Genomic DNA, 144,179 nt, shown 5'->3' with positions numbered 1-144,179 from the left:
GGAAACACATACTAGTGGTGCTGGTGCTGCCAGCAGTCATGATGATATAAATCTGTCAGCATCACCTACTAAGGCAGATGCCTAGGTCATAGAGGGCTTAAGTCAGGGCATGCAAAATCATTTAATTTTACAGTGGTAATGAAAAAACATCAAAAGGAAAGTTAGCTGCAGGGGCAGTAAGACAAACTGCATTCAGAATCAGAACCATCAGACATTCTTGAGGAACGTTTAGGGTTCTCCATGTCAACTATATGGGAGTCTGACATTTCTCACAATGTCCTCATAGAGAAGACTCTTTCACACCCTTCCACCTTTTATGAACCATCTGCACATGTAGGGAGCAGAACAAGTAAAGATGGTAATGATGAGGAGGATATAATAGAAATTGGATTCATGGAAGTGGAACAGGATGAGGGAGGTATGTGTGTACTACTACTGTCTGACACTGAAGATGTTGATGATTTTGTTTGTGTAAGTCAGCCACTGGTGGCTGCAGTTGTTGACCATGATAAAAAGAAAGCTATTTCAATGCCTGGGCATAAGACCAAACAAGCCACCTCTTGGGTGTGGGATTATTTTTACCCCAATCCTGACAATGTTTATGAAAGCATCTGCTCCATTTGTGAGGCCAAAGTTAGTAGTGGTAAGAACGTTAGCCATCTTGGCACCTAATCCATGTTACGTCCTTTGCGGTGAAGACATGAAATTTATTGTACAAGATTATAATGTAATTAACACCTCATCACCATCCTCATAGTCATTACTTATTGGAGGTACAGATGGAGCCGCACTCATGTGATGAGGCTCCATTGCAAACGTGCACTTCCAGCGTGACTAGGCAATCCATCCGCCTAGTCACGCCAGGATGCACAGAGACGCTCCCATTCAGAACGTCTCTGTCCAGGCACATGGACGGAGACACTCTCCATTCAAGTGAATGGACTAGCGTGGCTCCATCTGTACCTGTAGTCCTTCTGAAAAATTGTTTTGTGGGGGGCCCAAACAAACCAATCATTTCAGCCACAAGTGACAGTCCTTGTCGCTGAAATGATTGGTTTGTTAAACTGTGCATGTCCTGTTTAATACATACAACAGGACATGCACAGGATAATTCCCTCTTGCACCTCTTTTCTTTTTATTATGTGCTGCTTGGCGCATTGCTGACTATGACAACAAACATTTGTATAGTTTATTAAACTGCCACCCTGTCTGCCACTGCAGTGCCATCCTGTTTCCTAGATGTGCTATGCTGGAAGTTTAAGTGCCACATGTTTGTGCCACCCACTGTTTTCACTTAGCTTAGTCATCCAGCTACCACAGTGCAACCGAGTGTGGTATGCAAAGTCGACCACATTTAGATCGACAATGTGTAGGTTGACCACTATTGGTCGATAGTAAGTAGGTCGACATGGTTTCTAGGTTGACAAGGACTCTAGGTTGACATGTACTAGGTCGACATGAGAGAAGGTCAATATGAGTTTTTGCACTTTTTTTGGTGTAGTTTACTCCAGATAGGGAAATTTACTAAGCTCCCGATTTTGACCGAGATGGTGTTTTTTCTTCAAAGTGTCATCTCAGGAATTTACTAAACTCAAATCACGGCAGTGATGAGGGCATTCGTATTTTTATTACGGCTGTGTAGTAAAAATACGAATGAATACACCATTGGTCAAACGCGGCTGTTTAGATCTAGAACTCGGTCATTTACTAAGCATTCGTATTTGAAATCTCTACCGTGAAAATGGATTTGCGGCCGGGAAAAATTACTAATCGTACAAAAAGCCTAAAAAAAAGTAGACCTGCTTTTGAGAAGCGTGTTTACATGTGTTGTCAATTCTACATTAGTCACACCTGACTTTTTGGACCTTTAAAAGGGGCCCAAGCACATTTTTCACCACTCTCAATCTGAAATGGCTGCTACTGTGTGTAGTACTGCTGTCTTGTTTGCTGGGGGATACCTGACACTGCTCCATGAGGCTACAATAAACCCTGGCCAGGAAACTCAACAAGGTAAGCAGGTTGTACATGTTCCGCGTAGGCTGGCCATGGCTTGTTTTTTTTTAGGGACTTTAAACGATATCAAATTTGCTGATGACCATGTTATACAGATGCTCAGACTAAATTTAATTAATTTTTTCACTCTGTATGACCTTGTCAAACTGACCCTAGACCCTGAGACAGTACGCTCTCACTCTGTCTCAGGCCTGCACAAACTCCTGCCTGTGTTGCACTTTATGGCTACCGGCAGCTTCCAGCCTGTGACTGGCAATGTAATTAGTATCTCACAGGCGACCTTTTAAAAATAGTTAATTCAGGTGAGTTAAAACATACATACACGTCTATGTCTAAGTGGTGCTTCTGTAATGTAAGAGAAAACAGTATTGTATTGATTACAGGTGATGACACTCACCTTTAATTTCTATGATGTCCTAGTGGATGCTGGGGACTCCGTAAGGACCATGGGGAATAGACGGCTCCGCAGGAGACTGGGCACATCTAAGAAAGATTTAGGTCTATCTGGTGTGCACTGGTTCCTCCCCCTATGACCCTCCTCCAAGCCCCAGTTAGATTTCTGTGCCCGGCTGAGCTGGATGCACACTAGGGGCTCTCCTGAGCTCCTAGAAGAAAGTATAGTTTAGGTTTTTTATTTTCAGTGAGTCCTGCTGGCAACAGGCTCACTGCAACGAGGGACTAAGGGGAGAAGAAGCGAACCTACCTAAGTGGTGGTAGCTTGGGCTTCTTAGGCTACTGGACACCATTAGCTCCAGAGGGATCGAACACAGGACCCGACCTCGTCGTCCGTTCCCGGAGCCGCGCCGCCGTCCCCCTTACAGAGCCAGAAACAAGAAGGTGGTCCGGAAAATCGGCGGCTGAAGACTTCTGTCTTCTCCAAGGTAGCGCACAGCACTGCAGCTGTGCGCCATTGCTCCTCATGCACACCACACACTGCGGTCACTGATGGGTGCAGGGCGCTGGGGGGGGGGAGCCCTGAGCAGCAATAATAACGCCTTGGCTGGCAAAACTAACACCATATATAGCCCCAGAGGCTATATAGGTGTATATTAACCCCTGCCAGAAACGATAAAATAGCGGGAGAAAGCCTGCCAAAAAAGGGGCGGAGCCAACTCCCTCAGCACACTGGCGCCATTATTCCCTCACAGCTTCGCTGGAAGGAAGCTCCCTGGCTCTCCCCTGCAGTCCTGCACTACAGAAAGGGTAAAAAAGAGAGGGGGGGCACAATTTATGCGCAGTATATGTATATTATAGGCAGCTATAGGGGAAAACACTCTGTATAGTGATATCCCTGTGTTATATAGCGCCCTGGTGTGTGCTGGCATACTCTCCCTCTGGCTCCCCAAAGGGCTTTGTGGGGTCCTGTCCTCTGTAAGAGCATTCCCTGTGTGTCTGCTGTGTGTCGGTACTGCTGTGTCAACATGTATGATGAGGATAATGATGTGGAGGCGGAGCAAATGCCTATGAATGTGATGTCACCCCCTGCGGGGTCGACACCAGTGTGGATGGACTTATGGAAGGAATTACGTGACAGTGTCAGCTCCTTACATAAAAGGTTTGACGACATAGGACAGCCGGCTACTCAGTTTGTGCCTGTCCAAGCGTCTCAAATGTCATCAGGGGCTATAAAACGCCCACTACCTCAGATGACAGATACAGATGTCGACACGGATACCGACTCCAGTGTCGACGATGATGAGACGAGTGTACCCTCCAATAGATCCACCCATTATATGATTGAGGCTATGAAAAATGTTTTACACATTTCTGATGATACCCCAGGTACCACAAAAAAGGGTATTATGTTTGGTGAGAAAAAACTACCAGTAGTTTTTCCTGCATCTGACAAATTAAATGAGGTGTGTGAGGAAGCGTGGACTTCCCCAGATAAGAAATTGATCATTTCTAAACGGTTAATGGCTGCGTACCCTTTCCCGCCAGAGGATAGGTCACGCTGGGAAACACCCCCTAGGGTAGATAAAGCATTGACACGCTTATCAAAGAAGGTGGCACTACCGTCTCCGGATATGGCCGCCCTAAAAGAACCTGCTGATAGAAAGCTGGAAAGTACCCTAAAAGCTATATACACACACACTGGCATTATATTGAGACCCGCTATTGCATCAGCTTGGATGTGCAGTGCTGCTGCTGCGTGGTCAGACTCCCTGTCGGAAAACATTGATACCATGGATAGGGACAATATTTTGCTAACGATTGACCATATAAAAGACGCGGTCTTATACATGCGTGATGCACAGAGGGATATTTGCCGGCTGGCATCAAAAATAAGTGCTATGTCCATTTCCGCCAGACGGGGGCTATGGACTAGGCAATGGTCAGGTGATGCCGACTCCAAGCGGCACATGGAAGTTTTACCCTATAAAGGGGCGGAACTTTTTGGGGAAGGTCTTTCAGACCTCGTTTCCACAGCTACTGCTGGGAAATCGACCTTTTTGCCACAGGCTACCCCACAGCAAAAGAAAGCACCGTATTATCAGGTACAGTCCTTTCGGCCCCAGAAACACAAGCGGGCTAGAGGCTCATCCTTTCTGCCGAGGGGCAGAGGAAGGGGGAAAAAGCTGCAACACACAGCTAGTTCCCAGGAGCAGAAGTCCTCCCCTGCGTCCGGTAAGTCCACAGCATGACGCTGGGGCTGCTCAAGCGGAATCGGGAACGGTGGGGGCACGTCTCAGGTTTTTCAGCACACAGTGGGCTCTCTCACAAGTGGATCCCTGGGTCCTTCAAGTAGTATCTCAGGGGTACAGGCTGGAATTCGAGACGTCTCCCCCCCGCCGTTTCCTAAAATCTGCCTTGCCGGCAACTCCATCTGCCAGGGAGGCAGTGTTGGTGGCTATTCAAAAACTGTATTCACAGAAAGTGATCGTCAAGGTACTCCTCCTTCAGCAAGGAAAGGGTTGCTACTCCACAATGTTTGTGGTACCGAAACCGGACGGTTCGGTGAGACCCATCTTAAATTTAAAAACCTTGAACACTTATATCAAAAGGTTCAAGTTCAAGATGGAATCGCTCAGGGCGGTTATTGCGAGCCTGGAGGAGGGGGATTACATGGTATCCCTGGACATCAAGGATGCGTACCTGCATGTCCCCATTTACCCTCCGCACCAGGAGTACCTCAGATTTGTGGTACAGGACTGTCACTATCAGTTCCAGACGCTGCCGTTCGGGTTATCCACGGCACCGAGGGTCTTTACCAAGGTAATGGCCGAAATGATGATACTCCTTCGCAAGAAGGGAGTTTTAATTATCCCGTACTTGGACGATCTCCTGATAAAGGCGAGGTCCAAAGAACAGTTGATAGTGGGGGTGGCACTTTCTCAGGAAGTGCTACAACAGCACGGCTGGATTCTAAACATTCCAAAGTCACAGCTGGTCCCGACGACACGTCTTCTGTTCCTGGGAATGATTCTGGACACAGACCAGAAAAGAGTGTTTCTTCCACTGGAAAAAGCCGAGGAATTGTCATCCCTGGTCAGAGACATTCTAAAACCAGGAAAAGTGTCGGTACATCAATGCACACGAGTCCTGGGAAAAATGGTAGCTTCGTACGAAGCGATTCCATTCGGAAGGTTCCACGCAAGGACGTTCCAGTGGGACCTGTTGGACAAATGGTCCGGGTCCCATCTCCAGATGCAACAGCGGATAACCCTATCAGCCAGAACCAGGGTGTCGCTGCTGTGGTGGCTGCAGAGGGCTCATCTACCAAAGGGCCGCAGATTCGGAATACAGGACTGGGTCCTGGTGACCACGGGTGCCAGCCTTCGGGGCTGGGGGGCAGTCACAAAGGGAAGAAATTTCCAAGGACTGTGGTCAAATCAAGAGATTTCTCTTCACATAAATATCCTGGAGCTAAGGGCCATTTACAATGCCCTAAGCCAGGCAAGACCCCTGCTTCAAAACCAGCCGGTACTGATCCAGTCAGACAACATCACGGCGGTCGCCCATGTAAACAGACAGGGCGGCACGAGAAGCAGGATGGCGATGGCAGAAGCCACAAGGATTCTCAGATGGGCAGAGAATCATGTGTTAGCACTGACGGCAGTGTTTATTCCGGGAGTGGACAACTGGGAAGCAGACTTCCTCAGCAGACACGACCTCCACCCGGGAGAATGGGGACTTCATCCAGAAGTCTTCCAAATGCTGGTCAACCGGTGGGAAAAACCACAGGTAGACATGATGGCGTCCCGCCTCAACAAGAAGTTGAAAAGATATTGTGCCCGGTCAAGAGACCCTCAGGCGATAGCGGTGGACGCTCTAGTGACACCATGGGTGTACCAGTCGGTTTATGTGTTTCCTCCTCTACCTCTCATACCCAAGGTACTGAGAATAATAAGAAGGCGAGGAGTGAAAACCATACTCGTGGTTCCGGATTGGCCAAGAAGAGCTTGGTACCCGGAACTTCAAGAGATGCTTACAGAGGACCCTTGGCCTCTGCCGCTCAGACAAGACCTGCTGCAGCAGGGACCCTGTCTGTTCCAAGACTTACCGCGGCTGCGTTTGACGGCATGGCGGTTGAACACCGGATCCTGAAGGAAAAGGGTATTCCGGAGGAAGTCATCCCTACCCTGATCAAAGCCAGGAAGGATGTCACCGCATGACATTATCACCGCATTTGGCGAAAATATGTTGCTTGGTGTGAGGCCATGAAGGCCCCGACGGAGGAATTTCAACTGGGTCGATTCCTGCACTTCCTGCAAGCAGGGGTGACGTTGGGCCTCAAATTGGGGTCCATAAAGGTCCAGATTTCGGCTCTGTCGATTTTCTTCCAAAAAGAACTGGCTTCACTGCCCGAAGTTCAGACTTTTGTCAAAGGAGTACTGCATATTCAGCCTCCTTTTGTGCCCCCAGTGGCACCTTGGGATCTCAATGTGGTTTTGGCAATCCTGAAATCACATTGGTTTGAACCACTTAAGACTGTGGATTTAAAATATCTCACGTGGAAAGTGGTCATGCTGTTGGCCTTGGCGTCGGCCAGGCGGGTTTCAGAATTGGCAGCTTTGTCTTGTAAAAGCCCTTATCTGATTTTCCATATGGATAGGGCGGAATTGAGGACTCGTCCTCAGTTTCTCCCAAAGGTGGTCTCAGCTTTTCACTTGAACCAACCTATTGTGGTGCCTGCGGCTACTAGGGACTTGGAGGATTCCAAGTTGCTGGACGTAGTCAGGGCCCTAAAAATTTATATTTCCAGGACGGCTGGAGTCAGAAAGACTGACTCGCTGTTTATCCTGTATGCACCCACCAAGCTGGGTGCTCCTGCTTCTAAGCAGTCTATTGCGCACTGGATTTGTAGCACTATTCAGCTGGCGCATTCTGCGGTAGGCTTACCGCAGCCTAAATCTGTAAAAGCCCATTCCACACGGAAGGTGGGCTCATCTTGGGCGGCTGCCCGAGGGGTCTCGGCTTTACAACTTTGCCGAGTAGCTACTTGGTCGGGGGCAAACACGTTTGCAAAATTCTACAAATTTGATACCCTGGCTGAGGAGGACCTGGAATTCTCTCATTCGGTGCTGCAGAGTCATCCGCACTCTCCCGCCCGTTTGGGAGCTTTGGTATAATCCCCATGGTCCTTACGGAGTCCCCAGCATCCACTAGGACGTCAGAGAAAATAAGATTTTACTCACCGGTAAATCTATTTCTCGTAGTCCGTAGTGGATGCTGGGCGCCCATCCCAAGTGCGGATTGTCTGCAATACCTGTACATAGTTATTGTTACAAAAATCGGGTTTTGTTGTGAGCCATCTCTTCAGAGGCTCCATTTTGTTATCATACTGTTAACCGGGGTTCCTATCACGTGTTATATGGTGTGATTGGTGTGGCTGGTATGAGTCTTACCCGGGATTCAAAAATCCTTCCTTATTGTGTCAGCTCTTCCGGGCACAGTTCCTAACTGAGGCTTGGAGGAGGGTCATAGAGGGAGGAGCCAGTGCACACCAGATAGTCCTAAATCTTTCTTAGATGTGCCCAGTCTCCTGCGGAGCCGTCTATTCCCCATGGTCCTTACGGAGTCCCCAGCATCCACTACGGACTACGAGAAATAGATTTACCGGTGAGTAAAATCTTATTTTTTGAAGGGCCACTCAGGTTTTGGATGTCTTGGATGGCTACATAGATGCCTCTCTCTGCTTCCCTACCCAGGAGTCGCAGTGGTATGCAGTCAGGATAGCTTTATCTGATCTTGCGGCCATGGACAATGTGCTGGGTGACATAGCTTAGACACATGTTGAGTTGAGGACACCTAGAGGCAAGCAATATATTTCTATCAATCGACATCTGGCCCAAGACACTAATGTGCATGTGGAGCTAATTAAACAATACACATAGGCCCTCATTCCGAGTTGTTCGCTCGCAAGGCGATTATAGCAGAGTTACACACGCTAAGCCGCCGCCTACTGGGAGTGAATCTAAACATCTTAAATGTGCGACCGATGTATTCGCAATATTGCGATCAAAACCGAGTTAGCAGTTTCTGAGTAACTCCAGACTTACTCTGCCTGTGCGATCAATTCAGTGCTTTTCGGTCCCGGCTGACGTCATAAACACACCCTGCGTTCGCCCAAGCACTCCCACCGTTTCTCCAGACACGCCTGCGTTTTTTCCGGAAACGGTAGCGTTTCCAGCCACACGCCCCTAAAACGCCGTACATCCGCCCAGTAACACCCATTTCCTGTCAATCACAATGCGTTCTCCGGAGCGACGAAAAAGCCGTGAGTAAAATTACTTTCTTCTTAGTAAAGTTACTTGACGCATGCGCAGTGCGAACATTACGCATGCGCACTAAGAGAATTCTCACTGCGATGCGATGAAAAATACCGAGCGAACAACTCGGAATGAGGGCCATATTGCGTGTTCACAATTTATTAATTTAAACACACAACTTTTTGAGACCAATCTAAAAGAAAAAACACTGTAATGGTCAATATATTCTGACCGAACATTATTAATGTTTTTTTTTTGTGTGCTGGGTGCCGAGGATTGTGCTGGCTCGCTGGTACGGGTTCGACTTGAGCGTCGGACTGGGGAATGAACTGGGTTGTGGCTTGGTGTCGTTGTCCCAGAACTAGATGTGGCATGGTGTGATGCCAACACACTAAGGCTTTGGCTTAGATTGTTCAAGCTTGCTGTGAGCTGAGTGTTAGCAGCAGTGTTGTTAGCTATCATGCGTGAGAGGTTGTCGTTGATCATTTGGTTGTGTTGTATTATCTGTATAAGTGATTGTTGCTGCCGCTGCTGATCATCCAAGATGCGTTGGAGGTTTGACTGCATTCGGGTGTTGTCTGCCCTCATCTGTTCCATGGAGTTAGCGATTCGGCCCACCTGCACTATAAGTCTGCCTGAGTTGCGACTCAGTCTAGGCAAATGATGGGGCAGACTTGACAGGTATTGGCTGTGGGTGTTGAGGCTTGCGCAGTATTGCGCCTGTTGTGATGACCAACGGCTCCAAAACTCAGGGCCCATTTGTGTGTCAACTTGTGTTCTGCTTAATTGGGGGCTGTGGGATGTTTGGGGTGGTTGGGGTATGTCCTGCGGCGTGGTTGTCTGAGTCGGATCGATGGGCTGCAGGTGAAGTGTGAAGGTCTCCTGGTCACGTTCCTGTTGGGCATCCTCGGTGATGATGCCTGGGTCTGTATGGGGTTGAAGATAGCCACTATTTAGTAAATATGTAGCATTGGTCTTACTATAGCTTTACCTCAACATGCATTACTTCTTAATATTAATGTTGAAATTGCTAAATAGATTGTGGCATAAACTTAACTATGTTGCTCACCTTTTTTTAAAAATATGTGGCTTCTAACGTTCACTACTCATTTGTTTTTTTTTTGTTAAAGGGGGAATAGTAGGATTCTGAGCCATAATTACTGTTTAAACACGAAGAACTCTAACAAATACAAAGTACTACATTTACATATTGGGTATGAAGCTTCCTTTGGAACAACACACACAATACAATAAATGTGTTGGCCAATACACTAATACATTGTTCAAGGCAGTCAGTGGTCTGCCAAAATAGAAAAAAAATATAGTGGCCTAAAATGTACACATTAACAATGGATGAAAAAGTATTAAGGTACCCTATGTTTAGAAGTGGTGTTGTTGGCCATGCAAAACAATTGGATGAGACTTAACATTTCTGTTGTTTTTTTACTTCAACAATTATGTTTCAAAAATGTGTTGATATGGCCTACATCCCATCTGACAAATATCCATCTAAAAATACCTTAACACCATCTGCTTGTTGTTGTTGATTATTGCAAGGATGACTGGTCATTAGTGCATTATAATTTTCGATGTACTAACAGTGGGGCAGATGTATAAACCTGGAGAAGGCATAAGGAAGTGAAAAACCAGTGATATGTGCAAGGTGAGAAAGGCACAAGGCAAACAGATCCAATATGTACATTAACAGTTGTGTTTATTTTGTACTGCTGCCTTTATCACCTTGGACATATCAGTGTTTTTTCACTTCCTTATGCCTTCTCCACGTTAATAAATCAACAACACTGTTTGTTTACTTATTTACACGTAATTGTTATGTTTACTCACCAGACAACTGAGGGGATTGTGGATCCTCACTTTGGGGGCCAATAGAGCTAGTGGTGGCACGGCCGACACTGCGGAGATGCGCCGTTGGGGTGGTGATGCTGGTGCTGGAGCAGGAGCCTCAAGATGGCGTCTCTTGGGTGGCCTCGTTGCCACAGTAACCGAGCCCTGTGATGGGCGCCTTAGTGTCGGTGGATTTGCCGAAGAAGAACCTGTGTGATAAGATAATCATTAAAATTTTGTATTTCTATGTGTTTGCAGAATATGTGTATACAGTTAAATCTTACCGGCATTGCCACCATCTGCATCTCTTGGCAGTGTTGGCTGTGGCCTGGCTGTGCTGCTTCTCTGGCGTATTGTAGAAATATGAAGAATGTCCTTATGAACATACTATTTTGGTGATATGTTTTTACAAATTCATTATTGTGATGTAAACATATGTGGTACCTGATGATAATTAAACTAAACGATGCTTATGCATTTCTGCCTGACGTCATTGGGTGCGTAATCTTTAAATTAGCATAAATTATGGAAAAAATACAATACACAAAGGCGCATAATGCAAACAATTATACTACTTAAAAACAAAACGTCGTAGCTTGACACAACCACAATATTGCACGCTAAGGACCCAATTTTGGATAATAAAAATAAAACACTAGTCAAAAATATCTTGAAAAAATTGGAAACATCACAACCAAATATGCAATCTAAAACACATCAAGCACACAAAGGGCAACCCATAACAACACACAATATTCATAAATGATATGAAATGTATTTACAAAAAACCTTTGTTTGAAATTAAAAAAATTAAAAGCATGAAAACACACCTACAAACAATTACTTTTGACTTCCAACACCAGAAAAACTTAAAGTAAACCAGTAATAATTAAAAAACAAACAAAAAAAAACAGTACATCAGGCCTGGCCAACCTGTGGCTCTCCAGATGTAGTGAAACTACACATCCCAGCATGCCCTGCCACAGTTTTAGCATTCCCGAATAGCAAAACTGTGGCAAGGCATGATGGGACTTGTAGTTTCACAACAGCTGGAGAGCCACAGGTTGGCCAGGCCAGCACTACATCACCAACACATTAGAAGAATGAACAAACTGACAACCACAATTAGCTAGAAGACATTTCAGACAACTAAGGACAAAGCACACATGCTTAAATTGTTTTTAAAAAAACACAAATAACTCACCATCCTGCCTTGGTCGATCCGAATCCCGGACATAAGTGGCACCAACCACTTCTTGAGGAATGAGTGCACGCACAGGCTCCTCCCAATCGCGGTAAGATGCACGGAAGGGGGGTCCACCCCCGGTTTGGCGGGCCGATTTAGCCTCCTTGGCCATCTTCGCCTTGACACGGCGCTTTATGTTGTAAAAACGCTTACGGCATGTGTCCTCGGTCCGCCTCACCACACCCTCACTATTCACAGCGGCAATGACCTTCCCCCACAGAACGCTTTCCTGCGTGACGACACCTTTGCAGCATCATGGCCAAACAACTGCCGATGATGCCTCATCAGCTCCCGCACCAAAGCCATATTTTCAGCATAGCTAAATTTGACATTGCGGCCAGTCTTTGTAGTGGTGCGTGGCTGCGGAGCCACAACACCATCACTATCACTGGAGGCTGCAGCAGCAGCCACCCCCTCCTCCTCACTAACCTCCTCCACCTCACTAACCTCCTCCCTCTCACTCACCTCCTCCCTCTCACTCACCTCCTCCACCTCACTCACCTCCTCCCTCTCACTCACCTCCTCCCTCTCACTCACCTCCTCCACCTCACTCACCTCTGACTGGGACATAATCAGGACAAACAACAAATAATACTGAGAAAAAAAACAATAAACACACTCCTCCACTACCACTACACAACACACACCAAACACACACACACACACACACACACACACACACACACACACACACACACACACACACTCACTCACAAACAATGACAATAGATGTTAAATAAAAAACTATGACAAAAAAGTAAACAAACTTTTAAATAACTACACAACACGTATGACAAGACTACTTACACACACAGTACAGCACTCAACAATCGCAAAAAAGCTCCTCAAATCCTCCACAAACTCCAAACAACTCTCCAAATCCTAACATACCTTCCTCTCACCTCTCCACTAGCTAAACCCACGAGGTGCTGACGGTTTGGGGCGTTTTTATAGTAATGTGCACAGACACTCCTCCATCACGAATCAAACCAATCATGGACGAGTGACAAAAACGAAACTTAGAAAAAAAATGCGGCCGTGAACAGACAAACACTGCCGTAACCAAAATGTGACGCAGTCGTAAAAAAAAACATATAACACGGCCGCAAAACCAATAAATCGGCCGCATTCTACCTTACAAAACTACGAATGACATCGACATCGGAAAACACGAAAAAGAAAAATACGACAGCTTAGTAAATTAGTCGTAATAAATTCAAAAAGTTGCACAATTACACATTCGATGTCATTCGTGATGAATCTCACTCCAAATCGGTACTAATACGAATTTTAGTAAATATACCCCATAGAGTGACTGGGAACCCAAATGAGGGCACTGAGTGCACAGAGACACTCCCATTCAGAGCATCTCCGTCCAAGCGCACGGACTGAGATGCTCTTCATTCAAGTGAATGGGGCGCGTATCCATCGCGGGCTACCGCTGTGCTTGGCCCAGGTTACCATTTCCAGTTGTAGTCCATATGGATCGTAACGCATGAAAAGTTAAAAAAATGAAAAGAAATGTGGAAAACTCATGTCGACCTTTTGTCATGTCGACCTAGAACATGTCGACTTAGAGTCCCTGTCGACCTAGAAACCATGTGAACCTTCTGACTGTCGACCAATAGTGGTCAACCTATACCATGTCGACCTAGAGACCCAGATACCGTGCAAACTTTTGGCCTAAATTGGATGTAAACAATATTGTGAGCTGTGAGGTAATCGGAATTGAGTGGAAATGAATGTTATTGAGGTTGATAATACTGTAGGAACAGAAACAGGCCCACATTCTGTGATGTTAGATGTTTTTATGATTTAAAAAAAATAAAGTAAAGATCCAAAACCAATACAGATCCAAAACTCGCAAGGTAGGTTTTGGCAAAACAAATACAGATCCAAAACATGAAGGAGATACAGATCCCAAACAAGCACACAAAACTCAAGATTTGGGTCAGCGCACATCCCTAGTTTGTATGTTACCTATATCTACACCTCCTGAAATGTTTTCCCTCATCAATGGCAGCTGTGCATTTGCTTTGCAAAAGAAAAAAATTGTCTCACACTGGTGCCTCCCCTGGTTACTTGTGTCCTTCTTACGAGTTTTTCAGATGGGACTAGATTCAACTCAATGGATATGTTCAGATTAAAGAATTACTATGAACAAAGTATTTATCCCACAAACGTTGCCAACATTTAATAGATGTCAGGTATCAGAACTTTCTGAATATTTCCTGCTGAAATCCAAAAACCAGAAAGCCATCTGAATTCTGGCAAGTGTTGGAATGCATGCTGTAAAGCAGAAAGAACTCCATCTTACTTACTTCTGGTTTTGAAGATGACGCCACTTCTGGCTTTTCTGTAATTTCAGGATACCTGAATGCAGGGTTTCCGTCCTAAGGGGTGGATCCGCCTGATTGCAAAGGGTAATAATGTAGATCAAGGAGGACCTTAAATACTATGCTTCTCAGGAATAATCTTTGCTCTTCGAAATGCATTATGTGAAAGAGATCCCATGCCAGCTGGAGAACCTTTTCAGATATTTTTACAGTACCTCTCTTGGGCAAACAGGTTTCCGGGATGCTGCAGGCTTTTAGTGGTGTACTTATTTTCATCTGGCATCTCGTAGGCATGCACTATACAATGGGGGACTCTGGTGGACCCCTTAAAGGGTTTTATATGTTGTATGCTTGTTTATTAAATAACTATGTAATCCACACTACGTGATATAATAGCTGATTAGTTAATAGTTAATTTTGTATGTAAAACAAGTGCTTAAATGTGGTGTGTGGCCATAGAATCTGTCACGGCTGTGGTTATTTTTGAATCCAGTCTAGGTCTGTTCTCTGGGTCTGGACTTGAGAGTTGTGGACAGAATTGCGCAGGCTTAAGATACGATCTCCTCATGCAGACGTGGCAGTTGGCTGAGGAACATAGGAGAGGAAGTGAGCAGCTATTTGGGTACTAAAACACTGGTGGCATGGACCACCAGGGTAATGGGTAGTTGGATGGTCCCTGAGAACCGAAAGTCTATGAAGACTAGCAGTAGGAATGCTGGGAGTCACCAGCAAACAGATTTGCAAAAGGCTGGGTGGAACCAGCACGGCAGGTTTTCTAGATTCTGGACGGAACCAGCGGATTAGATTTGCAGAAGGCTGAGCGGAACCAGCACAGCAGGTTTTCCAGATGCTGGACGGAACCAGCAATGTAGATTTGCAGAAGGCTGAGCGGAACCAGCACAGCATGTTTTCCATATGTTGAGATTGGCTTTCCGATAAGGCAGGTTTTCCAGATGTCGGGATTTGCTTTCCGACAAGGCAGGTTTTCCATATGTCGGGATTTGCTTTCCAACAAGGCAGGTTTTCCAGATGTCGGGATTGGTTTTCCGACAAGGCAGGTTTTCCACATGTTGGGATTGGCTTTCCGACAACGCAGGAGTTTAGAATGCTGGATGGAACCAGCAAGGCAGGAGTTCAGCATGCTAGATGGAACCAGCAAGGCAGGTTTGCTGTGAATGCTGGATGAAGACAGCAATGCAGGTTTTCTAGAAATGCTAGATGAAGACAGCAATGCAGGTTTTCAGAATGTTGGGCGGAACCAACAAGGTAGGTGTTCAGAATGGAATGCAGAACAGTCTTTAGGTGCACTGGGACGGCAGCCAGAGAGTCTAGTGGTGCTGTGATAGTAATAGCACTCTGTCTAATACAACTGAAGTTGCAGGAGCTCACTACAGAGAGAAAACAAAGCACTAACAGCTTGCCAGTGCTGGGATTTGGAACTTATACCTCTTGCTCACTGCTGACTGGATGAGGGAGTCACATGACAAGGAAGTGATTCCGATTGGGCCCAGGAAGGTCAGCTGACCAGGAACTGTCATGGCGATGTCCATAGCAGGTTTTGAAGGGAACTCCAGCATGGTGTAGTTTGCAGAGATAGACAGTAATGGCCGCATGCCTGAGAGCGCAAGGAGTTGTATCTGGTGACCACTGGACTTGTGGATGCTGGCACAAAAGCATAGGAATGCATGAAGGGACTTGCTGAATTTAGCATACACACAAAAGGTTAATCAACACAAATGCAGCTCGTTAGCAAGGCTCACTTTCCAGATAGAGAACTCAGCACTCAGGGACTCATGGTACTGATGAGCTATTTATTCCAGCCTGCAGAAAACACACAGGATACAGGACAAATGGCAGAAGTAAGTCACCAAATGAAATGATTTTAGTCAGGATTGTGACATAATCCTAGTAGCTGTTTAAAATTAAATAATGTGTCAAAAATGCATCAATAATATCTGTAGAAATGATCAAGTAAACATTTGTTAAAGCCTTGTTCTCCAGTGTATCTTTGCTATCAAAGCACAAGGACAAAACAGCTTATTTTAATTACAGCATAATTAATAAAAGATAAAAAGCAGTAATGAAAACAGAAAAATAAATCCAATGTTTAAGTTCCTTCTGGAATGAAGTGATAACCTGGACAATAGCACGGTGTATTTTTCTCCATTACTGCCCTGTAAGTAAGGGGGTGGGGATTGAAGCAGTACTGATCTAACTTCCCATAGTCTCTCCCTAACTTACCTTTAGTATTCCGGGCAGGCTGTCAGCAACTCTACCAGTATATCTGGCTGAGTTGGTGATGGTAATTGGGACTCTGGCTGTGACTCGCTTTGGGGGTGAGCAGAGGCAGGATGAGGAGGTCTTGGTCACCCAGTCAAAGAGTGAGTAAGAAGAAGGTGGTGAGCAGCAGGAGATATAAGAGGAGGAGGAGGAGGAATAGCCTGCTGGTTCTCTCCATGTGCTTCTCGTATGATGAGAACTGTACACTGGTGCATGTAATGGTGTCACCTATGAGAACAGCCTCATTGTACCACCCTGGCCCGGAAAAAGGCAATGTGACAGTCCATCACCGATGCAATGAATGCTGTTAGGTTGAGCAGGCATGGTGTGGAAAATGTAAAGAAGCGCTTCAATGATGTGAAGCGCATCTTGAAGGTCAAGCTGGCAGATGAGCTGAAGGAGTCCCGAGAGGACAGAAGGTGGCCATGCAGCAGCCATCAATTACACATCATATGAGGAGCTCAAAGAGATTATCCCACCTGAAATCTTCCCGGGAACTCATGTAGAGGATATGGACTGTTCTCCAACCCAACGCCGTTCTGAGGAGTGAGCACTCCTTACTTTTCTCCTTTTCACTGTACCAAACTAATGCTCTGTACTGAGTGTTAGACACTTTTTTTAGTTAGCTAAACTGATACTAATTAAATGCAGTACCTTTATATGTATTTCCAATATCCAGATGTGTGAGGAACTAGCAGAGAAACTCCCATTTGCAAACGTTTAAAGAAAATGTATACTATAGCTCTACTGCATAAGAGGCCTTCTACCCAGGTTATTTAGTTGCCTAACAAATTTCCATATTTGCTGGGTATGCATTTGTGTGTGATCTATTGTCAGTACTTTTCTGTGAGAAATGTGTGTAGGTGATGTTATATTGGTAAGGGGGCACTGTAATGTGCTATACTCTGATCTGCTCAATATAATGCGGTGAAAGCAATAATGTTGCATAATAAGATATGGGGCACTTTATTGTGTTATTTTGAAATTAGCTACAGCATTAATATGGTGCTGCCAGGCAGCAAACTTCCCATGCAGAAATAATATAGTAACCACCATACCTGTAGTGCAGGGTACACAACATATTTTTAACATATCTATAACATAAATGTATTGTTTTTATTTGATGGATAAAGTTGCAATAAAATACACCCTTGCAATTGATATGGTCTCCGATTACCAACAATATTCTTAGATATACAGTACATATGGACAGTTAATAGCGCCAGTGTATTCAAGCTGGAGGATGATGTACATTGGACCTGTGCCTATAGCAACCTGTTCAATAAAGCCAGGGTCATGTGAATGGAGCAATAGGGATGTTTCGCTGACCAAGGAAGTGTCAGTGTTGCTGTTTATAAAGTTACAATGCTGTGGGACATTATTATTATTATTATTATTATTATTATTATTATTACAATTTATTTATAAGGCATCAAACGTGTTTTGCAGTGCCGTACACACAACACACATTAGAACAATACAGGGTATACAAAACTTAACATCACAGAAAACTAGAACAGAGCACAGGTAACAATTAGCACCACAGTTTTCAGTACACAATACAGCTGAGATGTCAGGAAGCAAAGAAGTAATCGTCATACTACTGGGGGCGGGCAGCCGTTGGAAGAGATGAATTGTCACGAGCAGGAGGAAATGGTGCTATAGAAGTCACTGAGTAGGAGAGAGCTGTAATTGAAGTGCAAGAGAAGAGGGCTGTGAGAAGAGGAGGGAAGAAGGTCCTACTCCAAGTAGTTTACAATCTAAGGGCCAGATACACGCTAGCTGAAGTGATCGCAAGCGCTGAGTAGGTTCAGAGCTACTCTGAAACTGCACAAACTGTTTTTGCAGAGCTCAGCTGCACAAGCGTTTGCACTTCTGCACTCAGTATTATGAAGGAATGACTACCTGTTTATTTGGGTTCCTCAGGAAACTAAGGATGATGTAACACAGACCATGTGGTCGAACTTAATACTACTATAGCAATTCTTTCACAGACTTGATGCTTGTTTATAGATAATGTGAGTGGATTTAGACCAATAATCACTGGTAAATGGGTTAAGGAGACCTTGCAATATGAACAGACGGTTGGGACTGTTTTTCTACACTATTTTGATAATTCAGTTCAATGCACCATGTTACAATCTGGTTCTTGAGCAGGAGGGGTGAATAATTAGTTAGGTGTACTGTTGATTGGATGATTTGTGCTGTTTAAAACTGGCCTCACTGACAATTACCTCTCTCCACTCCAATCTATCCTCAATGCTGCTGCCCGTCTCATATTCCTCACCAAACGCACTACGTTTACCTCCCCTCTCCTACAGGCCCTTCACTGGCTCCCCTTTCCTTTCAGAATCCAATTCAAACTTCTCATACTCACTTACAAAGCACTCACCCACACCTCTCCCATTTACATCTCTGACCTTATCTCCCTTTACTCTCCCACCCGTCCTCTTCGCTCTGCTAATGCACGCCGACTCTCCTGTCTTCTGATTACTTCCTCCCACTCCTATCTCCAAGATTTTTCACGTGCTGCTCCCTTTCTCTGGAATTCTTTACCTCTCCCCCTCAGACTCTCCACCGCTCTACAAAACTTCAAACGGGCTCTTAAGACCAATTTCTTTACCAAACCCAGCCAAATCTCATCCTAACCCTCTGTTCCACGCTCTCTATGTACCCCATCTGTGTCACCCCTGTCTGTCTACCCCTCCCCTTAGAATGTAAGCTCTCATGAGTAGGGCCCTCTTCCCTCATGTGCTTATATATACTTTTCTTACTTTAATAATCCTCAACTGCCCAGATCCCGCAGTTTTTTGGCCACCTGGAACTTATCTCTATGTTTACTGGTGTAGATATGCTTAGTTATCCTGTACTTGTCCTATATTGTCTTCAAAGGCAAGTTACTGCTTTCCTGTTTTGATTATGTGCATATGTACTCTGTAATTGGGCGCTGCGGAACCCTTGTGGCGCCATATAAATAAAGGATGATTATAATAATAATAATAATAATAAAAGGAGAAGTAAGATGACTCATTTACTGCCTTTTTAGCTTAAAAAAGACCCAAGGATAGGGTGGAAATGCATTGGCTTAATTTGGGGGTTTCCTGAGTGTTGGTAGTGATCTCAGATCGTGGCAGTGTGCTGTAGAACCAGGGAATGCCTGGAACTCCATGGAAGCTTTACATCATGCTTAACATAACTGGGGTACAACCATTCTGAAAGCATTGCTGGTAATTGTTTTCTACTCTACCACGAAAGGATTCCTGCTTATAAACTTTGTGTCAGTTTGTGCAATTTTCTTTTACTGTGTTTACATGTATGTCTGTTTTTATCTTCACTTTATTAAAAAAAAAGAATTACACTATGTATTTGCATTTATGCTCTTTTTGATATACATTGCAAAGGAGCACTCCATTATGTGAAAGTGGGGATCTGTTACAGAGGACATCAGGATCACAGTCGTTAACATAGATCACAAACTTTGTTCTTTATATATGGATGACTGACATCTTGTGTAGGAAATATTCGCTGACACATTATTTAGATTAGTTAAATATGTTTGATACAGCCTATACTATAGACCATCTATAGTGTTAAATATGAATACTGTATTCCATACAGTATCCCGTGTATAAAATGACCAATGTGTACATTAATGTCCAGGGTTGGTACTAGGTTCTTCTACCACTCACCCAGACTCATGCGCTTGCTCCAATGTTCCGCATGATGGGAGATTGTGGATTGCATTTTGGAAACCCCCCCTCTAGAAATCCTGCGTTTGCCACTGAACTCCAATATATTTTCATAGAGTAGCAAAGCAGAGATTTGAAAGCCATAAACACACATTTTCACAAATTAACATGGGCCACAATTACTTTACCTTGCAAAAGAACCTGTCATACATACTCAATGGAGTGGTTTGAGAAGCATCTCATGGAGTTAACAGAGGCTATACACGATTAAACCATCTACCAGCAGCTCATGATAAACAAGATATGGGTGCAATATCCAGCCTACATCAGGAGAAAATATGCAATGTACAGATAGAGCCATCTTTATCTTGGCCTTTAATAGGATTAATTGAGCCAGGGCTTATTGTTCTCTCTGTATTGTATTGCAGCTTAGAACAATAGATGAAAGGCTTATGCTAATAAACCATGGTGTGCCTTAGCGCAGCATAGAAGCAAAGACGATCATGGCTCCATCTATACAGTACCACATTATAAAGTAAATAAAAACAAAAACACAATTTGTTTTGCTTTTGTAAAATTTGTGATCAACAATGGTAAAGGAATCATGCTTCACACATGCCTTGCACTATGTGAGATATAGTATATTGGTTACACAATGTAAATGGTAACAAGTTGCATAAGAAACATTTCATCCATAACTCAGAGACTAAACTACCATGTGATCATTTACCAACATAAAAGGGGAGACTGAGTAAGGCAGAACCTTGTATAGGGATGGTAGAACCTCTATCATAGTAAAAGTTACTGATAAAACATTCACATTAAACTAACCCAATAAAACAAGGCCGATATTTGTGAAAGTAAAGAAATGACTTTCATGTGAAATACTACTGAATAATCTGCTCTCTAACTTTCCTTCCACCGGGTGTCGTATATTTTGTCGACATTCACCATGTCGATATTCATAATGTTAACATGGTTGTAATGTCAACATTCAAATTTCAATATGATTAGAATGTTGACAAAATGTGGCTGGTGGGCTAGGGGTGACTTCATTGGTACAGCAGGTCCGATAACTCCAGCGATGTCTTCCAGATCCAGCATTCAGTTGATGAAGACAGATCTAGCAGTGCTTCTAGCATTAAGTATCACTGACTGTAACCCTTAACCATCCCCTTAGTGTTTAACCCTAACCTTCACCTTCGCTGCTTAACCCTAACCATCTGCTCCCAGCATAAAGTTGGCATTTCCACATATTGACATTGTGAACATATTGACACTGTGAACATACAGTATCAACATGTTCAGTATTGACATTTTACAATGTCAATATCATAACTGTTGATATTGTGATGTGGACCTTTTGAATGTTGACATATTTATTTATTTTTTTGGGGGGAAACAAGAAAAGACGCTCATTGTTAGTAAATGGGCTCATGACTAGAAGGCTGTTTAATGTGACTGCAGCAATTATGAGGGAGGACACTCTGTAGGAATCATGGCAAGACCCAAGGAAGCCCATTGCCACACTCATAATTTTGTGGTTTGTATCACTGACAATTTGAACATTGAGGGGTTTGAACTGATGCCTATTGACATAAACCCCCCCACTCAAGTGCAGCGCTATCAGCCTAACATCAGTACAATCATTGGCTCCCAGGACATTGTGTAGTCCTGAGACCCTAGGGAAGGCAACTTTAAGGTCATGCCACCCTGAAACTTGTCTGGGGAAGGATGTATTTGTACACAGTAATTTCTTAAAGGCACTTAACACTTACTAACTTGGTGACTTGAAATTTGACCTTGTAATTCTAACACTCTAGAGTTCATAGACTGGAAAGGGCTTGTGACCATAAGGTGCAGGCATACTATAATTTATTGAGCCCAGACACTGACTAGTTACTGCCAGAAAATTAAATTGCAGTCGCAGCCGCTGGGCAGGATGTTCAGCATGCTGGGTGGCCTTACCCTGCGATGGGCGGCTTCCAGCATGCTATAGAAAGTATTGCAGATTCTGCTTTTTAGCAGAATCTTCAGTCCAACCTGAATAACCCGCTTAGTACCAAATTGTTTCCTTTCACACATGCAGAAATACCGGGTTGATGCTTGTTCAGATGCCAAAACTCGGGATATAGTTGCATGTGTGAAAGTGGTATTAGGGAAGTAAAACCATGGGAAAGGAAAACAAACTGCTGGACATAAGGTGAAGTGCAAACCTTATATCAGCTGTCTGCAGGAAAGTTCTTATTTATTTATTTATTTACAGTTTCTTATATAGCACAGCAAATTCCGTTGCGCTTTACAATTGGACACAATGATAAAACAAAACTGGGTAATAAACAAACAGTCACAGAGATAGGAAGTCCCTGCTCGCAAGCTTACAATCTATATGGAAATAGGCATTGATACACAAGGAAAGGCAGTATCTATTAGAGATGAGCATGTTCGGTTCTCAGAGAACCGAACCCTACCGAACTTCATGTCTCGAGCTCGGATCCGAGTCAGGCTCGGATTTTCCCGCCTGACTCAGAAACCCGAACGCGGCAAAACGTCAACATTCCGCTGTCGGATTCTCACAGGATTTGGATTCCATATAAGGAGCGGCACGTCGCGGCCATTTTCACTCCAGTCTCGGAGAGTGTATTGAGAGGACGTGTCCTCAGTGTTTAGTGTCTGTGTGGGGGCGGGAAAGTGGGGTGGCGAGTCTTGTGCTGTGTTGTGCTGCTCAGTCCAGTCCAGTGTAGTCGGTGTATTGTGCTGCATCAGCCCAGCCAGTCACAGTGTTGGTGTCCTCTGCTGCCATATATCCAGTGTAGCTGTAAAAAGTGGTGCTAAGTTGTGCAGACCAGTCCAGTGTACTCAGTGTATTGTGCTGCATCAGTCCAGCCAGTCACAGTGTTGGTGTCCTCTGTTGCCATATATCCAGTGTAGCTGTATAAAGTGGTGTTGTGTTGTGCTGCATCAGACCAGTGGTAGTGTCCTGTCCATCAGTCATTCCAGTGACGAAATACGTTGCTGCTGCTATATGTCCACTGCTGCCGTATAATAATTATAACAACAACCACAAGTCCCTTACAGTGTTGTTGTGTTGTGCTGCATCAGACCAGTGGTAGTATCCTTTCCATCAGTCATTGCAGTGACGATATACGCTGCTGCAATATGTCCACTGCTGCTATATAATAATTATAACAACAACAACCACAAGTTCCTTACAGTGTTGTTGTGTTGTGCTGCATCAGACCAGTGGTAGTGTCTTGTCCATTAGTCATTCCAGTGATGAGGCAGTCACAGTTGTATATGCTGCTGCTATATATGTCCACTGCTGCCGTATAATAATAACAACAACCACAAGTCCCTTACAGTGTTATTGTGTTGTGCTGCATCAGACCAGTGGTAGTGTCCTGTCCATCAGTCATTCCAGTGACGATATACGCTGCTGCTATATGTCCACTGCTGCCGTATAATAATTATAACAACAACCACAAGTCCCTTACAGTGTTGTTGTGTTGTGCTGCATCAGACCAGTGGTAGTGTCCTGTCCATCAGTCATTCCAGTGACGAGGCAGTCACAGTGGTATACGCTGCTGCTGCTATATGTCCACTGCTGCCGTATAATAATTATAACAACAACCACAAGTCCCTTACAGTGTTGTTGTGTTGTGCTGCATCAGACCAGTGGTAGTGTCCTGTCCATCAGTCATTCCAGTGACGAGACAGTCACAGTGGTATATGCTGCTGCTATATGTCCATTGCTGCCGTATAATAATAATAACAACAACAACCACAAGTCCTTACAGTGTTGTTGTGTTGTGCTGCATCAGACCAGTGGTAGTGTCCTGTCCATCAGTCATTCCAGTGACGATATACGCTGCTGCTATATGTCCACTGCTGCCGTATAATAATTATAACAACAACCACAAGTCCCTTACAGTGTTGTTGTGTTGTGCTGCATCAAACCAGTGGTAGTGTCCTGTCCATCAGTCATTGCAGTGACGATATATGCTGCTGCAATTTGTCCACTGCTGCCGTATAATAATTATAACAGCAACAACCACAAGGCCCTTACAGTGTTGTTGTGTTGTGCTGCATCAGACCAGTGGTAGTGTCCTATCCATCAGTCATTCCAGTGATGAGGCAGTCACAGTGGTATACGCTGCTGCTATATGTCCACTGCTGCCATATAATAATAATAATAATAATAATAATAATAATAACAACAACAACCACAAGTCCCTTGCAATGTTGTTGTGTTGTGCTGCATCAGACCAGTGGTAGTGTCTTGTCCATCAGTCATTCCAGTGACGAGGCAGTCACAGTGGTATACGCTGCTGCTATATGTCCACTGCTGCCGTATAATAATAATACGGGTTGAGTATCCCTTATCCAAAATGCTTGGGACCAGAGGTATTTTGGATATAGGATTTTTCCGTATTTTGGAATAATTGCATACCATAATGAGATATCATGGTGATGGGTCCCAAGTCTAAGCACAGAATGCATTTATGTTTCATATACACCTTATACACACAGACTGAAGGTGATTTTAGCCAATATTTTTTATAACTTTGTGCATTAAACAAAGTGTATCTAAAGTCACACAATTCATTTATGTTTCATATACACCTTATACACATAGCCTGAAGGTCATTTAATACAATATTTTTAATAACTTTGTGTATTAAACAAAGTTTGTGCACATTGAACCATCAATAAACAAAGGTTTCATTATCTCACTCTCACTCAAAAAAGTCCGTATTTCGGAATATTCCGTATTTCGGAATATTTGGATATGGGATACTCAACCTGTAATAACAACAACCACAAGTCCCTTGCAATGTTGTTGTGTTGTGCTGCCTCATTCCAGTGGTAGTGTCCTGTCCATCAGTCATTGCAGTGATGATATACGCTGCTGCTATATGTCCACTGCTGCCGTATAATAATTATAACAACAACCACAAGTCCCTTACAGTGTTGTTGTGTTGTGCTGCATCAGACCAGTGGTAGTGTCCTGTACATCAGTCATTCCAGTGACGAGGCAGTCACAGTGGTATACATTGCTGCTATATGTCCACTGCTGCCGTATAATAATAATAACAACAACCACAAGTCCCACACAGTGTTGTTGTGTTGTGCTGCATCAGACCAGTGGTAGTGTCCTGTCCATCAGTCATTCCAGTAACGATATACGCTGCTGCTATATGTCCACTGCTGTCGTATAATAATTATAACAACAACCACAAGTTCCTTACAGTGCTGTTGTGTTGTGCTGCATCAGACCAGTGGTAGTGTCCTGCCCATCAGTCAGTCCAGTGATGGGGTGTTCCTCTGTTTGCCTGCGGCCGGGCTCCCGACGACCAGCATACCAGCACCGGAATCCCGACCGCCAGCATACCGACATCTTTTCTCCCTCTTGTGGTCCACAACCCCCCTGGAGGTAGAATAGATAGCCCGCAAGGGGCTCATTTGCGCTTGCCCAGCTGTCGGTATGCCGGCGGTTGGGATTCCGGTGCTAGTATGCTGGTCGCCGGGAGCCTGGCCGCCGGCATACCCTACTACACCCCAGTGATGATTTATGCTGCTGCTATATGTTCACTGCTACCGTATAATAATTATAACAACAACCACAAGTCCTTTACAGTGTTGTTGTGTTGTGCTGCATCAGACCAGTGGTAGTGTCCTGTTCATCAGTCATTCCTGTGCCGCATATTGTCTAATATAACTCCCAAAAAATAATGGAGAACAAAAATTTTGAAGATAAAATAGGGAAAGATCAAGAAGAACCACTTCCTCCTAGTGCTGAAGCTGCTGTCACTAGCCATGACATAGACGATGAAATGCCATCAACGTCGTCTGCCAAGGCCGATGCCCAATGTGATAGTAGAGGGCATGTAAAATCCAAAAAGCCAAAGTTCAGTAAAAAGAAATTGAAATGGTCTGAGGAGAAACGTAAACTTGCCAATATGCCATTTACGACATGGAGTGGCAAGGAACGGTTGAGGCCCTGGCCTATGTTCATGGCTAGTGGTTCAGCTTCACATGATGATGGAAGCCCTCATCCTCCCGCTACAAAAATTAAAAGAGTTAAGCTGGAAAGAGCACAGAAAAGAACTGTGCGTTCTGAGATCGTATCACAAATCCCCAAGGAGAGTATAAGTGTGTCGGCAGTTGCGATGCCTGACCTTCCCAAAACTGGACGGAAAGAGGTGGCTCCTTCCACCATTTGCACGCCCCCTGCAAGTGCTGGAATGAGCACCTACAGTGCAGTTCCTGATATTCAAATTGAAGATGTCACTGTTGAAGTACACCAGGATGAGGATATGGGTGTTGCTGGTGCTGAGGAGGAAGTTGACGATGAGGATTCTGATGGTGATGTGGTTTGTTTAAGTCAGGCACCGTGGGAGACACCTGTTGTCCGTGAGATGAAGAATCCCATTGTGATGCCTGGGCAAACTACCAAAAAAAGCACCTCTTCGGTGTGGAATTATTTTTCCACAAATCCGGACAACAGGTGTCAAGCCATCTGTTGCCTCTGTCAATCTGTAAAAAGTAGGGGTAAGGATGTTAATCACCTAGGAACATCCTCGCTTATGCGTCACCTGCTGTGCATTCATCAGAAGTCAGTGTCAAGTTGTGAAACTTTGGGTAAGAGCGTAAGCAGTCCATTGACACCTAAATCCCTTCTTCCTCCTGTACCCAAGCTCCTGCAAGCTACACCACCAACTCCCATAACGTCAACTTCCTCCTCATTCATGATCCTCAGTAGTCCTGCAGGCCATGTCACTGGCAAGACTGAGGAGTCCTCTCCTAACCAGGATTCCTCCGTAGGATCCTTGAGTGTTACGCCTAATGTTGCTGCCGCTGCTGCTGTTGTTGCTGCTGGGAGTCGATCATCATCCCAGAGGGGAAGTCGTAAGACCACTTGTACTACTTCCAGTAAGCAATTGACTGTCAAACAGTCCTTTGTGAGGAAGATGAAATATGACAACAGTCATCCTTTTGCAAAGCGGATAACTGAGGCCGTGACAGCTATGTTGGTGTTAGACGTGCGTCCGGTATCCACCATTAGTTCAGTGGGACTTGTTTGAGTTACTGTGTCCCCGGTATCAAATCCCATTTAGGTTCCACTTCTCTAGGCAGGCGATACCAAGAATGTACACAGACGTCAGAAAGAGTCACCAGTGTCCTACAAAATGCAGTTGTATCCAGCAGCGGCACCAGTAGCAGCTTTTGTGATATCGGACAACTCCACCAATATTGTGCATGCATTACATCTGGACAAATTCCAGCATATCCCATGTTTTGCATATACAATTAATTTGGTGGTGCAGAAGTTTTTGAAAAATGACAGGGGTGTACAGGAGATGCTGTCGGTGGCCCAAAAAATTGCAGGCCACTTTCGGCATTCTGGCTCTGCGTGCCAAAGACTGGAGCACCAGCAAACACTCCTGGACCTGCCCCGCCATCAACTGAAGCAGAGGTAGTAACGAGGTGGAATTCAACACTCTATATGCTTTAGAAGATGGAGGAGCAGCAAAAGGCCATTCAAGCCTATATATCCACCTACGATATAGGCAAAGGAGGGGTAATGCACCTGACTCAAGTGCAGTGGAGAATGATTTCCGTCTTGTGCAAGGTTCTCCAACACTTCGAACTTGCCACACGTGAAGTCAGTTCAGACACTGCCAGCTTGAGTCAGGTCATTCCCCTCATCAGGCTTTTGTAGAAGCAGCTGGATAAATTGAAGACGGAGCGATTCCGCAAAGTATGTGGGACTTGTGGATGGAGCCCTTCATTCGCTTTGACAGGTTTCAAGGGTGGCCTATCTGTTGAAATTAGAGCACTACATTTTGGCCACCGTGCTCGATCTTAGGTTTAAAGCCTACATTGTATCTCTCTTTCCAGCAGACACAAGTGTGCAGAGGTTCAAAGACCTGCTGGTTAGTAAATTGTCAACTCAAGCGGAACGTGACCCATCAACAGCTCGTCCTTCAATTTTTCCTGCCACTGGGCTGCAAGGAAAAGGATAAGATTTCCTAGCCCACCTGCTGGCGGTGATGCAGGGCACTCAGGAGCAAAAGCTAACATCTGGTCCAGACTTAAGGACCTGCCATCGATTACTGATATGTCTACTGTCACTACATATGATTCTGTCACCATTGAAAGAATGGTGGAGGATTATATGAGTGACAGCATCCAAGTAGGCATGTCAGACAGTCCGTATGTATACTGGCAGGAAAATTAGGCAATTTGGAGGCCCTTGCACAAACTGGCTTTATTTTACCTAAGTTGCACCCTCCCCCCTCCAGTGTGTGCTCCAAAAGAGTGTTTAGTACAGCCGGTAACCTTGTCAGCAATCGGCGTAGGAGGTTACTTCCACTAAATGTGGAGAAGATGATGTTCATCAAAATGAATTATAAATTCATCCGGGAAGACCTTTACCAGCAATTGCCTCCAGAAAGTACACAGGGACCTCTTGATGGTGGATTTCAATGGGCACGAATTAATACTCTGTGAGGAGGATGTACACAGTGAAAGGGGTGAGGAATCGGAGGATGAGGATGAGGTGCACATCTTGCCTCTGTAGAGCCAGTTTGTGCAAGGAGAGATTGATTGCTTCTTTTTTGGTGGGGGCACAAGCAAACCAGTCATTTCAGCCACAGTCGTGTGGCAGACCCTGTCTCTAAAATGATTGGTTTGTTAAAGTGTGCATTTCCTGTTTATACAACATAAGGGTGGGTGGGTGGGAGGGTCCAAGGACAATTCCATCTTGCACCTCTTTTTCTTCTTTGCATCATGTGCTGTTTGGGGACTAGGTTTTTTTGTGCCATCCTGTCTGTAACTGTAGTGCCACTCCTAGATGGTCCAGGTGTTTGTGCCGCACACTTGTGTCGCTTAGCTTGGCCATCCAGCTACCTCATTGCACCTCTTTTTCTTCTTTGCATCATGTGCTGTTTGGGGCCTATTTTTTAAATCTGCCTTCCTGTCTGCCACTGCAGTGCCACTCCTAGATGGGCCAGATGTTTATACTACACACTTGTGTCGCTTAGCTTAGTCATACAGCCACCTCGGTGCAACTTTTAGGCCTAAAAACAATATTATGAGGTGTGAGGTGTTCAGAATAGATTGGAAATTAGTGGAAATTAATGTTATTGAGGATAATAATACCATAGGAGCAAAATTACCCCCATACTCTGTGATTTTAGCTGGTTTTATGTTTTTTTTCTTCAAAAATCATCCAGATCCAAAACCAAAACACGAAAGGGTGGTTTTGGCAAAACCAAGCCAAAACCAAAACACGAAAGTGGAATTAGAACCAAAACCAAACACAGAACATGAAAAGTGCCAGCCGCACATCTCTACTATCTATTGCATATTTGTCCACCGGATTGCAAAGGTTCTAGGTGGGTTGCATGATATCCCATCACATCAATGATGAACCATGGTCATAAAGAAGGGAAAGTGAAGAAAACAGAAATATGTGGAGGATATGTGCGGACTGTACAGTGGGGATATAATCGGATAGGAAAGCTTATGAAGGTTAAGTGAGTGCTTCTTGAATGTGATAAGCTAACCTGAAGAGGTGAGTTTTCAGGGAATGTTTGAAGGTTTGGAGACTAGGGGAGAGTCTTATTGTGCATGATAGGGCATTCCACAGAGTTCTTACCTCTCATCGTGGTATCGCTAGCTCCATATGGTATACAAACCATTCTTAACTGGTTTTCTAATCTCATCATATTCCGTGCATTTAGACCCAATTAACTACATAAATGTAAACTTTCAGTTTTTTAATGTTGATCAACAATGAAAAAACTATCTAATTTTCTTGAATGCGTCTCAGCCAACAAAAATATTTTTTTTTGTTAAATATATACATTTTTCTTGGTGAAAGACTCTCCGATCTCATCAGAGGTAATTGCTTATAAAGTTCACAAATAAAGAAGTTATATATGTTTAAACCCTATATTTACTAAAGTGCGGGATTATAGAAGTTGTGATATCTTAGCAACCAATCAGAGTCTACTTATCATTTAACTAGCACCTTCTAGAAGATAATAGCTAGAATCTGATTGGTTGCTATGGGTAATATCTCCTATAAGACCGCACTTTAGTTAATATACCCCTTTGGGTGTAAAAAGTCATGTATGTATTATCAATTATTCCATACCTCCCAACATGACCCTCTCCAGGAGGGACAGAATGCTCTGCTCCTGAAGTCACCTCTTAATTTATGATTGCCATCACCTGTGGTGAAACGCCTTTCTTATCAATAAACCTGTTCAAAAAAGTCCAGAAGCAGAGCATATTTTCCCTCCTTGAGGGGGTCATGTTGGGACGTATGTTATTCTACAAAGATATTTACAATGCTGCCATGTGAATAGCCTTTATTACTTATCTGGATGATAAAGCATATTCAAAAAGACAACAGAAAAAAAGAAGAAATGGGGAACTAAGCAACTGTTTATTTATTGCAGAAGAAAATGCAGATTTTTGCCTGTGCTTATAAATATGCTAATTTATCATCTGAAAAGTAAACATAACTTAATATAAACATTCTATTTACTAGAACTACATAGAGCATTATTTTTTCTTCAAAATATATTTTCCAATTTCACTTTTTAGGGAAAGATATAAAGATAATTTTACTATGTCTGTAATTCCTGTTTCTACTAATGTGAGAGTCATAAGACTTCCCTCACCAGTCATTAAACCAGTGACCATCAGAAGGTATTTTATAGATGTATTTTATTCAGGCTGAAGCTATTATATTAATGGGTTTAATTTAAGCTGAACTAGCCTTACTAGCCAAATTACTGCCATTTAAATCAATTGGCTTCAGGGGAGCAACTGCCTGACTATAGCTATTACACTTCAATTTATTACTGCATCGGCTTTTCAACTTGGGTGAAACAAGTAGATAATGTCTGTCCCCTGCCCTTTTAGTACCAGCCAGTATTTGTTGATAAAAATCTGTATAGTTTAAAGAGGAAAAAAATGTGTTTTAATTTATGGCAGTGTTTCTCAAGCAAAGAACTGGGTTCATAAAAAAATCTCTATAGGATACATCTATTGCTTTTGATGTCACCTCATTAAATAGGGATTCAAAAAGGATCTAACAAATGTATTAGTTTAAAAAGGATTTTTGGTTCTTTTTATTCCCTTCAATCTTGTACATTTTTTACACACACACACACACACACACACACACACACACACACACACACACACACACACACACACTTTTCAAACTATATTTAAAATGACAAAGTTACAGAAAGAAGAGAAAGATGCCTCAGATCTGTTCTTTTGATTTTTATTTTTTTTACAATTCGTGCTTGTATGAAATGGAATGAGAGATCAAGAACACTCAATTAATTCCAACACGGGCTATTACAACAAGAGGAAGGGGGAAAAAAGAACAGGAATTCAGATTATGAATGCACTGAATGTAACCAATGCATTCTTTAAAAAAAAAATGCAAGAAAAAGGGGGGCTGTGATTGGGGAATAAAAATGCATGTCTATACTTTATTGCACTCAGTAAGCTTTTCACTTGTATTTATGGCTGCAATTATATCTCAATGAGGTTTGTCTACAGTGTTGGCTTCACACTAATTTTCCCCCTCACTGAATTCTTGGAATAGGTTTGGACTGTTTATGAACCAGACATATTGACCTCATTTACAGCTAGCAGTTTAAATCCATAATTTTTCCACCCACAATCCCTCTTTGACATTCCAGCAGTGCGGTCGGCTCAGTGAGACCGAACTAAAAGTCTCACACTTCATTGAACACTATTATGCGGCTTTATGCTTATAAGCCTGCTCCCTCGGCTACCTTTCAGCATTGCTGGATCCATTTGGCCAGAGGCCGGTAGTGATTAACTTGAAGAATCCAATAAATCAGCATGTCAGCTAGTCGGCTATCCTTACTATATCTACAAACCAACGTTTAGATTTATACTTTTTCTTTACCTTGTTTATCTCACATTTCCTAAGGGTTTTTTTTTTTCAGAAATGATCAGGAATACAAATAAACATGTCTTAAGCAGATTAACAAATAATTTCACAACCACAACATCATATGATTTATTTAAGGTGGCTAGAAAAGAGGATTCTCATGCAATGTAGCATGTATTTTATGCATTATACAGTAGATGAGTAGTGACTCAGATTTGTAAAATGAACAGGTATTACAGGATGAACTACAGGACAATAGGATCTGCCCGTGTTTCCCCATCGAATCATTATAATGAGAAACCTGGCTGCCTCCTAGAAGTTTCAGCCCTGCATTGATGTCCCCAGCTGCGTTTGACCTCCATTTTGTCATAACAAGCTGCTGCTCCACCTCAGGACCATGACTAAAAGGATTGCTTTTACCAGGGGCATCAGCTTCCATGATGGTCCTTTGTGATCACAGCTTTGCTACTGTGGGCTTATCTGCTGCCGGGGACCCACACTGGCAGGAACTTCAAGAGATCTACTGTGCTGGGAGAAGGAGGGCTGCTGTGTGATTTGGAAAGTCAATCACACTGAGATCAAATGTCCCTTTCCTGGGCAGTTTTGGCTGGCTAGTCAGAAAGCTCAAAGTGTTGCTATTGTTGACCACTAACAGTACACCATAATCCCAACTAATTTTTGCTATCATTCATATAGCTTCAGTTAAACTGCACTGTCCCATTTGACCTTCTCTTTTGTATTTCATTATCTACTTTAGTTGTGAAGCAAGCTTCATTTGTGCATTGTTCTGCAATGTCCCCTATCTAATAATATACTATCAGTTGTTATAAATGCAACTATAGAACAATCTGTGGGTCTCTAGCTCTTTTGGAACTACAGGTTTCTGGATGCACATTTTGTACTTGTATTATGACACATTGGGAGCCACAGGTCACCTACCTAACCTGTATTCTTTTCCTTGTAACATGGTTTAAGGTAAAAGCACTACCTATATTATGTATGTAGAAAATGCCCAGTTCTCATCGGACTAGGCATAATAAAATAATGATATTATTCAAATTGAGGGATATATCAATGTATATTGTACAAGGGAAATGTCAATGACACACTCTAGTTAAGGGGGAATGGTATTGCATACCCCAGGTTATGAACATGTAATATTCATATCCATAACTAGTCACATATATTGAATAGAGGAAAATGTCTTTGGATGACAAATGGTTGGAAAGTTAATTACTTTGCTGGTATGTACTCATAAACACGAGACCTCATCAACAAAATGCTAATGACCCTGTATTCTATGTGGATCAGTGATCAGAGGCAGGTGGGTTATAACACTGCAGAGGTCAGACCTACAACCCAGAGAAAGACACAATGTATATGCAGGTGTGAAACTTTCTTCTTGGCCTGCTGCAGAACATAGCTAAAGTTTGTTGACACAAGCCTGGACTCTGAGCTTCAAACAGTAATAGAGATTAGAGCATCTACCCTTGCTCAGGTAACCGGAGAACCCTGTAGCACAATCAATTAATTCTGGTTTTGGAAGGGTTCAAATAATCCCAAAGGCGGTGGGAGGGGAGGGTGGCTGAGAGTAACTGCAAGTTAGTTTAAGTATGGGAAGCACTGAATCAAAAAGCTTCACTTTCATGAGGAAGATCAAGAAAGAGGGTTCCCCAGCTTCAGGAAGAATCCTCACTTCCATACCATTGTCAAACACTACAAGTGATCTGAACTTTGGTTTTCCTCCCATTTATTTGTTTTTGGAAACAGGTAATACTTGTGTGATCTTTTAAAACTATTATAATCTAGTAACCTATACAGATTGTAACTGTAACATTTGAAGATATTCTTTAATTAAATACTTTAATTCAACAGCCATGGGCAAAAGTTTTAGGAATGACACAAGTTTATGTTTTCACAAAGTTTGATCTGATGGTATCGCTAACCATTCTGGTTCTATGGTTTCCAACCTAAGACCTTAAGTGGCCCATGTTACTTATTTTTCTAGTATAAATAATTGAGTGTGAGGGTGAGAGCTGAAGCTTGCCCTGGGCATTGTCTCAAAAAGCTGGTGGCAGTAACTGTGCTTATTAACCACTTGCACTGAGGTAACCAGTAAATGTCACGGGCAGTGATTATTAGATCAGCATATCTGGAGGGTCATCCTCCAGGATCATGACAATGTACACTTAAGCCTAATAACCAACTGCTGTGTGAACATGGAAACTAGTGATGTAAATATCAATTGGCCATAATGACACTTGCCAGAGACACCAGACAAGAAGGGGAAGGGGGGAGGGTGACCAGTTTAGTCTAAAATGATAACCTCTGAGAGGTCAAATGCTGGGGAGACTCGCTATGAATTAAAACAGCCTTATCTTTTGTTGTGAGCTTCTGGCTCTGGGCTCTGGCATGGTGCTTCCATGACATTGTGAAACAGAAATGTAGCATGCAATATCATGAAGATGTGACTCATTTAAATAAAAGTTTTAATTAGTTATGTGCTTCAGTTGGGGCTTACAATTCCTTAGCTACAGTATGACCCTGCCCACCTTGCTCAAATGTTACTATGGATTGTGTGTCAAGTGTGGTTACCACGGGACACAGTCATCATATACCTGAACCTTGAATAGTGTGGAATCTTCAGTAGTGTGGATCATTTACTTTCTCTGTCTGCTTGCAGACATCCATGCATCCACTCTGCTGCTAACTTGTTGGCTTAGACACAATGACTGGTTGATGGCCGTTGGTCTACTGTCCTCATGTAAAAAAAAATCATACAGTTCTAGCTGGAAATATACAGCCCAAGTGGAGGGATCTACTCACCCATTTTGGGCACTGCTGTTTTCTTGAATGTTGCAATGTGCAGGGAACTGTGTTGTTACAGTGAGATGTCCTCTCTGCTGCCTTTCTTTTCCTTAGTTGTCACCCTTCTTTATCTTGTAAGGTCCTTCAGTCACAACCCAAGGACAACTGTGGGTATGTGACTCATTGGCGATCTATATGATGTCTCAGAACTTGTTGTCAGCAACATTGTATAGTCTACCTCACTCTGTGTGCTAAACTACCTACAACTACCTGCAAGAAGCTCTCCTCTATAATGAAGTTCCACAGCATGCTACTTTACATTTGCCTGTCTTGTTCTGAGCTTACTAATACTAAAATCCCAGAAGAAGGACACGGGGAAGATTAAACTAAAAAAGTCTTCCTTGCAAGAGTCTGCCACCAAGGCTAGACAAGCTACCAAAGAGATTTGAGGTATAAGTCCCTTACTACACAAGCATCAGATACTAGGGCAAAAACATTAACCCCATAAAATCTATGCAAAGCAATGGTTTTATTATTAATCCCTGGGACATGTCAGTCCAGGGGCAGATCCAGAACAAAATATCAGGGGGGGCACCATGATAGGGGAAGATAGGGGGTCTTTTGTGTGCAGTGAAGGTGCGCACGCTCTTGGGATAGTTAATATGGCCATGTAACAAGGGGTGTGGTCTCAGAGGGAATGCTGTTCCCACAGCATGTTTATAATATTAAAAAACACACACATTGTCTTTCATTGGAAATAAAAAAAAACATTACCCCTCACAGGAAAAACAAACACATTGGCCCTCATAGGAAACACAAACACACTGCCCTTCCCCCCCCCAGAGGATAAAATAAAACATATTATTTCCACAGGAAAAACAAACAGGCTCCGGCAGGGAAAAAAAAACAAATACATTGTTCCCCACAAGAAAAAAATAAATCACATTTACCATGAGAACAAAAATTGGTCACACACACACACAATGGCCCTGACAGGGAAGAAAAAGTACACCCCCCAGTCACTGACATTACAGCAGCAGAAGCCATTGGCGGCACAGTTCTGATGTTTGGCACAGTGAAAGAATCTTTGGAGAAAGGTCTAGTGGGTGACAGAGTGAGTGTGCAGGGACAGGTCTGTTTGGGTGCAGGGTGAGTGGTTGGGGACAGGTCTGGTGGTGACAGGGTGATTTTGTGGGGATAGGTCTGGTGTAGACAGGGTGAGAGTGCAGGGATAGGTCTTGCTGGGGACAGGGTGAGTATACAGGGACAATTCTGGTGGTGACAGGATCAGTTTGCGAGCACAGGTCTGGTGGAGACATGGTGAGTGTGCGGGGACAGTTCTGGTGGAGACACGGTGGGGTGTGCGGGGTCAGGTCTGGTGGTGACATGGTGAGTGCGTGGGGACAGGTCTGTTAGGGGACAGGGTGAGGGTGCGGGGACAGTTCTGGTGAGTGACAGGATAAGCATACGGGGACAGGTCTGGTAGTGGAGAGGGTGAGGGTGCAGGGACAGGATTGGTAGAGGACAGTAACCCTGCAGGGACAGGTCTGGTGGTAAAATGGTGATTGTGCTGGGAAAGGTCTGGTAGGGGACAGAGTGAGGTAACAAGTCTGCTAGGGGAAAGGGTGAGGGTGCAGGAGCAGGTCTGGTAGGGGACAGGGTGTGGGGAAAGATCTGGTCACTCTCACAGCAACCCCCAATAGTATTCATCTCACATTGCTAACCTGCCTTCAATATTAACCACCACATCACAGTACTTATCCATTGTACACTTCATACAATGTCCTCCCCACAGGCAATACCAGCAAACAATAAAGTTACCTTTTAAGAAACACCAATGCGTCTGCAGTAGCACTCCCAGCAGCCTGGCCTTATGTGACACTGCTAATGAAGAGGATAGATAAGGGAGGTGGAGCTGCTTGGCCACAACACAAAGCGTCCAGGTACGAGTGTCTCCCACTCGCAGCCACAGGGCCAGCCATGCACATGAGGCTGCAGGTATCCATGGATCGCTGACATATTTGGGGGGGCAGGAGGCTCCCCCGACCTCCCCCCCAGTCCATTCAGCCACTGTGATGCCTAGCACTGGCTCAAGTGCTGAAAGCAGGTGGGGTTAAGATGGCTCCATGACATTCCCCTAGTCCATCCAGCCACTGCAATGCCTAGCTGACTCCGGCACTGAAAGCTGGAGGTGGAGCTGGGCTACAATCAACCTTAGCTGCAAGGGGGAGGAGCCTCATGCTGGGGTGGACCATGCATCTGCCTGCAATATTTAAAAAAAAATATCATAACCGATGGGGGTGGGGGGCATGTGTCTGGGTGCCCGCCATTTACTGTAGTAAAAAAAATGGGGTGTCAAGATGGGTTTGGTATGATTTACCAGTGGTGTAATAGCCCTGTTTGATATGGGATATGGTCAGCGCACTCTGTAAGGGAGGCTGGGGAGGAAACAGGGAAGGAGGGATTGACAAAATGGAGGGGTATGTGTGTGAGGATCCTACTTATGCGTGAGTATCTCGCTGTATGATAATAATAAACTGTTGTCAATGTTAATTAATATAGTATTTATTGTAGTGTAAAACAAGTATTTTCAGGTGTGTCCTGCAGACCACCCTTTTGGAGTGTACCTTCCTGATGGTACACTAATGTTCACAAAGTCCCTAAATGGAGTAAAAAGTCCAATACCACTGTCAGGTGTGTCCTGCAGACCACCCTTTACATGGTATACCCTCATGATAGTATATCTGATTCAGAATAACCCCAGCTCAGGTACATGTCAGGTGTGCTCTGATGGGGTCACCTTTACCATAGGTGTGGTAAGTACCTATGTGACTTCTGAGGCTGTTTCTAATTGGTATGTTTGGACTGCTCGTTACAACTTATACGCATAATAATAGAACAACACGAGAAAGATCTAGAAAAAATAAAGACATGGGGGTATATTTACAAAGATTCGTGTTTTTGCCATTTTGAAGGGTGTTTGAACTCGAATGGTATCAGGTGCATTTTACTGCAACTTTTTGAATCCTGATACGATCATTCACTAAGCTGCCGACTTTTCCCAATTCGTATTTTCCGATGTCGATGTGATTCGTAATGTTAGGCAGTGTTTTACGGGAGTGATGAGTAAAACACTGCCTGACAAAACACAAGGAATCCCGGCCGGATCTGTAAGATCCGTGCAGGGCTTCATTGTGTACTTTAAAAAGGTGTTTTAAGTAGTAAAAAATCCGAAAAAAATTGCGTTGGGTCCCCCCTCCTAAGCACAAACAGCCTCGGGTTCTTTGAGCCGGTCCTGGTTGACAAAATATGGAGAAAAAAATGACAGGGGTTCCCCCATATTTCATTAACCAGCACCGGGCTCTGCGCCTGGTCCTGGTGCCAAAAATACGGGGGACAAAAAGCGTAGGGGTCCCCCGTATTTTTGAAACCAGCACCGGGCTCCACTAGCCAGGTACATAATACCATAACCGGGGGACACTTTTATACTGGTCCCTGCGGCCCTGGCATTACATACCCAACTAGTCACCCCTGGCCGGGGTACCCTGGAGGAGTGGGAACCCCTTAAATCAAGGGGTCCCCCTCTCCAGCCACCCAAGGGCCAGGAGTGAAGCCCGAGGCTGTCCCCCCCATCCAAGGGCAGCGGATGGGGTTCTTATAGCCATGTGTTAAAAATGTGAATATTGTTTTTAGTAGCAGTACTACAAGTCCCAGCAAGTCTCCCCCGCAAGCTGGTATTTGGAGAACCACAAGTACCAGCATACAGTTGAAAACCTGGCCCGCTGGTACCTGTAGTACTACTACTAAAAAAATACCCCCCAAAAAACAGGACACACACACACCATGAAAGTATAAGTTTATTACATACATGCACACCTCCATACATACATACTTACCTATGTTCCCACGAGGCTCAGTCCTCTTCTCCATGTAGAATCCTTGGGGGACCTGTGAAAAAAATTATACTCACATAATCCAGTGTAGATTGTGTCCAAAGTATAATCCACGTACTTGGCAAAACAAAAAAACGGAAACCCGACCACGCACTGAAAGAGGTCCCATGTTTACACATGGGACCCCTTTCCCCGACTACCAGGACCCCCCCTGACTCCTGTCAAAGAGGGTCCCTTCAGCCAATCAGGGAGCGCCACGTCGTGGCACTCTCCTGATTGGCTGTGTGCTCCTGTAGTGTCTGTGAGGCGGCACACGGCAGAGATACAATGTAGCGCCTATGCGCTCCATTGTAGCCAATGGTGGGAACTTTGCGGTCAGCGGTGAGGTTACTTTCGGTCAACCGCTGACCGCAAAGTTCCCACCATTGGCTACAATGGAGCGCATAGACGCTACATTGTATCTCTGCCGTGTGCCGCCTCACAGACACTACAGGAGCACACAGCCAATCAGGAGAGTGCCACGACGTGGCGCTCCCTGATTGGCTGAAGGGACCCTCTTTGACAGGAGTCGGGGGGGGTCCTGGCAGTCGGGGAAAGGGGTCCCATGTGTAAACATGGGACTCCTTTCAGTGCGTGGTCGGGTTTCCGTTTTTTTGTTTTGCCAAGTACGTGGATTATACTTTGGACACAATCTACACTGGATTATGTGAGTATAATTTTTTCACAGGTCCCCCAAGGATTCTACATGGAGAAGAGGACCGAGCCTCGTGTGAACATAGGTAAGTATGTATGTATGTATGGAGGTGTGCATGTATGTAATAAACGTATACTTTCACGGTGTGTGTGTCCTGTTTTTTTGGAGGTATTTTTTTAGTAGTAGTACTACAGGTACCAGCGGGCCAGGTTTTCAACCGCATGCTGGTACTTGTGGTTCTCCAAGTACCAGCTTGCAGGGGAGGCTTGCTGGGACTTGTAGTACTGCTACTAAAAACAATATTCACATTTTTTACACATGGCTATCTGCCCCCCATCCGCCACCCTTGGATGGGGGGGGACAGCCTCGGGCTTCACCCCTGGCCCTTGGGTGGCTGGAGGGGGGGACCCCTTGATTTAAGGGGTTCCCACTCCTCCAGGGTACCCCGGCCAGGGGTGACTAGTTGGGCATGTAATGCTGCCAGGGCCGCAGGGACCAGTATAAAAGTGTCCCCCGGCTGTGGCATTATGTATCTGGCTAGTGGAGCCCAGTGCTGGTTTCAAAAATATGGGGGACCCCTACGCTTTTTGTCCCCCGTATTTTTGGAACCAGGACCAGGCACAGAGCCCGGTGCTGGTTGAGGAAATATGGGGAACCCCTGTCATTATTTTCCCCATATTTTGACAACCAGGACCGGCTCAAAGAGCCCGAGGCTGGTTATGCTTAGGAGGGGGGACCCCACGCAATTTTGTTTTATGTTTTAACACTAAACAGACCCTTTCCCATAGATAACCATGCACAGATCTCACTGATCCGTGCATGGTTATCCAAACTCGACTGGAAAAAGCAGGTCTATTTTTTTGCTGCTTTTTTTAACGAATCGATAAAAAACAGACCCGCTCTTGAGCACTCAGAGACTAACACCCAAATACGAATGAATAGTGAATGCCCGTATTGTATGAAATAACAGCCGTGTTTGACCGATGGTCTATTCATTCGTATTTCTGAACTTTGATAATCAGACCATTACGAATAGTCCAAACACTGCCGAGATTGGTTCTTAGTGAATTCCCGGATTGGAACTTAGAAAAAAAAAACACAAATCGGACAAACTCGAATTCTTAGTAAATTTTGGCCATAGTTTCATTACATAAGCACTTAGAACCATATCAACAAGATCAGGAATACCAGAAAATAGAAACACTCACTAAGAGTAGACTCAAAAAGGGGGAGGACACTATCATTGAAAGGAAAAAGAAAAAATTCCTTAGGGATAGGTGGGGAGTCAAAATCACACACAAGGGCAAGAAAGTTACGCCTCTAACACCAAAGGTGAAACCAACACACAGGACTAGACCACAAACAAAAACCCAATACAATACCGCCCCCCAAAAATACAGGCATCCGACCACAAACAGTATCCTGACCTATTAGGAATACATGACATTAATACATTCATAGACACCAACGATAAAAGATATAGAATCAGAAACAGAATCAGACATTACAGACACATCATGTATGATAGAAGTGGACTCATCCTTTTCCGTCCACGAGATAGAGGATCCAAAATACGAAGCCACTATAAGACAATCCATGGAGAAAGGTTGCACGACATTAATAACAGACACAGAAAAACAAAGGGACAATGGAATTCAGATCATCACAGAAATAGAGAAATTATCAAATCAGAATCCCACCATCACCACAGGAAGCGGAGAACACTGGGACATAGATTTTTTAGACCTAGAGGCAGGCATTGCGGCCTGCCGATCACCAACAACACACACGCAAACCAACAAAAGAAGACTTACAGAACCAGACGAGGCTGCAGGGGAGGCCAAAAAAACAAAACCAACTCTGCCATAAGTAGAGCACAACAATCTGAAGGGATATTCAACCTAAGCAGTTTCCACTTGGGGGACCATCATAAAACACTACTTAACAAGGGACTTAAGTTTGCACCAATGAAAAAAATTAACAAATTTGAGACTTACATGGACATACAGGCTTTCACAAGAAAAATAACACTCAAAAAATATTTATATAACCTACAGTACACACCAGAAGACAAAACACCGGACTTCAAACATACCGGTTACAAACCGCAGTCTACCTTCTATCCACAACACATAAAGGGACACATCATAAACACATTTGAACAATTAGTGATCAATGACTTGGACAAAATTGGAGACACTCGCATTAAACAGGCCAATTTGACTAAGGGTGAAGTGCAGGCATTGGAAGAATTGAAGAGTCTCAAGACTCTGATCATGAAACCAGCGGACAAGGGTGGTGGGATAGTGTTACTCGACAAAGGTGATTACATTCAAGAATCAAGACGGCTATTGGGAGACACACAGACATACACTAAACTAACAGGGGACCTAACACAAAAATACAAACAGGAATTACAAGCATTACTTAACAAAGGCTTATCCTTAGGGATCATCAACAAGAAAGAATTTGACTTCCTTACTCCCGCTAATCCAGTAATACGAGTATTTTACTACCTCCCTAAAATCCATAAGGACATGGAACACCCACCAGGAAGACCTATCATTTCAGGCATCAATTCACTTACTTCAAATATATCCAGGTACATAGATTTTTTCCTCCAACAACATGTGGTTACACAGAAATCATACCTTAGAGACACCACACATACACTTGAATTACTGCAAGATATAGCATGGACAGAAGACATGCTATTAGTGACCAGTGACGTGACATCTCTCTACACAGTCATAGAACACACACAAGGCACTGAAAGCACAAAACATTTTCTCTCACAGGACGACACACTTCAACAAATACAGACAGATTTTATCATAAAGGCCATTGTATTCATATTGGAACATAACTACACCTGGTTTGACAACGAATGTTACAAACAGCGGACAGGAACAGCCATGGGGACCAGGTTCGCTCCAAGTTATGCAAACCTGTTCAAGAGCAAGTGGGAGGAGGACAACATCTGGCAGGGGCATGGCTTTGGAGCGAACCTGGTCCTCTGGCGACGTTACATAGATGATATACTATTCATCTGGAAAGGGACGGAACGTGACCTACAGACATTCATATCATACATCAATGACAATGACCGGAATTTACAGTTTACCACCAATTACAGCAAAGAGCAAGTGGTATTCCTTGACTTAGACATTCATATTGTTAATAACATGATAGAAACACGCACATACCATAAACAAGTAGATGTTAACAGCTACATATTATCCACCAGCAGCCATCACCCTAACTGGCTTAAAAGCATTCCCACAGGGCAATTCACACGACTGAGAAGAAATTGCACACATATAGAGTACTACAAAGAACAGGGATAAGAGTTAAAATAGAAATAACTAGATACAAGATATGACAAGGAGATTGCAGATAAGGCCCATAAAAAATTGGAAGACACAGACAGGCAAGAGCTATTGAAATATAAAGATAGGAACCAAGCACAACAGGGGAACGATATATATTTTGTGACGCAATACAACACTACTGCGGGTAAAATTAAACAAAACATACAGAAACATTGGGCCATCCTGATGCAAGATAACACACTGGCTAAGATCTTACCTCCACAACCAAAAGTGGTATACAGGAAGGCCCCAGATCTGAGAGAGAAATTGGTACACAACCACATCCCCCACATCTAAGACACAGCAGATGAAATTAGACGGTACCACAAAAAGGCAGGGATTCCACTATTGTGGCTCATGTTTAGGCTGTAGGACCACGAATTCTGAAACAACCAAAAGCATTACAGAATTTTCCGCAAACATTACAGGACAGAAACACAAAGTTAGAGAAGAATTATCATGCCACACGAAAGGGGTCATATATCTCATCACATGCCCATGCGGACTCCAATATGTTGGACGTACTATCAGGACATTAAAAATTAGAATATCGGAACTCATACAGAACATAAAAAGAGGGTATGAGAAGCACAGTGTATCACAACACTTCAAAGAAAAACATATGCAGGATCCTACACACATGCAATTCATGGCCATATAGCAAGTGATCAGTAATTGGCGAGGAGGGGATTTCTTGAAAAAAAATAAACAGGGAAGAACTCAGATGGATTTTTATTCTGAAAACCCTCACACAGAGAGGTCTAAACATAGACTACAACATCACCTCAGTAATGTAATGAGGCATTCAATACTCATATTATGGCTCATTATGTAAACCAGGGTTTCATTGAAATGTAGAAACTCAAACCAACATAACCAACATACAAGATGCGGTCCATAATTGAGGTAAGGGACACACAATTATACATTTTAGATCAGTGGGATTGATATAATAGACTTTAGAACAACGTTAATAGGTTTGGTAATACACTCAGACAATGGGGAGTAATATATTCATACATAACCTATACTTTATTTGGCTATTGCAGGAATATCAAGCATACATCCATTAATAACATAAATTGTAAGACAATGCACCCCTATTTCTTCCTAATTATTTCTCTTTCTCACTGCTCAAATATAAACCACACCCATGGAGGTACATGCGCTTATGCACAATACTTATGTAAATGTACCCATACACATCTATGCACATGCCGATTTAATGTTCCATGACCATTTAATTCATCTCTTTATATAACTCTCATTTACAAATTCCTTATATTTATATATGACTTCCGACTAATCATACATATACTGTATTATCCATACCTCCTTTAACTTATTCATACATTCTTGATAGGTAACACAAAATCACATCAATGTGATTTAACAACCTAGCATCCATAGTAAAAATAGTATCTTTAAATGGACATGATTGACAACTGATAATTTATTATCATCCAATCAAAGCAGAGGGTGGTAACCAATGACAACCAATCACCGAATTCACAAGAGGTTATAATCATTCCAGAACATCAGGCATGTAATCCTAGACAAAGGCACTCGTGCTGAAACGTGTTGGAGACTTGTCACAGAAAACAACCTAATTCATTCACAGACCCCCCTTCCCGGCCGGAGAAGGGGATACTACACAATCTGGTCACAAAACATCCCGCTCACGTGACATCGCATGTGACGCGAGAACCAGGAAGCCACAGATGGGACCTGCAGACGGAGAAGATCAGCGGCCGCTGGATCCTAACGGGGACCGGAAGAGACGGACGAGGCGGGCACATGCACCGGAGGACGTGGACAGGGAAGCACAGGCACCGGCGGCAAGCGCCCCAGCTTGCCCCGGCGGTAAGTGTGAAACAACACAGCCCCATGACCCACCACCTCCAGCAGTGCATACACTAAGGGACTGACAGGCGGGACGCCGCACTAGTCACACTCCCGAGACATACCAATTAGACACAGCTTCAGAAGTCACATAGGTACTTACCACACCTATGGTAAAGGTGACCCCATCAGGGCACACCTGACATGTACCTGAGCTGGAGTTATTCTGAATCAGGTATACTATCATGAGGGTATACCATGTAAAGGGTGGTCTGCAAGATACACCTGACAGTGGTATTGGTCTTTTTACTCCATTTAGGGACTTTGCGAACATTAGTGTACCATCAGGAGGGTACACTCCAAAAGGGTGGTCTGCAGGACAAACCTGAAAATACTTGTTTTACACTACAATAAATACTATATTAATTAACATTGACAACAGTTTATTATTGTCATACAGCGAGATACTCACGCATAAGTAGGATCCTCGCTCACATACCCTTCCATTTTGTCAATCCCTCCTTCCCTGTTTCCTCCCCAGCCTCCCTTACAGAGTGTGCTGACCATATCCCGTATCAAACCTATTTATAGGAGGTAGGACACCTCCAGGTCTTGCAGTCTCCTCCCACTCTACAAAACTAATAGCCCTGTTTGGCTGGTATTTCGGCTGGCGGAATTGCCAGGTGTCGGGATTCTGCCGTCGGTATCCTTACAGGTAACGCCGGGATCCCAACAGCTGGCAAAGTAAATGTATACCACCAAGACTAAAAAATTTGGTTAGTCTACTCATAATTTAATGATACAATATCATCACATATAATCTGAAAAAGGTATTAAACTTTAATCATCTTGTGGTGAGCATAATTACTCAAAAAAATCTTAAATGAAATGGCTGACAGAGGAGGCAATTTAAAACAATGTTTAGACCAAAAAATTCACAACAAAACAAAAAATCCCTTTATCAATGAAGGAGTTGTATGTCAATTTTTAGAAAAAAGACATTCCCAGCGTACTGTGCCATCAGATTATTAATTTGTCAGTGAAAAATTCCACATTGCAATGACATAGAGCACCCTATTACTGCTAAACAATTAAGCAGGAGGGTGCTGTAATTTTAATTAAGTCAGAGTCAGTATCCATATTGCTCCATAAACTTGGGTAGTCACTGACAATTGTAAGAAAAGGAAAAGAAAGAAAACATTTATCTATTATAGAGTTGTCAATGTAGGATTGCACATGTATCTCAATATGCACAGTTTTACTTCTGTGAAAAGCAGGTAGGTACTGAGAGTTGCCAGATTAGGGATAAATACATATATCTGAAAATAATACACAGTGTAATTTCCTTAAATTCAAGCCACTGTGTCACATAACATCACAATTATGGCAGACAATCAAGTATAATAGTCATGGTTATACATAGTACAACTTCAGTAGAATCAGGCATTAAATCAAACACTTGTTCTAATTCTGCGAATATACAGTAGATATAAGTATTGGTAAGAAATAAATAATAATCCTCCTGTTGCGATATTCATTAATACTGCTTAGTATCACTACTATGCCATCTAACAACAAGGGTCGGATGTTTTAAGTGTAATTTTACTCAATAACACATAATTAAAAGAAACTCCACTGTGGTATAAAAACACAGATTATTAGTGTAACAGTAAATATTTTGTCGGGTGTATCACCTGTGGTGCCCTAGAATGGCTCTCTTTATCACTGTGATAATACACAGTAACACTCCTGTGAGTTCAATACCACTACCATGGTTACAAGTCATCAAAATACTATGGTAGAAGTTTTTATGTCGGTGCCCATACATAATAGATAACCTTTTAGATCTTAATAGTAATTTTTGTTTGTTTGCAAGTACTTTCAGTTAACATATACATAGCAATACCATTGCTTAAAACTGGTTGGATAGAAATAGATAGGTACAACACAGGAATTTCCCTACCCCTACTGCTGTTAGCCTTCATGCATTCAGAGGAAGTCTAATGAATGAGGAGAAGGAGGCAGTGTTGCTAGAAAAAAAGGATTAAGGTGTATGGATGTATGTTCCCATAGTCAGAGTTACATAGCCCCTATGTATAATATATTGCAGGGGTCAAATGTACTGAGGGAGAGACAACCGCACACAGAAAGAAGATATCTGGCAGTGTTAAGGTAGCAAGATCTTCCTCTTCCGTTCAAAGCTTCTTCCTGAAGCTGGGAGCCGATTGAGGTCTCAACATACGTTTCACCAATTTTTGGTGGTATTTTACTGGATTAAAGTGATACTTAAAAATACAGTGGGTAACATACCTGTACTAGGTAAAAGAGAGTGAGGGACAGAGGACAAATATGTTGGATACAAGTACTGCTGCTGGGGTACATTGAGGTAGGTTATGAGGGAAAGGGGAGAAGAAATTAGTAAATTAAAAAGTGAACAGAAAGAAAAGAAAGACCAAGATGCAAACAGTGGAAGAAGAGGGGGGGGGACAGTCAATAACAGTGTTGGTAAAGGGGGTCATTCCGACCTAATTGCATGCTAGCTTTTTTTTTTGCAGCACTGCGATCAGGTCAAAACTTGTTAAAACTGCATGCGTATGCACTGCAATGAACAGGCGCGTCATACGGGTACAAAGCGGATTGGTGCTGGGTGATGGATTTATCGAAGAATCCATTCGCACAGCCATTCGCAAGAAGATTGACAGGAAGAAGGCGTGTAATGGGTTTCAACTGACCGTTTTCAGGGGGTGGCTGGGAAAATGCAGGCGTGTCCAAGCGTTTGCAGGGCGGGTGTCTGACATCAATTCTGGGACCAGACAGGCTGAAGTGATGGCAGTGGCTGAGTAAGTTCAGACCTACTCAGAAACTGCACAAAACTTTTTTGTACCGCTCAGCTGCACATGCGTTCACACACTTGCAAAGTGAAAATACACTCCCCCATAGGCAGTGACTATCTGATCACAGCGCTGCAAAAAATAGCTAGCATGCGATCAGGTCAGAATGACCCCCAAAATCACAAAGTTAAAACAAATATTGAGACAATAAGGCACATCACTTCAAAGAACTACAGTAATTCCTGCAAAATCCAAAAGAACAAAGAAGCCTGAAGCCAGTTCCAATATTGCCCATTGCCTCAAAGTTAATGGGCACCACTGCCTTACTAAGTGCCAGCTTACTGGTGCGCTGAGGATCAAGGGTACACTTCAACACTTGCCTCAGAAGAAGAAAATCAATTTCACTGTCATACCTACACATCTCTACAGCCAAATTAATTTATGGTATGAAATTGTTTATCATATACAGTACCTACCACATATAACCTTGCTACTTATGATATATGGGCTAAATAAGCTGTAGGTATATCATTACATTAAAGGCATCCATGGGGTGGGTCTTTAGGTAGAATGCCAAAAGGAGATACTTGCCACTCAGCAAATCATTATAAGCCCTATAGGTATCATGTTCCATACCCCATTATTGAATGTAGTAGTCAGAATCTTTTCCTTCATGAGCTCTCATAAACCCTACAGAATGGCTGAATTGGGACACTGCACCACCATATGCCCTGCACTCAAGTCACCCTTCACACTCTTATCCCTATGGGACCTTTTGCTCTGCCTGCAGCACATCAACATCAACCCTGTGAATCTGGGGTAGTATTCTGTGGCCAAACTTCAATCCTAAGAATCATCCAGCATGCCAGGCCTAGATGGGCCAGGACCACAAGGCAATGCATTACTCACTGGTCAATCAAAAAGATACATAAAGCAATCTGTAACAGAAAGAAGGTTAGGGCCCAACCCCGGAGAGGGTCACATGACTTGGGAAAATTCAGTCTCCTGGCACACACAAGGAATGCTACCAATGCCCACCACAAATCTTCCCTGTCTCAGCAACCAGACACAGATCCTGCACTCTCTGTGACTGGAGAGTTGGTGAGACCAAATGATCCTGCAGGAGCCATGGCCACCAAGAAAGGGTTAGCTGGGTTGTCTGAGCAGCACTGACAACACAAAATATATTGCTCAGAAAGTTGATATACAGTGCTAACTGGAATGCAAAAATGGGTGCCAGATAGTGATGAGCGCCGGAAATTTTTCGGGTTTTGTGTTTTGGTTTTGGGTTCGGTTCCGCGGCCGTGTTTTGGGTTCGAACACGTTTTGGCAAAACCTCACCGAATTTTTTTTGTCGGATTCGGGTGTGTTTTGGATTCGGGTGTTTTTTTCAAAAAACCCTAAAAAACAGCTTAAATCATAGAATTTGGGGGTCATTTTGATCCCAAAGTATTATTAACCTCAATAACCATAATTTCCACTCATTTTCAGTCTATTCTGAACACCTCACACCTCACAATATTATTTTTAGTCCTAAAATTTGCACCGAGGTCGCTGGATGACTAAGCTCAGCGACCCAAGTGGCCGACACAAACACCTGGCCCATCTAGGAGTGGCACTGCAGTGTCACGCAGGATGGCCCTTCCAAAAAACACCCCCCAAACAGCACATGACGCAAAGAAGAAAAAAAAGAGGCGCAATGAGGTAGCTGTGTGAGTAAGCTAAGCGACCCTAGTGGCCGACACAAACACCTGGCCCATCTAGGAGTGGCACTGCAGTGTCACGCAGGATGGCTCTTCCAAAAAACACCCCCCAAACCACATGACGCAAAGAAAAAAAGAGGCGCAATGAGGTAGCTGTGTGACTAAGATAAGCGACCCAAGTTGCCGACACAAACACCTGGCCCATCTAGGAGTGGCACTGCAGTGTCACGCAGGATGGCCCTTCCAAAAACTACTCCCCAAACAGCACATGACGCAAAGAAAAATGAAAGAAAAAAGAGGTGCAAGATGGAATTGTCCTTGGGCCCTCCCACCCACCCTTATGTTGTATAAACAGGACATGCACACTTTAACAAACCCATCATTTCAGTGACAGGGTCTGCCACACGACTGTGACTGAAATGACAGGTTGGTTTGGACCCCCACCAAAAAAGAAGCAATTAATCTCTCCTTGTACAAACTGGCTCTACAGAGGCAAGATGTCCACCTCATCATCATCCTCCGATATATCACCGTGTACATCCCCCTCCTCACAGATTATCAATTCGTCCCCACTGGAATCCACCATCTCAGCTCCCTGTGTACTTTGTGGAGGCAATTGCTGCTGGTGAATGTCTCCACGGAGGAATTGATTATAATTCATTTTAATGAACATCATCTTCTCCACATTTTCTGGATGTAACCTCGTACGCCGATTGCTGACAAGGTGAGTGGCGGCACTAAACACTCTTTCGGAGTACACACTTGTGGGAGGGCAACTTAGGTAGAATAAAGCCAGTTTGTGCAAGGGCCTCCAAATTGCCTCTTTTTCCTGCCAGTATAAGTACGGACTGTCTGACGTGCCTACTTGGATGCGGTCACTCATATAATCCTCCACCATTCTTTCAATGGGGAGAGAATCATATGCAGTGACAGTAGACGACATGTCCGTAATCGTTGTCAGGTCCTTCAGTCCGGACCAGATGTCAGCATCAGCAGTCGCTCCAGACTGCCCTGCATCACCGCCAGCGGTTGGGCTCGGAATTCTGAGCCTTTTCCTCGCACCCCCAGTTGCGGGAGAATGTGAAGGAGGAGATGTTGACAGGTCGCGTTCCGCTTGACTTGACAATTTTCTCACCAGCAGTTCTTTGAACCCCAGCAGACTTGTGTCTGCCGGAAAGAGAGATCCAAGGTAGGTTTTAAATCTAGGATCGAGCACGGTGGCCAAAATGTAGTGCTCTGATTTCAACAGATTGACCACCCGTGAATCCTTGTTAAGCGAATTAAGGGCTCCATCCACAAGTCCCACATGCCTAGCGGAATCGCTCTGTGTTAGCTCCTCCTTCAATGTCTCCAGCTTCTTCTGCAAAAGCCTGATGAGGGGAATGACCTGACTCAGGCTGGCAGTGTCTGAACTGACTTCACGTGTGGCAAGTTCAAAAGGTTGCAGAACCTTGCACAACGTTGAAATCATTCTCCACTGCGCTTGAGACAGGTGCATTCCACCTCCTATATCGTGCTCAGTTGTATAGGCTTGAATGGCCTTTTGCTGCTCCTCCAACCTCTGAAGCATATAGAGGGTTGAATTCCACCTTGTTACCACTTCTTGCTTCAGATGATGGCAGGGCAGGTTCAGGCGTTTTTGGTGGTGCTCCAGTCTTCTGTACGTGGTGCCTGTACGCCGAAAGTGTGCCGCAATTCTTCTGGCCACCGACAGCAGCTCTTGCACGCCCCTGTCGTTTTTTAAATAATTCTGCACCACCAAATTCAAGGTATGTGCAAAACATGGGACGTGCTGGAATTTGCCCAGATTTAATGCACACACAATATTGCTGGCGTTGTCCGATGCCACAAATCCACAGGAGAGTCCAATTGGGGTAAGCCATTCTGCGATGATCTTCCTCAGTTGCCGTAAGAGGTTTTCAGCTGTGTGCGTATTCTGGAAAGCGGTGATACAAAGTGTAGCCTGCCTAGGAAAGAGTTGGCGTTTGCGAGATGCTGCTACTGGTGCCGCCACTGCTGTTCTTGCGGTGGGAGTCAATACATCTACCCAGTGGGCTGTCACAGTCATATAGTCCTGAGTCTGCCCTGCTCCACTTGTCCACATGTCCGTGGTTAAGTGGACATTGGGTACAACTGCATTTTTTAGGACACTGGTGAGTCTTTTTCTGAGGTCTGTGTACATTTTCGGTATCGCCTGCCTAGAGAAATGGAACCTAGATGGTATTTGGTACCGGGGACACAGTACCTCCAACAAGTCTCTAGTTGGCTCTGCAGTAATGATGGATACCGGAACCACGTTTCTCACCGCCCAGGATGCCAAGGCCTCAGTTATCCGCTTTGCAGCAGGATGACTGCTGTGATATTTCATCTTCCTCGCAAAGGACTGTTGGACAGTCAATTGCTTGGTGGAAGTAGTAAAAGTGGTCTTACGACTTCCCCTCTGGGATGACCATCGACTCCCAGCAGCAACAACAGCAGCGCCAGCAGCAGTAGGCGTTACACGCAAGGATGCATCGGAGGAATCCCAGGCAGGAGAGGACTCGTCAGAATTGCCAGTGACATGGCCTGCAGGACTATTGGCATTCCTGGGAAAGGAGGAAATTGACACTGAGGGAGTTGGTGGGGTGGTTTGCGTGAGCTTGGTTACAAGAGGAAGGGATTTACTGGTCAGTGGACTGCTTCCGCTGTCGCCCAAAGTTTTTGAACTTGTCACTGACTTATGATGAATGCGCTGCAGGTGACGTATAAGGGAGGATGTTCCGAGGTGGTTAACGTCCTTACCCCTACTTATTACAGCTTGACAAAGGCAACACACGGCTTGACAAATGTTGTCCGCATTTCTGTTGAAATACTTCCACACTGAAGAGCTGATTTTTTTGGTATTTTCACCAGGCATGTCAATGGCCATATTCCTCCCACGGACAACAGGTGTCTCCCCGGGTGCCTGACTTAAACAAACCACCTCACCATCAGAATCCTCCTGGTCAATTTCCTCCCCAGCGCCAGCAACACCCATATCCTCCTCATCCTGGTGTACTTCAACACTGACATCTTCAATCTGACTATCAGGAACTGGACTGCGGGTGCTCCTTCCAGCACTTGCAGGGGGCGTGCAAATGGTGGAAGGCGCATGCTCTTCACGTCCAGTGTTGGGAAGGTCAGGCATCGCAACCGACACAATTGGACTCTCCTTGTGGATTTGTGATTTCGAAGAACGCACAGTTCTTTGCTGTGCTTTTGCCAGCTTAAGTCTTTTAATTTTTCTAGCGAGAGGCTGAGTGCTTCCATCCTCATGTGAAGCTGAACCACTAGCCATGAACATAGGCCAGGGCCTCAGCCGTTCCTTGCCACTCCGTGTGGTAAATGGCATATTGGCAAGTTTACGCTTCTCCTCCGACGATTTTATTTTAGATTTTTTAGTCCTTTTTTTACTGATATTTGGTGTTTTGGATTTTACATGCTCTGTACTTTGACATTGGGCATCGGCCTTGGCAGACGACGTTGATGGCATTTCATCGTCTCGGCCATGACTAGTGGCAGCAGCTTCAGCACGAGGTGGAAGTGGATCTTGATCTTTCCCTATTTTTGGAACTTTAACATTTTTGTTCTCCATATTTTAATAGGCACAACTAAAAGGCACCTCAGGTAAACAATGGAGATGGATGGATACTAGTATACTCATGGATGACGAGCGACTGCCGACACAGAGGTAGCTACAGCCGTGGACTACCGTACTGCGTCTGCTAGTATAGACTGGATGATAATGATATAAAATATATATATATATCACTACTGCAGGACAGGTATATATTGTATAATGACGGACCTGCTGGACACTGTCAGCACTGCAGACTCCAAAACTACTAGTATGAAGAAGATAGAAAATAAAAACCCACCACAGGTAGGTATACAATTATGGACGAGCGACTGCCAGTGCCGACACAGAGGTAGCTACAGCCGTGGACTACCGTACTGCGTCTGCTAGTATAGACTGGATAATAATGATATAAAAAATATATATATATCACTACTGCAGGACAGGTATATATTGTATAATGACGGACCTGCTGGACACTGTCAGCACTGCAGACTCCTAAACTACTAGTATGAAGAAGATAGAAAAAAAAAAAACCACCACAGGTAGGTATACAATTATGGACGAGCGACTGCCAGTGCCGACACAGAGGTAGCTACAGCCGTGGACTACCGTACTGCGTCTGCTAGTATAGACTGGATGATAATGATATAAAAAAATATATATATATCACTACTGCAGGACAGGTATATATTGTATAATGACGGACCTGCTGGACACTGTCAGCACTGCAGACTCCTAAACTACTAGTATGAAGAAGATAGAAAAAAAAAAAACACCACAGGTAGGTATACAATTATGGACGAGCGACTGCCAGTGCCGACACAGAGGTAGCTACAGCCGTGGACTACCGTACTGCGTCTGCTAGTATAGACTGGATGATAATGATATAAAAAATATATATATATCACTACTGCAGGACAGGTATATATTATATAATGACGGACCTGCTGGACACTGTCAGCACTGCAGACTCCTAAACTACTAGTATGAAGAAGATAGAAAAAAAAACCCACCACAGGTAGGTATACAATTATGGACGAGCGACTGCCGACACAGAGGTAGCTACAGCCGTGGACTACCGTACTGCGTCTGCTAGTATAGACTGGATGATAATGATATAAAAAATATATATATATCACTACTGCCTGACAGGTATATATTATATAATGACGGACCTGCTGGACACTGTCAGCACTGCAGACTCCTAAACTACTAGTATGAAGAAGATAGAAATATAATGAATGACGGACCTGCTGGACACTGTCAGCAGAATGCGTTTATAGAATAAAAAAAAAAAACACCACACGAGTGTTTAACTTTTTCAGGCAGACAATATACTGGTGGTCACTGCTGGTCAGTCACACTGGCACTCTGGCAGCAAAAGTGTGCACTGTTAAATATGTACTCCTGCTATAACTGCTCCCCAGTCTCCCCCACAATTAAGCTGTGTGAGCAGTGAGCACTACTCAGCACAGTCAGATATACATAGATGATATTATCATGCAGCACACTGAGGCTGAGCACAGATATGGTATGTGACTGTGTATCGTTTTTTTTCAGGCAGAGAACGGATTATATTAAATAATAAATAAAACTGGTGGTCACTAGTATAACTATCAGCAAAACTCTGCACTCTCTGAGTACTCCTAATGCTCCAGTAAATCAAGTGTCTCACTCTCTATCTAAACGGAGAGGACGCCAGCCACGTCCTCTCCCTATCAATCTCAGTGCACGTGTGAAAATGGCGGCGACGCGCGGCTCCTTATATGGAATCCGAGTCTCGCGATAGAATACGAGCCTCGCGAGAATCCGACAGCGGGATGATGACGTTCGGGCGCGCTTGGGTTAGCCGAGCAAGGCGGGAAGATCCGAGTCTGCCTCGGACCCGTGTAAAAAGCGTGAAGTTCGGGGGGGTTCGGTTTCCGAGAAACCGAACCCGCTCATCACTAGTGCCAGAGCCATTGTTTCATATAACTGTAGGGAGACCAAAGCAGATGTTGGTGCAGCTTCGGACCGGGCAGCAGACGTTACTCACAGAAAGCACCTATTTTGGTTGCATTAGACTGGAAACCCACCTGCCTGGATTCTAAAACCCATGGAAACGAAACTAAAAGCACCACCCAGGGGATAATGCATGCACCCCAGACCTGCCTACTTTAACAGGCATGTATGGAAGGGTTCATGGTTTCTGCAGTGGCACGAGTGAGGGACAGAGTCAGGCTGTTTGATGGTATTGTATTTAAGTGGGCCTTGGCTAACAGTAATTGTTAGGTGATAGTCTTCTCACAGACATTTAACTCTTAACTACTGTGCATGTCAGCACAGCTAATGCCTTGTAATCTTGGATACCCATTGCCACACCTTGGAGTGAACATAACCTGGTTCTTTCTTTACCCATTGATATTCAGACACCTGTTACCAAATCTTGGAGTGTACGAGTTCTGGATCTGTCTTTGCCCATTATAATTAGATACTTATTACTGGGCCTTAATTATGTCATGTCTCTGTCTTGTGCTTTATTATTTTACACCTATTACCAGATATTGGATTGTATATATCTGTGTGCAACCTCAGTATACAGCTACTTATTAGGACTATGCTACAATTGCTTTGGGAGGGTGCATTGGGTTTTACCTACTACTGCTGTGGACTGGCTAAAACCAGGAAAACTCAAGAGCACATGAGAGACTTAGGATATGTATGACTTTATTCTAATAACACTATGAGTCCTTCCCTGATGTAGGGGGTAATTCAGACCTGATCACCCCTTTGCAAATTTGCGGAGGTTTGCAATTAGATAGTTGCCACCCAGACAGAATGAAAACCTGCCCTAAGCAAGTCTGTGTACGTCTTGCAAAAATCTATGTAAATGCCATTCAGCTGCAAATCTGTTCACAACTCACTCACCATTAAATGATTTTTCCAGTCTGTGCAGTCTGTTTCTGCTCAGGACCTACTCCTACAGTGCGATAGAATCAGGCTGATCTGTGCTGGAGCTGATGCCACGCAGCCTTCCCAAAAATAGTTGGGAATGCCTGCATTTTTCCTGACAATCCCAGAAAAAGGACAGTTACCACCCCCAAATGCTGGCTTCCTGTCAATCAACTTACGTTTGCCTAGCGGTAAAAAAAAATGTGCTGATTTTTTTCTTGCAGTTTGGCCTTGCGCGTGTGCACTAAGATCCGTAAGCATGCACAGTCGATCAATAATTGTCCGCCTTGTGAATCCGCACAACAGCAATCAGGTCTGAATAGGGGCCAAAATTCCATGCATCTCTGAGCATCTTTTGAATCTCAAATACTCCTTGGTACGTCTTTAGAGACAACCATCAGTTGCACCATCGAAACTTGCATCAACTTCATGCTACGAGCAGATTATCCGTCAGAGTATGGCCTCCAATGTAAGTGATTATTCATCTGAGTTTACAACCACTTTAACAACACACCCGTGACACTTCCATAAGATAACCATAAGATGAACCATCTGCTTCTGCTAAACCACCTTCCTGTCACCAGCCAAGAACACCCAATAGAATTTCAAAACATTCTAAGACTGCGTGTTTGAATTGAAACTGTCACTCTGTGCATCGACTCTGGATGCGTGCAGGGTCGACTTAGAGTCATGTGTAATAGAAAAAAATTGCTAAACTGCATGCAGCATTGTTATTACAGTACATCTAACTAAGAATCAGGCACCTAAATGGAAGTTTCATTACTGTGTACTTGTATCTTACTATTTTCTAGCATTGGAATCCATTATCTCTAATTACAGAGTGTATACTCTGGAATCCACATTAGAGAATCACCTAACCATAAAAATGGAATTCACTCAGGGACAGAGTCAAGATACACAAGCTGCTTTGATACAAGCTGTGCAGGCTTTGCAAATTCATTTAACTACTGTTCAAAACATGTTGGAGGGGATACAGGGAATTCCTGTAAAATTATGTACTCCTTACAGCTTCTGGACATAAACCTGCAGCTAAATAAAAAAAAGCCAAGTAGCCAGGTACAGAAAAAGTCTGTTGGGAGACATGGGGTAATGTTTACTAAAGGACATTTTAAATGATTGTTATAGTTTCAAAATACAGTCAATTTAAGAAAAAAAAATCGATGTAAATTGATATTGGGGGTCATTCTGACCCGATCGCACTCTGCAGTTTATCACAGCGCAGCGATCGGGTCAGATGGCCGGAGGCCGTTGCTGAGCTACGATCGCCTTTGCCTGATTGACAGGCAGAGGCGGTCGCTGGGCGGGGGGGAAGGAACGGTGGCATTTGGGCACAGTCCGGCCAACGCAGGCATGGCTATTACATGGGCGCAGTCCGGCCAACGCAGGCATGGCTAAACCATGCGGGGACCAGGCCGCAGCGGCTGCGTGACATGACACGCAGCCGCTGCGGGCCGGGGAGTAACGAGTAGCTAACGGCCAGCACGCTAAAGCTGCGCTTGCCGGGAGCTACTCCTAAAGTGCAAAAGCATCGCCACTGTGTCATGCTTTTGCACTTCTGCAGGGGGTTCGGCATTGACATGCGGGGCAGGATAGCCCTGTGCTGGGCGTCCCCCCGCATGTCTATTGTCTATTGTCATGATCGTAGCCCTGCAAAATTTTGCTAGGCTACTATCAACTCGGAATGACCCCCATTATGTTTCAGGGGTTATAATAAACATTTACTAAAATATTTTTTTTTATATTCATTTTTAATATTAGTACATGTGTGTTTTAGTCCCTGAAACACAACATTTATTTATATCGGTTGTTATTGATTTTAGTTAAATGAAAATCAATGAAAATTGACATTTAGTAAATATTCCCCATGGTCTTTACCAGGGGTTAAAGTGTGTGTGTGTGTGTGGGGGGGGGGGGGGGGGGGGGGAATGGGGTGGAATTGAGTTCCATCACCAGTAATGGTAGGCGGAACTAGTTCCACCTCCACCAGGGCCCTGCACAGTAATTCCTACAGAAAAGCTTCTCCCTTACCAAATCAATAGATGATGCTGGTAGCGCTAGTGTCACTGAGGGGCTGCAGGCACCTGACCCTTGTTCAAGTCCAGGTAGCTCCATGGTCTTCCTCCACCTGCAGCCTGCCCCTTCTGTTACTCACACATGCTGTGTCTATCGAACGGCATTCATCGCCTCCTCAGGCTCCTTTTCCAGCATGGCATATGTGATGTCATGCCATCATCGCCATTGAAGTGAAGGAGAGCTAAGAGGGGCTGGACATGTGCATGCTGAAGACAAGGTGAGATGGGGCTGGAGGGACACAGAGAGGTGGGGAAGCTGCTAGAGGGACACAGGGCATGGAGCTGCCAGAGGGACATGGGTGATGAGCTGCTGGAGTGACAGAGGCAGACATGTATATAAGGGGCACAACTGTGTGCATTATGTGTATAAGCAGCACTATGGTGGGCATTATGTGTAGGGGGAACTACTGTTGTGAGCATTATGTGTAAAGGCCACTACTACTGTGGGCAATATGTCTATAAGCGGCACTACTGTGATTAATAACATGTATAAAGGGTACTACATTGTAGCGTAAAATGAATAAGGGGCACTACTGAGTGATGTTATGTAAATAAGGGGCACTACATGCAGTGTAATGTAAATAAGATTGTGCTACTGTGTTGCAAAATTTGAATTGAAGGTACTATTGAGTGACCATACTCCTTCCTTGTGAGACCACTGTACCATTATAAAGTATTGGAAGTAGGGCACAAAAAATTTTAGATTGCAAGGGGGTGCTAAAAACCCTAGCACTGACCCTAGCTCCACCTAATGGGGAATGGGTCTGGCAGGGGGAATGAATTCCATCACCACTCCAGTGCCACTTTAAGCCCTGGTCTTTACAGACAATGTGTTGCTCAGTGTACTTTAGTCTTCCAAATGCACACAAAAATTTATCATAACAATGCTTTAAAGGTAGTGATGAGCGGGTTCGGTTTCTCGGAAACCGAACCCCCCCGAACTTAACCCTTTTTACACGGGTCTGAGCCATACTCGGATTCTCCCGTATGGCTCGGTTAACCCGAGCGCGCCCGAACGTCATCATCCCGCTGTCGGATTCTCGCGAGATTCAGATTCTATAAAAGCAGCCGCGCGTCGCCGCCATTTTCACTCATGCATTTGAAATGTTAGGGAGAGGATGTGGCTGTCGTCCTCTCCGTTATTGTTGAACTTGATTGTGCTTTATTGCTTAATTGTGGGGAGGACTGGGGAGCAGCTGTATAATATAGGAGGAGTAAAGTGCAGAGTTTTGCTGATCAGTGACCACCAGTTTTATCCGTTCTCTGCCTGAAAAAAACGCTCCTTATCTGTGCTCAGTGTGCTGCATATATCTGTGCTCACACTGCTTAATTGTGGGGACTGGGGAGCAGCTGTATTATATAGCAGGAGTACAGTGCAGAGTTTTGCTGACAGTGACCACCAGTATACGTTGTCTGCCTGAAAAACACTCCATATCTGTGCTCAGTGTGCTGCTTTATTGTGGGGACTGGGGACCACCAGTATAATATTATATAGGAGGAGTACAGTGCAGAGTTTTGCTGACCAGTGACCACCAGAATATAATATATAGCATTACGGTACAGTAGGCCACTGCTGTACCTACCTCTGTGTCGTCATTAAGTATACTATCCATCTAGATTCTATACCTGTGGTGCATTTCAGTTGTGCAGTTTGCTGACACAGTGACCACCAGTATACTATATATAGCAGTACGGTACGAAAGGCCACTGCTGTACCTACCTCTGTGTCATCATTAAGTATACTATCCATCTACATTCTATACCTGTGGTGCATTTTAGTTTTGCAGTTTGCTGACACAGTGACCACCAGTATATATAGCAGTACGGTATGGAAGGCCACTGCTGTACCTACCTCTGTGTCATCATTAAGTATACTATCCATCTACATTCTATACCTGTGGTGCATTTTAGTTTTGCAGTTTGCTGACACAGTGACCACCAGTATATATAGCAGTACGGTACGGAAGGCCACTGCTGTACCTACCTCTGTGTCGTCATTAAGTATACTATCCATCTACATTCTATACCTGTGGGGCATTTTAGTTTTACAGTTTGCTGACACAGTGACCACCAGTATATATAGCAGTATGGTACGGAAGGCCACTGCTGTACCTACCTCTGTGTCGTCATTAAGTATACTATCCATCTACATTCTATACCTGTGGTGCATTTTAGTTTTGCAGTTTGCTGACACAGTGACCACCAGTATATATAGCAGTATGGTACGGAAGGCCACTGCTGTATCTACCTCTGTGTCGTCATTAAGTATACTATCCATCTACATTCTATACCTGTGGTGCATTTTAGTTTTGCAGTTTGCTGACACAGTGACCACCAGTATATATAGCAGTAAGGTATGGAAGGCCACTGCTGTACCTACCTCTGTGTCGTCATTAAGTATACTATCCATCTACATTCTATACCTGTGGTGCATTTTAGTTTTGCAGTTTGCTGACACAGTGACCACCAGTATATATAGCAGTACGGTACGGAAGGCCACTACTGTACCTACCTCTGTGTCATCATTAAGTATACTATCAATCTACATTCTATACCTGTGGTGCATTTTAGTTTTGCAGTTTGCTGACACAGTGACCACCAGTATATATAGCAGTACGGTACGGAAGGCCGCTTAGCTTAGTCACACAGCGACCTTGGTGCGCCTCTTTTTTTTTGCATCATGTGCTGTTTGGGGACTATTTATTTGAAGTGTCATCCTGTCTGACACTGCAGTGCCACTCCTAGATGGGCCAGGTGTTTGTGTCGGCCACTTGTGTCGCTTAGCTTAGTCACACAGCGACCTTGGTGCGCCTCTTTTATTCTTTGCATCATGTGCTGTTTGGGGCAATTTTTTTGAAGTGCCATCCTGTCTGACACTGCAGTGCCACTCCTAGATGGGCCAGGTGTTTGTGTCGGCTACTTGTGTCGCTTAGCTTAGTCACACAGCGACCTTGGTGCGCCTCTTTTTTTCTTTGCATCATGTGCTGTTTGGGGACTATTTTTTTGAAGTGCCATCCTGCCTGACACTGCAGTGCCACTCCTAGATGGGCCAGTTTTTTGTGTCGGCCACTTGGGTCGCTTAGCTTAGCCATCCAGCGACCTTGGTGCACCTCTTTTTTTCTTTGCATCATGTGCTGTTTGGGACTATTTTTTTGAAGTGCCATCCTGCCTGACACTGCAGTGCCACTCCTAGATGGGCCAGTTGTTTGTGTCAGCCACTTGGGTCGCTTAGCTTAGTCATCCAGCGACCTCAGTGCAAATTTTAGGATTAAAAATAATATTGTGAGGTGTTCAGAATAGACTGAGAATGAGTGGAAATTATGGTTATTGAGGTTAATAATACTATGGGATTAAAATGACCACCAAATTCTATGATTTAAGCTGTTTTTGAGGGTTTTTTGTAAAAAACACCCAAATCCGACAAAAAATTTTCAGGGAGGTTTTGCCAAAACGCGTCCGAATCCAAAACACGGCCGCGGAACCGAATCCAAAACCAAAACACAAAACCCGAAAAATGTCCGGTGCACATCACTAATATGAATGCAACTAGCATCAAATACACATATATTATATGTCCTGCAACTCCTGACAAATGTAATGGCATCAAACACAAGTCTATAAGCTTACCAAGGATGTTACCAAAGGGGAAAATATACAGAATGATGTCACAGTACAATTTGTGTAATAGAGAAACTCCTCTTTGCTCTCAGAATGCACTTGTGCTGCTGTAAGTGGAAGCTTAGAAAGGACACACGTGAAGTCAGTTCAGACACTGCCAGCCTGAGTCAGGTCATTCCCCTCATTAGGCTTTTGCAGAAGAAGCTGGAGACATTGAAGGAGGAGCTAAAACAGAGCGATTCCGCTAGGCATGTGGGACTTGTGGATGGAGCCCTTAATTCGCTTAACCAGGATTCACGGGTGGTCAATCTGTTGAAATCAGAGCTCTACATTTTGGCCACCGTGCTCGATCCTAGATTTAAAACCTACGTTGTATCTCTCTTTCCAACAGACACAAGTCTGCAGAGGTTCAAAGACCAGCTGGTGAGAAAATTGTCAAGTCAAGCGGAACGTGACCCGTCAACAGCTCCTCCTTCACATTCTCCTGCAACTGGGGGTGCGAGGAAAAGGCTAAGAATTCCGAGCCCACCCGCTGGCAGTGATGCAGGGCAGTCTGGAGCGAGTGCTGACATCTGGTCCGGACTGAAGGACCTGCCAACGATTACTGACATGTCGTCTACTGTCACTGCATATAATTCTCTCACCATTGAAAGAATGGTGGAGGATTATATGAGTGACCGCATCCAAGTAGGCACGTCAGACAGTCCGTACGTATACTGGCAGGAAAAAGAGGCAATTTGGAGGCCCTTGCACAAACTGGCTTTCTTTTACCTAAGTTGCCCACCCTCCAGTGTGTACTCCGAAAGAGTGTTTAGTGCAGCCGCTCACCTTGTCAGCAATCGGTGTACGAGGTTACTTCCAGAAAATGTGGAGAAGATGATGTTCATCAAAATGAATTATAATCAATTCCTCCGTGGAGACATTCACCAGCAATTGCCTCCAGAAAGTACACAGGGACCTGAGATGGTGGATTCCAGTGGGGACGAATTAATAATCTGTGAGGAGGGGGATGTACACAGTGAAAGGGGTGAGGATTCGGACGATGAGGAGGAGGTGGACATCTTGCCTCTGTAGAGCCAGTTTGTGCAAGGAGAGATTGATTGCTTCTTTTTTGGTGGGGGCCCAAACCAACCAGTAATTTCAGTCACAGTTGTGTGGCAGACCCTGTCGCTGAAATGATGGGTTTGTTAAAGTGTGCATGTCCTGTTTATACAACATAAGGGTGGGTGGGAGGGCCCAAGGACAATTCCATCTTGCACCTCTTTTTTCTTTCATTTTTCTTTGCGTCATGTTCTGGACTATTTTTTTGAAGTGCCATCCTGCCTGACACTGCAGTGCCACTCCTAGATGGGCCAGTTGTTTGTGTCGGCCACTTGGGTCGCTTAGCTTAGCCATCCAGCGACCTTGGTGCACCTCTTTTTTTCTTTGCATCATGTGCTGTTTGGGGACTATTTTTTTGAAGGGCCATCCTGCCTGACACTGCAGTGCCACTCCTAGATGGGCCAGTTGTTTGTGTCGGCCACTTGGGTCGCTTAGCTTAGTCATCCAGCGACCTCGGTGCAAATTTTAAGATTAAAAATAATATTGTGAGGTGTGAGGTGTTTAGAATAGACTGAGAATGAGTGGAAATTATGGTTATTGAGGTTAATAATACTATGGGATTAAAATGACCACCAAATTCTATGATTTAAGCTGTTTTTGAGGGTTTTTCGTAAAAAACACCCAAATCCGACAAAAAATTTTCAGGGAGGTTTTGCCAAAACGCGTCCGAATCCAAAACACGGCCGCGGAACCGAATCCAAAACCAAAACACAAAACCCGAAAAATGTCCGGTGCACATCACTAATATGAATGCAACTAGCATCAAATACACTTATATTATATGTCCTGCAACTCCTGCAACAATATGTCCTATGTCCTGCAACAAATGTAATGGCATCAAACACAAGTCTATAAGCTTACAAAGGATGTTACCAAAGGGGAAAATATACAGAATGATGTCACAGTACAATTTGTGTAATAGAGAAACTCCTCTTTGCTCTCAGAATGCACTTGTGCTGCTGTAAGTGGAAGCTTAGAAAGGACAAACTAATTACTGTAACAATGTATAAGACATGAGGCTGGCCACTAAATGGAGCTTACACCAAGAAAATGATGCTGAAAGCATGATGATGTTAATAATAATAATAATAATAATAATAATAATAAAACCACTTAATAATATTAAAGAGACCAATAAAATAAATATATTATTATACTCTATACTAGATTCCTTTGGTACTATGTTCCTTTGGTATATTAAAGACTAGGTCCCCAGCTTCAGATCATCAGACTATACTATTAGTCCAGCTTAATCAAAATACAAAAATTAAATCTTACAGATAGATATATGAGGGTGGTTCAATAAATAAGGTAACATTGAGAAAATGTATGCAACTCATATATTCAGTATACATACAGTACTGTATAATCAATAGTATGCAATTGACACAAATTATTTTTCCACATACTGTATTTGTCTGTGCATTTGTTCCAACAGTACACCAAGGCATCTATCCCGGCGTAGAAGAAATCAGTGTCAATCAACTGAATCCAGGCCATGATGTCTTGCTGAACTTCACCATTGGTTGAGAATGAATGAACATTACACATGTGAGAGGTCATTACCTACTTACTGAACCACCCTCATATATGGTAATGTCTCAGGTATTGCTCCTGTGCTATTCCGTTATTCAACCATGAGAACCACTGTAAACAGTTTGTACTGCAGCAGATACAGCTGGCCAATGATCTACATTCAGCTCTCCCCATTCTGCAAAGTGCTGCCATCTCAGCAACTGCTTTTCATCACTGCTTGTCCTTACAGACTGGGAGCGGGTGCAGCCTGCTGAATGTACATCAGCATACACTACCATCTATCCATACCATCAATCACAGAGAGGCTGTGAGCAATCAGAAGGAAGAACTGGTTTATCAGGTATTTTATACTGCCGCTCATCATTACCAACGTGTGGCCGGTATACTATTATATAAATTAACTAGCTAGCTCATTACTGACTACTACGCTGTTCATTCATTAAAAAAGGCACAGTTATATATATATTGGCAAATAGCTGCTCCTCTAATTTCCTATTGCTGGACACTTACTAACTCCTATCAGAAGACCTACCCATTTGCGAAGGAACACCTTTGCTACTAAGGGGTCTATTTACTAAACCTTGGATGGAGATAAAGTCGCTGGAGATAAAGTACCAGCCAATTGGCTCCTAACAGCCATGTCTCAGGCTGTGTTTGAAAAATGACAGTTAGGATCTGATTGGCTGGTACTTTATCTCCAGTGATTTTATCTCCATCCAAGGATTAGTAAATAGACCCCTAGACTCCAGCTTGTCAAAAAAGTTGGATGTGCTTTTTAACATTACCCATTAATAGAATAATATGTGGGACTTGTCCTATGAAATACTAGGTGTATTACCCAGGGTGGATATGCATAACCTTAAAAATACTATAACCAGTTTTATATACTGCCTTGATGCTATAAAGGAAGGACTAGCACCTGTCTCTTTAAATATTGTTTATTGATTATTTTTATCTAATAAATTGTGTCCATTTTGTAAATTATCTTGCAAGTCTATATACGAATTTCAAATTGGCATTTGACCAACCAAAAATGATTATTTAGTTTCCAGCTCTGTGCTGCTATCATTCTTATCTACAAAGCGGGTAAATCAGAGTTGATCGCAGCAGCAAATTTGTTATCAGTTGGGCAAAACCATGTGCACTGCAGAAGAGGCAGATATAACATGTGCAGAGAGAGTAGATTTGGGGGGGTGGGTGTTCAAACTGAAATATAAATAGCAGTGTAAAAATAAAGCAGCCAGTATTTACCCTGCACAGAAACAAAATAACCCACTCCAGTCTAACTCTCTCAGCACATGTTATATCTGCCACACCTACAGTGCACATGGTTTTGCCCAACTGCAAATAAATTTGCTGCTGCGATCAACTGTGAATTACCACCTTAGAGCCCTCTTTTAGAGTATTCTATTAAGAGGGTCTACACTCCTTCACACATGTAATTGCACACATTTTTGCAGTCAGCTGCATTTTTTACGTATATGAACACACTTTACATGTTACTACTAACACATGTACAAGCATACTGTATATGTGAGCATTTATTCTGTTGCTTAAAGATATGTACTTTCTTCAAAGCTACATGTTTATTTTCACTCAATTTTAGACCACTCTACTTGTTAATTGGTATTGTGATTAAGTTTAAATGAAGATGAAAATGAAAACTGAGATGAAGAAAAAGTTTACATTGTATATTGTGCATCTTGCGGCAAAATTCCTTTTTTGTTTTGTTTTTAATGTTCTATCCAAAATATTTATTATCTACCACTCGCTTCTCATGATATATTACTTTTCAAAAGGACTTGAAAATTCTAATTTAAATGCAAATCACAAAAAAAAATCAGCACTCATATTGTGTTCTTGGGACATGAAAGTATTTTAAATGCTTTAATAGCTTCATTCTTTTTTAAATATATTCTTTAGTTTATCTTGTTTTTATATAAAAAATTTAATATCTACAATAAAAACAAAAATATTCACGTATACTTATATTCCATACATGTAGCATACCTTTGTCCATTCCTTTTTAAATAATGATAATAATAATAATAATAATAATAATAATAATTACACTCTTATACATTACGCAATTATATCATGACTATGCTCTTACAGAACCAATACTAGATTTAACTATCAAAATTGAAGATCTAGAAATATAAAAAAACTTTTCACTCTAAAATGTTAATAACATAAACAGTGCAAAAAAATCTTAACTATAAACCACCACAAATTTCATAATTTGTAAATCAAAACTAAATATATACATGAAAAGTAACAAAGCATTCGTACCTCCTTGGGATGCCAACTTTGCAAGAAAGAAGCTGCCAGATGCATAACATTTCTGAACTCACTGCAAGACACACTTGGCAACCGATATAATATCAGAAAGGTGGAGGTGGAAGGATTATATAGTGCAAATTATATCTTCCTGCTTAAACAAATAAAAACAGAAGGAAACCACCATTTTGATGCCTAATACACAGAAATAAATTAATAATAGTTCAACATATAATGCACAAAGTTATGTCCCCTTTTAGTTGTAGTCGTCACTGAGACTCAGTCTTGACATCAGATGTACTTTCCTAAAAAATAAATAATGGAACAACATGGGGCCTAATTCAGACATGATCGTAGATGTGCTAAGTATAGCATATCTACGATCAGCTTCCCTGACATGCAGGGGGATGCCAAGAACAGGGCTAGTCTGCCCCGCATGTGGCGATGCTTTTGTACTTGAAGAGTAGCTCCCTACCAGCGCAGCTTCTGCGCGCTGGTAGGGAGCTACTCGTCGCTGTCCTGGTCGCAGCTGCTGCGTGTGATGTCACGCAGCCCCCCCTGGCCCATCCCTGCATGGCCTGGGCACGCCTGCTAAGCTAAACTGGTGGCCAAATGCCACCAGCCTGCCCCCTCCCACCCAGTGACTGCCTCTGCCTGTCAATAAGGCAGAGGCTATCACAGGGCTGAGACGGCCGTCGGCTGTCTGTAATGAATTCAATATTAACACATTTTGAAGTATCCTAAAATAATACAGTCACTACGCAGGAAACACCGGATGTTAAATAGGAGATTCTTTTTTTTCCCAAGAAAGTTCTCCAATAGTGGTATAACACCTCCCCATAGTGATGAGTATAAACACTTTGAAAATGAGTTGAAGAACCCCCTTTGTACAATGCCCTTATTTAATGGAGATCTTTAGTCGATCATGTAGTATTTCTCTTTCCATCTTCAATACAGATGTCTATTCATAGTACACTCTTCCGTGTAGCTGAAATATATGTGAAAGATACTCAATACAGTGTAAGCCAGATTAATCAGTTTAAAAATATCAATCCTTAAAACTCACATAGACAGAAATATATAAAAAGATAAAGGTATCTTTATCTTAAAAAAGTTAAAAAATTCACACTCATCTAATAAAAACTTAATGTTGTACTGTAGGTTTACGCTACATATAGCGTATGAATTAGGGCCAAAAAGCTCACGTTTTGTCTCACCTGCCCACAAAACCTTATCCCACATTTTAGCTCAGTCACTCTGATGTTTTCTGGGAAGCTCCATGCTTTGCTCTGTTTTTTTTTTCAATAATAGCTTTTTCCGTGCTACCCGCCATATACTGTAGGACAGTTGTATGCAGATATCTTGATATGGATGAATGGTACACCTTCACTCCAGTTTCAGTCACTGAGCTCTACATCTCCTTCAGAGTGAAAGTCTTCTTCTTGCTCTGATGCTAAGTGTTAGGGTATGGCCTTGCCTATGCAATGTCAGAGTGGTATGATGCATCTTCAATTTCTTTATAATTGTTACAACCATGGGCAAATGTAGATTTCTAGAGAGAGGGTTCAAATGTTTGATTTCAAAGTGATTGTTGCCAGCCCAAAGAGGGGGAATAATTAGCAGATGTTGTAACAAGCTATAGTCTACCTCATACAAAGTGCAGTGTATGCAATACTTTAGACATACAGATGGAGCCACGCTAATTATTGCTCCGCCTGCCAGTAGGCACGTGCGGGCACGAAAGGGATGCATGTGCATCGTAGATGAGCCCCATTCACTTTGAATGGGAGTGTCTCTGTATGCTCGGCGGTGGGCTGAGGTGCAGGCGCGCCTAGGCACACTGCTCGCCCCCACCTGTGATGCAGCCATGCTCGATGAGCATGGCTCCATCTGTATACAGGGACAGCAATCATAGCAAGACATTATATTCAGTAATAGAGCCATCCCACCTTAGCAGAATAATTTTCTGCATGTCAGCATCATTCATCTATTCTAGTGCTCTGCTCTGTGGAGCCTTGTAGCAAGTCTGGGGGAGTGACAGACCTTAGCATTGGCCCATTGCATATATCTAGACATTGGTCTCCTTATACACTGAATAGGTTATGCAATACAGTATTAATAATTACACTGTGGATGGTCTACCCTAACAGCACATGTTTTCCAGATCACATCTTTTGTGTACAGATGTATTCATTGTTTATTGACATATTTTCCACTAATGGTGCTAATTATTTCAACACTATAGTGTAAGCTAAGGGGGAGATAATATAAAATGAATATAACTTTCTATTTAAAACATATTTACCTCATATACAGTAGATAACATAAGTTGTTAAACATTCTATAATAAATACACATACTTAATACAGGTATATCCAGTAGGAGACAGAAATGAGCAAATATTCTATCACCTCATGTAAGGAGGCTGCCTCTTCCTGCTGGAAGCTACCTTCTGTGCCAGTGTGCTCAGATCATCACATACAGCAAACTTCACAAGAGACATTGCTGTCACTGGGCATGCACAGCAGCTGTGGTCTGTCCATTATACTGCATATTATCAGAGGCGTAGCGTGGAGACATGACACCCGGAGCAGGGCCATATCACAGCGCCTCCACCCACCACCATACATACATAGATTCACACACATTTAGGCACAGACATACATAAACACACACATATACACAGATATATACACATATACACAGATATATATATATACACACACATAAATACACAAATATACACAGAGATATACATAAACACACACATATACACAGATATATACACACAAATATACACAGATATACAAAGACATACATAAACACACACATACACAGATATATACACACTCATATATACACACACACACACATAAACACACAAATATACACACTGATATACAGACATAAATAAACATACAGACATATACACAGATATATACACACACAAACACAAATATACACACATATACTGTATACAAAGATATATACACATAAACACACACATACATGTATACACATAAACACAGACATACTGTATACACACATTTACAAACAAACACATTTACACACACAAACACAGACATACAGATGGGTCCTTCTTTATCTTGACTTCTTTGCTGCGCCTAGGCACACCATGGTTTATTAACATAAACCCTTCAGCTATAGTTCTCAACTGCACTACAATACAGAGAACAACACAGCGGGGGATTAATTCATTAAAGCAGGGGATTAAGTCTGACTGACCTGGCTCAGTTAATCCTGTTAAAGGCCAAGATAAATAAACACACAGTATACACATAAATAAACACATACATACACATATACACACAGTATATACACATTCATTCTCACCAAGAGGGCAGTAGCAGAGCAGCGCCTCATTCTAGCCTGGAGGGGCGGAGCTTCTTTGTGATTGACATGCTGGGCCTCCGTGGGTAGAAGGAAAGGACTGAGGAAAGGGAAGGGGTGGCCACCACACTGCCTGCATGTTCCAGATCACTGAATGTAGATACCTGACAGCCAGGAAGCATCTTCTGACAAGCCTCCAAACCTACCCACTTCCCTAACAACACACCACACTACACTGCACTGGACTCTCTCTCTCTCTGCACTGCAATCAGTGACATGGAACATGAAGGCAGTGTAGTGGCCACCCCTACCCTCTCTTCTAGTTATCTCCTCCTACCCTGAGATCCCGGCTCTCAGCTGTGTTACAGAGAGCCGGCGTCTTCTGTCCCCAGTGGCGCCTGTAGCTCAAGCTCCACTTGCTCTACCCTCCGTACACCCCTGCATATTATACAGCTCTAGTCTAATCATATTATAGTATATACTACTGCTGTTGTGATGATAATTTGAGATACTGATTGTAGAGGGATTTGATGTTCTGGCAAACTAGAAACCCCCCTACTTTTCCCTAGGCCAACAGTGCTAACTGGTAGTGGCATAACTCCCAGAGACAGTGGAGGCACTGGCCGCAGGGCTGCAGCTGTCAGGGAGGCACCAAGAAAGAAAGAGCAAGGTTGCTGCTGAACTAGGAAAGTTCTCTCTCCACTCATTTCATAGTGATTTTCTACAGTCACTGCTGACTACTGTTCTTGTTCACAAACCCTCTTTGCAGCCCCCTTGAGCTGAAGAGTCTGGGAATGTGTGATAACAGATCAAAGTGTGTATTGCATTATAGTGAGCTACAGCTCTGCTGTTGTGTCTTACATGATGAACTGAAGGAGAGAAGAAGTTGTCTTAAGTAAATGCACCAATTATTTAAACAAAAGAATAGGGGAGATAAAATCATGGCGGATAATGTGCCAACTGTCGAAGTCGAAAATATTACACCTACACTCTACACATACAAACACCATTCAGAGTGGCCTCTGTGCGGTTGTGTACCAGCCGTGTGTGCGCAAACCCGGATGCTGCGTACATTGGCTCGTGAAGCCCTGTGTATTTGCACGTGGTAGGAGTAAATACGGTAACATATGCATTCGCATAGAAAAGCCACAAAAGCCATATTCAATATTTTATCCATATAGTGCATAACTCACACACAGTCTGTACACTCTTCAATGGCAAGTTACTGTGCGCACGCTTTATAATAAAATCACTCTCACACACAATCAAAGGCGATACTTCCAAGAACTCAATTATAAACAGTGTCTTGAATGTACCAGACTGTATTGTTTACGCAAAGCTTTGTAAATCATGGAAAATAGGCCCTGATCGATGGGAAATGTAAATACCTTTGGTTGCCGCATTGTTCTAGAGTTGTCCAGTATCTGTTGTAGACAACATATACTGGACTGACATTGTTGCACTAGAAGTCAGGACAAACAAAAGAACAATATATCCTAGACAAGAACACAAGCAAAACCCTAACTTGAGTAACAACTTACAAAACCACATACCAGACATTTGATGTATGATATATCAGAGGTATAACATTTATAGTCTCATACATATAGCCTAGTCTAAATACATCTAAACTCATGGTAATATATATATATATATATATATATATATATACAGATGTAGCCACCTTTATCTTGAGTGGCCGCGGCGGTTGTCCCGTTCGACCATACGCAGCGTACTGTGGCGTAGCGAGGCGCGCCTAGCCACAGAGAGGCTATCTAATCGCACGGAGACAGACATTTGACGTTTGGCGTTACCTTTACGTGTAATACCTGCGATCAGCCACCAGATGTCGCTTTTTACAATCACCACTGCGCATGCGTGTGGTCTCCCGTAAAATACAATACTGACATACATAATAAGGACTACTTTACTAAGGCGTCTCATTACGCTGCATACAGCAAATACTGTACTCATTACGCTGCATTATTTAATACAGTACTGTATATACAGTATGACACCGACGCAAATACAGTAGTACAGCATACAGTATATGATCCATCTACAATACTTTATGAATACTGTATGTGAGCGTCCAAGTCCCGCAGACAAAACACAGTACTGTAAAACCAGTAGTGTACACTGTCGCAAATGGATGTGTGTTACAAGTTCACTATTGCCTCTCAAGATTAGGAATTTTCTACAGTATGTTATCGTCCTAATCCCGTAGCCATTACAGCATAATCAAAACCAACGGATTTATACATTTGTCTGCGGCGAAGTGGTGAAGTGTTTCGCTTCCCATACTCAGAGTCCAGGGTTCGATTCCTTAAGTACGAATGCATGTTACTGTAGTTTTTTTCAGACACTTTATTATTTTTTTTATTCACATACTGTAAACCAGGGCATACAGTAGCTGCATGAGCGGTTCTATGCGATCGAGTCCGGTGTACCATAATGTGCAGGTTCTATGCAGGTTAAGGTACTATGCTCCGTACACAGTACACATACAATTCTGTAGCTGGGCAGACTGAATAGAAATGGCTACCACCTATGACTCCTTGCCCCAGAGGCCCTAGGCTACGGAGCAAGTAATAGTCCAGATTGTACAGACTATGGGGCAATGCTGAAGGAGCGTCACAATCCCCTAGCTAAAATACACAGTATGCATATTATGGTACACCGGACTCGATGACATACTGTAGCACACTGGCAAAATGGCCGCCGCCCCTGAACCCTTGTGCAGGTTATGGGGCAATGCTGAAGGAGCGTCACAATCCCCTAGCCAAAATACACAGGGGAGGGATAAGCTACTGTAGGATTGCATACAGTATTACGGTACACCGGACTCAATCGCATAGCACACTGTCAAAACGACCACTACCCATGAACCCCCACCTCCTGAACCCCCACCTCGTGGCAGGCAGCAGTTGGGTATGGAATGAGAAATGGCATAAGCTGTGCAGGCTACGGGGCGATGCTGAAGGAGCGTCACAATCCCCTAGCCAAAATACACAGAGATACTGTAAGCGAGGTCTATGCACATTACAGTACTGTACGTTACACCGGGCTCGGTCGCATAGCAAACTGACAAAACACAAGTTCTACAGTACATACAGTAAAGCAGGCCAAAGCTGCAGGAGAGTTTCTACTGTAAAGGTTCTATGCACCGTACGGTAATGTACACATACAGTACCTGTACAATTCTATAGCAGGGCAGACTCAATTGAAATGGCTACCGCCTGTGACTCCTACAGTAGCTCCTAGGAGGCACTCAGCTATGGAGCAAATAACAGCACAGATTTTGCAGGCTACGGGGCAATGCTGAAGGAGCGTCACAATCCCCTAGCTACAATACACAGGGGTGATAGAGATAATCGAGTGGCTGGAGGGGGGTCCCCTTGATTTAAGGGGCCCCCACTCCTCCAGGGTACTCCGGCCAGGTGTGACTAGTTGGGTATTTAATTCCATGGCCGCAGGGACCGGTATAAAAGTCTCCCCCGGCTGTGCATTATCTGTCCAGCTAGTGGAGCCCAGTGCTGATTCAAAAAATATGGGGAACCCCTACGCTTTTTTTGTCCCCCTTATTTTTTGCACCAGGACCAGGCGCAGAGCCCGGTGCTGGTTCTAAAAAGATGGGGGATCCCGTGTCCATTTTTTCCGTATTCCTTCCGGAATTCGACTGCAATTGCATATACAGTACTGTACCCCTTAATGTCACTGCTTACAGTATACAGTATTTAGACATGAGCTTGTGTACAGTATCTGTCATGAGGTGCTTTTTTCACTGACACTATAACTTTTTTCTATTGTGATATACTGTACAGAGGCGGCAAACTAGCCAAACGGGAATAATCAGCTTCTGCAGAATAAAATGAGATGCTACAGTACATGCCTATATTCTGTGAGTGACTGCGGCTCTATGAAATTAAATCAGAAAATTTAAATATGAAATGCATTACTAATGTGTGGCATTACTGTACTGTATGTGTATAAGGTGTACTACAATATTTTCTGGTGTAACATAAGGAAAGGGCACTACTGCATGGTCTAATGCAGTGGTTCTCAAACTTGGTCCTCAGGACCCCACACAGTGCATGTTTTGCAGGTAAACCAGCAAGTGCACAGATGTATTCATTACTAACTGACACATTTTAGAAGGTCCATACAGTAGGTGGAGCTAATTTTTTCACTTGTGATTCTGTGAGACCTGCAAAACCTGCACTGTGTGGGGTCCTGAGGACTGAGTTTGAGAACCTGTGGTCTAATGTAAATAAAGATGAATGTGGTGGGGTGTAATGTGAATAAGGGGCATTACTGTTAGGAGTAATGTGGTACTATGATATGATGTCATGAGAATAAGAGACACCACTGCATGATATAATGTGAATAAAGTTGCAGTACTGTGTTGTGTCATTTCATCTTCGGGTATTATTGTGTTACCATGCCCCTTCCCAGCAAGAACATACTGTACACTGTTTTGGGCTGGCACTAAATGTGCACATTGTTCTTATTTAGATTATAGGGGGTAGGAGCGCCAAAATGGGTGATGGTGCTGGGAAAGGGGTGCAGGGTTAGAGGCGGAACTACGTAGCATCTGTGCAAGAGGGCATCAGCCAAAATCTAGCCTAGGGCATCATGTTGGTCAGGTTTGGCTCTGATAATACTGTATACTGTACTCTTACTGTACTTTGCATTCAATACAGATACTGTTTGCACACAGGTTTTACATGAATCATTGGCAATGCTGCAGGAGTGTCTCATTAGGCAATCTAAAATATACCACGACTATGGGTGGGGATACAGTAGGGAAGTTCTGTCACCATAAGCTGTCTGCTGTGTATAGCATATTTCCATCTGAGATGCATTTGTGTGTTTGTAATAAGAAAAAAACATTTTACTGTACATTTAGTGGATACAGTATTTCTCCCCCATAATGACGTATCATACTGTACAGGTACCCTCATGTACTGTACCGTACCATACTGTAAAATTGAATATTTATTGGAAAAACATCAATATTAATGTAAAAATAAAGTATTACAACATCCGATTCCATGTACTGCACTGATCAAAATGTACAGTACTCTTATTCAGGACTTATAAAACTGAAAATAACTGTTCATACAGTACACATCAATAACATTACTACTGTATAATATTCTACATTAGTTTATGCAATAATCAGACAAAGGCAATTTTATCATTTTTTTTAATAATGCACCAATTTAAAATTTTAAACAGAAAATACAGAACTACATATTTGTGGCTTGACCATTTCTTTCAACTACAACAGGTAATACTTTATACAGGTGATTTATATAATTATTACAATGTTCAGGTGTGAGTACTTCTAGCCAAAATTTCTTTATCCCATCCACCAGTTGCTGTTTTGTTGTTGGCTTTGCAACACTCCTAACGTACCTCTTCAATTGAGCCCACACTAATTCGATTGGGTTCATGTCTGGTGATCTATATAAAAATAAAAAAAAAGCGTATAGAAAAAATTAATTACATTACAGTAAATAGAGAAAATTAAACATACAATATTGTACTGTTTATTAAACAAAATTTTTTTTTACAGTACTAGAGTGCTATCCAAAATTTTACTTGTACACTGTTGAAAGAATACTCACTCTGGTGGTGTGCGTTCCCAATTCATACCTTTCTCTTCCATAAATTTGGCTGAGGCGGAGTGTTTAGGATCATTGTCTTGGAATATCCTATGGTGAGTTGGGTAATATTTATTCACAAATGGCACCATACATTTCTCTACTATTGTTTCTTGGAAATATTTCTTATCCATGATTCCTACAGAAATCAAAAAATGTTGTTCATTAATAAGCAACTCCTTTTATTGTGCAGTTACACGTACTCTACAGTACAACATGTATTTTTACAGAACACAGGCACAGAATAAAGTATAGTACTGTACCTTCGAAAAATAATAGGGGACCAGCTCCTAATCGTGATATGCCTCCCCATACATGGATTTTCAATGGATGCTTTGGGCGTGGTTTTAAAGAGATATGGTTACGTTTCCTGAATGACATTCTGGAGAACCGCTCAAGGGCAACAGACGATTCATCTGTGAAAATGACATCATCAAATGTTTCACCACTCTCAATCCATCGCCGTGCCTGTTCCACTCTCTTTTCTTTATTCACATCTCTTATCATTGGAGATATCCTGTGAAGAGCCAAAAATAATGAAATCAGATACAGTTATGAAATTACAGATTTACAGATTACTGTATATACAGTAGACTGTATGTGCAGTATACTGTATTATATACCTACTGTATACATTAAACTGTACATACAGTACATTAAGTTACATACAGAGTAATATATATATATACATACTGTACATACACACAAACACACACACACACACAGTATACAGTATGTAATCATCACAATAAGCCGGCAATGCTTCATTGCTGTCTCTGAGTGCCTATACAGTAGGTATCTCTTTTGGGATAGAATATATACAGTATATACACACACACATACTGTATATAGTATAAAGTACACACTCTGTATAATGATTTATGGCATTATTATATCACGTATCAAGGGATTATTAACAGTGCATTTACTGTATGGTTTATACTGCTTTCAGTATTTTACCTTGTTGCGCCAAAGGTCCATCCCATTTTCCGTCGCATCCTTCTGATGCTGGTGGCCGATATGTCCAGGTCATACTTGGAATGGAGAATTCGTTTTATTTGCAGAGCAGTACGCTCATCATCCTCACGAGTTAGTTCCTCCACAATTTGTTGCACTCTCCTACAGTACAATACAGTATGAAAAATATGAATTCATGAACAGCACAATCACAGTTACAATTGATGAAGTTTTTATTTTATTTCAAAAAAATTGTTTATGGTATAAAGCAAGTCATTTAAACATTACAGTAGTGTACAGTACGTACCATGTGCATTTTGTAGGAAATACAAATCTGGGCGTTGTTCTCTCGAATGCATGATAGCGCACCGTTTCTAAAGTGACTATAATGCCACTTTCCTTGAGCCATGCATGGATCTCTTTGATGGTTTTATTTTCTTTTTTCATGTTGGCGATTATCTTGCTCATCGTTTTGTTGATAGTTACTGGCATGTTGTCCAACTATAATTCCTGTATGGAGAGAAAACATTTGTGAATACTGTAGTCTAAAATTTACACATCTGAAAATGCATAAGAGTTTTATGATAGAAGTTAATACTGTACATGTTTACTATCCAGTACCTGATGTTCAAATTTAAGTATTGTATACTGTACAGTACTGAAAATACAACTTCAGTGTTATGGACTGTATGAAACAGATACAGTACAGTAAATAACCCTCCTTGGAAGTGCATGGGCCCTGTGAGACTTACAGTAGTGTACAGCATAAGGGTCGACTGACATGATGTACAAGCATTACATACAGTACATGTCAGTACTGTATGTAAATTCTTCAATTATTGCCTAACAACAATGCTGCTTACTGTATATTAAATACTGTAGGCCTAGAAATGTGCATCTCAATATAGTAGTTAAAAACACAGGGGCCTATGTGGATAAGCGAGTTCTATGCACACTAAAAATGGCCACCGACCGTGAACCCCCAGCACGTGGCAGCGCTCGGATATGTAGTGAGATACAGTATGGCATACATTTCACAGTTCAGGGGGCAATGCTGAAGGAGCGTCACAATCCCCTAGCTCAATTACATTGGGATAAGCGAGGTCTATGCACACTACGGTATACCGAGCTGGATCGCTTAGCAACCTGACAAAATGGCCGCCGACCGTGAACTCCCAGCACGTGGCAGCGCTCGGATATGTAGTGAGATACAATATGGCATACATTTCACAGTTCAGGGGGCAATGCTGAAGGAGCGTCACAATCCCCTAGCTCAATTACATTGGGATAAGCGAGGTCTATGCACATTACGGTATACCGAGCTGGATCGCTTAGCAACCTGACAAAATGGCCGCCGACCGTGAACTCCCAGCACGTGGCAGCGCTCGGATATGGAGTGAGATACAATATGGCATACATTTCACAGTTCAGGGGGCAATGCTGAAGGAGCGTCACAATCCCCAAGCTCAATTACATTGGGATAAGCGAGGTCTATGCACATTACGGTATACCGAGCTGGATCGCTTAGCAACCTGACAAAATGGCCGCCGACCGTGAACTCCCAGCACGTGGCAGCGCTCGGATATGGAGTGAGATACAATATGGCATACATTTCACAGTTCAGGGGGCAATGCTGAAGGAGCGTCACAATCCCCTAGCTCAATTACATTGGGATAAGCGAGGTCTATGCACATTACGGTATACCGAGCTGGATCGCTTAGCAACCTGACAAAATGGCCACCGACCGTGAACTCCCAGCACGTGGCAGCGCTCGGATATGTAGTGAGATACAATATGGCATACATTTCACAGTTCAGGGGGCAATGCTGAAGGAGCGTCACAATCCCCTAGCTCAATTACACTGGGATAAGCGAGGTCTACTGTATGCACATTACGGTATACCGAGCTGGATCGCTTAGCAACCTGACAAAATGGCCGCCGACCGTGAACTCCCAGCACGTGGCAGCGCTCGGATATGGAGTGAGATACAATATGGCATACATTTCACAGTTCAGGGGGCAATGCTGAAGGAGCGTCACAATCCCCTAGCTCAATTACACTGGGATAAGCGAGGTCTACTGTATGCACATTACGGTATACCGAGCTGGATCGCTTAGCAACCTGACAAAATGGCCGCCGACCGTGAACTCCCAGCACGTGGCAGCGCTCGGATATGTAGTGAGATACAATATGGCATACATTTCACAGTTCAGGGGGCAATGCTGAAGGAGCGTCACAATCCCCTAGCTCAATTACATTGGGATAAGCGAGGTCTATGCACATTACGGTATACCGAGCTGGATCGCTTAGCAACCTGACAAAATGGCCACCGACCGTGAACTCCCAGCACGTGGCAGCGCTCGGATATGTAGTGAGATACAGTATGGCATACATTTTAAAATACACCGGGATAAGTTGTACAGGCCATGGAGCAATGCACAGGGACATTCATCATTTACGTACAGTATATAAATAATTGTAAACCGTAAATGAAAGAATTACCGGTCAAATACTGTATGACGAAACTGTGTCAATGAGCTGGAACAGTATGGCCTGTGAAGAAGTTTTCGAAGGCAGAAACGGAGAGCAAATTATCAGGAGATTTCTGAAAGGTCGGAGAAGATCCACACAGCAAGTCTGCTTACGAGGAAACAGCTTTGCAAAGTGGGTAGCGGGGCGGTGACTGAGACGCTCTTTTATTCACATTCACACAAAAGGAATTCTTACCGCTGTGATTGGTGCCAATATAGGCGCATTCATCCTTACACCAATCACAGAGCATACTGTACTTTTGAATGTGAATAAAAGAGCGTCTCAGTCACCGCCCGCTACCCACTTTGCACATCTGTTTCCTCGTAGGCAGACTTGCTGTGTGGATCTTCTCCGACCTTTCAGAAATCTCCTGATAATTTGCTCTCCGTTTCTGCCTTCGAAAACTTCTTCACAGGCCATACTGTTCCAGCTCATTGACACAGTTTCGTCATACAGTATTTGACCGGTAATTCTTTCATTTACGGTTTACAATTATTTATATACTGTACGTAAATGATGAATGTCCCTGTGCATTGCTCCATGGCCTGTACAACTTATCCCGGTGTATTTTAAAATGTATGCCATACTGTATCTCACTACATATCCGAGCGCTGCCACGTGCTGGGAGTTCACGGTCGGTGGCCATTTTGTCAGGTTGCTAAGCGATCCAGCTCGGTATAACGTAATGTGCATAGACCTCGCTTATCCCAATGTAATTGAGCTAGGGGATTGTGACGCTCCTTCAGCATTGCCCCCTGAACTGTGAAATGTATGCCATATTGTATCTCACTACATATCCGAGCGCTGCCACGTGCTGGGAGTTCACGGTCGGCGGCCATTTTGTCAGGTTGCTAAGCGATCCAGCTCGGTATACCGTAGTGTGCATAGACCTCGCTTATCCCAATGTAATTGAGCTAGGGGATTGTGACGCTCCTTCAGCATTGCCCCCTGAACTGTGAAATGTATGCCATACTGTATCTCACTACATATCCGAGCGCTGCCACGTGCTGGGGGTTCACGGTCGGTGGCCATTTTTAGTGTGCATAGAACTCGCTTATCCACATAGGCCCCTGTGTTTTTAACTACTATATTGAGATGCACATTTCTAGGCCTACAGTATTTAATATACAGTAAGCAGCATTGTTGTTAGGCAATAATTGAAGAATTTACATACAGTACTGACATGTACTGTATGTAATGCTTGTACATCATGTCAGTCGACCCTTATGCTGTACACTACTGTAAGTCTCACAGGGCCCATGCACTTCCAAGGAGGGTTATTTACTGTACTGTATCTGTTTCATACAGGAAACTAATTGCAGTCCATAACACTAATATTAAGCCCACTCCATTATCCACTCCTCCCCTGTGTATTAAACACCCCCTACCACCCTGGAAGTCATGTACCAGGACCCCTTCATTCAGCACAATGCCCCCTTCTACAGTTTAGTGTTCTCCTTCCTGCCCCATCTGTGCAGTAAAGGAATAATTAGCAGAAATTATTTCTCCAGGTCCTACTGTACATACTGAGCGAAAGATAGAACCCCCCCTATCCCCCGCGGAGCATCAAAGCTGCCGCTGATAGCTCCCCCCACCCCTTCCGCTGGTGAGTGGGTAGGGGCCCCAGTGCATTGCTGTGTCCAGGGGCCCACACTGCTGTTAAGATGGCTCTAGTAATTGAGCTAGGGGATTGTGACGCTCCTTCAGCATTGCCCCTGGACTGTACCATACTGTATCTCACTCCATATCCAAGCGCTGCCACGTGCTGGGAGTTCACGGTCGGTGGCCATTTTGTCAGGTTGCTAAGCGATCCAGCTCGGTATAACGTAATGTACATAGACCTTGCTTATCCCGGTGTACTACAGGTATGTGCAGTAGTACTGAATGATTGCTATCACTTGTGGTGAAACACCTATCTTATCAAATACAGTAACTACTGTACAGTATAGTTGTTCGCACAGGTGATGGTAATCATACTGTATATTTAAACTGAAGTCCGTAACAGAGCATTCTGTCCCTCCTGCAGAGGTTCTTGTTGGGAGGCACAGGGAAAAAAGGCAAATACTGTACAGTATTTGCACTTTACTGTTGTGCACTTTATTTGAAAATGTACAGTTGTTTGCTATTTTTAGCATGCTGTGCTTTACATGTTTTCTTATTGTGGTTTTTATATTTTTAGACAAAAGACAAAGAATGCAGACTACCAGATTTTACGGGAGTGCCAAAACCCACCCATCAGTGGCACAGAAACTTGCTGCATTAGTCCCACAAAAGAAGAAGAAAACTGCCAAGGCGGCTCAGAAAGAAAATGTGGTGAAACCACGAAAAAATGCCAAGGCAAAGAATAATACGTTGGAGATGATATGTGGTGTGGCAAATGATGTAATTGTTCCATCTCCTGCAGATCACAGTGTTCAGCCAATGAATCTGGAAATACCGGTGCTAGAGGACGTGACAAACACGCTGCATCAGGAAGCTTCTTTTTTGGACCATGTAGCCACCCCTGGACAAGAAGACATGACACATTCACCACGAAGAAGGTTGCATTTCACAGATGTGAACACCAAAGTGCAGGACTGCAAGTGTACCTGTCCTGTTTTACTAAAGGAGCTACTCAGTAAGGTGACCAATATGGAGTCAGAAGTTGGTGGACAGGTCAATCAGCTGCAGACCGATGTGGCTGGCCTTAAAGAAGGCATAAAGGAACAGATGGTAGAAGCCATGAAGAAAGTCATTGAACAAACGAGGGAAGAATGGCAAGTTGGAGTTTGCCGCACCATCATTGCAACACACCACCAAGCGGTTCAAGTCAGCGGCCTGGACGACCGAGGCCTGGAGGACCGCAGAGGAGGCCTGGAGGACCGCAGAGGAGGCCTGGAGGACCGCAGAGGAGGCCTGGAGGACCGCAGAGGAGGCCTGGAGGACCGCAGCGGACTGGACGAAGTCAGCGGCATGGACGACCACAGAGGAGGCCTGGAGGACCGCAGAGGAGGCCTGGAGGACCGCAGAGGAGGCCTGGAGGACCGCAGAGGAGGCCTGGACGACCGCAGAGGAGGCCTGGAGGACCGCAGAGGAGGCCTGGAGGACCGCAGCGGACTGGACGAAGTCAGCGGCATGGACGACCACAGAGGAGGCCTGGAGGACCGCAGAGGAGGCCTGGAGGACCGCAGAGGAGGCCTGGAGGACCGCAGAGGAGGCCTGGAGGACCGCAGCGGACTGGACGAAGTCAGCGGCATGGACGACCACAGAGGAGGCCTGGAGGACCGCAGAGGAGGCCTGGAGGACCGCAGAGGAGGCCTGGAGGACCGCAGAGGAGGCCTGGAGGACCGCAGAGGAGGCCTGGACGACCGCAGAGGAGGCCTGGACGACCGCAGAGGAGGCCTGGACGACCGCAGAGGAGGCCTGGAGGACCGCAGAGGAGGCCTGGAGGACCGCAGCGGACTGGACGAAGTCAGCGGCATGGACGACCACAGAGGAGGCCTGGAGGACCGCAGAGGAGGCCTGGAGGACCGCAGAGGAGGCCTGGAGGACCGCAGAGGAGGCCTGGACGACCGCAGAGGAGGCCTGGACGACCGCAGAGGAGGCCTGGACGACCGTAGAGGAGGCCTGGGGGACCGCAGCAGCGGACTGGACGAAGTCAGCGACTTGGACGACCGCAGAGGAGGCCTGGAGGACCGCAGAGGAGGCCTGGAGGACCGCAGAGGAGGCCTGGAGGACCGCAGAGGAGGCCTGGAGGACCGCAGAGGAGGCCTGGACGACCGCAGAGGAGGCCTAGACGACCGTAGAGGAGGCCTGGGGGACCGCAGCAGCGGACTGGACGAAGTCAGCGACTTGGACGACCGCAGAGGAGGCCTGGAGGACCGCAGAAGAGGCCTGGAGGACCGCAGAAGAGACCTGGAGGACCGCAGAAGAGACCTGGAGGACCGCAGAGGCCTGGACCACAGCAGCGGACTGGACGAAGTCAGCGACTTGGGCGACCGCAGAGGAGGCCTGGACGACCGCAGAGGAGGCCTGGACGACCGCAGAGGAGGCCTGGACGACCGCAGAGGAGGCCTGGGGGACCGCAGCAGCGGACTGGACGAAGTCAGCGACTTGGACGACCGCAGAGGAGGCCTGGAGGACCGCAGAAGAGACCTGGAGGACCGCAGAAGAGACCTGGAGGACCGCAGAGGCCTGGACCACAGCAGCGGACTGGACGAAGTCAGCGACTTGGGCGACCGCAGAGGAGGCCTGGACGACCACAGAGGCCTGGAGGACCGCAGAGGAAACATGGAGGACCGCAGAGGAGGCCTGGAGGACCGCAGAGGAGGCCTGGAGGACCGCAGAAGAGACCTGGAGGACAGCAGAGGAGGCCTGGAGGACCGCAGAGGAGGCCTGGAGGACCGCAGAGGAGGCCTGGAGGACCGCAGAGGAGGCCTGGACGACCGCAGAGGAGGCCTAGACGACCGTAGAGGAGGCCTGGGGGACCGCAGCAGCGGACTGGACGAAGTCAGCGACTTGGACGACCGCAGAGGAGGCCTGGAGGACCGCAGAAGAGGCCTGGAGGACCGCAGAAGAGACCTGGAGGACCGCAGAAGAGACCTGGAGGACCGCAGAGGCCTGGACCACAGCAGCGGACTGGACGAAGTCAGCGACTTGGGCGACCGCAGAGGAGGCCTGGACGACCACAGAGGCCTGGAGGACCGCAGAGGAAACATGGAGGACCGCAGAGGAGGCCTGGAGGACCGCAGAGGAGGCCTGGAGGACCGCAGAAGAGACCTGGAGGACAGCAGAGGAGGCCTGGAGGACCGCAGAGGAGGCCTGGAGGACCGCAGAGGAGGCCTGGAGGACCGCAGAAGAGACCTGGAGGACAGCAGAGGAGGCCTGGAGGACCGCAGAGGAGGCCTGGAGGACCGCAGAGGAGGCCTGGAGGACCGCAGAGGAGGCCTGGAGGACCACAGAGGAGGCCTGGAGGACCGCAGAAGAGACCTGGAGGACCGCAGAGGAGGCCTGGAGGACCGCAGAGGAGGCCTGGAGGACCGCAGAGGAGGCCTGGAGGACCGCAGAGGCCTGGACCACAGCAGCGGACTGGACGAAGTCAGCGACTTGGACGACCGCAGAGGAGGCCTGGAGGACCGCAGAAGAGACCTGGAGGACCGCAGAAGAGACCAGGAGGACCGCAGAAGAGACCTGGAGGACCGCAGAGGAGGCCTGGAGGACCGCAGAGGGCTGGACGACCGCAGAGGCCTGGATTCAAGTGTGCTGTTGCCAGGAACACCAATGATGACCAGCACACCTGCTCACAGGCCACTTCGCAATACATTCGGAGGCTCTCTGAACAATATTGCCCTGGCTGTCATCTTAACTTCCCTGGACGACCATCTGTACAGAGCTTCAAATGGACATATTCAGAAATATGCATATTCTCTGTTCCAGCACCATGTACGGTACGACAAATACTTGACGTGGGCCAATCGTGTGAACTTTGATGGTTCCAAGGGCAAACTTCCGCTGCCCAAAAATCTGGTACATGACATCATGGCTAGGTGTGAACGCCGCGTGAGGATTGGTGATCCAGAAAAGAGGAAGATAAGGGATACCATAAACTCTGCGCTGAGAACGAAGAGGAAAATGACTTGGAAGCTCGACTATGATGAAACCAGATCATTACCTACCTCCTAGCTTCAGCACATCAGCTTCACACAGCTGAAGCTAAAAAATTGTGTCAATCTACCTGTATGACCTGTACATTTTCTGGGGCTGCATGCACTGTGCTGAATCCACTTGGAGCAGCTCGGTTACTCAAAGGGGAGTGCATGAACTTGGCTCACCACATTCCTGGTAATGTACTGTAAGGGCCTGTTACAAGTTGCCCCTTTTATTCCTGTTGATTTTTTGGGCGCTGCTGTATCTATCCAGTAGCAGCCGAGTCCATTGTGCTGTGTCTATCTGGGGCCTTGGGCTGCGTTTCCATCCAGGGGCTGCTGTTGTCAGTCCTCTATTCTGGTGTCCGTATGCGACAGTGTTAAAAAGCAAAAGACAAAAACGAAAAATAATTCAAAAAAGCAAAACCTAAAAATAAAGTACAAAAACCATTACCCCGCACCACCACCACAAAAAAATAAATTATAAAAATGTTAAAGTTGATATTGTTACTGTATTTGTGCTGTTACCTTTTGATTAAAGTACCGTACAGTATGTGTGATGTTGGCTTTATTACAATACAGTACAGTATGTGTGATGTTACATGTTCCAAATGATTTTGTCCGTAAATAAAGTGTTTCTTAAAATAAACATGACGTGGTTTCCAATGTTTGTATTCCCAACTTCCTGTACTGTATAAATTAGTACTACTGTATGATGGGAATTCAATTAAGAGTGGTATACTGTATGTAAAACAACTTGGTTAGGCATCTTGCATTTCATATTTTAATAAAAACCACAGGAAACTTCTATTTTTAAAAGTTTATTGAAGAAAAAAAAGGTGTTTTTTTTTAAATAAAGTTTGAAAGTTAATTAAAACAAAAAAGTAGTTTGTTCTTCGTTACATTCTTTTCTTGTGTATATAGATATCTGTGGGGGAAAAAAAAAAAAAAGTATTAAAGTAAAGACACTCATGTTCATTTGTTTTCCAAGAAAATTTGTGGAACCACACAGCCCAGCAATAAGTCATGCTGGGCTGTGTGGTTCCACAAAAGGCATGCGGTACAAAGTGAAATAGTGGTGTCAGTGGTCAGCACTTTGACACGCTAACATTTGTGGAACCACACAGCAATGGCTGACACACATAAAATGGCTGACACACACAAAATGCCTGACACACACAAAATGCCTGACACACACAAAATGCCTGACACACACATGCTGGAGTGAAAACACATGTTTGCCAAACAGTCGACAGCACATGTCGGCCAGATGGCCGACCAAACTTGCTCCAAATCACCCCAAACTGGCCAGAAAGCACCCCAGCACACTCAGGAGGTACTGTACACCACAGCTAAATTAGGAGAGAATTTCATTACAAACAGCCAGATCTTGCAGATTATCTGCCAGATAATTGTATGGTGTACAGTATGCCTATCTTATACAGTAGAAAAAGATACTTTACAATGGAGTACAAGAACAAAAATTTTTATTAAATAAAATTAAATTAATCTTAATAAAACATTAAAAAAGTGGTCCACTAAGAGGTGGACCACCACCCGCAGGAGCTGGATGGCACGCTGCAACTGTTCTGTGGGAAAAAAAGGACAGTATTACAAAACAAATACTGAATACTTTACAGTGTAGTAATGGCAATACAGTACTTTACTCTATATTAGACAATATTGTTATTTACAATGTACAGTACTGTATTGTCAGTACAGTAAATCAAACACTACTGTATGCTGTCGAGGTAATTTAAACATTGCTTTAGTTTACCTCTTGTATAAGTGGGCTGCTGCCTGCCCGCTTCTGGGCCAGCCCACCTATCTTGCCCCTGTCTGGGGCCCCCATAAATAATTGGCACTATATTGGAGAAAAAAAAACATTTAGTCACATTCAAATAGTAAACAATTATTACTGTATACTGTAGGTACAGTATTATACTGTATTGCTGGTATTCAAAATATAAAGTACTGTACAAGAGTTTAGCTTCAATAGGTCATAAACAAATTGTCAAAGGAATTAAACACCACAGTACAAATACTGTAGACATTTACTGTATGTATTAGCAGTCATGACATTTCATGACCGCTTCAGAAAAAAGAGGGTTACAGTACTGTAGGTGGTGTTGTAGGGAGTACTATCCATAATAGTGGACTGTACTCAGAGCCAGCCATAAATAATATGATTCCCTAGTCAAGTTTTTGGATGCTGCCCCCTTGCACAGATGCTATTTCCGCCTCTGAGCCTGTACCCCTTTCCCAGCACCATCACCCCTCAACCATAGCAGTCCTCATTTTGGTGCTCCTCCAACTTACTGTACTGTATGTTTAAAATAGCAACAGTGTGCACATTCGGTGTGCATCCCAAAACGGTGCATGTTCTTGCTGGGAAGGGGCAAGGCCACACAGTAATTCCCCAATCTGAAATGACGCCACACAGTACTGCAACTTTATTCACAACATATCATGCAATAGTGTCTCTTTTTCTCGTTACATCATATGATAGTACCACATTACTCCTCAAAGTATTCCCACTTATTCACATTGCATCACATCATATTGCTCTTTGTTCACATTAGACCACACAGTAGTGCCCTTGCTACAGTATATGTTACACAACAAAGTACTGTATACACATAATGCTGCACATTAGTAATGCATTTTGTATGCACAGAATATACTGTAGGCATGCTGCATATCATATTAATCAGCAGAAGCTGCTTGTGCCCCTGGGCATTTGGCAAGTATGCCTATGCCTAGGGCAGGCTCAGACTGGAGATCAGTACGTAATCCCGCTGGACGGGATCCCGGCAGTCAAAATACAGACGCCGGAATCCCGACCACACAATCCCGACAGGGGCGGCGAGCGGAAAGCAGCCCCTTGCATGCTTGCTTCGCTCGCCACGCGGTGGGCACGGTGCCTCGCTACGCTCTACACACTATTATATCAGTAGTCAGGAAACGCAGCATGCATTTGTGGAGTGAAGAGGGTGAAAAAGGAGAGAAAGTACAGTTTGTACTGTAAGGTTATGTCAGAGGGTGTGAAGATGATCAGCTCAGTGTTATACATGTTACAGTAAGTTAGAATACAGTACAGTGCATTATGTATTTCTATTTTATTACCAGGTGTCTCCTCCACTGGTTGGCGACGGACTGTAAAAAGATAATACAGTACAGTTAGTCATATCAGTTTGACTTAAAATAATGTTGGAGAAAAAAAAATACTGTAATTACAGTACCAACTATTGCTACTGTACAGTATATTTACCAAAAATGTATTCTGGCTCGTCGTCTGTGGGTAAAAGAGAAGAATATTATAAGATACAGTATACAGTAAAAAGTATAGTAATAGTACACTAGTGTCCAGGCCCAGTGTCAGGTGGGTAAAAAAAGGTATGCTTGTGACAGGCATGGTGATTCCAAGGGACCCCACCGAGACCATCAGAAAATTTGTGAGTGACCCGTATGCCGGTGATTATGACTAGAATAAGGTAGCAACTCTTTTTTCTTTTGAATTATGTATACTGTACAGTACTGTATGTGCATATTGTACAGTACACTTAAAATATTTAGCAGTTACTGTAGTGGTAATTTTTGGGATGACAGTATTAGCATACTGTAAGCATCCAACTGAGGCCCCCAAACAGATGCCGCCACTAGGTACAGTACGTGCCTCTCGTGCCTAATGGGAAATTCATCACTGACAGTATCTAGAGAGATGAATGGAGAGACAGTGACAAGGGGTGAGAGAGAGAGAGAGAGAGAAATTGAGTAAGATGGGTGTTTTTTTTAGAACAGGATGTTGTCCATACAGTAGCAACCAATCAAATATTACCTACTGTACTGTATTATCGTCTGTAAGTGTAACTAGATACTGTAAATGTTAATGTGGGATGTGATCGGTTGCTACTGTATGGGCAATATCACCAGTTCAAACAAAAACAATTTTCATCCGATTTCTACGCATTTGCCAGAAAAATCTGATGAAAAGTGCTACTCTGATGGCATCAGATCAATGTCAGTAATAATTCTTACCACTAAATGCAGCAGCATCATCATCATCCTCCTCCTCCTCCGTGGCCTGTTCCAGTGTAGGGCCTGTGAAAAAAAACATTAATGTGAAAAAAAAAAAGGTTCATTCCAGGAAATACACATACCCTCCAACATGACCCGCCCCACTAGGTACAAAATGCTCTGGTTCTGGACTTCCCTCTTAATTTATTATTGCCATCACCTGTGAAGAAACAGCTTTCTTATCATATAACTAGTTCAACACAGGTGATGGAAATCATAAATTAAGAGGGAAGTCTAGAAACAGAGCAGTGCGGCGGGTCATGTTGGAGGGTCTGCATACAGAAACATAGAATTTGATGACAAATACTGTAAGAACCACTTTGCCCATCTAATCTGCCTCTTTTTTTTAACCTTTTTTTTACATCAAACCTTATAACAATTTTCCCCAAACATCACATGATGCAAAGATAAATAAATAAAAAAAGAGGTGCAAGATGGAATTGTGATTGGGCCCTCCCAACCACCCTTATGTTATATAAACAGGGTCTGCCACACGACTGTGGCTGAAATGACTGGTTGGTTTGGGCCCCCACCAAAAAAAGAAGCAATCAATCTCTCCTTGCTCAAACTGGCTCTACAGAGGCACGATGTACCGGACTGGACTTACTTAATGGGTGCAGTGAGGTGATGGACATAGAGATAGAGTCCTGGTCCTCCTCCTCCGCCACCGCCTGTGACAGTGTAGGGCCTGTGAAAGCAAAAAATCCATGAAATATACTTTTGTATTCTGTGTTGAATACAGTAAAGCAAAAATTCAGTCAGGAATTGGAGGAGGAGAGTAAATTTCGCACACAGAGACGAGAATGTCGAGGCCAGAATCAGGGGGTAGTGGAGGAGGGTTAGGATACCGTACCTCACCCTGTTGGGATTGCTGCAATCAGGATGCCACTGTCGGTCACCTGACCGCTAGAATCCTGACTGCTGGTCACGCAAACCCAACCCATTGGTTTAACACAATGTACAGTACAGTACAATACTGCAGTTTACTTACCAAGTTGGGGAGAGGGTTTTTCATCCTCACTGTCAATAATTACTGAGTTGAAAATAAAAAAATATTATAAACAAAATACAGTAGAGTACAGTTACTACAAAATTGCACAGTAGTACAGTGCTACAGGAGGCAGAGATATATTCATAATACAGTAGGAGCAGAATGACTGTCCAGCGGTAGGGGACATACAGTACTGTATTTAAAAGACCTGCTGTCTGGATCCCGACATTCAGAATGCAGAGTGTGGATTCAGAGTATGATTGGAGGGTTAGGCTAGTGGAGGGTGGGTCGGATGCACAATTTTGGGCACCATAATACAAAATGGATATCGTGGAACTACAAAAGGTTTAGAGGCGGGCGACCAAAGTGATGAAGTGGATTGAGAAGATGGAATACAAGGAAAGGCAGGCTAGGCATGTTTACATTGGAAAAGAGGAGATTAAGAGGGGACATGATTAACCTTTACAAATATACTGTATACAGTAAGGGGACAATACACAGGAACGGTTTTTGATAAGATGGACACAGAGGACACGTGCACAGTAACTCTTGTTGAAGTAGAGGCGATTTCGCACAGAGGCGAAAAGGGGTCTTCACAGTGAGGGAAATACTGTACAGTACATGTTTGGAATTCCCTGCCTGAAAAGTAATAAAAGTGGACTTGGTCAATACTTTTAAGAATGGGCTTGAGAAAATCCTACTGTACTTACTATAATCTGGCTCCTCTTCCTCCCCCGAATCAATGGGAATGAGCTCCTCCTCTGTATCAATTACGAGGCGGTCTGTGTGTAAAAGATGACAAGTATTGTAAAATACAAAAATTACAGTAATACTGTAGGAAACTAGTGTGTCTGTAACAAAAAGTAATTATTACCACTTCCGGAGCTCTCGGATGGTGTCGGCGGTGGTGGTGGTGGTGTTGGTACTGTGGGAAAAAAAATAACAGTACTGTAAGTGAAGCTGTCAATTTGAAACATGTACTGTACAGTATCCAGGACACATGTACAGTAGTGTAACAACGATGACAGTAGCACCAGAATTCTCGTTACACAATACCTAGCAGCGCAGCAGGTGGTGGTGGTGGTGGTACTGTGGGAAAAAAAATAACAGTACTGTAAGTGAAGCTGTCAATTTGAAACATGTACTGTACAGTATCCAGGACACATGTACAGTAGTGTAACGATGACAGTCACACCAGAATTCTCGTTACACAATACCTGGCAGCGCAGCAGGTGGTGGTGGTGGTGGTGGTGGTGGTACTGTGGGAAAAAAAATAACAGTACTGTAAGTGAAGCTGTCAATTGGAAACATGTACTGTACAGTATCCAGGACACATGTACAGTAGTGTAACGATGACAGTCACACCAGAATTCTCGTTACACAATACCTGGCAGCGCAGCAGGTGGTGGTGGTGGTGGTGGTGTTGTTGGTACTGTGGGAAAAAAAATAACAGTACTGTAAGTGAAGCTGTCAATTTGAAACATGTACTGCACAGTATCCAAGACACATGTACAGTAGTGTAACAACGATGACAGTAGCACCAGAATTCTCGTTACACAATACCTGGCAGCGCAGCAGGTGGTGGTGGTGGTGGTGGTGGTGGTACTGTGGGAAAAAAAATAACAGTACTGTAAGTGAAGCTGTCAATTGGAAACATGTACTGTACAGTATCCAGGACACATGTACAGTAGTGTAACAACGATGACAGTAGCACCAGAATTCTCGTTACACAATACCTGGCAGCGCAGCAGGTGGTGGTGGTGGTGGTGGTGGTACTGTGGGAAAAAAATAACAGTACTGTAAGTGAAGCTGTCAATTTGAAACATGTACTGTACAGTATCCAGGACACATGTACAGTAGTGTAACGATGACAGTCACACCAGAATTCTCGTTACACAATACCTGGCAGCGCAGCAGGTGGTGGTGGTGGTGGTGGTGTTGTTGGTACTGTGGGAAAAAAAATAACAGTACTGTAAGTGAAGCTGTCAATTTGAAACATGTACTGCACAGTATCCAAGACACATGTACAGTAGTGTAACAACGATGACAGTAGCACCAGAATTCTTGTTACACAATACCTGGCAGCGCAGCAGGTGGTGGTGGTGGTGGTACTGTGGGAAAAAAAATAACAGTACTGTAAGTGAAGCTGTCAATTTGAAACATGTACTGTACAGTATCCAGGACACATGTACAGTAGTGTAACAACGATGACAGTAGCACCAGAATTCTCGTTACACAATACCTGGCAGCGCAGCAGGTGGTGGTGGTGGTGGTACTGTGGGAAAAAAAATAACAGTACTGTAAGTGAAGCTGTCAATTTGAAACATGTACTGCACAGTATCCAGGACCAAAAAGGGGTCCGGCCAATAAACAATCTGCATCAGAGAAGCAAGATACAGTATGCTTAAAGTATACAGTACTATATACTAGATCGCCAACAAACGTAAATTAACAAACAACTATCACTGGAATTTACCATCCTCATCCCGTAGCGAAGCACGGGTATTCAGCTATCTACAATGTTATTTATACTTTGTGTTTAATATTTACATTTAGTTTTGTAAACAGACATTCTTAACATTAACGGATTGCAGCGAGTTATCTGTGATGGTCAGGACAGGGGGTTGGGACTATAGAAATCACTATGTACTGTACACTACTGTATTTGACAATACTTACCAGCTTGGCGGCGCCTGTCCCGCCTCCTGTGACGTCGTGCTACCAGCCCTGTAAAAATATATATACAGTATAATGGCAGCATACTGTACAGCCAATGAAATTCAACATTGACAGCATCTTTATGACATCACAATAAATGGAATTGTTCATTCTAGTACCCTGCACCTAATCACTCAGGAGGGCATAGTGTACTGTACTGTCTTCAAAACTTAAGGGGCACATTTCTAAATGTGACATACAGTACACTTACAGTATCGCTACAGTACAGTAGGTCCAGGGTATTAGACAGAACACTACCTTTATAGACATTGTAACACACATAAGCATTGCCCTTATAAACATTATGACACACATCAGCATGCAGCCCTCCCACCCTTAACCATCTCAGTACTGTTCATTACATTACAAATTGATTTCATGACAGATGATGCAGTACTCACCTGAATTCATCTTATTCACGTCATGTCACAGTAGTGCAGTTTATTCACGTCACAGTACTGTCCTTGATTCACGTTGTGTCACACAGTAGAGCACCGTATTCACGTCACAGTACTGTCCTTGATTCACGTTGTGTCACACAGTAGAGCACCGTATTCACGTCACAGTACTGTCCTTGATTCACGTTGTGTCACACAGTAGAGCACCGTATTCACGTCACAGTACTGTCCTTGATTCACGTTGTGTCACACAGTAGAGCACCGTATTCACGTCACAGTACTGTCCTTGATTCACGTTGTGTCACACAGTAGAGCACCTTATTCACGTTACTGTACGTCACAGTAGTGCAGTAGTATATCCACATTACGTCACAAAGTAGAGATCTGCCAGTCATGAACCTTATGCAAGAGTAATGCACGTCAGAACACATTAGGCCACTGTAACATCCCTTAGAATAATTTCTGCCAAAGTAACATCCCTTAGAACACTGTACTATCTGAAACACAAATTTCGGCACACTGCACGACACACTGCAATTAAACCACACAATGCACTGCACGACTGCGTGATATGACAAACTGCACATTTCCCTGCAAAATATGATACAATGTACACTACACAAAAAACTGCAATTACCACATGTGTATACAGTACACTGCACGACAGTGCTGGCCCTAGCCAGGTACAGATACAGCCGCAGTCACGCAAAATATAGGCATGCCGCATATCATTTTAATCAGCAGAAGCTGCTGGTGCCCCTAAGCATAGCAAATGCCCTAGGCATTTGCCTACTGTAGTTTGCCTATGCCTAAGGCCGGCTCTGCTGCACGATGTGATTCACTATGTATTACACTCACTGCACAATACCATATACTGAATGTACACTGCATGACACGCTGCAATTACGCAGCACGATACACTGTGATACATTGCATATACTGTACACTGCATGATACTGTACACTGCACAATCGTAGACCACCTGGATTGTAAAGAACTACTGTATATACACAAGTTTAAAAAAATAACAATTGTTTTTGTAAAACGCATGTCGATCTTTTTCCATGTCAACTTAACGACCATGTCAACCTACAGTAACTGGTGTCAACCAATTTCAAAAGCCGCACCATCTAGGTCGACGCAAAAAAACAAATTGACCTTTTGACCCGGGTTAATGTTTGGTCCTTGTTTAACCATTTGTTTACCACAAATACTGTACAGTGCTGTATAGACCGGATACCTGCTGCTACAGCAGCCCCTGCTATAATGTACTGTACCTGTAACTACAGTAACTTAAAGTACAGTAATCTACAGTAATGTACTGTACTTACAATCCCTTATGGCCTGCAGGCGTCGTGGGGTCCTCCTCACGAGGTCGCTCCATCTCCTCTGGAGAGACCTCACCGTTCTCCTCCGGTTGTAGGTCCGGAGGATATCCCTGCTGGCCCTCCTATATGCCCTAACTTTCTCCTCGTTGCTGGCGAGAGTTCTGTCCCGCCAGCGAACGAGGAGACGCAGCTCACCCAGAGCATAGGGACGGTCACGTACTACAGGTACAGCAGCCATGCTTATGCTCAATGAGCGATCCAGACGTCGTGCGTCTCAGACGTCGTGCGTCTCAGACGTCGTGCGTTCCAGGCATTCAACGTACAGTACTGTAGTTACTGTACTTTGTGACAGTTTCCCTTAGTTTTACATATGCCCTTTCTTTGACCACAGTATTTTCCACTGTCTTGCCCTACGCCCTTCCCTCCTGGGAGCCTTCACAGGTCTTATGCTATACACAAATACCGAAGATGCACAGTCCGTCAGAATACACTCATTTCATTCACGCTGTTTGGGTGCATTTAGCGTAAAGAATCGCTCCTGCAGATGTACTTTGATTTATGTGAAACCTGTGTGCATCCTTCCATTGACTGTCTTACAATGTAAATAAAATAATACAGTGCATTATTACAGAAAAAAAAAAAAAAAGAAAGAAAGCACATCATGTCTCGAACCCTGGACCCCCAGTGAGGGAGGTGGGAGCCTTCACCCCTAGCCCACGACGCCTCATGAGAGATTTCCAATTTCATGTGTGAAAGTACTGCAAACAGCGCCCGGCCCTCGCCCCATTGCTGTTGGTTTATGCCTTAGAGGACTCGGACGCTCGCATTTGTAAAGCACGGTGTTTTCCTCCGCCTCCTGCTAGCCTGTTGCCCTTCCCCCATGGGAGCCTGCACAGATCATGCAGTAGACAGGGAGGGAATGCAGGTCATGTGCAATACACAAACGCCCACTGTAGTACTATTTTGCTCACTTACAGTACCGTACTGTAGGTTGCATTTAGCGTAAAGAATCGCTCCTGCAGATGTACTTTGATTTATGTGAAACCTGTGTGCATCCTTCCATTGGATGTACTGTATTGGAGAGAAAAAAAAAATGTTAAAGTGAATGTCACGGGAACACATTAAAAATAAGGTTGGCACTTCCTTCCCATTGGTGTTGGTTTACAGTATGCCGTAGTGTACTCGGACGCTCATGTAATTGCATTTCAAAGGCACAGTATTTTCCATCGTCTCCCCCCTACCCCCATCGCCCTTCCCCCCTGGGGGCCTGCACAGGGAGGAAATTCAGGTCCTGTGCAATGCACAAACGCTGAAGATCTACAGTACTGTTTTGCTTAGTTGGTAGCGCCAGAATACACTCATTTCATTCACGCTGTTTGGGTGCATTTAGCGTAAAGAATCGCTCCTGCAGATGTACTTTGATTTATGTGAAACCTGTGTGCATCCTTCCATTGACTGTCTTACAATGTAAATAAAATAATACAGTGCATTATTACAGAAAAAAAAAAAAAAAAGAAAGAAAGCACATCATGTCTCGAACCCTGGACCCCCAGTGAGGGAGGTGGGAGCCTTCACCCCTAGCCCACGACGCCTCATGAGAGATTTCCAATTTCATGTGTGAAAGTACTGCAAACAGCGCCCGGCCCTCGCCCCATTGCTGTTGGTTTATGCCTTAGAGGACTCGGACGCTCGCATTTGTAAAGCACGGTGTTTTCCTCCGCCTCCTGCTAGCCTGTTGCCCTTCCCCCATGGGAGCCTGCACAGATCATGCAGTAGACAGGGAGGGAATGCAGGTCATGTGCAATACACAAACGCCCACTGTAGTACTATTTTGCTCACTTACAGTACCGTACTGTAGGTTGCATTTAGCGTAAAGAATCGCTCCTGCAGATGTACTTTGATTTATGTGAAACCTGTGTGCATCCTTCCATTGACTGTCTTACAATGTAAATAAAATAATACAGTGCATTATTACAGAAAAAAAAAAAAAAAAGAAAGAAAGCACATCATGTCTCGAACCCTGGACCCCCAGTGAGGGAGGTGGGAGCCTTCACCCCTAGCCCACGACGCCTCATGAGAGATTTCCAATTTCATGTGTGAAAGTACTGCAAACAGCGCCCGGCCCCCGCCCCATTGCTGTTGGTTTATGCCTTAGAGGACTCGGACGCTCGCATTTGTAAAGCACGGTGTTTTCCTCCGCCTTCTGCTAGTCCTCCATTCCCATTATGCATTAGCGAACTCAGACGCTCATATATTTTAAAAGCACGGTGTTTATACATTGTACTGTACATTCTTCCTTTTACACAATTACTGTAGTTGCGTCTCCATACACATACAGTACTGTACTCCATACTTTTTCCACCGCCTCCCGTTACGCCTACAGTATTGCCAGAGCTGTAGATCAATCCGCCGCTATACTGTACGATCGAAAGTACTGGATTAGTGGAGCATTAGCCACACAGTGGTGGAGATGTGTAATGCATGATGAGTATCTAGATCGTCTCAACGCGCCTGCCTGTGATTAAACTCAGCTATCGCCTTAGCGTGGCTAAACGCCCGTCTCGGCGGAGAAACAGTCAAGATAAAGTTGGCTACATCTGTATCTCATAACTAATTGAAATAGTAGAAATATATATATACATATACATATACATACACATACACATATCTCGAGGATGGGAATAGGTAAATATATCATGTGTGGGATCATATTGTTCAGGGTCACATAAGCAGTAATCCTGTGGGTATGAGGATATTGTCTCATATTGCTGCAATAAGTTATTAGTAATACCGGATTTATGTATAATAATGTGCTGTGTTTGACTGGTCTTGGGGCGGGAACTCAGATGTAAACAACAGTAATCACATCTCAGGACTTAGCCATCACCCACCGTTTGAGCTGACCAATGATCCCCAGTGCTCAGGATATGTACCTCCCCCGGACCAATGGAAGAAGAGCATACATTTCCCATTGTATTGTGTTTTGGACCATTATATAAAAACAAGGCCTCCTGGCCGGTCTCAGGTTAATTCTCTGAAGGTCATCTAGCCAGATTGACTGAGGACCAGATCTGGGTGGCGCAGGTGAACAAAACGTATGTATTCATTGGTTGTAGCTTCTTCTCTTGTGTTATTGTATTTCTGTTGTAACCCCCTTTTAAGTAAACATTTGTTGCTGGGTTGGACCACAACATTACATATACAATCGGTGTCGCATTTCCTTTCCTGTTAGGGGTTATAAAGTGTATTCCGCCGCACGTGTAGCTATTTTGTGCTTACAGCGTGACGGCGTGCTTACGCAACGTGTACGCATTTCATAGGGGTTACACACACACGCTTAGCGGTTGCAGCGGCCTGAACAGATTGTGTATTTAAGGTATTGCTTTTACTTCCTGAAAGTTAAACAAACTTAACACAACCAATCCACTGCTGTCATTTTTCAAACACAGCCTGTGAAATGTAACACGGAAGCTGATTGGCTGGTACTTTATCTCTCACAATTTTTCTCTTTCTGAGCTTTTATTAAAAGAAAACCCTTAGGACTCATTTATTGTTTGAAGGCAGCACCTGAAAATAAAGATACTGTACCATTAGAAAGTCACTGGGACATCAGCACATGTACAAGCCGGAGCCACTGGGGAAGGGTGGTAGGTGCACCACCTTATATTTGCCTCTGGGCACCTGGTATGAACTTACTCCCTTGCTCCCTGGGATATCCACACACTATGATATTATTTTGTAACCTTTTACCATCTTCTGCAAGTCAATAACGTTATCTTGATTTCTCTTGGAATACTCTTTTGACTTTCACTAGTTTCCTTCAGATTCACAGTGTGACCAATATTATTTGAATTAGGGTTTTTTTATGCATAAAGACTGAGTATTTCAGTGCTGAATAATATATTGACACATAATAATAATAATAATAATAATAATAATAATAATAGTAATAGCCACCACAATATACTGTAGGTCTTTATTTCTATGATACACTAACAAATCAGAGGCTATCTGGTTTAGGATCTTCAAGAGATAACAGACATTACTGCAGATCAAGGAACTTTAAATATAAACAATCCAGTGAGAAAAAGATGAGAGAGAAAAGAGAGAAGGAGTAAGAGGGGGAGAAAGAGGAGGAGAAACGTGGGGTGGGCACCTGGGGATTTAACTGGCAAGAAGTAACTTAGAGTACATATGGGAAAATAGGGTGCAAAAGAAAATGAGACCACAAAATTATATTATAAAATATAAGGGGTTATTAAGGTTGCATCCCTAAACGATGTGACTGTGATAACCCTGGCAGCAGCACCATTGAACACATGCAGGCACTTCCCTCTGAGTGCAACAAATGCGATCAGTGTGCAATTGACAGGTAGAAGCGTACGCGGGGTGGGCAGGGGTCAGCGACTGATTGACAGGTAGAGGTGTTCGTGGGACGGGCAGGGGGTCGGCGACTGAGCATTGTGGGGGCTGCGCAGGGAAAATGGGGGTGGGTTGGCAACATTTTAGGGGCGGCTGTGTGATACCACACCTTGTAGCTCCAATGAGAAAAATGGCTGCTTATCGCCTGCATACACAGCCCAGCTGCGGCTGCAGGAGGTCATCCACAGTTGCTATCACAATTAAATTGCAGTCACAGCTGCTGGGCAAGCCTGCTTTTAAGCAGAACCTGCAATTCATACTGAATAACCCCCATAGGCTTTAATTAATGACAATCAGTTACCTGCGGTGCCTGAGGTATTTGACCACACCATAAAAATATAAAAAAATCATATATTACTCACATAATTAAACTGTATTTCATTTAAATTCAGGGAATGTTTGTTCCAAAATATTGCAATAATTTGTTAAGCCAGCGGACTCCATCAAAGTCTTCCATTCTAGCTAGTCCCTACACTGACTCACATAAACATGAGAATTGCTCTGCATCTTTGGAAATAAAGCTTAAATGATCCATTTTATGTTTATGAAATCTGGAAACTTGAGACACATATTTGGAACCAGATAGACTTTAGCTAGGCAAAGTGAATTGATAATACATTGGTTTCTTAGCAATGATACAAGTTCAGATAAGCCTCCTAGTGAGTAATTTCTTGTAAGCATAATATTGTAAAATTGAATAAAATATTTTGATTCATGGTATTGCATTAGAGTGTGTTTATAGGTCCTTTGCAGAAAATGTTCATGGTGGATCAGCAATTTGGAAATTGTAATAAGATTAGCCTACACTGCATTGATTCAGAGTATGCATGAATTTGGCAATAACATTAAAGTGTGAATTGGTCATGCATATTAAGCTATGCACATACTACCACTCTCATTTTTAGGAAATGTATCTTTTTGATGAATTTCCATGAAAATAAGTGCCTATACTCAGAGGTGTAACTCACCTCTTTAACACCAGGTGCAGTGGTGGAAAAAGGGGTGGAGCTTCACAGGAATGAGTGTGGCTTAATTATAGGGGCAGGGCTCCGTGGGTGGCCCCTGTTTTAGTCTATTGAAGTACCGAAAAGGGTGGTGGTGCTTTGTGGGAAGGGACAGTGCTTCATGTCCCGACACCCGTTTTTTTTGTCACTTGGGGGGTGTGGGAGGTGAGGGATGACTCCCGGGGAGTGCTGTTCCTGCAGTGCTGGCTCCTACACAATGACAAGAGCCAAGTGCTGCACATAATATAACAGTGCAGCACTCGACTCCTGTCACAGTGCAGGAGCCAGCATTTTGGTGTCACCCCTCGGCGGGTGACACCAGGGAGCGGGCTGCACCCCCCGCACCCCCCTTGTGATGCCACTGCCTATACTCACCTAAAGTTTCAAGTTGATACAAGATTCATGGTAACTCACATATTCTGGATTTTTTTTTATATTTCCGAAACTATTTCACTGAGTTCTTCATCCTTCCAGAATTAGACACTGTATAAGAGTTTGAAAAATGATACCAAAAAAAGGTGCTGATATTGTGCACTATGGAGAACCATCAGAAAAAGATGACTGATCATAGAAATATTTGGTGTATGCTAGCTAAACAGTATTCTAATTTGTCAAAGACTTGGCTTTGTGTATGTATGCAAGTTCATACAGAGGGAGGGTTTCCTATGATTAACATTCCACAAAGATAATATTAAATGTAGGGATTAGTTTTTAAATATTAAAAAATGCAAAGGGTAGTAACATTACTACTCTTGAATCTCTGTTGTTTTTTTTATTCAGTATAGGATTTTTCTACAAATAGGTTATTATATGTTGGAAACAGTATGTTTTATGTTACTGAAAGGTGGCAGGATAAAAATGCTTAGTGGATTCTTAACAAAAAAATTAAACAATAAACATATTTTTGATATGCAAGGATTACTTTTAAATTCCTTTGCATTTTCATCAAGAAATGCTATACTTATTAACTATAATCTACAGTATGCATCCTACATGACTAGAGAAAATACTAGTGTAAAGTAGAGATATGCGGCTGGCACTTTTTATGTTTTGTGTTTTGGTTCTAATTCCACTTTTGTGTTTTGGTTTTGGCTTGGTTTTGCCAAAACTACCCTTTTTGAGTTTTGGTTTTGGATCTGGATGATTTTTGAAAAAAACATAAAAATGGCTAAAATCACAGAATTTGGGGGTAATTTTGATCCTACAGTATTATTAACCTCAATAACATTCATTTCCACTCATTTCCAGTCTATTCTGAACACCTCACACCTCACAATATTGTTTTTAGGCCAAAAGGTTCCACCGAGGTGGCTGTATGACCAAGCTAAATAAGTGTGTGGCACAAACACCTGGCCCTTCTATGAGTGGCACTGCAGTGTCAGACAGGAGGGCAGATATAAAAAAGACCCCAAACAGCACATCATGCAAAGAAGAAAAAGAGGTGAACTGTGGCTAGTCTATGACTAAGCCAAGCAACACAAGTGTGCGGCACAAATACCTGGCCCATCTAGGAGTGGCACTGCAGTGTCAGACAGGATGGCACTTTTCAAAAACTCGCCCCAAACAGCACCTCATGAAAAGATGTAGAAGAGATGCATTGAGGTAGCTGTAGGACTAAGACAAGCGACACAAACAATTCCCACTGGAATTATATGTCCAAATTACCGGAATTATATGTCCAAATCACTGGAATTAAATGGCAAAATCACTAGAATCATGCATCCAAATCACTGGAATTATACGTCAAAATAACTGGAATTATAAATCCAAATCACTGAAATTATACGACAAAATCACTGGAATTAAATGGCAAAATCACTGGAATTATACGTACAAATCACTGGAATTAAATGGCAAAATCACTGGAATTATACGTCAAAATCACTGGAATTATACGTCAAAATCACTGGAATTAAATGGCAAAATCACTGGAATTAAACAGCAAAATCACTGGAATTATATGTCCAAATCACTAGAATTATACGTCAAAATCACTGGAATTATATTTCAATATCACTGAAATTATAAATCCAAATCACTGAAGTTATACGGCAAAATCACTGGAATTAAATGGGGAAATCACTGGAATTATACATACAAATCACTGGAAATAAATGGCAAAATCACTGGAATTATACGGCAAAATCACTGGAATTAAATGACAATATCACTGGAATTAAATGGCAAAATCACTGGAATTATATATCCAAATCACTGGAATTATACGGCAAAATCAATGGAATTAAATGGCAGTGCCACTGGACATTTACGGAAGTGTCAGACAGGATGGCACTTTAAAAAAATAGTCCCCAAACAGCAAATGATGATAAGAAATAGAGGTGCAAGATAGAATTGTCCTTGGACCCTCCCACCCACCCTTATGTTGTATAAACAGGACATGCACACTTTCACAAACCAATCTTTTCAGTGATGGGGTATGCCACACGACTGTAGCTGAAATGAGTGGTTTGTTTGGGCCCCCACCAAAAAAGAAGCAATCAATCTCTATTTGCACAAACTGGCTCTACAGAGGCAAGATGTCAAGTTCATCCTCATCCTCTGATTCTTCACCCCTTTCAGTGTGTACATCCTCCTCCTCACAGAGTATTAATTCATCCCCACTGGAATCCACCATCACAGGTCCCTGTGTATTTTCTGGAGGCAATTTCTGGTCAAGGTCTAACTGGAGGAATTTATAATTCATTTTGATGAACATCATCTTCCCCACATTTTGGGGAAGTAATCTCCTACGCCAATCGCTGACAAAGTTACCGGCTGCGCTAAACACTCTTTTGGAGTACACCCTTGAGAGGGGGGCAACATAGGTAATATAAAGCCAGTTTGTGCAAGGGCATCCAAATTGCCTCTTTTACCTGCCAGTATACATACGGACTGTCTGACATGCCTACTTGGATGCTGTCACTCTTATAATCCTCCACAATTCTTTCAATGGTGACAGAATCATATGCAGTGACAGTAGACATGTCAGTAATCGTTGGCAGGTCCTTCAGTCCGGACCAGATGTCAGCACCCGCTCCTGACTGTCCTGCATCACTGCCAGCGAGTGGGCTAGGAAATCTTATCCTTTTCCTCGCACACCCAGTGGTGGGAGAAATTGAAGGAGAAGCTGTTGACGGGTCATGTTCTGCTTGAGTTAACAATTTACTAACCAGCAGCTCTTTGCACCTCTGCTCACTTGTGTCTGCCGGAAAAACAGATACAACGAAGGCTTTAAACCTAGGATCAAGCACAGTGGCCAAAATGTAGTGCTCTGATTTCAACAGATTGACCACCCTTGAATCCTGGCAAAGCAAATGAAAGGCTCCATCCACAAGTCCCACATACTTAGCGGAATCGCTCCGTCTTAGCTCCTCCTTTAATTTCTCCAGCTGCTTCTGCAAAAGCCTGATAAGGGGAATGACCTGACTCAAGCTGGCAGTGTCTGAACTGACTTCACGTGTGGCAAGTTCAAAGGGTTGGAGAACCTTGCACAAGACGGAATCATTCTCCACTGCGCTTGAGTCAGGTGCATTCCCCCTCCTTTGCCTATATCATAGGTGGATGTATAGGCTTTAGTGGCCTTTTGCTGCTCCTCCATCCTCTGAAGCATATAGAGTGTTGAATTCCACCTCGTTACCACCTCTTTCTTCAGTTGATGGCGGGGCAGGTACAGGAGTGTTTGCTGGCGCTGCAGTCTTTGGCACACAGTGGCAGAATGTCGTACGTGGCCCTCAATTTTTCGGGCCACTGACAGCATCTCCTGCACGCCCCAGCATTTAAAAAAAAATTCTGCACCACCAAAGCAATTGTATGTGCAAAACAAGGGACGTGCTGGAATTTGCCCAGTTGTAATGCACGCACAATATTGGTGGCATTGTCTGATATCACAAATCCCCAGGAGAGTGGGGTAAGCCACTGCGTGATGATGTCCCTCAGTTTCCGTAAGAGGCTGTCAGCGGTGTGCCTCTTACAGAAAGTGGTGAAACACAGTGTAGCCTGCCTAGAAACAAGTTGGATTTGCGAGATGCTGCTACTGGTGCTGCTGCTGCTGTTGTTGCAGGAGACAATACATCTACCCAGTGGGCTGTCACAGTCATATAGTCCTTAGTCTGCCCTGTTCCACTTGCCCACATGTCCATGGTTAATTGGACACTGGATACAACTGCATTTTTTAGGACACTGGCGACACTTTTTCTGACGTGTCTGTACATTCTCGGTATCGCCTTCCAAGTGAAGAGGAATCTATATGGGATTTGGTACAGAGGACACAATACCTCCATCAATTGTCTAAATCCCACTGCACTAATGTTGGATGCTGGATGCACGTCTAACACCAACATAAGTATCAAAGCCTCAGTTATCCGCTTTGCAACAGGATGAATGCTGTCATATTTCATCTTCCTCACAAAGTACTGTTGGACAGTCAAATGCTTACTGGAAGTAGTACAAGTGGTCTTCCGACTTCCTCTCTGGGATGACGATCAACTCCCAGCAGCAACAACAGCAGCGGCAGCAACAGCAGGCGTACCACTCAAGGTTCCTCTGGAGGAATCCTGGTTAGGAGAGGATTCCTCAGTCTTGCCAGTGGCATGGCCTGCAGGACTACTGACGTTCCTGACTGAGGAGGAAGTTGACGTTGAAGGAGTTGGTGGTGTGGCATATGAAATACTGGTTTGCTTACTTTCACTATACTGACAGTGGCATCTGTCTGCCGTAATCCCGGCAGTGAGGCAGCAAGTTCCCTCGTAGGCTTGTTGCGCTCGCCTTGCAATGGGCCCAGTGGCTCACTTCACTTGCCACAGGTTCTATTCCCACTTGGCTTGTAGTGTGGACCCACCAACCAAGTGGGAATTCCGTGCGGCCCCATATCACTGGTTGTCGGGTTCCGGTGTTGGTCTCCTTAATGCTGGGATCACAACAGCCAGTATATTGATTAGATCCCCTCTGGAGGGATAATGAAGCGCAGTTGCTTTTTATGTTCCAGCCACTCTTACTGGAATACTGTAGGTAGCCAGCACCAGTCTGCCTCTGATGTCATGCCTTTGTGAACATTTTGTGTTTTACACAACACTTGATGTCACTGAAGCATTTTCTACAGATATCCACAGTGTGCTTCACAGTCACAGAGCAGTTCACCTCCTCCATTATACTATGCCACATGAGAAATTTCTTGCATCCACTTGTATTTAAGGTGTAGTGATCAAACATATGGTCATTATGCCTCATCATCCCTTTCACAAGGACCACATTCTCCTCACAAGCACACCATACATTGTGGCCACTCTTGGTATTCACCCTGACAACAGAACAATCATCATCCTCCAACTCTAGCTAAATCAAAGGCTGTTGCACTGAAACCTCCTCCACATCAGAGTCCAGACCCCAGACCTCCTGCTACCACTCTATTCTGCCATCACAACACAAAACACTGGACACTGATGGATAACAAAAATCAACCCCAACAACACCACCTCACATATACACTTGTCTCATACACACACAAAACACAGACACAAATAATGACAAGCCAAAAATAAAAATGACAGAGGAAAAAAAAGAGAGACTTTAAAACCTATCAAGACAATAGAAAAAGACAAGACAACTTACAGAACTGAGTAGAAGTAGCAAACTCTGCAGCCATAACTCCACTATTTACACAAGTGCCAACACAAATGCCACCAATACATTTGTTTTTGGGGGTGTTCTTATAATAACATGGTGATGACAGAGCAGCAGGTGCAAATTCTGACTAATCAGAATATATTTGCGAATTTCACAGATTTATTCATTATTCAGATATAATTCACAGATTCATTGCTAATTCAAGTGCGAAATCTGGCGTGTTTGGGTTTTGCAATTTTTGCACAAATTCTGTCATATCTCTGATTTGTACATTGAGTGGCGAAAAACACCTGATACTACTGATCTCACACATGCCATAACATGACTAATAACACAATTGAATGACAATACACAAGAAAACACGATTCTTAGTAAATGTGTGATTTGTGGTGCAAAACAATCCAGCGATAAAGAGAGATTACAGATCGCTGCCCAGTGCGATTGTTAATAAATGTCCCCCTTAGTATTGGTCCAGGTCCTCTAAGGTGGGAAGTGAATCATTAAATCTATGGTGGATGTGTTCTTAATGAAACTGGCACATTTGTAGCCATTTGGAACTCATGTGCAGTGGAATGCATGGAGCAACCTCTGTTCTTTCGCAGCTCCCTGGTTAGCAGTCCCTGGGTTGCAGTTTCGAGGTGCATTCCTGCAATGACCATTCTTCTTCCATGCATTAATGACAAAAAACACAGTGGAGGTAGGAACCTTCCTAACATCCGCAATGCTTTGCACACTCATACCTCTGATTGAGCAGCCTACGATGATCCCTTTTCAAATGTGATAAGTTCCTTCCAGCAAGCCATTTGATTAGCAAATGATCTTATCAGTGCCCCTCTACCCATTTTAAGGACTCCCCCCACCTTATTGGATTCTCTCTAACGGCACTCTGGGCTCCAACCACAGCGCTGGTCTTCACGTGTTTCTCCGTTGCTCCAGCATATCACAGAGCTTGAATAGAACATTTAATACCCACTACATTGGGTTTTGCTTGGTGCCAAATACTCAATGCCATGACGATCCCTCCAGTAATCCATGTGACACGGTTCACAAGTGGACTTAACCCGAGGACGCTCGGGTCGCTACAACCATCTGGAAAAACATATTGTCGCACACTGTTGCACACTGTTGTAGGCTATTGCAAATAACCTGGCACAAGCAATTGATCCCGTTAAACCCATATGTGCAAAATGAGAGTGATGACAGCCACATCACTGTGGAGAACAAGCTGATTTTGTTACTAAATTGTTGCAAGCTTATCCAGTGGTTACTTTTTTTTTCTTTTTAATTTTTTAGAGACTAAAATTGAACAAACTTGATACATTTCAGCGGAACTCTAACACTATGATTTTTCTCACCTCCATGTTTCTTAGGGTTGGTTACGGGATCCTGATGGTTGGAATCCCGACGGTCAAAATACTAATGCCGGAATCCCAACCGCCAGAATGCCAGTAGTAGGGCGAGTGAAACGAAGCCCCTTGCAGGCTCGGTGGCTTGCTTCGCTCACCACAGGTTCTATTCCTACTCCATGGGTGTTGTGGACAGCTAGGAGTGGGAAAAACTGTGGCTGCACTGACGGGATTATGGCTGTCGGGATTATGGCATCAGTATATTGACCTTTGGGATTCACACCACTGGGATTCAAACTACATCCAAATTCTAACATCAAACAGCACTGTACCGCTATTAACAGCTATACAAGGATATCCAGTAACATATGGCCTGCTATTAACCTCTTTTATGATATCTGAATCTTTGTTAATATTTTTCTCCACTATTGTTTTTATTTCTGATCCCATGTTGCTTTAATTCATTGTTCTATATCTGTATAGGATCTGTGGTTTATATATTGATGCATATACTGTATATTAAAATTTAATGGGTATTCTCCGGCTCTCTCGACATATAATTTTTGAATCCATGTTTTTGATTCCATGAGCGCTGCTATCTTCATATTTAATCTTCTACCCATTTTATACTTTCACGAACACGAACACATGTCTGCTGCATGCTGCACTTTGCTTTTGTGGGGATGTCCAATTACTTTTGTCTACATAGTGTAGCTACACCAGTGCATTATCTTTTTGTTGCCCATGATGTAGCTGGTTAGGAAAAAACACAAAAAGATAAACTTTATTAATAACAAAGAAAAAGGCATGTTTATTTGTTTTTTTACCATTAGTAAATGCATTATAACTGCAAAAAGCTAAACATTAGGCCTATACTAAGTATGGTTGTTTGTCTGCTCTGCTAATGATTAGGTCAGTGTACATTGGATTGCTTTTGTTGACTTTTACAAATGTCCTTGCACATGTTACCAGCCTTTTTTATTTTTGTAAAAAATTAATTTTTTGCTTAAGAGGAAAGCATCCGAGTCACCTGTGAGGTAGGATGAGGAGCAGCAAGGTAAATACATTTGCAGGATTATGTTTTGGTAACTGACAAACTACATTTTGCCTTGCAATTACACATGCTTCATTTATTTAAGGACAATCTCCAGCATACCAATCTGACAGACAGCCACCACAGACTTATGGACCCCACCATCTTCAAATTTGATCAGTACTGTATCTAAAGAAGAATGAAAAGCATTAGCATGTTTTCTTTCAGCCAATTGTCTTTTTAAGTACTTTGGAAATGTCTTACTCATGATTTCATGTATGAAGTTGAATAGAAAGTGGTGAAGTAGCACAGTGGAGAAGCATAGCCAATAATCTGCATCTAAAGAACCTTTTTAAAACTCTCCTTAAAAAATGCTTCCGCTAAGCTATATGTTGGCTATGTTTAACTCTACACATGACCAGCTTTTTGACTTTTAAAAGCATCATACTGTACATCATCCTCTTTAGATTTTATACACAAAACCAAACATCTATCGTACATAATGGACTGGCAAAATTATTATACTGTTCCTGATTTTAAAACTATGGTTTTTTTGGGCCACAATTGGTCATTCTGCTGTGTGGACCCTTGTATTTCATCAATACACTCATTCTGACCTAATGTTTATCTTCAGTTCCACAAAGTGAAGATCCTTGGTCCTGAATATTATAGCCACTTGGTGATCCTGAGGAAACACAAGATGCCATTGGAACACTAGATATGTTTCCAGTCACACCACAATGGCAGCAAACGCCAAGCCCAGACTTACAAGAGCCATTAACAAATACACCTACTGATGATGCCTTCCTCTTATCTATGGCAGCATTCCATGGCCATTGTATGACACTAATGGAAACACAAATTAGATACATTTCACCAATTAACATACTTTTGTGTAAATGTGACAGCATCCTTTCCACAAGTAATTATAAAATGTGGGTAAACTTAATACAAATGTAATTGGTAATTTTGAAATAATGATGTGAACACTGGATTCCAACCACTGTGTCTGTAAGAGGCACAGACAAATGAATATAAACATTAGTTTTCACTGAGGTGAGAAATTGTTAGCTGGCTTCCTGAGCTTAAATCCCTAACCTGCACCAATGCCACCCAGGTGTGGGGCCTGCACCAGAGATGATGCTGCATGTCAAAGCCATTCTTTAACCTTCCCACATCAGCCACCTAAAAGGAGACATTCATAATAATATTTAATATTATGTTGTACAGTTGTATTTACATGGTATAAACAAATTTCACTTTTTTTGTACTGTATGCTGTAATCAGATTAAATTTTTATACTGGTATGCTGAAAAATAGTATTTTTTCTTATATTTGTATGCTGTAAACAATTTTATTTTTATGATGGAAAAAAAATATTGATCTTTGTGTTTTGGCCTATTTCAGGATTTTTTTTTTTTTTTTGCTACATCACTTTAACAAAAAGACACTAACAACATTATATGCTAGTGTTGACACAATAAAACATGTTAATAACCTATTCTTTGTTTCATTGTTTTTATCTTACGCTTAAAAATTGTTCTCATGCAATTAGTTAACTTAAAACAAAAAGCTTAAAAGAAGGGAAAATTCATTTTGTTTACTTTTTATGTGAAAAATGTTGTAATACTGTCTAGTGACATAATAGTGAAAGAGTATGGCAAATAATATCTTTGTTGGTGACATTGCAAATGGAATTAAAGGGAAAGTATGCCTTTACAAAGATACAAAGATTTGAAACAGGGTAGACACACCGGGAGGGGTAAAACAAATTATTGATGACCTAGCTAGGCTTAAGAAATGGTCAAGAACATGGCAACTACAGTTTAATGCTAAGAAATGCAAAATCATGGACTTGGGTCCTAAAAACCCAAAGGCTAAATATAGTATGAAGGGTACTATAATGGAAACTACTGAAGAGGAAAGGGATTTAGGAGTCACTATTTAAAGTGACTTAAAGGCAGGAAAGCAATACAACAAAGCAATGAAAAAGGCAAGTCAGATGCTTGGTTGCATAGCCAGAGGAATCAGTAGCAGGAAAAAAGAAGTAATAATGCCACTGTATAGGTCATTGGTATGGCTCATCTTGAATACTGTGTCCAGTTCTGGTGACCATATCTCTAGAAGGATATAAATACATTAGAGCGTGTACAAAGAAGCACAACTAAAATGGTGCATGGTCTACATCACAAAACTTACCCGGAAAGGCTAAAAGTACTTAACATGTATAGTTTGTAGGAGAGGCATGATATACCAAGGGTTTTAACAAAGTTCAGGAGGGAAACATTCTTCAAAGGAAGAGGGGTATTAGAACTCGAGGACATACACTAAAACTAGATGGAGGCAGAATCAGGGGAAATTTAAGAAAGGGTAGTGGACAAGTGGAATAGCCTCCCATCAGAGGTGGTAGAGGCTAATGCTGTAGAGCAATTTAAACATGCTTGAGATAGGCATATGAATATCCTTACAAAGAATCAAGGTTCAAAAAGGGTTGAGATTACCTAAAGGATAAAAAAGGGCAGGTTAGATGGGCCAAGTGGTTCTTATCTGCCATCAAATTCTATGTTTCTATATAGTCACATACTGTACTTTACCTAAAAGTGACTTTTTTTTATGTTTGCATAAATGACCGTGTAAATTATATGGTGCACAAACAGAAGCACTCTAATAGTGTGGTTGTTTCTCATTTTTCATAGCAAAAACATTGTATGCTGATATGTTTGGTCTTTAGGCAAGTAAAATAGTATTTTTAAAGGGAAATTTTCCTCACTTAAGAACTGTTTTTTTAGTAATAATTTAAATGGTTTTCCCATGTCAACGCAATTTTTAACAAAAGTGTATTGTTTTTTTACATTGTGCTGGGATTTATGTGAAAGTTTGATTTGGCATACAAGATTCTTAGTAAATTTGTGATTTGCATTGGCACCAATGTTATGTTAATTATGTTTTGTTTGATGGTGAGTTGCCATGATTTGGTCAACAAAGACGAGTTTGACATGTGATATCCATGCAAATTGGCCATTAGTAAATTCCTGATTTGCTAAATTGCAATCTGTATCACTAAAAAATGCCAAATTGACCAAACATGATTCATAGTAAATCTCCCCGTAAGAGTAGTACAATTTGCTACTTAAGCGGTAAGAGAACACATTTTTAAATTTTTAATTTTTTAACGTGTTCTGACATGCAAGAAAGCTCAAATTGCTTGCAGTTTCACTTATGTTCCATGTCTAACTACTTTTCTTTTCATGTGGTGTATTACACTGCAGCTGAATAATTGTCACACTTTGCATTTCTATTGTACCATGCTAAAAGTCAGAATGGTGGTTTGCAACTTTGTGGTTTTTAAAATTGCATTTTTTGGTGGTTTTCCTTTACTAATTCTGTCAGTTTGCAAATTGACCATTAGTAATTTTGGGTGTAGTACAGTATGCCGGCGCTTGGGCTCCCGGCGACCAGCATACCGGCGCCGGGAGCCCGACCGATGGCATACTGACAGCGTGGTGAGCACTAAGGAGCCCCTTGCGGGCATGGCGGTGCGCTACGCATGCCACACTATTTTATTCTCCCTCCAGGGGGGTCGTGGACCCCCACGAGGGAGAATAGCTGTCGGTATGCCAGGTGTCGGGATTCAGTATAATGTGCGCCGGGATCCTGACATTCGGCATACCGAAGACCACCCATTAATTTTAGCTTGAACTACTGTATTGAATAATTTCCCCTCTTTTGTTCATTGCCCTCCATTTGCATGTGTGTCTTCTCTTTTCCTTGCCTTGTTGTACATGGATCCTGATTTTATTCCCTTTTACTGGCAGTACATTGTATACATATGTATTTTATAATGACTTTTCAATTTGTAGATAAATAATTGATTTGAAATTACATTATATGTATTGGAAAGCCCCATGATTTATGTACACTTGGTTTTAGGTTGCTATTTAAAGAGAAAAGAAAGATGAGTCAATAAAGGCACACATTTCTAAAGTGAGTGTTGAAGGGGCCCACCAAGAGAAGGAGGAAACAAAGGGGAGCCCATACAATAGACCAAATAAAGTTTGTCTCAAGGAGAAAGGGGAACAGTGGGAAGAGGAATAGCCAAGCAGAGATGTGCCCATAGAGAAACGTAACTGTATTGCATGTTTATTTTCCAGAAGGAAACACTAACTATGTATAAATGTTTATAGTAATTTGTACAATGAATGAATAGGGTGTCATTTAAATTGATGCCTTAGGAAACAGAACTCTCAGGAATACCCCTGGATAAGAAGGTAGACCATAGATAAATGCTTAAAAGGAAAGAATAAGGATTTGTTAGAATAATAGTAGATCTTAAAAAAACACAAAAGAAGGCAATTCTAAGGGATAGATTGTAGAGGGCAAACTTAGATCCATGCACTTAGTATGACGTTGCAGTAGTCCAAACAAGATTTCCTTTAGCCTCAATATTGAATGGTGTCTTTTAAGACGTTTGAGAGGATTTACTGAGTTTAGTTACTGTATGTCCATTAAAATATTACAGGATTCACTGAGACATAAAGAGAATAGATTACATTTTGAGGTAAAAATACATGGGTGGAATTAAAAATGCTGTACTTCATTAATGCAAGCAAAATGTATTTGACTGCTAGCAGCGTATATTGTGTTAAATGATCAGTCAACTTAAATACATTTGCAATACAGTAGCAAATTCTGCATACATTACTTGTGGTGCACACCAATAAAATATTCTGTTTTTGTCTTGAGATATGATTTACATTTCTAAACTGCACAGATTATTTTATTGGTGAATGTTATTGTTCATTAGCACAAAGAGGATGTAATAAATATAATAGGCTGCTTGCTTTACTATATCTTTTCTATCTAATATAGGTTCATGAATAACAAAAGGGAATTGTTTCAAATTGACTTATTTGTTTCCTGGCTAATAAATAACATGCAATTATGATAATATATTGCTTCTCAGTTAGGCTTGCAATATAGCATAAGAAAATGAATGCTCAAATCTAGATATAAAAGAACAGTAGATAATTTTATATTATCCCTTAAAGTATTTAGACTCATGATACACAACTTAAACTGCTAAGAGATCTATGTACCAGTAAGTAACAAAGACTCCACGCTTAATGAGTTCCTTTATTATTCACAGTATGAATTAGTGAACTGATACTTCAAAATTGCAATGTATTTCTTTGCATACATTATCTTTCTAAGCAAGGTAACTATTCATGATAAGTCAACAGTATGCAATTATATTGATTTACATGTTACTTTACGTTTATTAAAGAAAAAACATGCATACTGTTCAAAAACACAATATGAGATGCATTAAACTATGCTCTTTAATAAATACTGTGACTTTTACTTTAGGTTAAAATTCTAATCACATAATTCTATGGTGAGCCAGCAATGTTATGAAAACTGAGGCTATTTAATAAGGTATATTATTTGCTGAACAATAGAACACTGACTAACATACTAAATTTACCTTGCTTGCTTTGTGCTATAGGGGAGAGTGGGGTAAGATGATCTAGTGAGGTAAATTAACCCACCCCTGTATCTAGGCAACTGTACACTTTTGCTGTCATGTGATAATAAATACAGGATGTATCTGCGATTTCTATAAGGCTGTGATGGAGAGATACAGATGGTAAAGCAGTAAGTATGTTTTTTTTCATAAGAAACCGTTTTTTGCTTGACAAACTGTTTGTTACTTCAAAGCAAATTTATCCAGGTCTAAAAATATATATCATATGTGTTGGTGACTTGCCATTGTTTAAATCTATGTGTACCAATTAGCTAAAGGTGACTGTGGGGTAAGTTGACTCAATTTGAAAATGAGGGCAACAAAGTGAGTGCATGATTTCTCATAAGCACTTGTACAGAGAAACCCACTTTTGCATTTAAGGTTACTGATGTGACATTTTTCCCACAAAAAGAGAGATTTAGCAAAGCTTGGAGAGAAATAATATGAAGACAGATAAAGTACAAATGAATAAGCTCCTAACTGTCATTTTCCAACATTATTAAACATATTATTATTATTATTATTATTATTATTATTATTATTTTCATGTTTAGACTTGAGAAAGTGAATTAGTCAGTTCACCATAATGTACCCATTGACACAGATCAACTTACCCCTGCACTGGGGTAAGTTGAGCCAAAAAAAACACTTTTATTTTTTTAGAAGTCATATTTCACAACCCTCTGTCATAGATGCATTCTTATAATTTCGATTTTTGACAGGAGACATCATAAAACAAAACTAGATGTTTTTGTTTTTCTTCTGTCTCTTTTTTTCTTGCCTAGGGGACAACATAAGTAAAAATTACTCCACTCTCCTCTACTGCATGCAGCTTGCTGGACAATACCATGTGCACTCGGGGCACTATTTGGCAAGCTATAGTATGCATTGGGATAAAATGTTTCTAAAGGGTTGCAGTTAAAATGCCAAATGTCAGCTCCCGGCATTCAGGATACTGATGCTGAAATACCAACAGCCGACAATAACCACATCCGGAATCCCGGCGCAACAGAGCTATTCCCACTCATGGGTGTCCATGACACCCATAGAGTGGGAATAGATCCTGTGGTGAGTGCAGTGAGCCACTGAGCCTGCAGCATGGCAAGCACAATGAGCCCACAAGGGGACTCTCAGCACTCACCTGGCAGCCAGCAATCTGGCGGGCGGGGTGCCACTTTTGGGATATTGACAGCTGGCATCCTGTCTGACGGTAAGGCATACATATTCCGTTTCTAATAAATTTAGGGCACAGACAATTTCTGAGGTTGTTCACTATTTACTCTCTATCTAATTTACAGTTGTGCTCATACGTTTACATACCCTAGCAGAATTTGTGATTTTCTGGCCATTTGTTAGAGAATATGAATGATATCTCACAAACTTTTCTTTCACTCATGGTTAGTGGTTGGCTGAAGCCATTTATTGTCAAACAACCATGTTTACTCTTTTTAAATCATAATGACAACAGAAACTACCCAAATGACCCTGATCAAAAGTTTACACACCCTGGAGATTTTGGCCTGATAACATGCACACAAGTTTACACAAACGGGTTTGATTGGCTACTAAAGGTAACCATCTTCACCTGTGATCTGTTTGCTTGTAATCAGTGAGTGTGTATAAAAGGTCAGTGAGTTTCTGGACTCCTGAAAGACCCTTGCATCTTTTATCCAGTGCTGCACTGACGTGTCTGGATTCTGAATCATGGGGAAAGCAAAAGAATTGTCAAAGGATCTGCGGGAAAATTTAATTGAACTGTATAAAACAGGAAAGGGATATAAAAAGATATCCAAGCAATTGAGAATGCCAATCAGCAGTGTTCAAACGCTTATTAAGAAGTGGAAAATGAGGGATTCTGTGGAAACCAAATCACGGTCAGGTAGACCAATAAAAATTTCAGCCACAACTGCCAGGAAAATTGTTCGGGATGCAAAGAAAAATCCACAAATAACTTCAGCTGAAATACAGGACTCTCTGAAAAAAAGTGGTGTGGTTGTTTCAAGCAGATTAAGGTCCTCATGGGCCTGGAGCTGAAATTTCTGGAGGTCCTATTGTGTGCCACCGCACGGGGTGTGACCAGCACTGTGGGAGTATGGCTACTCATGAGTCAATCCTGAACAAAATGACAGGGGGGGGCGCACCATTACAGGGGAGCTCTGAGCACTGAAGTCACACAAGCTCCTGGTAAAGTGTGTGTGACCTTGCAACAAGGGGCGTAGCTTCAAAGGGAATGCCATATCCGTAAAAAGAGGAAGAGGGTAATGCCTTAAAGAATCAGAAGGTGACTGGAGCGAGGGTGCTGGGGAGATAGTGATACAGGGGAGAGGCAGTGGGTGACGGGGAGAGATATTGAGAGACAAAAAGACAGTGGGTGACAGAGAGTCCTATTTCCTCAATGAGTACACAGATGAAGCCCTGACGTACGCTCTAGCTGCTCCCATTGCCATGGACATAAGATAAACCTAGAAGAGAAGGACCAGCTGCCGAGAATGGGGTAGTGTCCCTTATACACATAATTCCAACCATAATAATGCCACTTATACACACAGTGTCCACCATAATAGTGCCCCTTATACCCATAATGTCCACAGTAGTAGTGTCACTTATACACAATAACCACCTTAGTAGTGTCCCTTACACACATACACCGGATTACACAGCACTGCTGCAGCACACACACAGGGTTATAGGGGGGCATAGGTTACACTGCATAGGGTTACATACATAACTGGTGGCACACACTGCACAAGGGAAGCAATCTGGAGACTGGCAAGAGGGGGGCGATAATCCCCTCCATAACGCTTCAAGTCACCTGCCACTGGCAAATCATATAGAAAACAGCAGCCCTTCTCAATGGCAGCAACCCCCTTTCTCAGTCCACAGCAGATTGTGTTATGCTACTTGAGCTGGATTCGGAGGAGCACAGGTCGACTGTAGGAAGTTGGCTCACCACAGGTGCTGCTCACCCTTCTACCTGGAGCTGCAGTATAGAATTAGACTCCATGTCAGCAAGTTGTATCATGAGGTTGGCACAGTGAAGCAATTACGGTGCCTCTCTACGCCAGCCTTGGTTGCAGTCTTGTTCGCCGCGTGTGTGGGAGATGCCTCTGGCTGCCTGATTACTGTGGCCAGCAGTGATTGGGACACATTGGGGGCAGAGCTACAGGTGCCAGGAGACTGGGAGCGCTCTCTAATATACACAGCAAAAATTGATTACATTTAGAAAAAATCTCCTAAATGACCATGCCTTGGTGCCCCCCCCCCCCCCCCGAAAAAAGTAAATAAAGTAAAAATTGTGTGTGTGTGTGTGTGTGTGTGTGTGTGTGTGTGTGTGTATATATATATATATATATATATACTGTACACATATATGTGTTTAAAAATCTGTGTACAGTGTATGTGTGTGTGCACATAGAGAGAGAGAAACAGCCGGGATTGACACCTCACCTCATCTCAGAGGGATGATCAGTCACCCTGCTGGTCCAAGGCTGCCTTCTGGGAGCTGGCTGACACTTACTGTAGCTCCTGCTTCCTTCCGAGCACGGTGATGGCAGGGCAGGTCCTCACAGCGTTTGCGCCATAGCAGGGAAGCCAAGGCTACGGAAGCCTTTCATTGCACCAGCAAATATACAATTCCTGCCAGAGGCATTCGATCCGCCAGTGCCTGGGGAGGGGGCAGAGACTGTGGCTTCTTGCGGAAGGCTGCTGTAACAGGATTTTTTTCCTGTCTACAGCAACAGTTCTGCAGCTGCTGTGGGCCTTCAGGGAGCCTCCCGCTAGCTGTTACCACTAGTGTTTACCTGCTGCTTCCACGGCCGCGGCGATGGTGAGACTGCGCCTCCGTGGCATCACAAGTCCTGACATTGCTACGTTTGCGACGCAGCAAGGAGGCCAGGCAAGTAAAGCCTTATATTGTGCCACCACTGATATGCAATAGATGCCAGGCCGGCGGCAGCGTTGGATCCGCCAGTGCCGCGGGAGGGATTTAAAGGGGGTTGCGCCCTGGGGTTGGCGGAGGGACTCGGATGGCTTGTGGGAGGCTGCTGTAGTAAGAATTTTTTTTTTCTTGTTTACAGCAGCTGCTCTGCAGATCCTGTGGGCCTATTTTAATGGGAGGCCTGGAGCTGCAGCTCCATCCGCCCCATTATTAATCTGGCCCTGGTTTCAAGATGCACAATAAGGAGGCATTTTTAAGAAAAATGGGCTGCATGGTCGAGTCGCCAGAAGAAAGCTATTACTACGCAAATGCCACAAAGCTTCCCGCTTACAATACTCCAAACAGCACAGAGACAAGCCTCAAAACTTCTGGAACAAAGTCATTTGGAATGATGTGACCAAAATTGAACTTTTTGGCCACAACCATAATCGTTACATTTGGAGAGGAGTCAACAAGGCCTATGATGAAAGGTACACCATTCCTACTGTGAAACACGGAAGTGGATCGCTGATGTTTTTGGGATGTGTGAGCTACAAAGGCACTGGAAACTTGGTCAAAATTGATGGCAAGATGAATGCAGCATGTTATCAGAAAATACAGGAGGAAAAATTGCACTCATCAGCCCAGAAGCTGCGCATGGAACGTACTTGGATGTTCCAACATGACAATGATCCAAAACACAAGGCCAAGTGTTTGGAATACTGTCATGCCAATACTCTGTAGATGTTTGGGTTTTATTTTTAAACTCAACTTATCATTAACAATAGGAAAAACACTTGCTGATTTCTGAGTGTATGACAAATATCACAGAATACCTTCAGTCATTGACATTGCATTTCTTTTGTGCTTTTTTTGATGTGTTTGTGAAAACGCAGTTATGTGATGTAATTTGTGGTTTAAAGCTGCTTATACACATGATGTACTCGCCCATTGCCTGATGCCCAAGGACCAGTCTCTGTCCTGAACATAAAGAACAAGGTGCAATACTGTATGATGATAGCTGATAAAGATGCTTGAAAAATTTGAGCCCACGTTTACCAATTTGAGGGTTTCAAATATGTTTGTGACATTACATTCAAGGTTCACAGTTTAATTGTGCCGTTCCTATTAAAATTGTTGAAAAAAAAGTATTTTGATTATAGCTGTTTTATAGTATTTATTATTATTATTATTATTATTATTATTATTATTAGTAGTAGTAGTAGTAGTAGTAGTAGGAGGAGGAGGAGGAGGAGGATTTACTAATTCATAATAGTAAACATTTATGAAGTTCAACATTAATGTTTGAGCTTCTCTATTTACATTTAAAAGAATGCTAAACATTTGAATGCATCCATTTAAGTTTGAACATGTTAGAACCAGCTAGAACATGTTTTTAATTTTACCTGGACTTTCTTAGTCATTTGAAAATTTAGGAATGATCATAGAATTTTTTTTTACTTTAAATCCAATTTGAAGTTCTTGTATGAGAAACCGTTTTTACATTTTGATTATTTCTAGTTGCTTATGACAATTTCTAACAAGTCTTCAGATCTATAAAGATCTGATAGCTTGTGCTATGGTATATAGCATTGTGTATGTGATCATTGGTCAGAGCAGCTAGAACGCCAATTTGTAATCACTGAGATTCAAAATCCCTAATCCTAAATTGTATTACTTAAGGAAATATTAATCCTAAAATGTTTTTGAGTTTAAATGTGCCTAGTACAAGAACTCTGCACATTGTACTGCACATTGGGGGTAATTCCAAGTTGATCGCAGCAGGATTTTTTTTAGCAATTGGGCAAAACCATGTGCACTGCAGGGCAGGCAGATATAACATGTGCAGAGAGAGTAAGATTTGGGTGGGTTATTTTGTTTCTGTGCAGGGTAAATACTGGCTGCTTTATTTTTACACTGCAAATTAGATTGCAGATTGAACACACCACACCCAAATCTAACTCTCCCTGCACATGTTATATCTGCCTCCCCTGCAGTGCACATGGTTTTGCCCAATTACTAACAAAAATCCTGCTGCAATCAACTTGGAATTACCCCCAATGTACTGGTTATGAGCAAATATATGGAGTAGGGTCTATCATCTATTTGCCTGCTCTGTGTTATGTTTTTTACCTTTCTAGACCTGACCATGTCTTCCCATATGATGTCATTTAATCACCTGAATTAAAGTTGGTTGAAAAACAATGAATACATATTTACATTACTCAAATACAGGGGAAAAATAGATAATGTTAGATCTCTTTTAAACTGTACTGTACCAGACTGAACCAAAATTGCTGACTACAGTCACTAATACATTTTTCAAATATTATGAACACCAATGAATATAGATAAAATAGTCATCCATGAAAGTACAGAGGACCATGCAATATCATCATGTATATTTATAATGGTTCAGCAGATACATGAGTGAGTGCAGACATACAGTATTAGAGCCTTTAAATCAGTATTAAAGTTCCTTGGATAATTGTGATATGTTAACTCACTTATATTAAACAGTTAATAAGGTAAACAGTTTATTATATTAAGTTATACCAGAAATGTATGTGATGGAATTTTTTTTTTATCCTGTGGATTATAATAATAAAATTGTCTTTATGTATAACATTTGTGATTTCCTGTTTGGTCCTGTCTTGAAAGCCTTTATTTGTCTTTCAGTTGTACAATTTACAAAATACTATCTGTTTTATATATCACATTGTATCAGTGATAAATGGTATTGGGTTCATAATGGTGTGATAAGCATTTTTTAGGATTATGTATCATAACAATAAAAAATTGTGTATTTTCATTGCTAAATACTGAAATATGCATAACAATAAAATGCTTAAAAAAATGCGTCCAGTAATTTCCACAGTTTTGTATGGATTCATCGGCTGCTCTATACCTATTATAAAAAATAATATTCCCTACTTTGTTAAATATTTTAATATGATACTATTTGTGTTATGTTGAAGAGACGTTGTTATACAGAGAGCATGCAAATGCTTTCATTACAGTATGAAAGCATTTTACTCTTTAATAGCTTATAGAATGTTATGTTTCTTGTGCTTCTGCAGTAAAATGATGTCAATTCTAATGAATCATTCAGTTGCTGATTGATTATCTGAGTTTAAAGAATCAGTGTGACTGGGTATAGGTCAAGATATGGCCCTGTTGAAAGTTCTGATTGAGGTTTGCTGAAAATCCATTCCTCAAGTATTCATGTGAGGTATCTAATTCTTTTGCAGAGCATAGCATAAATTAACGTTTACAATGCTTCATTCAAATGACAACTAAATCTTTCATTCTTGAAATGGTAGAGAATAACTGCATTGTGAAGAAATAATTTTCTGTCTGTGAGTTTGTAGCATTTATCAAGATGACGTGTTGGTATATGGATAGTCTCTGGAAAGCTTACAGCATGAAAGAAGACATTAGTATCTAACTAAACTGCCTAAAAGAACACACAATACTACAAGGAGCCAAACCAGTGGTCATTATCTAATGATATATGACACATTAATATACCTACATGATAAACTATTGTTGCTATTAGTATTGTTATGAATAATGCATTTTACATATAAATATAGGGATATCAGGCGTGTCTAAGTTCCTGGCCTGTAGCCTTGTACTTTAAATTAGTCACAGAACTCCTTGGGCACTTTTAGTTGTTACTATCCGTATATTTCACAGCAGTGGATGCATTATTCCATATTTAACCACTCGACAATTTTAAAGTTATCTTGAACATGACTTTTTAGGTATATTAATGTATATATTAATATCCCATTCTTTACAGGTATGTGATACAGTATGTTATATAATAAGATTTTGGCCACAACATGACCTCATTGCAGTATTACGGTGATGGGATGGCTCTACAAACCTCTCTTGTCATTGTTTATCTGTGGTTCAGGTACCATTATACTGTTGGTATTCTGCAGTTTACCATCCCTAATGGTATTACACATCCAGCAGACACTGCGAATACCAACTGCACAATAATTGTAGGAGAGAAGTCAGTGCCCCCAACTGGCCTCTCTGCTGGCATTTTGAATTGGGTGTTGTGTATTTATTATTTACTGAAGCACCTCTTTCTTGGTGACATGTGGCTGGGATGTTTTAACAGTAAAAATTAGAGGGACAGTAGTCCCCAATGAGCCAACCAATCAGCACTATAAAAGCATACTGAAAGGTAAATTGAATTCTGACATAATTAACACTATTTTGTGTGTGTGTGTGTGTGTGTGTGTGTGTGTGTGTGTGTGTGTGTGTGTGTGTGTGTGCGTGCGTGTGTGTGTGTGTGTGATTGATGGCATGTTAGGAAATTTAGAAGGAATTGTATAAAATCTTCTAAAGAGTGGATAATTAGAGAAGTGGAGAAGTTGCCCGCGGTAACCAATCAGCTTATACAGTAGCCAGCATTTATCAAGTACATTCTATTAAATGGTAGGTGGAAGCTGATTGGTTGCAATGTGCAACATCTCCATTTGTCCACTACTCCACTCTGTAGACAGTTTGATAAATATCCCTCCAATGAGTCAGGGACTGATATAAATCACATATGTATTATATGTACAATGCAATGAAATAATATATAAATAAACAATACTAATATTATTTGCCCCGGGCAACGGGCAAGGATCAAAAGGCCAGTACTGACGGGAGATATGTGTGCTGAGCGACACAGACCACTCATCACACATCTCTCCCCTCGCTCAGCACAGCGTGTTGTGTGCTGAGCGAGGGGGAGGGAAGGGGGTCTGCTCACTTCACACAGCACTGAAGTGAGAGACCCACTAGATTGAGTCTGCATGCAGGCTCAATCTAGCACCAGCAATAGCGCATTGCTATCACTGGGGGGCATACACATGACAGATCCATGCTTAAAATCTAAGCAATAAATCAGAATGTTTAGATTTTAAACATGGATCTCTCTGTGTGTACCCCCTTTATACTTCTGTCCCCCATAATATCTCCCCTGCTTTTAAATACTTGTGCTTAAAATACACTTGCCACATTTGAAATTAATACAGTCCGACACAGTGGCAATGTTGGACACAGTGGAGCACTGTTTTTTGTCTGCACATAGGTCTGAGTCACACCACGTATGCAGCCTAATTTTGTTCATATAGAGTCATAGCACAATGATAGATGCACAATAGCAGAAATGTATTGGGCATTCCTGGATGGTGGCAGGGAGGTAGCAGGTGGTGGCTAAATAGACAAACGGAGATCATGTCTTATGGAAGCATCACTGGTGGTGTTGCTGATAGTGGTTGTGTTTATAGATGCAGAACTGCTCACAGACAGATAATCTGCACCTGCTACAGGGCTGGTTCAACCGATTTAATGTAAAAAATGCACCAAGTGGTATTTCAACATCTACAGTACATATGCTGAAAGTAGGGATTCCAGTTCTTGCACATTAGTATGCATGGATGCACACCAAGGAAGGACTTTGCATAAAGTCACAGATGAAACTGTGGCAAAAGACAGAGGCATGGCTATGGCTGCCTCCAACCGTGTATGTCTTAATTTTGTTTAATTACCTTTACATTTTCTTGATGCACCTCTGCATTCTTATGACACAACTAGCCAGACACTAGGAGTCACAGATTTAAATATTTTGTAAATAAAACCTGTTTTCTATATTTGATAAATTTATTTGTTTTTTTTAGATTGACAGATAACATTAAAAGAGCAAAAAAGCAAACAAACATGTATCTTAAACCATTAAAATGTAATCTTAGCACATTCCTGATATTTTCAATGACTGTGCCCTTTAAAGTAGAAATACCATGACATTTGATCTACTGTCATGGTGGAAGATCATGTGATAGAGAGAGAAAGAGAGATTGATAACACCAGGAAGAGACGAATTACATTGTCTTGTGCAGAATGTAAAAATTATGATAGATGAAATAATTAGCCTGTCTGACTTTTCAAAGAAAAAGGAATAGAGGAAAAATGTTACAAAGTAAAATAGGTCTATAGTTAAGAAAAACATTTAAGGACACATTTTGTGTCAACATTCTAATAATTTTTGTAAAAAAAAATACATTTAAAATATAGACCTATTATATTAAAAGGCTTACACATTCATGTCCCATCAGTCAAACTCAACAATGAATTATGAAACAGGCACCCACGGATTTTACTTTGACTTGATGGAAGGTGATTATCTAATAATAAATACAGTAATTGCTATTCAGCAGTTAGGGCAATCCATGCATATTTGTATGCAAATAAAAGGATGAAGACACCGTAGATGGATAGATAGTACCCACTGAACAAAAGCATAGCCATTTTGCTTGACTTTAGATCTCAACTGCACTTCATGAAATTAAATAAACTTTACTTATTCAAAATTATTTTAAATATATGTTATTTTTGCACTAAGTATATTAATTCATTAAATAATTAAAAATAAGGCTACTGCAAAACAATAATTTTAAGGTACAGTATATGCATTAAAGGTTTGACTTTGTATTCAAACGTTCTAAATATGCCATCTAAGTGAAGGTGTTAGCAGAAGACTGGCCATTCTCACATACAGCTTTCATTGGGGGTGAGTCAAATGTTTTTGTGAACCCAAATTAATGGGCGCCCGTCAGAGAAATTTAATTTTTAATCTGATTGGGTGGCCATTACTTTTTAATCACATAAAAAGCACAGTTTAAGCCTCGAAAATCAGATAAACCCAACTAAAATAGTCGGCACAATGCAAAAAGTCCCACTTGGGACACTTTTCACACATCTCTGCCTGCCACCTTTGGGGGCTGCGAGCAGAAATGTTTTGTGCTGATGGTGATGGCATCTCAACGGTAGAACAACTAAATTGCTGCCGTCGGGTGCCACCTAAAAACATAATTGAATTGCCCCCATAATCTTTTTTCACTTCACTCCTTTACCTTAGAGCACTTGCTATCTCATTATCTCTCATACATTTACCTTTTTTAGAATGTAAGCTCATATCAGCAGAAACCTCTATACCCTTTGTTTCAAATTGTTTATTACTTATTTTGTAGGTTGTTGAGGTTACCACTACACTATGTAAAAAAATATGGGGCAATATGGGACATATTCTAAATATAATTAAACAAAATGAGTCATTATAATTTGGGTCCCAATGTAATTATTCTAAAAATATAGTGAACAAATTATGCTGATTAATATATAAGGATGGAAATTATAATTAATTTAGGGGCCACTGTAATTATTAAAAAGATATAGCTGTGCCTATGTGTTTTGTAGGTGTCTGAGGGAATGCCCTAAAAGACAGGGAGGGGTGGTTGTAAGAAAAATGGGTCTCCTGGAGGAGAACTACATCAGCTTGTTGCATCCTGGAGAACTGAAAAGCCATGGTTCTGTGTAAGTCATGGTGGAATAATATGGAAGAATGCTAATACTTCTACTGTGAAAGTCAAGATGGATGCTGGGTAATAAAAAATATTATATGAGGCAGGGCACAAAAAAAAGGAAAACTAATGGAGGATTTTGTGGTGGGGGAGCCACAATGTAACTGAAGTGGGCTGAAGTTGAAAGACTCAATGGATAACGTATAATGTTAGCTATACCAGTATAGGAGAGGCCCAGTATGTGGAGGGGGAATGGGAGAGGGGCATACAACCGGCTGTGGAGTAACAAAAGTAGTAATAACGTTGGAGACATCAGGATAATAATATAGCAATAGGGTGCAAAGAGGGGTTTCTGGGATAACCTATTAAGTAATTTATGCGTAATCTCTAACGAAAAGCAGTAGTAACATCTATATCTATGAAAAGCAGTAGTAACATCTATATCTATGAAGATTACAAAACAGCATAAAACAGAAAAGAATTTAGATCTCCAAATCTCATTTCAATAGATAAATGATCAATATGGAATGATAAACTTTACTTAAGCAAATTCTATAACAAAAAAAATGTCGCAATTTGTATACTAGAAACAGTAAGTTAATATACTGCATTAGGCATATAAAGGGATAAAAGGAGTTGGGGAAGGAGAAAAATGTGGTAATAACTAAATAAATAAATAAAAACAGAAGGGGAAAGTGGGAGGAGGAGTGATTCATTCAACAATATTCAGTCCATATGCAGTATGTTAGAGATGGAAAATGAATCAGACCTTTCATGCCACTGACCAGTCTGACAAAGGAAGTCTTTGACCTGGTGCTCTGAAGCAATTCTGACTGAGTAGAAGTTGGCACATCCAATAATAGACCCAGCATCATGAGAACTTTGAAACCTTGTTAGGGGGTCTTTAAATTATTTCTACAAGATCTGTTTTCTATATATTTTACATGGACTCGCAAATGGTCAAGGTCTGAGCACAGATCAGAAATCTCTTGATCCATGACCTCCTGAAATCTGCAAAGTTCATCAGTTCTCTTTTCTAGAAGCATCAGTCCGAGAAGCATTCAAAGAAAACCAGCATTCCCCTTCACTTGGCATCACTCACATACTATATAACATATCTAGGTGTTAAAAAAAATTAGGGATTTGTTTAAGCTTTTTCACATGAATTTTGTTGCATTGCATTTCTCGGGCTACTCAATCTTAATGGCTGACATTTGAAACCACTCAACTGGCTGGCCAAATTCAGTAAAGATGAATACTCTTTCACTATGTCCTTTAAACACTACCAACACATGTACAAAATTCCTGATTTCACTCACTATACCTTTTGATTCAGTAGTTTATCTGATCATGCTAAATTCCTAGAATTAGAAAGAATTTCTTAACCTGACCAAAAGACTTAGGAGGTGTTCAACTGTAAGATATAAAGTGTTACCACCATGCAATTGTTTTTAATAGAATTCTCGAGCTCAAGATTCCAAATAATGGTTGCCACAGAGGGATTTTCTTTACAACCAACCCCCAAAACAGCACACTGGCAGCTTTGTGCCCCATGCCTTACATAACAACCAATTAATTGCCATATACACCTGTTCAAAGTTTCTAAGACACCTTCCATAAGAGTCCTCTAAGTTTGGCCTCCTTACCGCCTTTCTTGCTGAGTTTGCTATCAGATTATGTTCCCAGGGATTTTGTTACAGTATATTGTCTGCTTTTTGGATCATCAAGGTCTATCCTACATCAAGTTCCAGAAATCCATTCCAAATGGGACATACCTCATGTTTCATTTTGGAAGTACCAGCAGCTTAAACATTATCTGTTAATATCGAATAGATTGAACCTTGCTAGAAGGGAACTTACACTTTTTGAAAGGCTTTGCATGTATCACCAGCTGTCTGCTCATATGGTTTCTTTATTCTATACACTTCAATTGGACACCCGAATACAACCAATAGGATCTTGACAGATGGTGCTCACTGCACAAGTTATACCAGACACAAATAATAAGTCAATGACATATGTATAGAACACAGGAAAAGAGAAAAAGAGAAAATTAAGATTAATACATTTTCTTTACAATGTCAATCATCATGTGGTTACCATACATCAACCATCAAAACACCATAGTGAATAAGACATGGTCCCCCACCTAGTGGATCTCATTCACAAAGAAGAGAAAAATAAAAACAAGATAACTCACTTTTTTATATACAGAGAAGCATGTAAAAAAAAACAGAAAATATAAAATAGCATAATATTGTCAGTACAACCAAATGTTAATAGTCAATATATTACTTACCCTTTTTAGGACTAAAACAGTCTTAAGAAAAGTATAGATATCACTGTCTTCCAAGCCCAATATAAATTCCATTCAGAATGCAGGTCAGTAAAAAGGAGATATTGTAATGAAATGTCTTCTCTAGTAGTATATCAAGATCACAAGAGAATCAGGAGAATGAATCCTACACACTCACTTTATGTGGTGTTCTGAGTGCTGCATAGCCAAACAAAGGTCCCATTAAATTTCCTCTAGCTGTAATGAGGAAAGGTGTAGCAGGTCCAAATTTTGCCAGTCTCATACACCAATGCATCTCAATCTTGTTGGTCTGGTTTTTAGCCCACTTATGGATACCAGTTACCACATATAAAAATCCCTCCTCCACGACATTAGCAATGTCACTAGATCACACATTGGAAGCCCCCAAAACCCCCTACTTGCAAGGACCGGTTCTTAAGATTATATATATTTGATTAGATTTATTTTTTGTGTTCAGCCAGCACTAGTATATGTAGATATATATATATATATATATGTGCCAGTAGAGGAATGGGCGCACTTGGGTTGTTTTTCCACCCAATATTCAATGGGGAAAAACAGCAGTCTCCCTAAGATATTTACTCCTAATTCGTGAGCATAAAACCACATTTAACATGTTCCATGTAAAAATGTATTACAACATAAAAGCAATGATACAAAACGGTATAGTATCTCTTCTTGCAGATAACACCATATAGTACAGAGGACCAGTTGAAATAACTTTGATAGATTCCTCCTTCACCTTTGACAATTCGGAGATTTGATGTTTATGAACAAATAACCCTAGGGTTATTTGTTCATAAACATCAAATCTCCAAATTGTCAAAGGAGAAGGAGGAATCTATCAAAGTTATTTCAACTGGTCCTCTGTACTCTATGGTGTTATCTGCAAGAAGAGATACTATACCGTTTTGTATCATTGCTTTTATGTTGTAATAATTTTTTACATGGAACATGTTAAATGTGGTTTTATGCTCACGAATTAGGAGTAAATATCTTAGGGAGACTGCTGTTTTTCCCCATTGAATATTGGGTGGAAAAACAACCCAAGTGCGCCCATTCCTCTACTGGCACATATTTGTATTTTTATAGTCCCTCCTAACAAGGGACTTAGTGGAATTTGGCAGCCCAAACCCAATCCTTTCTCACTTTCTGTTTAATAGCGCAAAAGGGAGAGTATCTGTTTTGTCTATATATATATATATATATATATATATATATATAGTATGGTTGGTGTGGACCGGCACTCCCACAAATAGGATACAGCAGCTCCGGTGCCCTCTAATGAGCAGATGTTGTAGATCAAAATACAGGGTAATAAAGCGGCACTCAAAATCTTCAAAAAATGCAGTGTATTGAAAAAGTTACTCCATGCGTTCCCAAAGTTTCGGGGCCACAACGCCCCTTTGTCAAGGTGTAAAACAATGTGTAAAGTGAAAAACATACCTTTATAGAGAATGGAGAAGCCCCCCGTTTGTGTGTGCGGTAGATGCTGCCCGCTCGAGGAGTCCGGCTTCTTCCACTGACATTATCAACGAGCGGCCGCCCGGTGCCATGACAACCATATGCCCGTCGCGGCCGCTGTGATGCGCTGGTAAACAAATGGATAGTGCATCAAACATACAGTTACCCCATACCAACAAGTGTAGTATAACTGGGCTGTGTGACAATTACTTAGTATTAGCTGAAGCATGTAAAAAGCACTTAGATAAAAGAGATAAAGCGTATATTGGCTGGTAAATAATACCAACAGAGCAATGTGCCAGGGGTGCAGATAAACTGCCCATGCTAAGGCACTGGTAAAATGACTAAAACATGTTGGAAGATATATATTGCATGTTGCAGCGGTGCCAGTGTCACACTGCCAAGTATATACTAGAAAATAAAATAAGTGCTTTTTACATGCTTCAGCTAATACCAAGCAATTGTCACACAGCCCAGTTATACTACACTTGTAGCTAACATCTTCATGTTTAAAGAAAAAAAAAAAGAAGTCTTTTTTAAGGATCCGGAAATAGCACAACATATATTACTTTACACTCATTTCATCTATGACTTGTTCATCTTATGGACTAGATCTCAAGTTCTCTTTGAAACACTGATGTTGACAGCCAATTCACGTGATTCACCTATTAAATTCACCTACCAAACAAGTGAATCTTCTGTGAATTATTTAGATGTTCAAGTTACCATCTCCGAAGGCAAAATCCATACCGGTCTCTATACCAAACCTACGGATCAAAACACGCTATTGCGGGCTAACAGCCATCACCCCAGAAATCTCATCATAGGCCTACCTAGGTCACAGATGATAAGAGTAGCCAGAATAACCAGTGACCGTTCAAGTTTGGCAGCACAAAACTCTGCTAGCACAAAAGCTTGTCTAACTCGGGGTCTGCATGATAAATTTTTTAGATACTGTATTTTTTATGATACTGTATTTATACTGTTCTTTTTCTTACATCTTTGTTATTGCTATTAAATGCTATTGTACTGTGGTTGTCCTCTTTCTCTTCAGTCCTACCCCTCTTGCTACTTTTATTTTCTAGTATATACTTGGCAGTGTGACACGGGCACCGCTGCAGCATGCAATATATATCTTCCAACATGTTTTAGTCATCTTACCAGTGCCTTAGCATGGGCAGTTTATCTGCACCCCTGGCATATTGCTTTGTTGGTATTATTTACCAGCCAATATATGCGTTATCTCTTTTATCTAAGTGCTTTTTACATGCTTCAGCTAATACTAAGTAATTGTCACACAGCCCAGTTATACTACACTTGTTGGTATGGGGTAACTGTATGTTTGATGCACTATCCATTTGTTTACCAGTGCATCACAGCGGCCGCGACGGGCATATGGTTGTCATGGCGCCGGGCGGCCGCTCGTTGATGACGTCAGCGGAAGACGCCGGACTCCTCGAGTAGGCAGCGTCTACCACGCACATGAACGGGGCTTCTCCATTCTCTATAAAGGTATGTTTTTCACTTTTCACATTGTTTTACACCTTGACAAAGGGGCGTTGTGGCCCCGAAACGTTGGGAACACATGAAGTAACTTTTTCAATACAATGCATTTTTTGAAGTCTTTGAGTGCCGCTTTATTACCCTGTATTTTGATCTATCTATCTATCTATCTATCTATCTATCTATCTATCTATCTATCTATATATACATACACAAACACATCACACACACACACACACACACACACACACACACACACACACACACACACACACATCGACCAGGTGTGCACTCTCCCTCCTGTAGCAACTTGCTCACTGAGGTAAATACATACAGGCAAAGTGTGGCACTCAGTGGTCTCTCAATAAATCATATCACATCCAGCACAGCTAAAGCTGCCACACTTCGTCTGTATATATGTATATGGCTGAACACAAAAATCTAATGCTGGATGGTTAGTAAAATATTATTGTATCATTTTATTACAGCAAAAGATAAAATATATCATATATTGAGAATTCTCATTTATCACAATAAACTAACAATTATATTTAAAAAACAAAACTCCACAGAGCCACTTCTCACACTCCTATATTTACTAGACTAGGACCTTGTCCAAGGTAGAATAATATTCAGTTGGCTGCAGAAAATTACCAGATTGTAAAAGAAATCCCCAGAAGTCTATGAGCACTCAGTCCTTATTTAGGTTGTGTTTAATATTAGACTATTTTATGTCAATACTGGAGTTTACTGGGACCTGGTTTTCTTGGTTCCAGTATAGAGATTACATGTCTGCCATATCTCCACCAGCAGTAAGGCCCTTAGCTCTGTAGGATATCCTGATACCTGATATCTTGGAATAATTCTTGACTCCTCCTTCAAACCACACATTCAGTACCTTTTTTTCAGTCCTGCCATTTCAAATATATCTCCAGGACTAGACCATTTCTTACCCTGGAGGCAACTAAGATCCTCATCCCATCACTGGTCATTTCCAGACAGGACTACTGTAACCTACTCTTGTCTAACCTCCCTGTCTCCCACATCTCTCCACTCCAATCTGTCCTCAGTGCTGCTGCCTGAGTCATCTTACTCTCAAAAAGCACTATGTCTGCCCTTCACCTTTAGACTGTAAGTTCACATTAGCAAGGTTCTATGTGCTTTTCCTTCCCTTACTTATACTATAATCTCCTCCCCACTGCCCTGATAACACCGAACCCTTGAGTTTTCCTGCACTGATGCTCATTTGGGTATCATGTCTACTGCTGCAGCAATGCTTATAAACCTTGTTGATATCTTGTAATATTCTGTACTGTAAATCCTAATTTAGCTATTTTTGTTAATACTTTTTCTGTATATGTACCTTGTAAAGCACTCTAGACCATTTGCGGTGCAATATAAATAATTGATAATAATAATAATAATAATAATAACAACAACAGGCACAATTAAGATAATTCTTACAAATTTGCACAATTTGTCAGTTTTTCCTAATGTGTTCGGGGTGCTGGCCCTCTGGGATGGTGTGGACAGGTTGCTTGAGGGTGGTACACTATAACATTTAATTTAGCACTTTATTTTTAGCACTCTGAATAATTATTTTCTTCTAATACTATACTTTTTCTATTATTTTTTCCATCTTTTAACACCTTTCATCTGTGTAACACTTTCTTAATACATAACTTTTTGCTTATTGCTTATTAACACTTACTAACACCATAGATTTTCACTGGTATGCTGCCCTGGAGTTACTGGTTCTCCCCATTTGTTGGGGGATCCCACACCCTGGATTCATACTTAGTGTTATGGACCCACCAGAAATGAGGTAATCTAAATGGTGGTTGGTGGGCTAGTTTTTTTTTGCCAAAAAGTACAGATGAAGCCACACTCATCCAGTGCGGCACCATTGCAGGCATGCACTCCCTGTGTAATTAGGCAATCCATCCACCTAAGCCTGCCAGGAGTGCACAAAGATGCTCTCCCATTCTAGTGAATGGGGTGCGTCTTTATCACGGAAGCGCATGCTCACCCAGATGAAAACTCTCTAGGTGCTAGTCAGACGCAGGCGCTCCCAGGCACAGATGGAACCACGACTAGCATGGCTCCATCTGTATACCAAGAAGCTTAAATTTGCAATATGTTAGATTGCATAGTTTATTGTATTTATTCTGACTAGCAGTTCTTTGTATTGTGGAGTGTGCATCAGCACTACATTCAATTTCTTTTACTTGTCTGTGTAAAATCTGAAAAAAATAATTTCAATCTATTGAACTGGCTTAGAGGTATTGCATTTAATTATGTATTGTGGTGCTCACTATTTTTTCAGTATTTGAATTAAAATCCAAAACTGTTGAAAGATAACTGAGAAAATTATAGAATAAGATGAAACATGTTTTTTTTGACAGTAACTGTAGATTTTTAGATATATTAATTACATCAGACAAAATGCCTGAAAGTGATATATTTACACAAAATTAGAAGCCTGCACAAACATCAGCACCAAATCTCTGCTGGGGTGCTCCTTTGCACAATGATGAGTACCTGATGAAAAAGAGTACATCTATGAAGTGGAAATAAAGAAAAGATTTGATTTCTACATGCAATTATCTCCTATCTTCTATGTGAGTGGGACCAAGAAATAAAAAACCCAATTGTTTATCAACAGGATTGCACTATACTTTTTGTGTTTCTTTTGTTTTAGTGTTGTTCATTTAAAAACTGACAACCTATTTGGAGTACATTTGAGATCGTGTACATCATTATTGTGTAAGCAATTTGTTACCTCTGGATGTGTAAAGTAGCGCCACTTGGGATCACTACATTGTATTTAAATCATCAGGAACCGTGATGGGTTCTAACATTGCTTACATTTCTGACAATATTTATATGCATTCTTTCCAAAGTATGGTAATAAAATTCTGAATTTTTAACGTTTTATTGATGACATCTTCATGATTTGGTTGGATACGGAATTAAGTTTTTGTGCTTTGAAGGATGAACTGAATATATTACCTTCTACATGCAAGTGTTGAATGTGTACATTGTTATTGTATATAAGAAGGGTTTATGATTAGCTACTACATTTTTCAGGAAGAAAACAAACCTTATTGCTGGCCTCAAGCTACCATCCTCATCACTAGAAATCCAGTCTCCCTATCTCCCAATTTCAATGTGTTTTAAGGAATAATTCTGAACCAGAACTGGCTAAAGTCCAATTAAAAGAAATGTCATCTCATTTTATTTAATGTGGATAATCTTATAAGGTTATTAAATATTTTCTGTGGAAGCAACCAAAATGTTTAATCAGACTAAAACTGACAGAGAGCTTTGGAAAGATGTGAAAATACATGAATATGTTTTCTTCACCAGTAAATTTGACACATATTTCCATTGTTGTCAAATATACCATATACAAAATCTGTTATATTGCTACCACCTAAGGCTAAAAAGCTGTAGGTATCTTTACAAAAGGGGCTAACCTGAAGCAATTGTTGTTAGGAACAACTTTATGTAAAACTCCCAACAAATCTGTGACCGACTCTAACTAGCTACGTCTAACCTTCAGGTGGTGGTGACTAGGGCTAACCCCTAAGTATCTTACCCTAACTCCCCTAGTACCAAACTCTAACCCCCCCTTCACTGGGCTCTAACCCAGACCCCAAAACTCACTTTTGGGATGTTAGCATCTGGTTATCTAGTGCTGGTGTCCTGACATCACAACAGCTGGTATGCTAAATGCATAACAATTGTACAATGTGTCACAGTATGAATGCAGGGAGTACTTAGAGGAGGAAATAGAGAGCTGTCACTCAACAAAAATGAGTCCAAATGGATTTTTAATTGTATACTGTATCTCCAAAGGGACTGAATGAACAGATTATTTTTAATTTCCCTAAGGCTGGGACATTTTAACCTCACTTAGTCTGAATTCAATGCACTCAACTCTCTAAGTCATAGAGAAGACATTATCATATGAGCAGCCAATAAGGGTGGATAAATTGTTCAAAATCTTAATGATTACAAGGTTATGATCAACCACCAATTATCTGATTCCTCTACGTATTTCAAACTTTCCACAGATCCAACAAGTCTTTTCAAAAAGGAGCTTGATTAATTTTTTACAGGATTCCTTTACTAATGGGACTATCTCAAAATACTTGCTGGGATTACTCACTGCTAAATGTCCAATTAAACCTCTGCTTTACACCTTACCCAAGGTGCGCAAAGACATGGTGCAGCCCCCTTGCAGGTCCATCATCTTGGCCGGGGGTCTATTTTTCAGCCTGTATCTATCTTTCTAGATATGTACCTCCAGCCCTGTATCCAACATGCTCAATTTGTCCTTAAATACACAACTGATTTATTGTTACAAATAGGTAACATTAGGGAAATTCCAACAGATTGCATCATGGCTTTCATAGATGGAAATTCCCTATATACCTGTATCCCGCATAGGGATGGAATTAATGCAGTCAGACAGCTGATTACTGATAATTGTTGGTATACAGGACCTGATGTGAATTTTTTTTTTGCAGGTTGTTTGAGATGGTACTGTGTAAAAATAATTTCTATTATGATGGCAGGCACTACCTGCAACTCTCCGGCTATGCTATGGGAGCTTTTGTGGCCCCCTCATATGCAAACACATATATGATAGCCGTAGAGAGGGAACTCTTCTTTGCTAACCAGGCCATCACTGAAAAAATTATACAGTATATTACTCACAATATTTAGATGACATGTTGCTTTTGTGGAGTGGTGATGCAGTTTCATTACAGAGTGTTATTTACAAAATGCTTCTCCCTGTCCAGTCAAACTGACATACAAAATTGATAGTTTTTCTATTGACTTTTGGATGTCAGAATGTAAAAAAGCCCTGATAGCCTTAAAACCTCTTTGCATGTAAAGCCCACAGACCGCAATATGCTAATTTGCCCTACCAGTCATCATACTAGCTCGGTTCACAGAGGTTTACCATTTTCCGAGTTACTGTGAGTATGGCAAAATTGCAGTGATCACTCTGATGCCATTTTGCATATTGATAAGATGATCGAAAAATTTGTAGCCAGAGAGTATGACAGACCTTGCAGACAATTAAATCTACAGTCTTATCTATACCAAGATCTAGCACCTTGTAAACAAAAGATCAAAAATCTATGTCCAACAAAATGATTTGGCCCAGTAGCTTTAACACGGCTAGCCATAGGTTCAGAAAAGCGATTAAATCCTATTGGCCCATAGTATCTTCTTACAAGGATCTCCCTACATTACAGCAAAAATGTATTATGTTTTGCCACTATAGAGGTTGCAATATTAGAGATTATGTGGTACAGAATGATATAACCAACATGGGTAAATCCCCTGCTCACACGTTTTTGGGTACACCTAAACTTGGCTGCTTTAAATGCGTGGTTTGTGTCACCCGTGATTATATGTTAACAGGCTCATCTATTAAACATCCTTACTCTGGAAAAACGTTTACAATTTTGCATCATCTCACATGTACATCCAAATATGTGGTATATGCCCTTGTCTGCCCATGTGGTAAATACTATATTTGGAAGATGGAGTGTGCATTTAAAGTTAGGATGAGCCAACACAGGTATTGTATTCTATCTGTGAGGCTATTCATTCTGGCCTACATCACTTAAATGTATGATCACTGATAAAGTCCTCCCACTGACACGAGGAGGGAATCAATCTAAGATGCTTTTATAACATGAGGCTAGGTGGATATTCCTGCTTGACACCTTTAATCCCTGTGGTTTGAATGAAAATAGTGGTTTTAGGACCTGATTCAGATTCAAACGCAAAAGTGCTGAAATCGCTATTTGCCAATTTCAGTATTTCTGCCCCTGCACGCATTCAGCTGCACGCATGTGCAAGGTCCTGAACTGCGATCGCAATCTAAGACCTGAAAGGGGGCAGGAATGGGGTGTCGATGCTTCATTTAAGGGGTGTGGTTCAGACAACGCAGGCTTGTCCAGACCATTTGCAGAGCGGGCCGCAGCGGCTGAATGATGACACAAGCAAAACACACTGCGACCCGAAACATGGCGTGTAGCCGTCTGCCTTTGCAGCTAGGCTGTGTGAGTAGAGGGCTACCCCTAAACATCCGATAACATCACCGCCGTGTGATGCTTTTGCATGTGTGCGGGGAGGGGGGGGGGGGGTAAGGGGCAGGACCGGGCATGCAGTGTGGCATAGCCCTGTACTAGTCGAGATTAGCCATTGGCTATACTTGCTCATGTGTGTCTTATTGCATGCACTTTGAATATGTTTAGAGTTTACATGTTCTTTCCAGCATATCAATTGTATGTGAAATCAGCTGTAGTTATATTTATTTTACCTACACTTTTGTAGTTTTTTTGTGTGTAACCTGCACTTTAACGTTTCTCTTTACTTATCTTTCTTACATACTGTATATGTGTATGCTGGTCAATATATGCCTCCCACTAGAATGTATTTAGATGCTGCTTATTTTTATCTGCTGTTGCAATTAAGGCTTATATGTATCATGTGTCATGTTTATTTGCTATGCTTATTACTGCTGCCTTTGTTATCAGCTTTGTTTATTTGGTTGTTATGGATGGTTACGGGGAGCACTGGGATTATCTAAAATGAATACCATGATTGCTTAGTTCTAGGTAACAATTCATGGCACTACATTTACCAGCAAGTTGTATTGCATCTGCTGATTATCTCAAATGAATACCATGATTGCTTCATTCTAGATACATTGAAAAAGAGTATTGTATTTGGTTTTTTCCCCCTTTGCAAATATTCAATTGTCTGCCTTGTTGGTATGTAATGCTTGTTTGTCTAAGCTGATTTATTGCCTTAGCTTTAAAGTGGGAATGTATTGGAAGGAGTTTGCAATCATTGCATTCACATGGCAAATTTTCATATTTAAAGTCTATTATAAGGCTGGTAGCCGTCGGCTGGTAGTGCTTCCATAGAAGTGCTGACATAAAAGTGTTATTATAAAATGAGCATTATACCTGCGTTAAATCAAAGGTAAACAGACCAACACTATGGACTGCCTCAATGCCTAGAAAGTATGAAATTCATCTTATGCATATTATCTGTCTTTTTAAACTATGAAAAGACATCCCCAATCTGCTCACTACAGTTCTCTCTTATGCAAACTCATGTATGTTTTTTTATGTAATGATTTGCTTGTAATTGGCATTGCATGTGTGGGGAAGTTGCTCAGTGAAACATGGTTTATTATTGCATGCTGTCTGGTGTTTACCTCCTTTGATCATTTGGCCATTTGTGGTCAGGCATACTATATCACATTTAGTGAGGTGTAGTTGTGGTGTAAAGCACAAAGTGTGATTCCTGATTAGTTAAAAAAACAAAAAACAAATACCAAACACTGAACAACATCACCAAACAGGTAATTTCAACTTTAAACTTGTCATTTATTTTGTACTGTCTGGACATGGCTACTAATAACAGATGCACAAACAAAATTCTTAAAGCTATGTGTGCAAATGCGAGGAGCTTAGGAAACAAAATTCCAGAGCTATTTGCGATAATGACAAGGGATAAACTGGATATTGTGGCAATTACAGAGTCATAATGCAATGAGAATCATGACTGGGACCTAGCTATACCAGGATAAAATTTATTTAGGAAGGATAGAATGGGAATAATAGGAGGAGGGGTAGCAATGTATGTTAAAAAAGCATAAATGCTACTAAAATATTGAATTCAAAACTGAGGCACTTTAGGTCACCTTAGAAACTGGGGCAAAGGACATTTTTCGCATTGGGGTGATCTATAGACCTCCAAGCCAGGGGCAGGATTTTGACAGGAACCTATTGTTGGACACCACTAAAATGGCTTTAAAGGGAGAAGTCATAATCATGGGAGACTTTAATTTACCTGATGTCAACTGGAAAGGGTCTTTTGCGAGTTCAGCTACAAATGGCAAAATTCTAAATTCCTTACAGGGAGCATCTCAAAAGCAATTGGTGAGGGAGCCCACTCGCAAAGACTCAATATTAGATTTAATTCTTACAAATGGTGACAGGATATCCAACATAGATGTGGGTGAGCACCTGGGATCCAGTGATCATTAAGCAGTATGGTTTAGTATAAAGACAGGATCCAACTCCTTTCACACAAAAACAAAGGTGTTGGATATTAGAAATGTTGACTTTGCAAAAATGTGGAGATGTTTAAGTGATTCATTGGTGGACTGGAGAAACTTGGAAGGAGTGCAGGAAAGGTGGGAAAAAATGAAAAGTGCAATACTAAGGGCAACAGACCTTTGTATCAAAGGGTTTAGGAAAATCACCAGGAAAAGGAAGCCAGTGTGGTTCACAAAAGAAGTATCAACTAGTGTGAAAGCAAAAAAAATGTTTTTTTAGGAAATACAAACAGACTGAAAATAATAACGACAAAAAGATATATCTTGACAGACAGAAGGATGCTAACAGGGCAGCTTCTAGACCTTGTGGCGCCCAGGGCAAAAGTTTTCTGTGGTGACCCCTCCCATGGTAAAATAAAGTTGGTGCGTACCAGAGGCGTGCGTTCAAAAATAGGGGTGTGGTTCTTCATATGGAAGGGGCATGGCCACAGATATCCCCCAGTACTTGTGCCCCCTGTAGCTGTGCTCCCAGTCGATGTGCCCCCCAGCAGCTGTGTCCCCTGTAGCTGTGCCCCCAGTTGATTTGCCCTCAGTAGCTGATTCCCCTGTAGCAGTGCCCCCTGTAGTAGTGTCCCAGTATGTGCCCACTGTAGTTGTTCCCCTAGTAGTTGTGCCCCCTGTAGATTTTCCCCCAGTAGCAGTGCCCCCAGTAGCAGTGCCATCTGTAGCAGTGTCCCCTGTAGTAGTGCCCCCAGAAGCTGTACCACGATAGCAGTGACCCCAGTATGTGGCCTCTGTAGTTGTGCCCGCTGTAGTAGCGCCGCTTGCAAACAAGAAAAGCAAACAAAAAAACAATACTTACTAGCTCCGCTCCTGCTTCCGGACCACTGCCGCTGTTGCTGTCTCTGGCTATGAGAGAGATGTCATGACGTCTCTCCCATAGCAGCGCCGCACTGACACTAGGGGTCAATTATGACCTCTAGCGCCAGTCAGCAATGCTGGCTGCAGTGGTGGGCACCCACACAGCTCATGGCGCCTGCTGCAGCTGGATTAGAGGGGGTCAGTACTAGTTGCTCTTGCTACAGCAGCGGTGGCACCCTCGGGGAGTGGCGCCCTGGGCAAAAAACCTGCTTGCCCATGGCAAGAGCTGCTACTGGATGATAAGAAAGTGATCAGATGTGCAAAGCCAGAAGCTGAGGAGAAAATGGCCTAGTCAGTAGATAAAGGGGGCAAAACTTTTTCTAAGTATATAAATGAAAGGAGAAAATAAAATGGAGGAATAATAAGACTTAAGACAGAGATTGAGAATTTGGAGGAGGGAGACAAGGCAATAGCAGATCACCTAAATCATTATTTTTGCTCAGTATTTACTACAGAAGGAAAAGGGAAGGGACCACAGTTAAGTTGTAAGGACATTCATAAAAACAAGGTAGCTGAAACTACATTTACAGAGGAGAAGGTCCTAACAGAACTTTCAAAACTAAAAGTGGATAAATCAATGGGGCCAGATGTGATACACCCAAGGATACTAAAAGAGCTAAAAGATGTGCTGGTGGCACCATTAAGAGAATTATTTAACCAGTCACTAAATACAGGTGCCATTCCAGAGGACTGGAAAAGAGCAAATGAACTATTAAAAGAAAGAGTTGTGGAATATCTTACATCAAACAACTTACAGGATCCAAAACAGCATGGATTTACTGGTGGGAGATCATGCCAAACAAATCTTATTGACTTTTTTGACTCTGTGATGAAAATAATAGATCAAGGGGGAACTGTAGATGTAGCATATTTAGAATTTAGCAAGGCATTTGACACTGTTAAATAAACTTGAAAGCATGGGGGTGGATTATAAAACACTTAAAAGGAAAAGAACCTGGTTGCAGTATAGGAAACAGTTGTAGTAAATGCAGCGCAATCTATGGAGGGAAATGTTACCAGTGGAGTACCCCAGGGATCTGTACTTGGACCAGTTCTCTCTAATATCTTTGTTAATGACATTGCAAATGGTATTGAAGGGAAAGTATGCCCTTTTGCAGATGACACAAAGATTTGCAACAGGGTAGACACATCGGGAGGGGTAAAACAAATGATTGATGACCTAGCTAGGCTTGAGAAATGGTCAAGAATGTGGCAACTACAGTTTAATTCTAAAAAATGCAAAATCATGCACTTGGGTCTCAAAAACCCAAAGGCTAAATATAGTATCAAGGGTACTATAATGGAAACTACTGAAGAGGAAAGGGATTTAGGAGTCACTATTTCAACTGACTTAAAGGAAGGAAAGCAATGCAACAAAGAAATGAGAAAGGCAAGTCAGATGCTTGGTTGCATAGGGAAAGGAATCAGTAGCAGGAAAAAAGAAGTAATAATGTCACTGTATAGGTCATTGGTACAGCCTCATCTGGAATACTATGTCCAGTTCTGGAGACCATATCTCCAGAAGGCTATAAATACATTAGAGAGTGTACGAAGAAGGGCAACTAAAATGGTGCATGGCCTACATCACAAAACTTACCCAGAAAGGCTAAAAGATCTTAACATGTATAGTTTGGAGGAGAGAAGGGAAAGGGGGGACATGATGGAAACTTTCAAATGTACCAAGGGTTTTAACAAAGTTCAGGGGGGAAACATTCTTCAAAGGAAAGGAGAATTAGAACTTGAGGACATACTGTACACTGAAACTGGAAGGAGGCAGGTTCAGGGGAAATTTAAGGAAAAATTACTTCACAGAAAGGGTAGTGGACAAGTGGAATAGCCTCCCATCAAAGGTGGTTGAGGCTAAGACTGTAGAGCAATATAAACATGCTTGGGATAGGCATATGAATATCCTTACAAAGAATTAGGGTTCAAAAAGGGTTGAGATTACCTAAAGGATAAAAAGAGGGGCAACCTTGATGGGCCAAGTGGTTCTTATCTGCCAACAAATTCTATGTTTCCATGTTTCTATGTTTCTCTGGGATACGTCCTATATTGATGACATCATCTGCTTGCGCTGACCTACTGGCTCTCCTGTCCCACTTCGGGAAGCAGCGCGTGTCACTGAGGGTTTTCACCTTTATAAGGTAAGATTTGTCTTTATCTCATTTGACCGGATGAAAGTGCCACTATTAAACAGGCACTGAAACGTTGCTGTATCTATGCACACGTAGAGCTTCTTATTAAGTCGTCTGGAGTGCAGCACATCCAAATGCTATACATATATAGTTATATGAGTTATATTGATCACTCTGTCAAGCAGTGTTGTGATGATTCGTCTTGATTTGGCTTTAATACATAAGTTGCTGCCTGTTATTTACACTAGTTGCTTGGATACGGTTCCTTCCGCGTCACTTCCTGCCTCTGTTTAGTGCAGGATGTGAGACTACTGTGGCTGGTGTGATGATATGCTTTCGATTTTGGCGCCTCTGAACAGATGTTATGTTACAGGTGAGATGAATCTGGTGATCGCTGTGGGTATATAGTTAGCAAGTGCATGCATGGCAGGTTAATCCTTGACAAAGGCGCAATGGAGGAGGCGAAACAGCTGTCGGATTCACTGCCACTATATTAGCATGAGGATGCCTTTGTGACCACCCTGGCATGATGAGATTCAGTTTTTAAATATAATCCTCTGCTTTAAGCTTTCTTGTATGGATTTTTTTTGCACTTTAATGAACTTTATGATGTGTTAACTATAAACACATTTTTTGCAGTAAACAGGATGTGTTGGCTCCTTTGTTTTAAATATATACTGCTTTTTGTGCCTTGCACTCCTTCATATTGACTGTTAATGTGTGCAGCTGGTCTTTTTTAGCAACACACACACACACACACACACACACACACACACATATATATATATACTGCAGAATAGCCGTCAGTCAGAGTAACGGAAATGCAAAAGAAGTGTATGTTCATCAAATTTTTCAGGGCTTCAGGACCACACACATGACAATAAAGAGAGAGTAGACACTTACCCCATACATATGCCCCACATTAAGCAACATGTTCCTGCTAACCGATTGGCTCTGGGTCACCTCCCACTGGAACAGTTAACTAAAGCAATTCTGCATTCATGGCTGCTGTGGCTATAGGAAGGGCTGGAATGCATTTCATCAGCCGGCTTTCTGCATTCCACCAGTGGTGAAACATAAAACTGTACCCAGGATGCAACCTGCAGAAGCCTGAAGGAACAAAATAACATTTAAAAAGCCCACAGCATACTAAATGGATAAAAAGCACACAAGGAAAGTATATACAATCAAAGTACTATATAATATCATATAAATTGTTTATGGCTGAATAGATAGAAAAAGAGAATAAAAAATGAAACCTACACATTATAATAATAATAATAATAATAATAATAATAATAATAATAATATTATTATTATTATTAATAATAATAATAATTATTATTATTATTATTATTATTATTATTATTATTATTTTTACTACTATTATTATTATTATTGTTTATTTATATGGCATCAAAAGGGCACCTGAGAAAGTATATAAACAAATTAGCAAAACAGGAAAACAATTACTTACAGAACAAGACAATGTAGGACAAATACATGGTGTATTAACATTGCTGCATCAGGGAACAAGACACTAATAATCATCATCAGGGTGACAGGAACTGAGGGTTAGGTGCCATTGGAGTAGAAGATATTTAATAAAATTGTATTTAATAAAAAAAGGGAAAAGCACATGAGGGCAGAGGGCTCTACTTGTGAGAGCTTACATTCTGAAAGGGAGAGGAAGACAGGAGTGATACAGATTGGACATGTAGCAGAGGGTAAGGCTGAGTGATGACTGGGTTTGATGAAGAAGTTGTTCTTGCGAGCCCATTTAAAGTTTTGTAAAGAGGTGTAGAGTCTGATAGGGAGAGATAGAGTATTCCAGACTTAGGGAGCACCATGGCCAAAATCTTGGAGGCAGGAATGGGAAGAAGGTGGCATTAATTTTGTGAGCATGAGAAGCTTGAATTGGATTTGGAAGGGAATATAGTGTAAGGTTTGTAAGAGAGGGGAAGTGGACATAGTATACTTGGAGAGGAAGATGAGTCAGGCAGCAGCAATGAGGATAGATTGGAGTGGAGAGAGGCATTTGTCAGGGAGGCCAGATTAGAGGAGATTATAGTAGTCCAAACTGGCGATAACCAGTGAGTGGATGAGGTTCTTAGTAGCATCCAGGGGGAGAAAGGGTCTGATCCTGGAAATATTTTTGAGATGGAAATGGCAGGACTGCAAGAGGTACTGAATGTGTGTTCTGAAGGAGAGAATGAAATCAAGGATAACTCCAAGACAGCATACTTTAAGGCAAGAGGAGATTGTTTAAGAAAGCACCAGGATATCCAAGAAGAGATAGCAGGGAAACATCTGGCAATATGACTGAGGGGAGAGGGGGAGATGTTAGGGAAGGAAAGATAAATGGAGATGATATTGTAAGTCAAAAGAGCTAATGAGCTCACCTAAAGAGTATGTATAGAGTGACAAAAGGAGAGGTGAAAAATTTTTTTGGCGGACACCTGCTATTAGGGGAAGTGCAGGAAAGGAGAAAGAGAATGATCAATCAGAGAGGTATGAAGAAAGCCAGAAGAGGGCAGTATCATGCAGAACAATGGAGTGAAGGATTAGCAGGAAGAGAGTGCTTTATACAGTGTCAAAATCAACAGAGAGGTCAAGTAGAATAAGCAGAAAGTAGTGTCCCTTGCATTTGGCTGTATGTAGGTCATTGCAGACTCTCAGGACTGCAGTTTCAGTAGAGTGAAGAGGATGGAAGCCAGACTGAAATGGGTTAAGCAGGGAGTAGGAGGAAAGAAGGGCATTAAGGCAGCTATAGATAATACACTCAAGGAGTTTAGAGGCAAAGAGAGGAAAGAGATGAGTTGGTAGTTGGAGCAAAGGGTAGAATTGTTAAGAATAGGGGAGGCAAGGGCATGCTTGAAGAAAAAGGGGACAGAGCTTGATGAGAGGGAGATATTGAGGAGGTGGGCAAGATGGGAACAGGCAGAAGAAAAGAGGAAGTGGAGGAGGTGGGAGGTTATAGGGTAAAGTGGGGAGGTGGTTGGGGGAGGACCAGATGAGAGTCATTACATAATCTCCAGTTACAGGGGAAAAATAAGTCAGATTTGGTAAGATGGATAGGGAGGGGTGGACAGGAGTTTGGGGGTCAGTTTTCTGAGGGTCTGTTGGGATATTTTTTCCTGATGTATGGAGTCAATTTTGGATGTGAAGAAGGTGGCAAAGTCAATGGCAGAGAGTAAAGAAGGCAGTCAAGGTGTTGGTGGGCAGAGGAGGGAATTGACAGTGGCAAAGTGATGCCGGGGGTTTGAATATTGGGAGGAGATTAGGTTATTGAAGTATGACTGTGTAGAGACAGAAAGAGCAGTACTGTAGGATGAGAACATAAATTTGAACTGGAGGAAGGCAACTTTAGAGCGTGATTTCCTCCACTGATGCTCGGTGGTACGTGAACATTTTTGCAGATATCTGTCGAATTTGGAATGCCTGGGTAAAACTGTTGATCTTTGAGGTTGAATAGTGGTTGC

Source organism: Pseudophryne corroboree, chromosome 1, assembly GCF_028390025.1.
Source record: "Pseudophryne corroboree isolate aPseCor3 chromosome 1, aPseCor3.hap2, whole genome shotgun sequence".
In the NCBI taxonomy this organism is placed as follows: Eukaryota; Metazoa; Chordata; class Amphibia; order Anura; family Myobatrachidae; genus Pseudophryne; species Pseudophryne corroboree.
The sequence above is the reverse complement of the archived record's forward strand: the minus strand, read 5'-3'. Positions refer to the sequence as shown.